The sequence below is a fragment of the Cyprinus carpio genome, chromosome A18 (assembly GCF_018340385.1).
Source record: "Cyprinus carpio isolate SPL01 chromosome A18, ASM1834038v1, whole genome shotgun sequence".
Lineage (NCBI taxonomy): Eukaryota > Metazoa > Chordata > Actinopteri > Cypriniformes > Cyprinidae > Cyprinus > Cyprinus carpio.
The window spans coordinates 21291620-21435798 of record NC_056589.1 but is presented as its reverse complement, the minus strand read 5'-3'; the positions used below and the strand labels follow the sequence as shown (position 1 = coordinate 21435798).

General features: G+C 35.9%; 4 protein-coding genes across 4 annotated transcripts; 2 read left to right on the top strand and 2 right to left on the bottom strand.

Annotated features, from left to right (window-relative positions):
* Window positions 1-20297: 20297 nt before the first annotated feature.
* Window positions 20298-26912, bottom strand: LOC109067128 (ras association domain-containing protein 9-like). Its single transcript, XM_042775390.1, has 2 exons — window positions 26712-26912; window positions 20298-22203 (listed from the first exon to the last, which is right to left on the bottom strand). Exons 1-2 carry the CDS (start codon window positions 26756-26758, stop codon window positions 20937-20939), a joined length of 1314 nt encoding a protein of 437 aa, XP_042631324.1. The 5' UTR covers window positions 26759-26912; the 3' UTR covers window positions 20298-20936.
* Window positions 26913-27422: 510 nt separating this feature from the next.
* On the top strand, window positions 27423-32032 carry LOC122148676 (neurotensin/neuromedin N-like). The gene is made up of 4 exons (XM_042775876.1): window positions 27423-28388; window positions 29113-29174; window positions 30473-30703; window positions 31687-32032. Exons 1-4 carry the CDS (start codon window positions 28298-28300, stop codon window positions 31828-31830), a joined length of 528 nt encoding a protein of 175 aa, XP_042631810.1. The 5' UTR covers window positions 27423-28297; the 3' UTR covers window positions 31831-32032.
* A 13733-nt stretch (window positions 32033-45765) lies between these two features.
* Window positions 45766-140059, bottom strand: LOC109100200 (alpha-1,3-mannosyl-glycoprotein 4-beta-N-acetylglucosaminyltransferase C-like). Its single transcript, XM_042775388.1, has 5 exons — window positions 139551-140059; window positions 97779-97868; window positions 48638-48789; window positions 47667-47814; window positions 45766-47542 (listed from the first exon to the last, which is right to left on the bottom strand). The coding sequence occupies exons 3-5, from the start codon at window positions 48764-48766 to the stop codon at window positions 46386-46388; spliced, it is 1434 nt and encodes a 477-aa protein (XP_042631322.1). The 5' UTR covers window positions 48767-48789; window positions 97779-97868; window positions 139551-140059; the 3' UTR covers window positions 45766-46385.
* Window positions 67205-73896, top strand: eps8b (epidermal growth factor receptor pathway substrate 8b). Its single transcript, XM_042775389.1, has 7 exons — window positions 67205-67279; window positions 68129-68222; window positions 69862-69996; window positions 71433-71520; window positions 71749-71926; window positions 73155-73287; window positions 73393-73896. The coding sequence occupies exons 1-7, from the start codon at window positions 67269-67271 to the stop codon at window positions 73468-73470; spliced, it is 717 nt and encodes a 238-aa protein (XP_042631323.1). The 5' UTR covers window positions 67205-67268; the 3' UTR covers window positions 73471-73896.
* Window positions 140060-144179: the final 4120 nt, after the last annotated feature.

Sequence of the window (144179 nt, the reverse complement as noted above, 5' to 3'; positions counted from 1 at the left end):
AGAAACCATCAATGCATTTTTAACTCCAACCCACTGATAAAATACATGCCTTCTATTCATAATATCACTTTCTCCAGTAATATATAGTACAGTATATAATGCCCTACGTGAGCATACTGCCCTTTGTGAGTATTGTATAAAGTTTGAGATACTTATAAGTTACATTTACACTTTTATAGTTACAACTTGTTTTTTTGGTAGATGTCTTAGCTTTTGACTGTCTGAAAATGTTCTGGACATATTGGAAACTATGCTGTTGTTTATTTGTGAAGGTTCCTGTGGCAAGTGAGAAGAGTTCTCTACTCTCCTTGTTCCCTAATGAGGAACATAATCACCTGTCGACTGACAGTGGGCTCTCTCCTCAAGCTAGACCCCTCTCAGGTGACGCTGCTGATTTTACAGGTTTACTCTGAAGGGGGTTATGTAACAGAGCCTGCCAGAGCACTTTACTATAAACACAGCTCTGCTTCTTTGATAACCAATGAGTTCTTCTAATCAGGTCTGAGGCTCTCCCCTGTGGCTCTCATTATTGGGCCAGGGTGATGGGCTAAGTAGCTAAAGTCAAATCCCACCGAAGTCCCTTTGGGATTTCACCCCATGGGGTGCACTGAATCAAGAGTCTGATGGGCTTAGTGGAGGTGCTGTTTTTATTGTGATTATTCTCTGGGAAACTGAAGGTCGTGTTGCACTTTATCTAAAAGTCTCATTTGATACTTTTAAACAAATATAAAGCAGTAGCTAACTGCTCTGACAGATGGATTGCACCAAACAGAATAGGAATAGTCATTGGAAATAAATATGGGTCTGATAACAAAAATAAAAATAAAACAAGTGTTGAATCCTGCCACCTGCTGGTGAGAAATTGGAAATGCATAGCATAAATTATTTTGCAATTATTTAGTCCTCAAAACAGGAAGAGATTTAACATTTTCGCGTCAGGTTTGAGTCGGTTTCCTATGGGTTTATAGAATGGTGGTTTTTGGTTTAAGAGAAAAATAAGAAAAATAAAAAATAGTTAACATTACCTGAAGACTTTTTATTCCCTATAAGATAAATTAGATTTCTTGGTTAGCCAACAAATTGATATTGTGGCTGAACAGCCTTGTTTTGTCAGCTTTGGATAAAAGTTTTAATGATTCATTATATTATTCCCTGATAAGTACATATATATATATATATATATATATATATATATATATATATTTATATATATATATAGTATAATTTGCCTTTTCTTTATAAGAAAAGCTCATCGTGATATGCCATTCAGTTTCCAGAGACAGTTTTATGCAAAAGTTTGGGATAATAATTTGCTCTTTCTTTATAAGAAAAGCTCATAGTGATATGCCATTCAGTTTCCAGAGAAAGCCGCGTAATGTGATGTTTTTCATAAATTTTTAGTGTAGCAGTACTGAGTTGTATGAAATAAAGCTGAATGTGAAAAATAGGCTGTGCAACAGTTTGGGCACCCATTCAGTTTTGTTGATTTTGAATACTTGTAGTCATTTAATGCTGATTAATTGCAACACAAAATTGATTTGATTGGCTCAATGAACTGTAACACTGCAAACTCAGGTGCAAACAATCATAAAAAAATATGTTTAAGGTAGCTGATTGCTAGTTGTGCTTCTCCTTTATTCTCTATTTGAAAGTAACAACATGGTAACCTGAAAAGAACTCTAAACTGACCTAAAAACTAGGATAATTCATCAATGTGAAGGTTTAAGGTCTCTGCCTCCACAGTCAGAAATATAGTTAGAAAATAGAAGGCGACAGGAACAGTCCTTGTTAAGGAAAGATGTGGTAGGCCTAGAAAAACATCTGAAAGCCAAAGAATGGTAAGAATGGTCACATACAAACCACAGACCACCTCCAAAGAGCTCCAAGAACATCTTGCTCCTGATAGTGTCATTGTACTTAACATTTTTAATATATTTAATTTTTTCTACATAATAGCAATTATATCAACTTAATGTTTATTATAATTCAAGTAACAAAAATATTTTTAATGGTTTTAATTTTTTTAGTTAATTGTAATCATATCATCTTAATTGGGATTTTAAAAATTATTCATTATTCCTAAACATTATTTCCTTATTTTAAATACATGTAAGATTAACATGAGCATATAATGACAAAAACATCTGAAATGAAATTTACAAAAGATTCTTTATTCTAAGCAAACACATAACCCTGTTCAATATATGTAAAAATATGTAGTTATAAAAGAAGGGTAGTGGAGGGTTGAGGTAGGATTTATATTTTTTATCCACTTGTCATGATTTTCTTGAGCAAAATATCTTATGATATATTTTAATAAACCCTTTGAGAAATCCAGCCTCGAGTGTGAGGGTAAGACGCTGCCCTTAGAGGCAGGGGATTTGAGCTGGTGAATAAAAAAAACTATTTCATCTTTGAAGGGAAGATGAAATTAGATTAGAAAATCTACTTGAAATACCACCCACTTGTACGGTAACCAGGTTCAAGGTACTTTTACTGTTTCTCTTCAGGATGCAGAGACAGCACGCCTGAGGCGGAATCAAAAGAAGCACTCCTCTTCAAATAAGTGGCTAAAATAGAAGACTCATTCACTGAGCAGAACAGTGTGAGAATTGAATCAGAAGTGGGATGTAAAAAAAAAAAAAAAAAAAACCTGGCAAAAACCAAAGCTGTAGTTTCACACTTGTGTATACCTTATTATCTGTTTGGTATGATAGCAGATTTGTCTTCACATATAAACATTTACAAATTATGTTGCATGCTGGATTTTCTTCTTCAGAGTTATTAATATGTACCCAAGGAGTAAAGGCAACACTGTGAGAAAGATAAATGCTATCCTCGGATGATCTCTGAAAGTCAATAGACTGAAATATGATCAATTCTGCCACAATGAACAAAGCTTTTGTCTTCGGGTTGACTGTAACAACAACATTCTGTTTCATTTGTCTTTTTTATGCCTGGATAAGACAAACTGAAATTGAATGTTGTGAAAATGTTCATATTCTGTGAACATATTTCATTGGTGTGTGTGTTTGCCTGTGTGATTTCATGCTACATACATTCAGGCCCCATGCTGTGATTCATCATTTCTATTAGTTCTCCCTCAATGAGCAGTCTTCTGATTCACTCCTGGCAAAAAAATAACACAGTTGTAACGTACAAAGTTCACTAAACAGACAAAAAGATAAAAAATTAGTCATTTTTAAGAAGTTTTTAAAAACTCCAAACATTTCTTGTCTTTTTATATCTACCACTGCACACTGACACCTAAAATATGATTAAGTATTTATAATTCTTTCATTGACTGCGTCTCATTTGTGACTACAAACAAATTCAGGCTAAGGAGTTTTATTATGCACCTACCAACAGATGCCAGTCTAACACACGTTTAACCTAAAGTCATTAAAACCTAAAACTAAACTCAAACTGAAACCCTTCAACTCAGCACAAGAAAGTTGTGATGTCCCTGACATTCAGCAAACTCAGCACCTGTGCTGTCTGCCATTTTAATCACTGAGCATGGATTTATTCCTTATGGTCCTGAGGGAGCGCCTGGTGTTTGTCTCTCATTAAAGCCTCCCTAGTGTTCGGAAATGAGAGGCCATGCTCTGTGGTCTCTGCCAACCTCTTCTGCTTTGCGTAGAGAGGGGGGTCCCAGGGGCGATCGTGTTTTTCAAATATCAGTTAATCAGTATTCAGCTGCCAGTCTGCCATACTGGTCAATCAGCTCAGTGTATGTGGCTTCACTGACAATCTTAATCTGTCAAGGAAAAGCCTTTATGTATGTTTATAGCCTATAAGTGAATAATCATTTTATTGATTAGTTAAGAACTGTATATGTTAATCTTGGAAATGTCTCAACCTAAAATCCCTTTTTCTTGAAATATTTAAGTTTATAAATTATTATTATTAAGAAATAAATATTCTACCATTCAAAATCTGTAAGATTGTTAATGTTTCTGAAAGAAGCTCACCAGAAGAATGTTCATTAAGGCTGCATTTATGTAGTTTAAAAAAAATTACCCTTTTTTTTTTTGCATTTATTTAGTGCATTTATTTACCGTTTTAAAAACAGTAATACTGTGAAATAGTATTACAATTGGAAATATTTGTTTTATATTTTAATAGACAATTTATTCCTGTGATGGAAAAGCTGAATTTTTAGTTGTCATTACTCCAGTAGGCTACTACCTTCAGTGTCGCACAATCCTTCAGAAATCTTTCAAATGTGATTTGGTGCTCAAGAAATATTTCTTATTGGTAACAATTTTGAAATCATTTGTGCTTCTTAACTATTTTGTGGAAACCACGATACATTTTTTTTTCAGGATTGTGATGAACATAAAGTTCAAACAAGGCCTAATTATTTGAAAGTATACTTTTCAAAAAGTTGACCCCACACTTTTGAATAATCATGTATTAGGTCTACTAAAAACAGCATGTATATGAGTACACGCCGAATGATTTCAGCAGGGCTAAAACACTCACACGAACACTGGAGAGCGAATATGCTTGTGTGAAGAAGTCTATTCGGTTTAGCAAACTTCTGGTTTAACAAAATTATACCTACTAATTCATATAGGCCTATCGAAAATATTACAGTAGCCTATATGAATCGTAGAAGCTTGTTGCTTGGTTGAGTAAAAAAAACAACACAAAACAAAACAAAACTATGACTGTTATCAGTTTTCGCCATTTTAAGCTTTATGTAAGTGTTTATGAAAACTGTATTAAATAGTTTAATAAATAAGAGGTTAATTAACTTATATTTTAGACACAGAATTGCCAGTTACATAGTCTTGTTCTAAACAAACAAACAAACAAACAAACCCGAATTCACCACTGGAGTCTTGTGGATTTGAGTCATTGATTCATTCACAGGCGGTCTAGTTCCTGAATGTTGTTGAAAGAATCGATTCAATGACTCATTCATACAGACGGTCACTTGTCGCCAATGTAACCTTCATAAAGAGTCAAGTACATAGACGGTCAAGACTGATGCACAGACTGACACGGACAAGTGGAGTGATACACACAGTAAAAAGTCCCAATTCTTGCAGAATAACCGGATCTAACTTTTGCATAATGCTGTATTTCAGTTCAATAATAGCCTACTCCAGAGGCTGTAATTCCACACGTTAATTCTTTGTGTACAGGAACTTGAACATTCCTCACATTCCAGGAAGCTTTTCAAAGCTTATAGTATTTACTCAACTTCCTAAATTATAGCTCTTTTCACTAATGATTAACCATTTATTGGTGTTACCGTTTTAAAGGGAAATGGAGAATTAAGACCATCTAGGAAGAAGGAGGTAACTCTTGAATGATGTTTGTACATATTTAATTCACAAGAACTTACTTTTTTTAGCTATCTGAACTGCCCAATATCTCTGCAATTTACCTGTGGATGACTAACCCCCCCCCCCCCCCCCAAATAACTCCACTTAATATCCCGTCCAAGAGTGACTAAACACATAGCAAGCTGTTTCATCAGAATATGCTGGACATTTACGTAGGATCCACAGTGAACCAAATCAATTTAAGAACAGTCAGACAGGGGAGTCAGAGTGCATGCTATTCACATAATTGCTCCTGCTCAGAATAGCTTATGAATCTCCCAGCAGAGATATATAAGTTAAGCTTGGTTGATTTAATGGGTATTGCACACTGAGTCATTGAATTGTATGCCGTCTTTATTTCAAAGCTTTGTCTTCCTGATCCTTGGATCGGGTTTAACAGCTTTGGCTCTTAGGCAGTCTTAAATAGCATTCAAAAAATAAGTTAAAAGATTCAGCAAGTGCCACATGACCATCCAGCCATCAAACATGAGCTATATAAATAAAATATGAAAAGCATGCTGAATATGATTGACCTTTTGAGGAGATTCATGGCTCTAGTCTGTCCCTATACACTGTCACAGCATTAACCTTATCTGTGAGGCATATAATGGACTCCTGACTACTGCATCAGTCACCTCTGCATGCTTTTCTGTAATTGTGTTATATAGTGCATTCTAACACTATTATTTTTTCCCTTATAAGCCTCATAGAAGGTTGCCAGCTAGATTAGCGTTTTCATTCTTTAAGTTGCATTCACTTCAGAAGAGCTCTCTCTTTTTCTCTGCCTTTAAAGATTTATCTTTAGGTTTATCTTTTCAGGGTGGATCCAGCTAACAATTTTTGGTTCCCAGAATGTTTGTGGAATGTTACTTTAAGGTTATAAAACTAAAACCTAAAAGATTGTTCTTAGATATTAGGAAATGGTTCCCAAAAGGAGTGAGAAGCATAAATGGAGCATCTGCTGTCTGTTACATGCCTGCTATTTTGTTTTTCTGCTGTCTTAGCCCGAGCTTTCCTATGCTGGAGAGAGATGTAAGTGTTTCCCATGGGTAATGAAGGAGTTGATCATCCTATTGTTGCCCTGGGCACACCCTGCCTCATATACCAATGTGAGTGCCTATATAATTATTGCTACCAATTACTGGCAGCTGAATTAGAAGACAACAAGTTTATAAAAGCCACTAGAACTTCTGGTGTGAGGGGAGGGAATGAAGTATCAAGACTGTGGTGCAATTTCCCATTTGTTATTTTTATTTGTTTTCCATTCTCTCTACTTCCTTTGCTCTGTAGCTTGTTATATGTTTAAGTTGAACCTTATGTATCTCTATGTGTACTGTATAATAATAATAATAATAATAATTGTTATTGTTATCATTATTATCAAATATAAGCCATGTTTCTTGAGGACCAAATCAGCATTTGGTTTGATTTGATTTCTGAAGGATGTTGTGACACCAAAGACTAAAGTAATGACTGCAGGATATTCAGCATTGTAAAAATTTAAATATCTAAAATAGGGATTAAAATAAATATTTAAAAATATTTAAATCTAAATATTTATAATAATAATAATATTTTACAATTAATGTTGTTTCTGTATTTCTGATCAAATAAATGCAGTGATGAGTTATAGACTTATATAATAAGACTTAAATAATAGACTTAAGTTAAAACTTAACTTAAAACTTAACTTAAATTCTTATGCTAACATAAATTTAAAATTCCATGGTCTCAGACTTTTGGACCCCACTGTACATACACTTAATATAAAGTTACTGTAACACAATGTCATATCCTTACCTTAAAACTTGAAAGTGTGGGACCAACACTTTTATTTTGACACATTTTAATGACATTTTTCCAAACCCATGCCTCATTCACCCAGAACATACAGTATTTGCCCGCTACAGCTTTAATGCCAAGCAATAAACAGAGGCCAACGTGAGTGATTTGAATCGGCGCATCAAAGAGAAACGCATTGCTTATGCCCTTCCTGGAATGGCAGAGGGAAATGGCTGAAGGCAAATTTGCACAGATTTATAGAGTGTTTTTATGGGCCTGTTAGAAATCACTCAGGTCTTATTGAGGCTGATAATGAAGGAAAATATAAAACAGGCCAGCTCTTTTCGATGACATCATTCCTGGTCTTCCTCATTACTGAGGCATTGTGATGGCATTTTGAAATCTCACAAACACACACCTGCATACACTGATTTTCCTTTCAAAGCCTGTAGAAATAAAGGCATGAGGATCCAAAAAACTAAAAGAAACACATGCAAAGCAACTGCCCGAACAAAACAAATTGTCCATAAATACATATGTTTACATGCTGAACAATGGATGGAAGCATTGTTGCTTTCAGCATCGTAACTGAAAAACTGTAAAGTACAGGACTGTAGCAGATATTTATATATTCCCTGAATCTACTGGAAAGGAAACTCGATGGATGTCAATAAGAAGTGGTTGCATTCTTCAGTTTGCTTTAGCAATAAAAGACTCCTCTGTGCATTTGCAGAATTGCTAATCAAAATCATTTTCTTCTTCACTATACCAGAAAATTACAGTGAACATGCTGTGTGCCTCACTCCACACGCTTTTGTATGCTGACAATATTAGCATTAGTTAGTTAAAATGTCCCTCGTAGCGCACAGCTGTGCTGTTTAATTAACATAATTTCCTCAGCCGCACACTCACTAATTGCTATTAAAATCCTAACACCGCTCTCTGCTTAAAATGGACAATGTCTTGCAAGTAAACGTTTTTATTGCCAGGTTTCAGGCTGGAAATACTTAGAGGAGGATCTGAAGGAAAAAAAGAAACTTTAGCTTTGGGGGATATGGCAGAACTTCATGGTGAATAGTTTTAACACTGTACTTGTCCAGAGATGTCCACAATTTCATAAAGGCCAATGTTTCTTGACTCGTTGGTAGGAAACCATGAAGAAACGTCCTCCATCTTTGCAGGGAGGTTTATGTAAGCCCATGACTAAAGCTAAATGCTTTTTAGAAGTTGCATGATGTTCTTTAGGTTTTATATTTGATTAATATTTGGCAGTTTGCTAATATGAAATGCCTTTAAACTGTCTGTGCCCTTTAAAGAATCTAAAACATACTCACCAGTTATATTATATTAAAGAAACATGTAATTGGTTCAGCTCATCAACCTCTGTAAATAACAGGTCTGAACAGAGCAACATTACAATAATTAATAGAAATATTCTGTAATGTCACATCATCTTGTCTGGACCATTAGTATGTCTGGGGCACAAAAACCCAGGCCTGTCTTCAAATGTGACAAGTCAGTCTTTCCATATTTAGCCATACTGAAACCAGCATAAAGAGTTTACGTAACTAAATCTTCCATTGCTGTATGGGTTCAAATGAAGGACTCACAGTGAAATGCATAGATCTGAGATTTGGCTTGATTACTTGCTTTAAATCTTCAACACACTGATTTATCAATCCTGGTTTAAACAAAGCAGTCTCGTGTAACTATGGTGAATTAATGAATTGGTGGCTAATTCGTATTAATTCATACAATCTAATTTATACATCTGTTTATACCTCACTGACAGTGATGTTTCAGGATGGACCTTCATGCCAATTTTTTCAAATGATTCACATTGCTCGAATTCATATGAAATCATCATCTTGTAAAATAGTTATGTTTCCGGTTAGATTGAGTTGGTCGAAATCAGAGTGAGATAATTCTGATAACCAAAAATCATTGATGGAATCCCCAATCACAATCTAAATATATGTCCGGATGCAGTTTTCACTTTTGTAGGCTTTTTTTTTTTTTTTGCATTTAGTTAGGTTTTTGGCGCGTCTGCCAGCTCAGAAAAGCTGCAAAGAAAACACGCAACCAGTTCGTTATGGGTTATTTAATATTTCTTTTTTCCCCCACAAATTCATTCATCATTTAATATATAGTACATCAATTGAAACAAAATAATACAAATGGAAAATATTAAATTAGAATATAAAGAATATATAGATGTAGATGGATTATTTCTTTAGGAATGTAAAATGTACAAAAATCAAATATGTCTCACGCAGGTTGTATGATTTTTATGTAATCCATCATTGCACTGGGAACCCACACATTAGCATAAAGTCTATCCTCTGGAATCAGACAAACACGCTGTCACAGACTTTCCAACCAACAACATCTCACAAGCATTTAGACTATAACAGAAATGGATGCATGCATTTTTCACAGAAAATCAACGAACAAAGGTTATACAAAATACTATATAAGAGACTGTAGTCTCATAGTCATCCTACAGTATGATTCATCACAGAAATAAAGACGGACATGTTTCTCATAATATGTCTGATGAATGAAATTCATCAAAAGATCCTTCATGTCTTTTTAGGTGGATGAAATCTGCAGCTCGTAAGAACTCTTGTAAGAATGATCATGTATGATTTTTTTGCTTTAGAAAGCAAAGAAAACATTATGTTGACTGCTTGTAATGTAGGCAGCTTGATCTTTCTGCTCAAGATCACTTTACCCATTGAAAACTTCAATGCTTTTTTACCTAATAAGGTGTAAGTAATAAGCCCCTGGAACCATTTCAGTACTCCAATCATGCATTTAAACACGATTTCATATCAGGTTTAGGCAAAAGTAATTTGGAAATGCATCCCAAGGGAGATGGTAGCACACCTTCCCATTTAATGGGAAAAAACATTGGTGCACATTAGTAAATGTTCACAAAAAATGTGATCATGTGACGCTCAGATATGAAAAACATCTAATGTCAGTGGAAGCTTGTGGGTGTGTCTTTGTGGCAAATATCACTGATGTTCATACAATTCGGGGGAGAGAGGAAACATTTAATGGGGTCATTCGTTTATATACCAAATCCATGAGGTCTGCAAAACACAATGACCTATGAATGTGACCAGCAGTTTTTAACTCATTTTCTGTATAACCTTGAGCTTATACTGGCCTCTTTTTACCCTCCCTTCATGTCTCACACCTCTCTCAGAAATCCGATAGGATTAGATGAAAACCGGTCTGGCTTACTTGTCACAACATTCCTTATGGAGTTTCTTTAACTGCCATGGACATGTGACTTATATTTTGCCTCAGGACAGAACACAATATGTGCCATGCATGTGCAAAATGCATGGAATAACAACCTTGAAGAAATGACAAAAAATTATATGATTTGCAAAAAGATAAATATTTAAAATATGTAAAAATAAAATATAGTAAACATATATAGTATATATATATATATAAAACACTATAATACTAAATAAATAAAATAAATTAAATATATTTATACAATTTTATAAATTCATCTGTTACAATATTTGTTGGTCAAATTGGTATTTTGATATATATTTTGCATTATTTTGTTTCATACAGTAACTTTAGTTTTTAGTAAGTGTTTTATAATTAAAACATTAATCATAAAATTTATAGGCCTTTCAGCTAAATTTAAATGAAAACTTAGTAAATTTTAATTTAAGTCTGAAAAACCTGTGATAGGCTGTTTTTTTTTTGCCAGGTTCCACCGTGACAACTGCCCCAAAAGCACAAAAAGGTCAGTTTAATGAAATTATAATGAATAATGAATATGTAATAATGAATTAATTTTCAGTAATTTACTCAAGCATTTCACTCAGTAAAAATTGTTTACTCAAGTAAAATGTGAAACCAAAACAAAACAAAAACTATGAAAAGTAGTTTCTTTTCTTCTTGGCATTTACCATTAACCATTCTCACATAGTATCTTAAAATATGCCACATGAAAAGGCCCATTATTCAACACTTTACTAACTTAAACTAAGACAAAAGCCAGACACTATTTTGAAAATGCCTCCATTGCTCCAAGTCTTGGCTGGAGATGGGGGGATCTGTGCATGTGTGCTGATACAGCCACATGAAAGCCTCCACTTCTGAGTGCATGTCTGCACTCAGGTTGGCGAGAAAGAGCACAGTGCAACCCTGAGGAATAAGATAAGTAAGAACAAAGCTTGCTTTCCCACAGTGTCAAAACAAAGACTTCCCACTTCACCCTCAGGCTCACCCGCCTTGAACCCTACACGGGTGACTATTAAGTCTGAAGGAGGAAGAGGAATTAAAAAACACTCTAGACATAACTATTCCTTGAATCGTTTTGTTTGTCTCTTTACTGATATGGATATTTTTTGGCACCAAACACGTTTTGGATCAGGCTGGGCAGGGTGATGGAGATAGAAGTGTTAGTGAAGGTGTAAATTCAGGTACTGTAGTAAACTACTTTTGAAATCCCAAGCAAACATTAATATTTACACTTGTGAAATATTTAAACTAGTGAAATAATCATGCAAAGTGCAATTTGCTTGTAATGAGCAAGGAAGCATGACGGGGAAATCTCTCAAGTTAGAATATTATTTTAAATTATTCAATTGAGCCCATTTATGCCACTGGATAAAAAATGAAATTGCGTATTTTTTTTATATCTCAGAATTACAAATATAAACTCAGAACAGTGAGATAAAAATAGTCCGAATTGTGAGATAACAGTTGCAATTACTTTTCAGCAGGTGGAACCCCCTTCCCCCAAAACAAAACACAACAAAATATCGGATTGCAAGCTGTAAATCAGATTTGCAAGAAAAAGTCATTAACCTGCATTAATGAATGAAAAAATCAATCCACCATTGCAATCCATCCATCCATCCATCCATCCATCCATCCATCCATCCATCCATCCATCCATCCATCAATAAACTTCAAGTGAGGCTTGGGCTGTCAAGATGTCAAATTAGCAAAAAATAAAAAATAAAATAAAATAAAAACATCATAAGTTTCATAAAAGTAGGGCATTACAATCTAGTTCAAAGTTTATTTTCCATATTATGAAAGAGAATAGGGTTTTAGGATGCTGAACTCCAAAATGAAAGAAAAATCCTCTGAAGATTATCGAGAAAAAAAGGCTTCAACTTTCAATTCAAAGATATTCTATGGCTATAAAAGAAATGGAAAATATTTGAGAAAAGGTTGTGTGACTACTGTTATGGTCTGTAGATCCCCAATTATTTTCATTAGAAATGAGTAGCCAGTACATTCATCAACATTTATCCTTTTGTGTTCTGAGAAAGAAAGTCATGCAGGAACAACATTTTCATTTTTGACTGAACTATTCCTTTAAAGTCAAAGACTGATCACCATGTTTGAGTATTATGACTAATAAAGGTCAGACCATGAAGGGCACAATGAAGGGTGTTGTCCTCGGCTTTCACCCTTTAGTACAAACCCTCTGCTTAGAAGCATTAAAGGTGATGGAAGAGAGATGAGGATGGTGAGGGAGTTCAGAAAGAAGAGGAAGCCCGCTGCCTCTTTGATAATAAGCTGGAACCCATACCGGGTGTGTGTTTCCAGGGTTGCACACGTGTACACATGAACACTTACAATGGTACTTGGATGCACTCACAGAAAGTATAGGTCTCAACCTTTTTCCCCTCTTGTGGCAGCATTGTGCGTAATTCAGCAGGTGTTCCCAATAACCCAGCTGACATCATCTTCCAACACAAAGGCACATCAAACCTATCCGCTGCCAAAAAAAGCAAAACTAGAGGCAGCGGAGAAAGAAAGGTCAGAATACAAAAATACTTTTTACAGGACATACTTAATTAAACTACCACAATCCTCCTCGGGCAAACATTTTTTTCTACACACAAAATGCCTACTGTTACCATTCTCTATAGTTCATAAAATAAGGTTTGTTTCCAGAACATTTTATAAGGTTAAGTTTATATTAGGTTTATATTTATTTAAATTTAAATAATATAATATACAAATTTAATTATACAAATACAGTTAAATTTAAATATCTCTAAATTAATTAAATGTAATTAAAGTATAAATGTAATTTAGTAGATTTAATGAAATTTTTTTTTTACAAAATAGTATTTAATTCAAAAAAGTTTTTCATTTCAAATTGCCAGTTAAACACAACATAATGCTCATAGTCTAATTTCTAAGTCTACAAGTTTGTTATGTTTTACTTCTGCAAGTGTGCTTACAATACACATTCCATTCCATTCCCAGTGATATCCTATCTTTACAGTCCCTCAGGGTTACATCAATCCACTTTTTTACAGGGGGAATCTGGGCCACTGCTCCAGAGGCTGGCCTTGTCTTACTCTAGGGACAGTCTACTCCAGTGACTTGCTCACAATATCTCAGGAAATGGTGCATGAACATTGTCATTAGGCTTTGTTTCATTTCCTTGATAGTGGTACAATTGTTTAAAGGGAATTATTGTTCATATCTTGTTCAGTCATATAAAGTACATGATCTGGTCGCCTCCAGGAACATTTCTGTACTGTGCCAGTCAGGGACGGGAAGCATTACATCAATCTATGGTTACCAAATTGGATTACATTTTAAAAATTTAGGGTCTTTAGGGCGTTTTCCATTTATCTATGTACTTTGGTGTTTTGTAAAAAGTAAAAATTACTGTAATAGCTGAAGATAAAATCACAGGAAGACAAATGATGATTTGTGTGTGTGTGCTTTTTTTTTTGCCTAGATGTCTGGCCTCTTACTTACTGAGTGGAATAGAATTATATCAACCATTCACTATGACACCAATTTCATTACACATTCCCTGTTATTCTACATACAGTACTTTACAATATATTGCAGTGCTGATATAATACAAAAAAAATGGTGGAGATTTTCAGTGAGGTTACATAGTTGTGCATGCAGTACATGTAGGTGGTGACAAGTGACTTTTTCAATTAAATTGAATCACTCAACCAAATTAAAAAACACGGATTCACTGTGTGTTGTTTAGAGATGTGTAGCCTAATATTTAAAGGGTAACTCCACCGCAAAATGAAAATTTTGTCATTAATCACTTACCCATGTTGTTCCATGAAAAAACCTGAAAAAGCTTCGTTAGTCTTCGGAACACAATTGAAGATATTTTGGATGAAAACCGGGAGGCTTGAGACTGTCCCATAGACTGCCAAGTAAGTAACACTGTCAAGTTCCAGGAAAGTATGAAAAGCATCGTCAGAATCGTCCATCTGCCATCAGTGATTCAACCGTAACGTTATGAAGCGACGAGAATACATTTTGTAGAAAACATGAAGAAAACAAAAATAACGACTTTATTCAACAATTCCTCTCCTCTGTGTCTCTCTAAATCAGTGTAGTGCCATTTTGGCAATTCTGAGCAGTACGCAGACGGCGTACACTTGTCCGTGTCAGCCGTGCTGCGTTGATGCGTTGTTGTCTTTCAAACCAAAGTGTAAATACAAAACAGTCATGCTAATGAAACGCCTTTAGCTTGCTTTAGGCTAACATGCAGACTAAAATTTGATTTTACTAAAAATGTCTTCACTATATACTGTACGCTTTAGAACTAATCAAAATGTCACACTTTAATATTGTCCCTTTTCAAAAACTACATTACAGTAGGCTACGTGATTCATTTCGACTGTTGAGATAAAGAAACTCCTGTACTGCAAATCAAATAAAGAACTGCATTTCTCCTTAAGAACACTCATATTGTTTCTTATTTTGTCTGTATTTTGCATTTCATGGACATTTAGTTGTTTTTAAAAAGAATGAATAATGGTTCATAAAATGATAACAAAAGAATTTAATTAAAACTATTTGTTAAAACACAGTAAATCATATAATCATATAAGGTATGATGTGAAGTAACCATCTTGACATCGAACTCTTGGCATACAGTATCTTGCAACATATTTTGAAATATTTGCTCCTAGATTTTTATTCAACACCAAATTGGCAAAATAGCAATACATTTTAATAAACGCTGGACTTATTTTAACTATGCAGTTTTGTTGTTAGTGATACCCAGGTTGACTGAACTGTGAAATGTTTCTCTAAGCTCAACAGGAAATGTTGACCATTGACTCCAAAGGAAACCACTCCCATACAGTGTATGAAAGACACCCATAAACATCACTATATTATCAGTATATCTCAGAGATATGAAGGCCTTCACAGACCCGGTAGGACATTGATTTGCTGCCCAGTGTCAAACCCAAACTCTTCTTTGGGGCTACTACACTTTGTTTTAATGTTTCTTGAGCAGCAAATCATCATTAGAATGGTTTCTGAAGGATCTTGTTACACTGAAAATTCAGCTTTGTCATCACATGAATAAATTAAAATATATATACATTTAAATCTTACTAATATTTCACAAATGACTTTTTTTATATAAAGTAAATGCACCTTTGTGACCACAAGTGATTCCTAATGGTTAAAAATGGCTTAGCAGAAGGTTTGCTTTAGTATTCTACCTACAGAACCACAGAGTTATGTACATTTGCACTGTATACCATAGTAAACTATCAAGGCAAAGCACTTAGTTGCCATAGTGATTTATAAAGTGTGCAGGATGAGAGCTACACACATACTCTCAGGAAATGAACATCATTCTTATAAACAAACTGGCGGAGGAGAGAACAGAGGACTGAGGATGAAGTTCATCAAGATTAGTGTTGCTCCCGGTGGATTGTAGGGGAAGAGCTAGACAGGGCATCCATGTGATCAAAGGCCTGCCATACAAGATCTCAACCAGGCAAGGATGGGCTCTCCGTAATTGGTACTTCAAACCCTACAAGTGGTGAGAGTGAAGGCTTCAGTTCAAAGTCTTCATCACAGACACTTCTGAATATACTGTACATGGTGTCACAAAGGCACCGGCGTCTGTGTTTGTGCGTTCACTCAGCAGTGTATCCCCTCGTGTTTTGATCTTGATTGAAAAATAAGATTAAAAACAAATGAAGAAATACTCATCTTGAAGATGAATTCATCTATGAGGATAATATGAATTTGCTACTGAAGTTGATTAAACTGCCTTGATGAGAATTTGAGGCTTTTAAATCCAATGGGACCTAAAAACATGTGAATATGAGAATATTTAGCCTTGAATTCAGCTGGAATCTGAAGTTAATATATTCTCTCTCACAAATAATATTCATGAGAAGCACTGATTTTATTAAAAAAAAAATAATAATTCAGTTCATTACAATTTTCAATTGTAGATGAGCACCACCAATGTCTCCTCTGCCCTATACGAATCAGCAGAAACAAGATGGGGTCATGGTTTTAAGCTGATTAGCTGTAATGGATAAACTCTCAATGCCGTAGGCAATCAGAGCGTATACATGCACAGAGAGGGCCTCAGAGGAAGAGATGGTGAGACGAGGACCAGGCTTCGAGGAGGATTCAAGCACAGAGGGTGAGGTGGCAAAAGCAATGTTTATATAAGCAGCTAATCAGTGAAACACACCAGGGTTATGAGGGCTGGTGGAAAGGAGGAGGGGGAACAGGAAAACGACTCGCCTTCATGCAAAGCCATGTAAAAACATAAAATCCTTCTTACCAACCAACATGGAAAGAGTTAACTTCTTGCTTTCCAGATCACTGTTAATAAACACATGGCAACAATCCAAAAAACTGCATTAATCTTTCTGGTTAACCAGCATTTTTGAACGCTTGTAACCGCCAAGGGACTAGCTGCCTGTCAAGTTCTCTTAAAGGCACTTGCTAGTAAATGTCCTTATCTATTTCCTTCCTCTTTTCTATCTCAACATGCAACCGCCTTGCCTCTCTCTCTGCTTTGGCGGTATAATAAGAGGTTTGCTGATGAGCCTTGGTGAACACCTGTGGCAGAGCAAATGCTCTGAGAAACAACAGCCGTAATAAGAGCACATTAATGTCTGAGCCAGGCAAGACAGAGAAAAATATAGACATAAAGTTGTTTCAAACCCACCATCACCTTCTGGGAATGATCTCTGGAGACAATAGACCACCCCAGAGAGGTCTCTCTGTGTGTTTGTGTGCATTTGACGATTGTTTCAAACCATAGGCATTTTCAGAGCCTTCATACAAATTCATTTACAGCACTGCAATAAAAATACTGCTGTGCCTCTATGTCTGGGGGAGCAAGATGGATTGCCAATGCATGACAACCCTGAAGGCTTGGCTTTGTGATCAAGTAAAATCACTGCACTTTATACATTCATCCTACATTTCAACAGTTTGAAATGGAGTTTTGGGGCTTTTATGGCTCTATGTCTATTTGGTCTAAAGCCATCAATATGCTGCTGAAAGTTGACAAAATAAATTTGATCAGATGTAGGATATATGATTTAAAAGTTACAGATTTCTCTTCATGATAATGGAAAAAAAAAGACTGTTGACTTGTGTTACATTACAGATTTTTTGTCCAATCAACTGCCTGCCCACTTGCACTTGAGTAACTAGCATTCCAAATCATTTTACTTATATTGCGCTTTAGGATTTGAATGAATTCATGAATTGGCCATTAAAAAAGGGGTTAAGCATTTATTGATATATCCCACCACAATTTACAGTTTACATAGTAAACAGATCAACACAGAACAAAAAACTACACCCATTAAGTGATTTTAGAGCTTCTTTTAAATTAATAACTAAAATATTAATGAGAGTTGCCACTAAATTTATGCCAAGATTTATTGCATACAAATTTATCAAATTATACAAAATTGAAGCAAGCCATCATTGCTTTGGGTATTCATCATCTAATTTTATTTAAATTCAAAGAGTTTGATCAAATGGCATCACCCTTTTAAACTGCTTTTATCCAGTCAATTGACTGTGGGAGAGGTTCAGACATGCAGAGTGTGTGTGAGGTAGAGACACAGTGAGCTCTTTTCAGATGCAGATGTTTTTATGAGGTTAAAAAAAAAAATTAAAAAAAAAAAGCAAAAAGATGAACCTGTTCCCTGACACGATTCTGCAAGTGCACACAGTTTTGCCTGAATGCTTTTAACGTAAATACAAGGACACATCATTCTTGCTATGAGGCTGAAAAACTCCATAAAACATGTTTGCATAATGTTAAGATTGCGAAGTTAACTTGAGCATGCCAAGTAAAACACCACTGCTGGATTCTATTTGACACATTTAAAGCATTTTGATTTTTGTTTTAACTGAGACAACAACATAACTTTGCTAGTCATTCACATAAAGATGGGTTTGCGTACAACATGATATTATGCACAGAAATGGTACCCTTTAATACAGGATATTACACCTTCCAACATTTAATGATGAGATTAAAAAACAAAAGAACGATGAGTTGCTGTCAAGCAAGCAATTTTGTGTTTTCAGTAATCTTGTTAACACACCATCACCCACAGAGTTTCTTCTGAACAATGGCAAAAAGTACAGTGACTCAGTGTAAAGGAGATCCTAAAATTAGTTTATTTGCTTTTCAGTACAAGTTCAAAACTTGAGAGTATGTATGAGAGAAACATTAACATACAAATCACTGGCTGAACTGGAAAAAAGCTCCTAACCATTCAGGAAATGTCAAGGCAAACTGACAAAATAATGAGACTTGTTTTTGAAGATTGCAGCATGCAGGCGACAGGATTGTTTTGGTTTAGGATGATCCAATCACTAGCTGGATCATAAACTACATAATGTGCTTATGAAATGTAAAAAGTTAAATAGGACCGGTTCCTTGACATAGTGAAAGAAAATACAAGTGTCTTATTACATGATAGCCTTCGGGTTAAAATAACTTGCTATGCAAATGTTTATCACCCATATTGTCACCTCACCTCACCTCACCTCACCTCACCTTTTTTTTTTTTTTTTTTTTGCATTTTCGGCCTGTGAGGATGCCATCATCCTTGTAATTGAAAGTTCAACATGGGGGAGCTGCCTACACAATCTAAAAGGACTGTTTACAAGAATTGGCCGGTGTAATTGTTAGTGCTTGGAAATACTACTGCAGCAGTAGTGAGAGATAAAAGTCAGTAATTGCCGTTTTCACACAGGAAATTACGGTCGTGACAAGAGTCCTGGCAGTTCTCTGGTTCCTCCTGAACTGACAGTGGAGGTAAACAAGTCACGACACTGACAGTGAAGACATTAAAGAGCCCTCGGACTTTGTATTGCCAACACCCTGCAGGGGGTGCTGTGTGGGATCAGAGCCAATGAATGGGAATGTGATTATTATCTCAGTGCGAAGCCAGCACTCTGAAGGAGCCAATGAAGCAAGGCTTCATTAACACCCTCTGAATATCAAGGCCTGCTGCATAATGCAAGTTTTTAAAACCCATTTGTTTTGCATTACAAAATAGAGCCTTCTTTAAAATCCCATTTGTTCTGAGTCACGCTGAATGACAACGGCGTAACACGTTGTTACCCTTCAGGAACTTGCCATTAAAGACCCTGCATTAATTCAATGAAGCAATGAGACCGCAGTCTAATAGGACTACTAAGTCTCAGCTGTTCGCAGGTTTCAAAGAAAGGATGAGGCAATTAAGCAAAAGGGCTTGAATGTCTCTTTACTGGCACTGACTGAAGAAATGTACAAAGGTTTTCCCATTAGAATTCAAATATTCCTTACTTGTGTTTGTATTAGTGTCAGAATGGATTCTTTCATTCAGAGTGCTGTCTGAACCCACTTTAGCTGTGAAGGGAACATGAGTTACAGTGTACAAACCATAGTTGATAACACATCTTACATTGCAAAAGCACACTGAGGGAAACTGCTATGCTAAAAAGGCTCCAAGCTGCAAATTAATTTGAATTTGGTTCAAAATAAAACATTTTAAAGATTAAAAAAATAATTTATGCATAAGTGAGAAGTTTTATCTATATATATTTTGCAATTTGTGCAGTCACCTGATCATTTTACGTTTAAAAAAAAGAAACAGGTTAAAAAGTAAAGCTTACGTACAAAGTCTCTAGTTTGTTTTAATATAAAACAATTTTACGTTCTTTTATCTACCTTGTTCATATAGCTATTAACATTTTAATACTGCTATTGATAATTAAAGATTTTAATTAATTTAATATACTTTTTCTTTAAAGTTGATATTGACTATATATATATATATATATATATATATATATATATATATATATATATATATATATATAAAACTAAACTGTATTTAGGTGGACAAAAACATTTAAAATTGTGGAAAACATGAGCTTAATAAATATCAGCAGGATTTAAAATAAACAAAATCAGAGGGGTAATTTTAAAGACGAATGAAACCCCCAAATTAAATATTTTTCAGCTTATTGACAATGTTTTTTTTTTTTTAAGTTATTTTACATATTTAATTCAGACTATGAGTGCATATGAATTCTAACAGAGAGAAAAACATAAGATGATAAACATGAATTCACACAGTATAGTATATAATAGCACAACAGAGGCTAAAGGGATTAAAAAAAAACTGTCATCATTTACTCCCCCTCATATTGTTCAAAAACCATATGCCTTTCTTCTGTAAGACAAAAGTAGATGTTTTGAGAACTCAGTGCTTTTGTCCACACACGGGAAATCAATGGTAACTAAAATAGTTTGGCTACCAACATCCTTCAAAATACCTTTTGTGATTCATCATCAGTCACACAGGTTTGGAATGAGATAAAGGAGAATGATGATAGATGACAGAATCTAATGATAACATTAGTAAATGATGACAGAATTTAAATTTTTGGGTGGAATATCCCTTTCAGCCGTGTGTTTCCTTGTTGGAGTCATTAAATACAATATGTCTAAAAAACACATTTGGTTAATGATCAACTTTAAACATCAGTATCCAGAGCAGGCGACCTGTCCACACAGGGAGACAGCGAGTCCTGACTATGAGTGGAGCTTATTCCAGTGTCTGAGTCTGTGTCTGTCGCATCTGTAGGGGAGCATGTTAGTCTGACCTTGCCTGCTGTATGCTGAGAGACAGTGGCCCTGATCTGGCTCTTCAGAGATACAGGGCTAGACTGGTCTGAACAGGCCCCCAGCTCAAGCGCACTGAGTTGTGTAACCAGATGCTGGTATTCTTGGTTTTTAGACTGCAGGGCTGTTTTGTTCCACTGAAGTTCCTTCTCGATTTCCTGTGTTTGAGCATTGAGGGAAAGCCCAGCACTCATGCTTGACTCAAGTTCATTGCGTAGGCTTTCCAGCTCTAAGAGATCTGAGGAGGACAAAGCAAGGTTAGGTTCCAGCTCTAGTTCTGGACTGGCAGCTGCTGCTCCTTTGAGGTCTTCTAAATCTGAAGTCCGGTTCCTCAGTTCTAGGTCAATTTCCCGAGAGAGCTGATCAATGAGTTCTTGGTGCCTGCAAACATGTAGTTCTACTTGCTCAAGTCCATCACTGGTGTACAGGTACTCCTGAAGCTGGCTGTCAAACTGGGACAACGATTGGCTGCCATCACTCTCGGTGATGCTGGAGTGAGGTGTGGGGCTGTTCCTCAGCTGTTTCTCTGCATGTTCAATCTCCAAGTCTAGCTCACGCATTTGGTGAATCTGCTGCCGGATGGTCTGATCCTGTGAGATGATCAGCTGCACCAGCTTACTGATATCTTCTGATCCCTCTGATGTCTCTGTTTTCTGGATCTTCTCCAATTTGCGGAAGGCTTTTTTCACCAAGCGCTTCTGCTTCTCCGCAGATACAGTCTTGGGGTACTGTGCAGGTCCTTGCTCCCATCTTTTGGACCTCACTCCCCGAGATTTCAAGGCTTTTTTGGCTCCTTTGGATGATGGCACAAAATCACTGATCTTCATGAGGACAAACTGTATGAAAGGTTTCTCATCACCCCAAGCGTTCCACAGTCGTAGAATTCGAGTGAGAGGTGGCAGTGCTCTCTCAAAGCCCTTCCACCGTTCAAGGATGCAGAAGTCTTTAGGTTCCCCATGTAATAACTTCTTACTATCTGGTAAAGTCTGGTGGTCCTCCAATAAAGCCTTGACTACATCTGCGCAGGTTGTGTGCTTGGTAACGCCACAGACTACTTTTTCTTCTTGACACACAAGAACCTGGATTTCTTTCCCTGGTGTTTCATCTACAACCTTAGACCTGGTAAAGAAATATAGCAAGTCTGTATTATAAACAACAACAATCACAAGTGTAATATCCCTTAAAATTACAACTAATATGGTCATTTTATACAATAAAGGCAAATAATTATATATTACGAAGTGGTTAACTATAAACTACAATATATAAACTATATAAACTAGGCAAATTGTTCATTATTATTATTATATAAAAAATAATAACAACGATAGAATTCAATTCGTATCATACAGCAGTTGCTAGCATAAAAGCAATACTGTAACATTGTAGTGTAAGAATATAGTGATTACATTTTAGACAGTCATGCCTACACCCCATAACCATTGTAAATCACTAAAATGGACAGTTTGGAGTGGCTTGTTTCTTACACATACAAGATGGAATGAGGTGAAATACATACAGCTCACATCTATGATTCAGGAGTCATTTTAGTCATAACTGTACTTGACACTGCTGATGACGGATTCACATCTATAGCTCAGACTTTAAATGGCACACTAAATGGCTGACATTATTCAAATGAGCAGAAGGCTTCATGACAAGTGCATCATAGCCTCAATTATCTGAATTGATTGTTTCATAATTTTTCATTCTGTTCAGGTCATAACATTGGGTATGACTAATTATCTCTCTTAGTTCAGAACTGTAAAGTTTAATTAAAAACTTTTAAAAGCTAGAAGCAAATCTGAATGTAAAATTGACAGAGGTTATGTTTATTTCTTAGCAGTAAATAAATAGTTTTGTAAAAGGTGACCAAAATACAAGTGGTATATTTTGTTTGCCTATGTTCTACATCATCCGCTGGAATGCCCTCTCTCATGTACACACAAACAACATTACAGAGATTACAGTTTATAAAGTTTTAAATATGGATCATTTTCTTACAAAAATGCATCATTTGCTTCAGGAGGCCTTTTTTAACCCCCTGGAGCCATGTGGTGCATTTTTTATGATCGATGGACACACTTTATTGGACTATTTAATAGTAACACCCATTCACTACCATTATAACGCTTGGAAGAGCCACATTTTTAATATAACTCTGATTGGATTCGTCTGAAAAAAGAAAGTCATATACACCTCTGATGGCTTGAGAATGAGTAAATCATGGGGAAATTTTAATTTTGAACTATCCCTTTAATGAATGACCTCAGAAGAATGCAATATATATGCAAGAATGCAGGTTAGTTAATATTTAGAAGACCCTGCTGTTACCCTACAGAAAAGTAAATAGTTGAGCTAATTCTCACAGCAGACTACCCAATACACCACTGGTATACAGAAAGACAAATTATCCTTAAATATACTGAATTCTGTAGGGCTACAAGCCTTTATCTTAGACTGAAAGTATACAACCTAAATGAAAAATTGCCATTTGTTAAATGTCGCATGACATAACTTACTGTATACAATGCTATTTTTTAACACTTAACCCCACATTCACACCAGTGCTAGTAATTCTACATGACATCACTGACATGACATCATAACAGAAGTGTGCAACCATAGCTTTTAGATAATAAGCAAGTACAGACACTTGTCCACACATGTCAGACACATTACACTTAAAACAGACAATATGCTATACAATTCAATACAAGCGTTCACCCTCAAATGGTTAACAATGTGCTTTTTTGGCTTGGTATACAATTTGGATCCATTTTAAGAGCTTGTTGAAAGAGTCGATGCAACATGAAATGTCAGAATAATCTACACTGGGAATTCAAAATGAAATGGTCTTTTATTTAGTCTTTTCCAAAATTGTCTTGAGTACAGGAAACAAAAGAGGGAGAATGGAAGCACCTGTATTTGTCTTGTGGGAAAATCAATGGTGACCAGCAGCATCCTGTTACATACATCCTGCCACTAAGTTCATGTATTGTGAGGCAATGGAAAATTATGAATTCCATTTCATGGATATATTGCAATCAAATGGAGTGAAGCACTACAACAAACATGTACATGCATAAAACAAAAGCCTGGTTTGAAATGTAGATTAGATTTATCTGTTGTGCCCCTAATAAACACAACACCAGAGACATTATCAGAGAACCACTGAAGGTGAAAAGAACAGAACACTCTGCTTCTCAACTCATTGAGCAAACACAAACACACATGTGACCGCCAGACTTGATCCTTGTACTACAGAGAACACACTGTATCCTTCTACAGACTCAACACAGTGACTGGACATTATCTCCTGAACTCAGTCTATCAGCGTTTATTAGGCTGTACAAAAATATGCTTGGCAAATATAAAAAGGGATTTAACAAAGATGTGCAGATCGTTCAGTACTATATCTCATTAACAAAATTCATTATCGTTATATTAGTACATTTAATCAAAGTTGTAGATAATGATTAAATAATAAATCCTTATGAAACAGATGTAATTTGTAAACCATGTAAGTTAAGAGCAGATGTAAAGTCATCATTTATGGATATTGCCTGTGTCGACCGATTCATAAACAGGTATCTGAGAGGACCAAGAGATTTCAGTGGGCACGTGTGAACTGGAGAGAGGCAAAAGTGAAGGAAGGAATTCATAATTGAAATGTTCACGTTATAATGTAAAGGACACATACTATCAATGCTGTAATTTTTTTTCAAAGTTATAAATAAAGATTAAAGAAGCATGTTTTGCAAGAAAATACTTTATTAAAAAATTACTTTTCATTTAATCTGTTACTTGCCATTTTCTTTGTAATTAATTATGGAATTTACTAGCAATTTCTGAGCGATTTCTTTTTTTCTTTATGGAGTAGCCACAGTAAAACAGAGGCAGCGACAGCCCCATCTAAAAAGCATAGGAGATTTTTGAGGAAAATTTTTTTTTTTCACTGTGGTTTGCTGGTTTTCAGAAAGTCCTCTTGATAAGCATCACTGAGAAGACAAAACATCTCCACTGCATGTTCAGGTGGAGCAGTTTGTCTCAACAGCTTAAGTAAGGCAAAGTATAGATTTAAAATTATAATGCTGCTCTAGAAGGTTTTTATTATTTATTTATTAAGCCTTAACAGAGTGTCGTTATATTTGGTACTTCAAAATACCCACACAATTACGGCAGCTGAGGTAGTTTAGCCGAGTGTAATAACCACCTCCAGTTTAAACTGTCGTTGTTAGAGCATATACCTTTGTACTTTCACAAAAAGCATGCCTATGAATTAAAGCATGTATAAATCAACAGTTAGAATGATATTCTGCATGGACCACATTAAATAAAGCAGACATAGAGTTAGATTACCTTTGATTAGATTTCACTCTGAACATTTGAGATAATTACAGTTGGCTTATGCTTTAAAGATGATTTTACAGCATCATAAAAATTCAATGTCCCCCCTGAGTGTCTCAAGCTTAAAAAGACTAAAGACAACTAAAATGTCTTGCTGTGCAATAAACTGTCTGCATAGAACATGCATAAATAGATACAAGTGGTGAAAGATTTGGCAAAACAACATAAACCCTGACATGAACCTTAAAGAGTGCAAACTTTGCCAGAGAATTTTGGTAGTAATTTATGGGCTCAATCAAAGTGTTTTTTTTTTCAATAGTATTTGGCTCAATTGAAATTTATCTCAAGCAACCCAAATGTTTTTTTCAGGCCATTAGTCTACAACCCATCTGTCATCTACAATATTGTTGACGCCATTGGAGTCTAGCTATCCGTCAACTATATTGCATATATTCTTAACAAAAACTAACGCTTTTGTCATAATCTGTATGATATGTACATGACACTTAATACACTTATATTTTGTCATGTACCGTTGATATTGACAGCGATCGTGCAATTATGGTTGCTATGGTTACCTGCTAACATTTCTATTCGCAAGTTTACACATTTAGCACATTTTACTGACTTTTTCTTACTGTTATGTAATTGTGTAAAATGCATACTTGTAATTAAAATGAACACAAACTTTTTAAAAAAATCCTCCAGTTCAAAAATCTTACAAATTTCGAACATTCTCTAAACAATAATTTAGGATAAAAAGAGTCATACTTGTAGCTATACTAACTTTCATAATAATAATAGTAATCTAAGACCTAAACTAAATAAATAAATAAGTAAATTATATTGAATACGACACTACAGCATTAAGCCTTTTCAGTTCATTTCATCAAGCCTCGGACGCACCGTTACGCACATCCGACATGCAAGAATAAATTTAGAAACATTTATTCATTTTGGAGACACTCATTTTGTGTTACTTAACGCCAGCTACCAGCATCCTAGAGAGGCACCGGTGCACGCAGAACAACAGCATTAAGTGTAACTCGACTCTCTGCGACCATGCAGCGAAACACTTCATTGACAGCAAGTGTTGTTGTTACAGCTTGTACGCGTTTAATTACGCACGATTCTAAGAAAGAAAAAACTTGGTTTCTCACAATTTCGACCTTTTACGCTTGTTTCGACTTTTTAAATAAATATTTATTTATTTATTGCATGAAATGTCTGTTGTAAGACTGCGCAATTTTAAATGAAATGGATGGAGTGAATCATACCTGTTCTTCAAACGCGCCTTCAGAAAGTTTTTTCCAAAAGGAGCCATCGCGCGTCAGTATGATCGAGGGTCAGAAGACATCGTATAACAAAACGGAGCGCGTAAACCTAATCAAGAAAGTGCTGGTCGTGGAAAAAGTTGCAAGAACAACTTGCGAACTTCAAAGTATGAGGAGTTTAAAGCAGGGCCGGCCCACTACACACGGAGGGAGGCGACAAAACTCGCCTGTTGGATAACTGTGAAGCTGATGATTGTGATGATAGCATCTCTGTGCTGTTTACACATTTTGCTTAAAATCTTAATTAATTTTACTTTACCATTTCCCTAATAAAAAATAATAACACAAATACCTCATCCAAAAATTAAAAACATTTATTGTGGCAGCAGTTAGACATAACAAATGTTCTACAAAAAATACAAAATCCCAAACTCAACATCAAAAACTCAAATACTTTCAAATATACAAATACATTATCCAATACCAAACTATGTGGCAAATATATTATGCCATTCTCCATTACCACACTTTATTTTCAGTTTAAACATCTGATTTAAATATAATCAATTTCATGGAAAATAAAATAGCTATTTTACTCTACAAACAGGATTCTATTGGTCCTGTAAGTCTTTTATGTTTTTATACAGAATCTAACACACCTCAGGAGGTTGGTGGTCATGTGTGAAAGTGATTTCACTCTTGTAACTCATTTCTGATTGGTTAAACTGACAGTGTTACAACACTCCCTTGTCTTTAATTCTGTATCATGATTAATTTTAATGCATCGTAATAATTTAATCTTGACATTGTCTATCTTTTATCTGGATAGAATGTTTGTTTTCGGAAGCAATCAGAAGTAAAGCCTGTTTCATTACAAACTGTACTAAGAGAATCTTTCAAGGTTAAACGTCACACATTGGATTCTCAAAACAGTCTATATTTTATCTCAGCATAATATGAGCAACACATAACTATGGAAAGCATGACAGACATAGAGTTGAACAATACAGGCTAAGATTGGTAATTCTTGAAGACTGTCAATATCAATGAGTTCAAATGAAGGCACTGCGCATCCTCTCCAACTTTCATCATCCCGCTTCTAAGAACTAATCATAAATTGACTTCTTCACTCCCCCTCCCTCCATTAGAATGAAGGGAGGAACATCAAATGAGCATTTCTGAAAGTTTTGACGTCAACAATCAAAGTGGTTTCTGAGGTGTCTGCTGATGTCATTGTGACACAGGACAAGAGGGCATGGAGGAAGGGAGGGATGGAGAGAGAGAGAGATATGGAGACGGATACGGGAGGGGTAGGAACGATAGTGCGCTCCTCTGACATCATAGAGGCTCTTATATACCGGGTGGAATGGAGCCCGCCATTCCTCACTTCACTTCTGAGAAAGCCAAGAGAAGACACAGCGAACAGGTTGGATAAGAAACCAAGAAGACAGCATCGTGACTTCTGCAGGACGCGCTGTGATTTTCTCTCTCTGTCTCTGTAACTCTCTTACAACGTATCTCTCGTATTCTTCCATCCGTTTTCACGCCATTTCATGACCTTTAACCCTATGGACTTGGGCCCAGCTTGAATGTGCAGAAACTGTGGGACTACTAAGAAAATGCAGATGCAGCTGACCTCAGTTATCCTCATTTTTTTATTGTGTAATGGACTGTGTTCAGGTAGGAGCACTTTTATCAATTTATACAGACCGATTTTACTTTTTCTAAAAAAGCAGATTTTAATTACCATTCAAAATTACCAATCTTTTGCAAGGTAATATTTCATGATTATGATCTTTGACAGCTAATGTTCACATTCTGTCTTTTAATGTCTTACTTAGTTTTAACTAACTGCTATGTCTTTATCTAACTGATATTAAGAATAATCAGTATTTTCACCAACACTATTAATCATTAAAAACTATAATATCAATATAATATAAATACAAATTTAAAATACAAACAAAATTTAAAATACAACTTAAATTGATGGAATCATATATATAGATATACATAAAAATGTTTGTCTACATTTGCTGTAGAATATTTTTCTGCTTTTATGGCTATTTATACAGTATATGGCATAATCACCCCTTTGAAATAGTTAGTCACTCATTTAATGCTCTAATGTCTTTAAGACATTTTATACTTTAGACTTAAACATATTGCTGGTGATGTATCTTACAGTTCTACCTACCTTTGAATGTATGAATAATATGAAATATGAAACCCATTCGCTTTTTTTTCCTGATCTGATTGAATTAAAACACTCACTACTGTCTGCAGACAAAAAAAAAAAAAAAATGTCAGGTTTCTCTGTACTTTGATGTGTGTGTATACTCATCATGTGTATAGTCCTACTCTTAAAACATGCCAACATTGTATGTTTTCCCCCTCTTTATAGATATAGACCAGGGAAAAAAGGCAATAGAGGAAGAGGTACTGAGAAGTCTCCTCACTTCAAAGGTACAGACTTGCTTTTAAAACACCTGTTGAGTGCGAGCTAACAGAGGCAACACTGGCCTTATATGGCCTTAATATAGACATGCCCTTTGACTATGGGGCAGCTGAATTTTAAATGAAAGTCATGGTTATTTCAAAAAATTTTAAAATTTAAAAAAAAAAAAAAAAAAATTTTAAATAAAATAAATGCATATTTGACTCACAGTGAAAACAGAATAGAAAAAAAAAAAAAAACAGAGGCATTTTCACAGTGAAAACAGAATAGCACAGGGCTTTGGGATTTATAGTAAAATTAGGTTTGTGCTCCAATCAGGCAGCATTTCATAAAATGGCTATTTTCTTCATGAATGCCATGGTGCACAGCAGTCCACAAATGTAGATGCTAACTGATGTTAAACATAATACAAAATTACACTTTTTTTTTGTTGTAAACTATTGATTGAAAAAGACAAAGCTTTCAATCAGGCAGCAAATCAGAAGCCGTGTACTCAAAGGAAAATGAATGAAGCTTTTGCACTCTACTGGTGGACCAACTGATGTGTCATTGTCCGAAGTGATGCTCAGCTGCCTTCATTCATTCAGCAATATTCTGCACCGCATTAACCTCCATTATCTATCGTCAGTACATCTGACTGTTATCCATTATCAATAGAGAATCATGTACAATCATTGTGTTTATAATTTTCTTAAAAAATTTTTTGAATGCTGACCACAATTTCTGCCTTTTGTAACTTTCCGTATAGACATCTTCTCTACTGCAGAGTTAATTAATAATTATGACTTTGAATACTGACATTAAATGATGTCTTTAAGGCTAATGCTTTTAAAATGTCAGCTGGCCAAGTCTAATTAAATGTAGTGCAATAGTTACTTTAATGGCAGACAGCCTGCAGGTCTTATACAGGTGACATTTTCCTGTTATTTAATAAGAATTTTTATTTTTTTCAGTTTGATATGTTTGAATTACTGAGATTATTAGCACTTATTTTTAATATCGAACTTATAAACTCATATGTGATTGTGTTATTTAAGAACAGTGTAATTTAAGACTTACAGCCAGCAGGTTGAAAACAGATTTCCAGATATCACACCAGGCCTTGATCTTATTAGATTCATCCTGTGAAGGCCAATAAAAACACTAGAGAAAACTCAAAATGTGCTTATCTAGTATTGGCACCCTGTAAGTGGACTGAGAATATAGTAATGGCTAGAGACAGGGTGACTTTTTTATAACCTGAAATAAAAATGAGAGTGAGAGTGAGTCATTGTAAGTAAACATTTTGGTTCTCTCACTTGTGTAGGTAAAGCAGAGCAAGCACATCGCCCCCCTGTGGCAGCTGCGGCTCCGGGATGTGTGCAGGATGATGAACAGTCTCGGGGAGTCGTGGCAGGAGGCCTGGGGCAATGAGGAGGAGCAGGAGGACACAGAGGTTCAGGCAGACTATGAGCAGAGGGTCTCGGGTACCCTCGCCCAAATGCTTGAGCAAATGCACGACCTCAAGAACCTCTGCAGGGTCCTGCAGCCTAGAGAGGTGAGAGATGACACACATAGGCATTTTTGTCATTTTTTTTTTAACAATTCATAACAAAGGCAGATTTTTTTTTTTATATTTAAAACATAAGGTGGTTCATAAATATTGATGCAGATTTTATGTAAAAAGCTGCATGAAATTAAAAATACCAATGGTATTTGTTCTTCCAAAATGTTTAATTTCCAAAATGTTTAATTTCAGTTTTAATACCATATTCAAAAGAAATGCTGCCAAATTGATTACAACACAAGCAAAAAAAAAAAAAAAAAAAAAAGGTTGCATACATAAAGAGGCTAAACGGTTTATGAACATTTTAATGCTTGTCATTTAGCTGATGATTTTTATTCAATAGCACTACAGCAACATTTTAATTAATAGTTTGAATTAATGTTTATTTTTATATTTTCTGTTTTTATATACATTTTCGTTTTAGTATTTGTTTGTATTTTTGTCATTATTCATTTTTATTTTAGCTATATAGTTTTTATTATTTTTTATTTCAGTTTTAGTTTTAGTTATTTTAGTACATCAAGTAAAACTACATGAAAATGAGAAATATTTCGTAGCTTTTTTTGTTTATAAATATATATATATATATATATATAGTACACATATATACTGTATATAGGTGCATACATACACACCCACCCACACACACACACACACACACACACACACACACACACACACACACACACACACACACACCAAATCAGTAGAGTACATGTCACCACTCATGGTCATTAAGATACACAAAAACCACCCCCTCCAAAAAATTGCCACAACATCATTATAAGAAGAATACACCATTCATACAAACATATTAATAAGAGAAAAAAAAAAAGAAAGAGGAAGCAGACGAACAAATCATCATCAATCACAACACAGTCAATCGAACGACAGCATTGTCCACCCATTTCAGCCTTGTAATAATATGAGAAGCATTGGGGGAAATAGTTTAAGCATTCTGTCTTTCATTTCAGCTACAAGATGACCAAGAATATCTGGAGCTGGACCAAAACAGCGACAGTCCACTGAAGAGGAAATCTCCATATATACTTAAAAGGCAACTGCGCACCAATAAATCAAGACGGCCGTACATTCTGAAGAGAAGTGTGTATTACTGATGCTCAAGACCCACCGATGGAAAGACATTTTTACATTTTGTGAATATGTGTCTGTTTTCTCTGTCGTAGTATTACAGTAGCAATATAATAATTGTATGTGCTGTTTTAGCTAAACCTTTGTTTATTTATGTGATCCAGAAGTCAACCCCTTCTTCTTCATTGTGGGATTGACGATGTAAATAAAACAGCAGTCAATTCAAGAGTTTATTATATTTATTTATTTATTTATTGTATAATTATTTTTTTTCCAATGTAATTAAATCATACTTATAAAAACACTTTATGAGACATTTATTATCATTATTTCACAGAAGGAAGTATTTTTTCATATTTCCATGATGACAAGAACATTTGTGAACTATTTTTAGAGTACCTATTTAACTCAAACTGAAATTAGTAACTTTTTTGTGTAAAATTATAAACAGTATACACTGAAAAAATAATGGTGTGTAAACAATTTTTACTCAGAAATTGCTAGTAAATTTCACAAACATTACAAAGAAATGGCATGAAATTTTAAAGTTTAACTGAAATAGTTTTCTTGTAAAACATTTGGAAAATATTCTAATTCTTGTCATAGAACAAATAATTACTACATAAACACATTTTAACCAATCACATGGCAGAAGAAAAAAATGGATCACAACACTCTCACGGGTTACACTGTTTTTTTTTTAAATCATAACAAGAAGAGCAGGAAGTTAGCTTCTAATTGTGCTTGGGCTTTCAGTTTAAGGAACCTACAGGTAAAGTTGGATTAAGACTGACTGATATGACCAAAAACACAAAATGTAGAATTCCATACTAGTGCAACATCCTTAAAACAACAGCTATATTTTGGTGAGTCTGCCTTCCATAGAGAATCTGTCTAAAAAGTGGTCTGTAATAGTACAATGCCATCTAAGCACTCCTTTGGACTCTAGTTGAGATGTCAAAGCAATTATGAAAATAACAGGGAAATACATTCCATTACTCTCTAGTAAGAAAATTAAATTCCTCTTATGGACTTTTGACTTATTTCATGAGTAACAAAACAGTATCTCTCTAATGAATGCACAATGATTAAATGAATGAAACCCCGAGCTATGTGCACATCACTTTCATTAATGAAATGGAAAGAGAAAGCTTGTTGGTTTCCATTTCTCTAATTGACCACTTCTAATTAAAAATACTAATGCAGCAAAGTAATTAGGTTTGGTCAAATAGACCAAATATTATTTCTCTGTGGCATTTTGACACTGACTGTATACAGGCCACTGCAGTAGAATTTATCCTGATACAATTAACAATCAATTCAAACCCCAAATGCATGGTGTTCAGTTGTATATCAACAAAAATGACAAATGTACACAAAGCAATATTTTACAGACATTTCAGTAATCAGAGCCTGTTCACCAGTAGATGGCAGTACAGTCTAATGCAACACAGGCTCTCAAAAGGCATCAAGCGCTATCTTACAAGTGATAAACATCATTTTTCAACATTTTATCATCTTCATTCAGTTTCTAATATTAAACATCATATAGTGATAAGTTATATTTTATATATCAGTGTACTTGTGTAATTCATTGGGCAATAAAAGAAACTTGTCATATAAAGATGAAGAGTACTATCAGTTCTATGATTCAGTTCTTTTAAAGCTATAAATATTTAAGCACTGAGATGAACATGTAATTTATATAGAGAAGAATAATAATTTGTAATTCTGTAAAATAAATAAACAAAGTTGGCTCTTTCAACTTAAATGGTCTAAACGTGATAATGGAAAAAGTTTTGTTACTTCTGCACTAGTTATGCTCTCATGACTGAGATGATTTTAAATAGTAAGACATCTGTGAATATTTTCAGTAACAAGATATCACAAGCATCACTTGGAATGTTTTTTATTGATGCACATGTGTTCCCTCTCTCTCTCTCTCTCTCTCTCTCTCTCTCTCCTTTTTTATTTTTTTACCATTTTCTGCAGGAATTGATCGCATATGGCTGCTTGTCTTGTTTGTCACTCACTTTATTGCCAACTGCTGAAGTCTAGGGAAAAACAGCCGTGTCCTTCGACAAGGTCCCACACAATACAGATAGGAAGACAGCCACATATCTCTGAATTTACAGAACACTGATTATTTGATGGTCGAGTTTGTATGCTGCAATGTGTTTGATATTTGATCAAGGCGTCAGCTGTGCTGTTCTTCCTGTCCTCAAAATATTATACAAAAAATGATATGTGTGTGCGTGTGTATATATCTATATATATATAAAGAATTTGGAAATATTATTAAAAAATAATAATTATAAAATAAAATAAAAAAACATAAAAATTTATGCAGTCCTTCTAAGCATCATCTGTTGTGTCCACACTAGTGCTCCTTAATTGTTTTGGCCACAATCCAGTGCTGGAGCTCTCTTTAATTTAGCTCAAATTTTCCAATAGAAGCACAGATTGACAGTTTAACTTAGTCACGGATCTCTGCCACATCCTGGGCCTGATGCAAAATGAAAGTCATTGCCTTCATCTGGGCTGGGCGGTGCATCTCCTACCAGCCGGTTACATCAAGATAATTGTTTGTGAAAGAATGAGATTAGTTCTCTTTGTGAGAAATCTGACTGTGTGGATTGAATCTGATTGTGCGAATTGGATGATGGTATAACAAGCATGACCTTGTTCTCTGCCTGCAGAGTAAATAATTAGGGCCTGCATATGGACAGTATTACCCAGCTTAGAAGTGACAGCCTCTAACAAGAGAAACTGAACTAATCGAACTTACTGTCTTCTTGCAATGAATCAAATTGAAGTGACCTCTCCCAAAGTAAAGACAGACCTTCATCAGAGTCCTCATAAAAACAAGCCACACATATTACTTACAAAATAATGTCCTGATGGCCTTACAAAACACAGGAAACCTGGACATTTGACACCGATTGGATCCATTTGGAGGAACCAGTATGATAATGAAGAATTCATCTGTGGATTTGTTAAAGTTTTCCTTTAAACTTTTGAAATACATTCAGAGTTTTGTTTGGATGCTTAGTACTCTCCCAAAAAATAAAGGCTCCATAAAGGGGGCTTTGAAGCAATGCCATAGAAGAACCATTTTGGGTTCCCCAAAGAACCTTTCAATTAACGGCTCTTAAAAGGAAAAAAAAATTCTTAGTGTGAAGAACATTTGTATAATCTGAAGAACCTTTTCCACTATAAAGAACTTTTTGTGAAATGGAGAGATTCCATTGATGTTAAAGGCCCTTTGAGCGGTAATAAAGTCTGATTACAAAGTCTACACATTTATTGGGTCGTACAGTCTCTTTCTGACAAGTAGGTGGTTCTTGGCCACGATAAGAAAAAGTCTTGTCAAGAGTTTGGATTATGTGTGGGATAGCTAGAACTTTCACATGGATCTTACTTTAAAGTAATGACACATTCTACAAAGAAATATAAAAACTCTGAAAAGCAAAGAAACAAATGTCATTAAGTACACCCATTGACATGGCAGGGGAAAAAGCAACATTTCCACAGCAAAAAGCAACCTTATCAAATTTGTTCCTCTCCTGTGTTGGCTCTTTTTAAAGCTCTCTCTAGAAAAGGAAGAAAGAAGCCTGATGGTCTTCGACAGGTTCCAAGCAGAGCCATTAAAGAGCCTGATGGAGAAGGCGGCAGTAATTGTCACAAAGGAGGAAAGAAAGGTAGCCACTACGCAGGCTTTTAAATGAGCTGATTGCATCTCTTTGGCTGCCAAAATTGAAATGACAACCCTAAACATCGCACCTCTATTTTCACAGCCTCCACTCGGTTATTACATGGCCTGCAACGGAAAAGTGGGAGAGGGGATAGGCCAGAGTGCCTTTGTTCTCCGCAGCACCGCAGTCTCTCCCGTTTTAGCACTCCCAGCAGTGCGGTGCTTTTAAAGAAGAGCCTAGGGAAATTAGTTATCTCCACTCTACATGCAGGGAAAACCCTGCCATTAATCTTTAATTAAGGCTGTTACAATGGAGAGGGACACTGCAGTAATAGGAGAAAGAGAGCAAAGGGGTCCGCTATAACAACAGGAGACAGACAGCACATGAGTACATTAGTATGAGCTCATTCAACCATCATCAAAAACACTTCCTCTCATCATCTAACAGACTTTGAAGAGGACCCGTGCCACTTCAGCAAATACCAGGATAATTCTACTATTGTTATACAGTGTATTGAACTTTTCCAAATATTATTGTATTACGAGGTTGCAAATGTAATGGATGTATAATATTTCCATAATAGCAGGGACAATCTGTGTTTGGTGTTCTGTTTATACACTCACAGGGAGACCATGGATTAATTTATTGGTTAAATGGCTCATTGCTTGCAAACTGATCCTTAACACTTTCTATTCTAGCTTAAAGTTATATGTACAGTAACACAACAGATTCATATTATAAGCCACATATAAAAGAAATACGTCAACTTAAAATTATGAGGCAACTTGAGTTTATTCAACTAAGGGTAAAATAGTTGAATCAACTTAAAGTTGTTTTTTTCAATGAACATAATACAAAAACATTTAACACACTCCATAACAAACATAACTGAATTACAAAGTATGGCTACCAAAAATGCTATTCTGTTATTTGTTCAAGTCATAGCAACTTAAGTTTTCCCATTACTTTAACTCATCAAATTAATTTAACCAATTAACACACATTAATCTTTATTAACAAAATGCAACAGCACTTCTTAAGCACTGGACTAACTTAAAAGCCTGCAAAGACCAAAAAAAAACCAAAAAAGAAAAAAACAAAAGAAAAGAAACATGACCAAAAGAAACACTACCACAATAGTAGAGCTAAAATATCTAATTCTAAACAACAATTATGTATACATCCTCATACTTAAATCAAAACACATTATAACATTATTTAATTATGCTCCTCCAATTAACCCACTCAGTAACAGATGCAACAATATACATTTCAAAATCATTTGTGATTTGAGCAAATTTTCAAAAATGAGTTATTTTTGTATGTACATTATGTATGATTTTTTTTGGAATCAAGTGGATAGAGGCAGTAAAGCTTTCTGAAGGTTCCAAAGCAAAATCACAGAGAAACACTGCATCTTTTCCTCCACTTCTCCAAAAAAACAGTAGAACAAATATAAAAAGGAAACAATGCATTACCTTTTTTCATTTTACATATAAACAAAACCATTTAAGAAAAACAAATAACCAGAGTTTGTAACCAGACCATGTAAAAATCCCTTTAGTTTTTTAATTACAAATAAACTGATTAATAAAACTACAAAAGCAGTTCAATCAAGAGCAGCAAGTGATTCCCTCTTTTCTTTTATTAGATTAGATTAACATTAATCAGACAGATGGCCTATAGTAAGGCCTACTGTAATGCACAGATCTAATATAATGTTACACATCAGATGTTTTTCCCCAACAGTTCCCCAACCGTTCACTTAAGACATAACAGATTATGTACAGTATGTGTGAATACTTAAATACTGTAATTCTCTGTATATTCGGATGACAGTCAGCATGAGAAATGAACGGAGAAAAGGTACTCCTCTCAGAAAACGTACAAATAAAGGTAATTAAACATCTAAAATTATTATTTGGAGTATTGGGATCACTAAGATGAGGGCTTAATGAACTCATTTTTGTGAATACCTCAAAATCGACTAAAATCTACATTTCTTTCACTTTTTTTTTGCCTGTAGCTCAAAATGTCTCATTTTGCCAGCATGGGTCACATTTGTATTTATATTTGTTACAAAAGAAAATTATTCTGCACCAACTGGCATCCACAGTACTGAGCATTAGCAGCTGAGCATACTTAACTGTAAGGTTTTTATTTTTTTATTTTCTATTCTCAACTTCTTCTACATTGGACAGGTCAATCAACCTTTAAAACTGATACATTTATGTCTCCACACATTTAAATAAAGTTTCTTCAAAGGTTCTTTGCAACATTTTAGGTTCAACCAATGTTACAATAACAGCATATTGGTGAAAACATTAGTACATACAATATAGAGACAGGCCTACCAAAGAATGTAAGATTCTTCTATCACTGAAACTGCAAAACCCATTTCAGGGCCTTTATTTTAGTGTCCATTTGCAATCAGTTCAACAATCATATCCCTCTTACAAAATCTCATGTCTGTTCTCTCTGGCACAGGCAGCAGCGTGATCTATCAACTGCTGCAGAATGATGGGCACCATCAGTTTCATAAAGCTGCTCCATTGAGGGAGAGTGTCATCAGACAGTAGTTAATACTTATGAAACTTTAATGGTTTACTGATGAAAGCGACGTAGAGGAGCAGGCAGGAGCCCAGAGCAACACTCCGAGGGGACCAGCAGGATAAATGAGACTAATTATTGGATGAGGGTAGATCTGGTTCCAACGCCCCTAGCATGATATGTGACAGTAGCTGAGAAGAGCCAGATGTGGGTCTCTACCTTGGTGCATTGCAGTGATGGGATATTAAACCACCGTGGCTCGGGGGACAGTAAGCATAGCCAGAAATGGTCCATTCCAACACCTGTGGCATTGTGTCTCTGGGCCCACAGATAAACACCTGCTTATCGGTGTAAGGAGTGTGCTAACCAGCTAATGATTACCATGTGATGGATCCTTTGTTCTTATCGGACAGGGACTACAGGTCTTGTTTTACTCCAGGTTTATCCTCCCCCCTCCGGATTCATCTAAACCACTTGCATCCATGCTGTAATTGACTCAGGATTGTCTATAAAAATGGCACAGCTCTGTTGCAGGGCTTGGTCAGTAATACATGGAAATGTAATGCTGCAGCTACATCTTAAAGGGATAGTGCACACAATTACATTTTACACAAAAGATGATATTTTGGGGTTAAACGTTTTTGTGTTCCGCAGAAGAAAGAAAGTCATACAGGTTTAGTATGACATGAGTGCGAGTTAAATGATCACAGAATTGTTATTTATAGGTTAGCAGTCCCTTTAGTCTCATCCTCATGCCCATAGACCTTTGACTGAATGTCAGAGACATAATGCACACAAAATGGGAAACACTTTGGGAGTTTCAAAGTCATGATCTGATTGGTTGAATTCTACAGGATTTCTGTCTGCAAACAAAACCGTTGTGAGGCCAAATCCTTTATGGAAAAAGAAAGTTGTTGTGTTTACAACTGTGACATGACAGGATAGACTCTTGATGACTTAAGGCAATGTCTCTGTTATTGCAGGGACATTGGCAGCTCTTCAGCAGTCCTTGGCTAATGAAGTCCATATTTTGAAGTGAACCTGAGGTGTTTCTCCGCACAATGAAACTGAAGTGGCAAATATTTTCTTTCATATTCTGACGTGGATCCAAGTGTAACAGATTATCACAAATATAAAAAGTACTTGAAATTGATTCTATGCAGAGCCAATGTTTTGAGATTTTTGGACACGGCACTCAAAACTGAAGTAAGATGAATGCAAACTTGCAAGGGTGAAGTTTAAGCAGAATAAATGATTAGAGACGTCCTGCATGTGTCAATAGAGAGATGTCCAGTTATGCCATTTTGAATAAACATTGCAAGGTCAAAAAAAAAAAAAAAAATTAAACATATGCATGGAGGAAATGTTCACAATGATATCTATAACATGCATAGACCGTGTAATGGTCCCAAAAGGCCCAGATATCCTTATCGTTCCATCAAGTTTATGTAGCACATGTTTGTTCTTTAAAACATGAGTGCAGAGGTGGTTTGACAGAACGTGGCCCTTCTGTCTTAGCGACAGTTTGTTTCACAATGACACACCAGCCCCCAAACACATCAACACACAGATCACATCCTTGTCATCGCAGATTCCCTGTGAGCGTGAGAGCGTCTAATCGCAAAGGGACCTTAGATCAGTGGCCGTCAGACAGTCACCGGCTTATTACAAGCCATTCATCACCCACATCTCTGTTTTGAGCTCTGCTCCTTGGGGAACAGTTTTTTACGGTCCATTGTTTACCCATCAGTCTGTTCATGCTTTTCTTTTCCATTCTCTTCATCACGTCTTTCTCTGACATCCATATTACTAGACCCTTAAACCATTCAAAAACCCATATACATGCTAGCAACTTCCTTTGTTGGTTTTGGATGTTGCACCACAAAACAGATCAAATACAATTACAATCATGATTTGATTGCTTTTATAGGGGCGGGACAGCTATTAAGTGGAGAATATATTTTACAGACAAGCTATATAAAAGTTATATCTAGCGGTTTTTTTTATTTATTTAATTTTTTTTGGAATATATTAGTGTTTATTTAATTGCTAGTAATGTAATCTCTGGTTTCCTGCAGCTACCATTCTAATAAATACCAAAATGAACCAAGTCACTGGAGAGATGTGAGGTGTTGGGTTCAATAGAATTTAATAAAAACACATAATTCACACGTTTCAACATATTTTTTCCTCCACACTTGTCATCCACAAGTTTCATCTAAGGGTAATATTTGAAAAATTCTTGGCTTGCAACCATGAATAAACCTCAAGCTCTGCAGGCATTTTACTTGGAAATGCTTTCAATGCGGCAAAACTGTTTAATACTCTTTTTTGTTGTCAATCATGGTTTCATTTGTAGCATATTATCTAAAACTTGTAAGGCAATTGCAGTAACACACTTAGGGTTTGTGCAATAATCTCCGCATTTATTTCACAGGAATGTTTGATTATCCATGTCCGACAACCTTGCAAAGTTACTGTCCTCCTTATAGCTCAGTCACAAATGTTTAGGTGATGTGACGTAAATGCTTTTTAATCCCTAAAGGGGTCAACTATTTAAAGCTTTTGTTAGCTCTTCTACTTTGACGTCCCTGAGGCAAATGTGGTATTATTTCTATCTTAAAGCGACATATTTATCTTTCAGGCTAAAGTTCTGTCAGAAAGATTTCTTTTGTTGCAAATTCAACCCCCATGCTGTCCCATTAACGGTGTAATATTGAGGTACTGATAAATCTATACTTTCACTGTAGAGCTCTGGGGCTTAATCAGCTTGCAGTTTGAGACAGATCGAAGTGGAATTACTTTCATATGAAACTCAGCTGAACTTTTTGAGTAAAAAACAATCGATTGGTTCCCACTCCCTGCCTATTATATTCTGCCTGCCTCTCTGAGAGTATTAACATCCATAATGATTTTTCTTGGGAATCAGATCCCATGTGAGAGATCCTGAGCACAGCAGATCATTTGGGAATAGGATAAGAGAAGCCTCTCCGCCTCAGATTCGCATCATCTGATTGTATGGTTTGGTACCTTATTTACGCAGACTGGCTGCCATGGAAACCTCAAATCGATTGGGTGATGCTCCGCGTGGGGCCAGGAGTTATTATGGCATATTGGTTTTTCTGGACCATTCTGACACCTTTTAAAATGCACATTAGCTACGGTTTCCCACATATCTCGCCTGCCATATGGACTCACCTCAGCATTAGTTCCACTCCACTTTGAAGGGCAGTGCTGCTGTGGTCTCAGCTTTTCTGTACCTGCACTGAAAATGTGGAAATTGCTGGGTCTGCAATAAAAATAGTCCTTCTAGGGTACACTCTTTGTTTACCTAATGTAATTATCCTTTGAGATAGTTGTTCAGATATACATAATTATAAGCCCTTCCTACTCTACATGTTAATAACCTATGAGTATGTGTTGACTGTAATGCCTATAACAATATGAAATATTGCAAGGTTTAGTATTACTCTTGCTCTGCTGTATGGAAAGATAAATGACAAAGAGGACAATTGTAATATTATCCTTCATAAAGCACAGATTTTTGCAAATTTATCTGCCATCCTTTGTTATAAGAAACAGTTATATGTTACAATGTTAACTGTAACAGTAAAAAAAGGCTTAAAAAGTGAATGATTTGATCATAACTTGAAATGTAATACAAAGTTACAATTCACAATCATCCAAAAATATTGGAAAAAAATTAAGCAAATAAATTTTTAAACATCACTGTTTTGCTGAAATATTCTCACAAAACATTCCTTTTCAGGCTTTTTCATCTGCTGAATAAGTTTCATCACTCTGGTTTATTTGTGATTGAAGAAGTTAAGAGTGTTACAGCTGCCTGCAGTCTCTCCTACTGTACCCATCATTTATCATGGTAAAATTAATTTTATTATACAAGAAAAGAATTTGCTAAGTGCTGTAAAAATGATTTTCAGTTTAGCTTTCATTTTTTCTTTAAAAATCCTATGTCTGTAAAATACATTGTAGTACTTGATTAAAATGTGAGAGCAAAAAGTAATAACGTTGGTGAAATTTCTATGAAATGTGCATTTCTAACTGAGAGCCTGCTTCACTGGTAGGGTGATTCACAGTAGCTGGTTTTGAATGTGATTGACATCTTAAAGAGCCTACACTTTTTTCAGCGGTACTTAAATTTATTTCAAATGTTTTGTGGAGAGGTGAAAAGGGAAAAAAACAATAGAAAAGAAAGAAAGAATTACTGCAGAAGAATGAGTTTCCACCATTATCTATAAAGTACACTTAACTGAACTGGTTTCAAGAGTCAGATATGACCTTGGACATCAAGACCCTATACAAAATTGGAATAGTCTGTCATGCAATCAATTTCACAATCAATCAATTTAAAGGGATACTCCACCCCAAAATGAATTTTTTTGTCATTAATCACTTACCCCCATGTCGTTCCAAACACGTAAAAGCTTTGTTTGTCTTCGGAACACAATTTAAGATATTTTGGATGAAAACCGGGAGGCTTGTGACTGTCCCATAGACTGCTAAGCAAATTACACTGTCGAGGTCCAGAAAAGTATGAAAAACATTGTCAGAATAGTCCATCTGCCATCAGTGATTCATTCTTAACGTTATGAAGCGACAAGAATACTTTTTGTACGTGAAGAAAACAAAAATAACGACTTTATTCAACAATTTGTCTCATCTGTGTCTCTCCGCATCACTGTAGTGCCATTTTGGAGAATATGAGCTGAACACAGGCAGCTTACACTCTTCTGTGTCAGCCACGCCGTACGTTTCAAATCAAAGCATAAATACACGTAGAAAACGTATTTTCTGTGTTTGTCTGTGTTCTTCACGAAATCTCTGACATTTATTTAATTATTACAAAAATAATTTACATTTCTATAAGGATAATGACTTTTTTATTTACCTTATAGTTTTGTTTATGGTTCTTGAAAATGTCAAGCAAACTGTACGTGTTGGCATCTGTTGAATTTGATTAACTTTTGATTTCCAAAACAGATATGAAAACATTTTCCCCTTTTTAAAAGATAGTATGTCCATGGACAATTTTATTGTTAGTTGAATTATATTAGTTGAATTAAATCATAGCTTTTTTAACTGTCCTCCAAACAGACCCTTAGCCCAATATCTGCAATCCACTAGTTACAGTCGCATCCATCCGCAATCCGAAATTTATCAGCAATTGTGTTGCAAAATCCTTGACACTAATCATAAGAGCAACACATCAATACTTAGTTGGAGGGAGAATACAGCAATTGCACAGTCTCAAGGAAATATTTGTTATACGGTGGCAATGTGTATAAGTTATATTTGCTTGTTTACCCTTCTTTTTTAACTTGTGCAACAACCAGAATCATTTAAGAGAAAATCATGTATTTCTACACAATACTTTAAGCTGAAGTAATATACTGTGGAGTAGAAAAAGAAAACCCAGCCAAAATGTAGCCTAAGCATTGTAAATTCATTATGAATGTATTAACATGACACAAAGCATATGAATAAACAAATAAATAATGCATGAGGCAGCTACTGCTTTGGGCCATGGTTTGATAGAATCCACTGACATCTGTGATCATTTCAAGACTCTAACATTCCTTTATACACTTTATCACACAAGCTAATGTTTATTTCCACAGCAGTGAGGCATTTCTGAATAGTGTGGCTTGTTTGAACTTGTATTCACCTGCATAGACACAAGAGCAGGCCAATGAACGTATAAGGCAGAGAATATTCAAGTGTATCCAAGGTGGCTTATACTGTGCGTCCAGCCAGATTACTGCAGGTGAGATGTGTTCTTCTGCATGCAAATTTATTTAGACCTCTACAAAAAAGAATTTTGTTTTTCCCAAAAGTGTTTTCCTTACAATCTCTGGATTTTCAATGATGAAATGGCATTCATTTTTATCAACTCATCACTTGAGTCAATGTATATTTAGGTACAATATACAAGGCAAACAGTTCTAATGATAAATGTAAAAAAATATATGTCATTTTACAATATAGTTACAGTACCATGTGACAAACAGTGTGGGAGAAATACAACATACATCATAACACATTCTCTTCACCTATGCAGCACAATACGTAAGATGTCCGTTGTTGTAATGTAGTATTAGTACAGTTAAATTACAAATCAAGTACAGTACAATGCCAGTCAAGTTCAGAGAAGACACTTGAAAACAAGTCATAAAGCCTAAAACCGACAGGCGTACTAAAACTGCGGCATTCTTTCTTAGCTCATGCATGAACAATGATTTAGTCAGTTGTTTTATTAGGAAGACAAAACCTTCCAATATTTTCATTTGTAACATTTTATAACACACCCAGCCCTAAAGTTTAGCTGGCTGTTTAAAAAAAGGACCTGTGCTTTGCTCACAAGAAAGCATTACAAAACTATTGAAAACATACCTTGACATTAAATAGCCATAGAAGTCTGAAATGCATCCAAAAGACCATTCACAAATACAATTGGGCAAGAGGTATTCACTTCCAGTAAACTGAATAAAACACAGACAAGGAAACAATTCTGACCTGGGATGAAAAGGAATGTATACAGCAATGTAACACATTTCTAGCCTGAGAAATAGTGGTAGTAATGGCTTCTTGATAACTATGGGAAAGTTAACTTTTGACATAAGTCTGTGCAAAGCACTTCTTAATGTAATGTAAATTTTGTATCTTGGGTGAAAAGACAACTGTAAAAATCATGCAAAGTACAGGTTATTTTTACGATCCTATGAACTACTACACATATATGAACTGCAGTATGATAATAGACCAAAGAAAATTAGTTGTTTTCATGGGAAAAATGCCTTGCCTTAAAATAAAGAAAGAAAAACAGGAGATAAACACATTCTGCAACATCACAGAGTCATGTAAACAGTTGTCTTATTATTGCATTATTCATGTGACATGCTCACTCTGATGGAGTAATTAGATGGTTGCAAAACCAAGTTTTAATGTCTCTCAAAACATCTTGTGAAAAAGTCATTTGGGTAAACAAAAAGTAAACAAATACTCATAGTGACAGATATGGTCTAAAGAGCATAAACACACACAATGACACAAAACTGAATTTAGATGGAGCGTCCAACAATTACAGCCAGGGGTTCGCTATGAGAATAGTCTGCTCTAGGGTGGTTGTTGCTGGTGTAATTTTATGGGGGAATGAGCCAAACAAAATTCAATTTACCCTGGTAAAATTGCACTGAGCAAAAGATAGAAGGAAAATACTGAAAAGGGGAAGGAGGTTTACCTCATTTGTCACTGTACTGTCCAATCACAACACTTCAGAAGATGGGTGAATGGCCACACTGTTCCAATCCATGCCTCTGAAGAAATGCACATCCAAAACAAAACTATACTAAAGAGACCCTTTTGGCCCAGGATTGATTGAATAACATTTCTGTTATCATTCAGTGGGGAGATAGTATGAAATGTTGCTGAGTAGATTCATGCCACAATACATTGTATATTCAAGACAATATTGACCCTGTGTACTTGGTGGAAAGGGGAGCAGGATAAGCAAATATTTTAGAGGTAAACAAACCAAAAAAATAACTTAAGCGAAATGAAGTGCTTACAATTCAGCTTCAAGCAACTTTTTCAATGACTATAATTGGATATGTCTGTCTGTTAAAATACTGAAAACAACTTCACTGTGAAAAATCATTTCTTGTCTATATATATATACAGTATATATATATATATATTATATATATATATAAACAGGACACATTTACTTAAAGCAAAATTATGCAAGATATTAAGAGTTGTTTTTACAGAAACATCTCAATTTAAATTTATCTTACTTCACTGGCAAATATTTTATCTTTTTAAGCCCAAACTTCACCAGACCTTAAACGATCTCTGCTTCAAGCAAGAAGAACATTTAATAAAAGTTATTAAAAAATAATTTCAATAAAAATTATATAAATGAGTCTGGTTTAAGGAAGATTTTTTTTTGCAGTGTACACCTTGGTCAAAGAAGAGTCAAAATAGTGTATCTTCTCAGAGTTTTTTGCTGAGGAGTACACATTATGGATTAATAATGAAAAAGGAGGGAAACAAATAAGTACTCTTAATGTTTTATATATATATATATATATATATATATATATATATATAGTCTGAATAGTTAATGTCAGAATTAGCTGAAATGCCTCAGATGTGTGAAATCTTGTACTGCCTTTAAATAAGTCTGAATAAATGAATAAATTTGAATAAATAAAGGTGAATTTCTCAGGTAAATAAATTATTTATAAATTGCAGAAATAAATAAAAAAGATAAATAAACAGATACTTGTGCCTTTAGCTACCGTTCAAAAAAGTTCTCATTGACTGGCACCTTGTGTAGTCCAGAGGCTTATGCTTCTAATGATAAGCCATTCTTTCTGACTTGCTGTTACCACAATGCGAACACACTCAATATCAAATACTATCTTGTGGTCCACATCATGAACCTCAATGTTTCCATTTTTAAACTCCCCTAAAGTGATATAAGAGGAGCACTGCCTTCCCTTTTTGGTTCCTACTAATTTCTCCCCCACTTCAAGAGCTCCGTGATGCAAAATATCATTCTGCCGATCATCCGTTCCTGTGATGATCTTGATTTTGCTGATTTTTGTTGCCTTGTTGAACACTATTACATAAAAGTCCCCAGTGGACGGAGCCTTGCCCCAAAAGTACTCATCCACGCTACTGTAAGCTTTAGCAGCATCATAGCTCTCAAATACATTTATGTTTGTGTACAAACTGGCAGGTGGGTTGTCTGGGATATCAAGGGAGTCTTCCTCAAAGTCATCATCCTTAAGTTTGTTTTCTGCCCCCTTATAGGAGGAATAGTAGCCCATGTGTTGAAAAAGGGAAGGCTTGAAGCGAATCGCATCCTTCTGGGCCAGTAGGCCTCGGAAATGGATAAGAAGCCAATCGCAAGGCATCTCCTGATAGAACATGAGCAGGAAATGGGCAAGTCTGGGAAGGTCTCGTGAGTGGTACAGCTTCCCTATGTAGCCCAGTTTGGAGAATTCCAACATCACCCAATACGATCCCTCCCTAGATGCTACCACTTTCTTCAAGGCGGTGAGAAAGTTTCGAGAACAGCGCACATCATCCTCCAACATCATGTAGAAGTCTGACAGGTTGGTACAGAAATTGAGCAGAAACGCGTAATCTACATTCTGTTTGGAACGGAAGCGTACCCTATCTTCCGGATCATTGTAATTTCTCTTCAACCCATCCAGGGATGGGTAGTATTCCTCGGGTGCATGGATAACTAGCAGCCGTCCAGCAATGATATGGTGGCCAAACTTCCTTGAGATTTCATGAACTAGGCTCTCGCACCATGCCAGGTCAAAGTCTGCCAAGTGGACAACCACAACAATCTCTTTGAGCTCCTCGTAACTTGATTGGTCAAAAATAGACTTGATGGTCTCCAGCAGGTAGTTTCCTCGTTTTCTTTTCACAGATGACAATCCAATGGTGAGATACTCTGCAAAAGAACAGGAAAAATTATGGAGTAAGAGAATGTATGCCTTGAACTGATCTGACACCTTGTCTAGACTGTGAATACTATGGGATAGAAAAATATAAAGGAAAAAGGAAAGCAGTCTTACTCTTTCGAGGTAAAGGTGTTCCAGCAAGGTACCGATAAGTCACGTTGATCGTTCCAGAAAAATTGGTGATTTCTTTAAAGGTATGAACATATCGCTCTGAGTTCAGCGGATGCATTGAGGTTTCTCGTAACTGACGTTTGTCTTCCTCCTGAAACACATGACATCCAAGATCCAAGTCTAAATATTGTCACAAATCTAAAGTAAGTCAAAGTTTGTCACAACATTTCAATGAGTCTTGAAGCAAGAAAAAATGTCTAAAACAGGATTATATGTACATGAAAAGCTAAGATTCCTTTTGCATCTTTAAGTTTAAGCGCTGCAGGCTATTATTTTTAGATTTGACAATATTCTTGCACACTCTTGTATAATCTCATTAAATGTAAATGATGGCATTTGAAAGATTAATTGTACACACAATATTACTCACTCAACTTTTAAATAACTTATCTTGTATTAAATTCAATCACTTCAATGTCTTTTTACCACACATGATCTGTTCACACTTTACAAAAATTGTCCTGGCTGTGATGGTGTTTATATTTCAATTTAAATGGGTGTTATTTGGAACAGTGACAGTCAAAATGGCTACAGATTTTTTAATAATTCAACAGACAAACACAAGCGACATGCTATGATCACAAAGTTTTGATCATAAAGTTGGCCTCATGAATAATAAATTTTGCATTTGGACTGCCTCTACATTATGAAATTTTAAATAGGCTGCAGCGTGAGCTCTGATAATTATACATGCGCAGCACAGCACTGGCAGCCTTACACGCAACATTTGGTAATTAAAGCATATAAACAAAATAACTTTTCAGCACAGAGATAATTAATGCTAAATCACATGCAACAACAGTAGTCAAGTTGTTGTGAAGCCCACTATTGTCTTGTTATCTGCTCCACTGATGTTGTAAATAAATTGACCTCTATAATTTACCTGCTGGATTTCAACAGGTAAACAAACTCACCAGCACATAGCCATCCTCGATGTAGAGGTTTATGAAGAGCAGGAAGGTAATGAGAGCCACCAGAAAAGGAATCGTGGAACGTTTCCGGAAACATCTCATCTTGTCCAAGTACTTCAACACCAGTCTCATGATGGAAACACTACCGGTGTGATCTGATAGAAACAATGAGAAAATACTACATCAGGATGTATCATTAATGCGCTAAAAATACGCTAGGCATTTCTCAGACTGCTGTTTACTGTCTTTGAATTGCGATTCAGTAGATTCCCCTTTTTGTCATTCAAATTCGACTTCTTGCGGGGTGTGGCCAATTCAAAATCATGGTTTAACTGAATGGGAGACAATTTTTTAATTCTAAATTTTGCATAACCTTGATAGAAGTACAGTTCTGATGTGGAATTTCCTGGGTCTTTTTTTTAAATAAAAATATTTCAGATGTGAAAACTCTACAGTAAAAATGAAATGCAGCTCCATAAAATGATCATGTCTTTATTATTCAGGAGAAACTGCCACCAATTTCTGGCTGTGCAGCAATCAGAGAAGCACTTCTTTTTCTATATAAGACAGGGCATTCATGCTAAGGTCACACTAAAAATAAGCGGCAGGCTTGTGTGCTTCTAAGCCCAGTAATTAACCCGACAACGATGTAGGTATAATACAGACTTCAGCTGAAGAACACGCTGTGAGGTTAATACCCCGACCCCACTCACCAGGCATTAGCAAAGTATATACTATGTGCCTTTAAGTCCTTTTGTTCTGCCCTTTTTGAGGTCTGTGCATCAAGAACAAAGTATGGTTCTTAAAAGCTATATTGCAAAATGGCATTTCAATTTCATCTTCATCTGATGATACATAGTTGGAGTGACTGTCTTTGAAACAGAAGAAAAACCATTTCAGCTATGTGCAGAAAATAGGCCCCAGGCATTCTTTTAATTCTAAACTCAAATTACACAGAGTAATCCAAGAACAGAAAGCAGGACGCAAGTGTTTTGGAAGGCTTGCAGGTATCAGCCTTTTTGATGGCTCCTGCTAAGCACCTTAGACCACTAATGGAATACAAAATAACTTTACAGCTGATCCCATGACCAGATGCTTATTGATTCTGCCCTCCGCCAACCTGTTTCAACGGGGGATTGTCAAACCAATATTCTATGAGCTTTTGCTTGTACTTAAAAAGTAGTGAACACATTGAGACTACACACAGAGGCATAGCAATAGGGCAGCCAAGGCAGGCAATTGCCAGGGGCCCCACATTTTGAGGGGACCCCGACAGCTGACCATTTGAACAATCGGAAATGTCATTATTAATATAACATGGAGCAATTCATCTGCATCCCCCCTAGGGGGGACCCCTCTCGCGTTACGCTGGATGTGATGCGTCGGCCACCATTTTCTGGCACAGCGCTTACTCGTGCATTTGCTAATTTAAACATGAAGAGGACTTATCCTTCTGGCAGCCAGAAGCGGAAAAAAGCAAGAAGAGGAGGAAAAGAGGTAACATGACAGCGGTAAATGATGGAGATAAGATTGACTAAAGGATAATGTTTTCGTTGTTAATTCCATCTTATTTTCGTTTAATTATTTGCAAGATGAATTACTGGTAATACTCCATTTACCAATAGGGTTACTGCGAAACAGGTTAACTAGGGTTGCACTTAGCAGAAGCATATTATGGTAGTTTTTAGCAGGCTGCAACGCACGCATCACCTGCGTCCAGGGTGTTCGCGGGTCCTTAAAAAGTCTTAAATAACGTTTTCCTAATAAAAGGCCTTAAAAAGTCTTAAAATGTTTTATAAATATTTTTTGGTCACATTACCGCTAAAATATCTTAAGTCTGACGGACCTGACGACTGTTTACAATCACCGGACAGACCAAAGATTTTTTTTTCTCCTCTGCGGTAGTTACTGCATCATCAGAGAGAATCGCAGTAGCAGAACACAGGTCAAAGTACATTCTTAATGTTCTCAATAATAATAATATAGGTCGAGCTACAGCTGATCAGCCTTCTAGCTAGTTTAAATTGTTTTTGTTTTTTCACTTGCCCAACCAGACAAATAACCTGATTAAAATAAATAATTATAAAATATAAAATAATATAAATAAAAAAATAAACAATAATAATAATAAATAAATAAATAAATCAAACATAACCAAAGAAGCATCGAAAAGCGAGAATGATTCTTATAATTTTATTAGCCTACATTCAGTGTAAATGACGATTGATAAAGGATAGTGTATTTCTGGTGTCAAGGTCGCGCTGTTTAGGCTCACTGTTTCTCTCTTTGTGAGAGAGACAAAATGAGGGTAACAACACATAAAGAAGCTCAGAAGAAACACACCAAGGTAAAAATTCAAAATGTTTAGTTTATTCCAAACATGATATAGTTAAGTAACATGCCATGATAAATGAGCTATTTTGCTGAATATTCTCACGACGCAACTAACTAAATAAATAATTAAAAACACCTATGAGTGCAAGCATTATGTGAATTATAGACTAGTGCGTGTGTGCATTTACAGAGCGCTCTTTCACTGCATGATTCAGTCTATTAAAATAAATTCTGAATTATCACAAATTTAAGACATGGTGGCAGAATCACATGAAGGGTCCGTTTTTTTTTTTCTCCAAAAATGACCATGATTACAAATGTAATGTACATAATACCTTTTTAATGCATTTTTAATACATATTTAATATATCTTTCTTGTCAAAGAAACTTTTAGTCAAGACAAAAGAAAATGCTATGCATTTGTACTTAATGACACACTGCATTCTTAGTACTCGTCTACTGCAGAAAATGTCAGTACCTAAATATATAATATGCACTTATTATCATTCACAGAACATTTTAACTTTTTAAACCAACTCATTACAAGACAACAGAATGTAGACAGCAGAAAAGCATGTTGCCAAACTGATAGTTGTACTGCACATTTCATTTTCTTGTGCATTTAATTACACAAGTGGCTGGGTTTTAAATTTTCCAGTTCAAACCATTTAGCATTTTGAGACATGCAGGTGGATTCATGTAATGTTAATGCAGCGTAATAGCAATGCTGGATTGATTTAGCCTGAAAACCTGCTTCATCATCCACTGGCGGTGAAGTGAGGAGAACCAGAGCAGACCCCCAGCAGACCACTGATGGTTTTGCATAACATCACATGGTACCTAATTCTAATACTTTACCTTGCAAACTAACTTGATATGATCATGTGAGAAATTTCAGATTTTAATATAGTGAGGCTGAGTCAATAAATAATATCCTCTTAAAGTTAATGTACTGAGAGTAGCTGAAGGGGAATTAAAAGGAGAGATACAAGTAAGAAAAAAGCAAGATACTGTAAAAGGTGGGGGGGGATAAAATTATGTCATCATTTACTCACCCTCATGTCTTTTTCCCTTCTGCAGAACACAAAAGAAAATTCAAAGAAGATGTTTCCTTGAACTAAGCAGACAGAAAGTTAAAATGCCACTACAAATGTTTCCAAATATCTTGTTGCAAAACTGTCTGCATTTCCCAGGTATTCTTCCACCCCCTGCAATCTCCAAATGTCCAAACACTTCAGACAAAACCTCAGGCAGAATATAAAACATCCATTAGTAATGTACTAAGCTGAGCTGACATTATCCCTCCTCCTTTCATGGATGCAAAGAACGGCGCTTGTTGACATTAAAAAAAAAAATAATTCTGAGCTCTGAAACCTAAAACTCCTCGAAAACTGTAGAAAAACAAAAATTGAATAATGACTGCATTTCTTCCCAGAATACAGCTGCAGATTTAGTTGCCTGGTACCTTCATCTATTGCGTAATTACACCTGACAGGGTCTGATTCTGGAAGAGCTGAAATTACAGGCAGACACAGAGCCGTCCACAGCTGCCGAGGATCTCATTTGAGGGAGTGCTGACGTAAATAACCTGCGGCTCATCCTCACTTCCTGCCGCTCTGTAGATCATCACCTCCCGGGGTGAGCAGCCCTTTTAGCAGTCAATATAAACTGGCCATTTAGAGCGGTACCGCCGTGCTAAACGAAGCAGCTCAATTAAAGAACGAGAGGAGTAATCCAAAGAGTTGATTTCATAAAAACACATGCAATCCAGCTGGTCCTACTGACTAACATTGGCTTGTTTGTGCATTACGCTGCGTTCGCTAATGCAAACTGCCACAGTTTTACCAAACTCATAGGAAGTGTACTTATAAACACCCATTCATTTTAAAATGAGAACACTGTGCGAGCATCATTTCGAGCTGCAAATTTGCAGATATTTATCTACCGTTCTTATCTTTTCACTCTCCTCTTGGTGACGGAGAGAGTGTCATTTCTCCCAGGGTGCAGTCTCTCTCTTTGCCTTGGTGACATGCAATAGAGAATAAACTTCAGAATGAGAAACAAGAAGCTCCCTGGTGAGAGGAAGGCAATTACAGTCATGTCTGATGTGCCGCTAGACCCCATGAATAAGAAAAACAAATCAGTTTACAGAGTTGGGAATGGCTTAGAGAGATGTTTGAGGAAGGATGTCTAGTAGATTGTGAGACTGCTATGCAATTTTTATTATGTAAATGCACTATGAGAGAATGTGGAATTAGAGAACACTTGGTTTGATTTGGATTTAATACAAACACTCACAGCATCTCGACTATAAAGAGTGAACCTACAAGGCCATGTACATGAGGGTATTGCGGCTGTTTCACTGGTGTTAATCTGCAATCAAAGAATTACTGCAGCAAGCAAAGAAGTCTTGTGTATTTTCTACAAGCCTGATCCTTTAAGGCCAAAATACAAACATGTGTGAGTCCGCAGATTTCCTTCTAGCTCGGTTTTAAAGTAAATGAAGTCTCTAAAACATCTTGCCACTGAATAGTTCCAATTCTAATTCTTAAAAAGCAAGCCAAAACAGAGCTAAACCCTTTAAATTTTCCTGCCACACAGACGCTTGCAGCTCAAATGCTCAGCTAATGTTGAAATCATGAGCCACCCATATTCTTTCAAATCAAAACAGCTTCATAAAACCTCCCTCAGCTTTAGCTTTTATGCTACTTGGGACACAGAGGCGTACCTTGCCTTAATGTGAAAACCTGCATAGAGTAGAGGGGAAAAAAAGCCATTTTGACTAAGAGAGAAACAGATTAATAAAGCTGGCAGTAGAAAGCAAGTCTTCCACATTTGATCTTGTTATCTGTTTTACATTATTTCCCAAGGGCATGCTGCACCTCGCTGATATACAGCTCTGCGCAAATAATCAATTAAGCCAGCAGATTCTACAGCTTTCTGCTCTTGCTTTGTGTCAGAGCTTCAGCCACTTAAATAGATTTTTCTCCTCAACAAAAGAGCTGAAAAGCAGAAAAAGAGTACCGGCTTCAGACGATAAGAAACATCGCCTCTAGATGAACACTGTGGGCTTCAGTTCTGTGAATGAACTTTTGATAATTAAAAGGATTTCTTTGTGTTAATCAATTTGTGTGCATTGCTGCCTTGTTTATTGAAATTTGCCATTAGTCTTATTTACAAAATAAAAAAATAAATAAATACATAATATACAATTATGTGAAGGATCATAGATCTCTGTGGAGAATGTGCAAACAAAACCCTTGAGGGAAAAAGTCTGGTTCATCATGGTAGAAAATAAAAGGTTATGATTTATGACTAATGTAATTAACTATGCTCATATGAAAGCATTGATTAATCATTTGCAATTGCCCAGGGTACTGACTAAACAATGACTAAACAAAAGCAGTTGTAAATGATCAGCAATTATAAGTATAATTCTATACAGCTTATTATTAACTCCTTATGACCACAAACTACTAAATTAGAATGATGATAGCTAAATATACAAATGAATCCAGAGTGTAGGATAGAAGTAGAAGCCCTAAATACTATTTTATAAATAAAAAATGAATGTTTTTGAACTGACCTAAATTTTTTCTGCAAATTATTGCAGTGTCAAGATGTTAAAAAGAACCAAATTAAGTATATTTTATTGACTGGCCATAGATTTTGTTCACAACATTGTAAATGAGCAGCCTAATAGTTAAGAATATGAAATGCTATTATATTACATTATGCATATAAATATACTACCACAATGATAACAACACTTTTAATAATGCAAACAGTTTTAGAGAAAACCCCAAAAATTATACTTACTATTTTACACTGACTAATAATGACTGTAATATTTTTCAGTTCTGCTCATGAATATAGATACTAAGTAATTTAATCCAAACACTGAATATCTGATTATGTTTTCCATTACAAAGCAAACTGATTTAGCAGTATGTCAGCATACTTTTATTATGTAGCACTAACACAGCACATCTTTGTTTCTCAATAGTCTGACTGCCGGTAAATGTCTGCGTATACCAGCGTTTGTACGTGCCTGCTGAAATGGCTCTTCCTGACATCGGTTTTGCTCATCAACACATTCTTAAGGCATAAGATGTTCTCTGGAGAGTTTGCAAGCTTGTAACAGCAGAATCTTCACTAAAACACATGAAAAACATTGTTCAACTATTGCTGACACTGTCAGACACAGAACACACACACATTTCCCCCTTTTCTTTTAAGAAGACAGGAAATATCAAGTCATAATTTTCTCACTAAACCCTGCTTAGTCAAAATAATTCTTGTTTGTTCTTCGCAGCAGGCTGAGAAAGCTGAGGTAGGATTTCTGTTTCTGCGCAAGTGACAATATGTAAACACAGTGCGGACACCTGTTGTCTAGAACCCGATGACAATACAAAAAAGGATCTCTATCCTCACACCCCAGTCTCAAACTTTCCTCTAAAGCATCTGACATCTCTCAGTGTTGCATGAAGTTTCATACTTAAACCTTTCTGTGAGATAAAAGAATACATTTGTTTATATCCCCATCCATAGTCTTGGTGGCAGCCTATTTTTAGCGACTCTCCTGCACAAAAGCCATCGTGCTGCTTTACTGTGAGGATCTGCCGAATGCCTCTCTGTTTTGATGTATGAATAAATCCAGTGCCCCGCTTGGATTTGGGCACAGTCCAGGCTGCAGCAGGCACCAGCTGTACAGGTGGCTTAGCTTCATGTTGGAAGCTGTGTGAAAAGCTTGACTGATGCTGAAAACAAAGCAAATTCTATAATGGTTTACATATGCCAGTTCCCTTAATTGTAACAATAAGGGAGCCAAACATGCTAGAACTGAATAGAATTGCATTACTGAGCAAACAGGAGAGATTGCATGATTTGTTTTTCGCTTTCCATTGCATTCCAAGCTTTTGGTCCTCAAAGAATAAAAATAACAACTTCAAGAAATGTATTAATTAATCAACAAATCAATCATGGATCAATCAATTTCTAAAGATTTAAATTCTATTTATAACTCTAAAAAATAAAAAATAAGCAAAAATATCATTGTATTTAATATAGTGCATGGTTTTTATTCATTGAACACCATTTACAAGCAAAAACAGTTCTAAATCAATTTGTCAGTGGATATTGATATGAGAGGACAACAGGGGATGGACTCTTTTTTTTGTCGATTATGGACTCATATTTTGGCTAGAAGCGACAGTTTAAAGTTAATAATGGATTTGTTTCTTAAAAACACATAGCATTTCTCTTCACAAGATATGAATTAATGGACTGACTGGAGTCGTGTTGATACTTATGGATTATTGTGATGCCTTTATCAGCTGCCTGAACTCTAATTCTGACGGCAGTGCTGGGTAGATTACTTATAATTTGTAGTCTGTTACTGATTACAAATTACATGATAGAAATTGTAGTTTGTAACATAATCTATTGGATCACACATATTAGGTAATGTATTCTAACTATCTTTTGATTCCTTTTGACCTAACTCGTAAGAAAATCTTATTCATTCTTTGTCATCAACATCATGAAATATATTTAACATTACAGTATCCCGGGTTTCAGAAACTAGGGTTAGTGATTGAAATGCAGGGGGTTTGTGAGTTAATGAAAAGCAATTAATTAATTAAATAATTAAACTAATTAACTCTTTTTCAAATAAAACCAATTAAAATAAAACATTAAAGTAGAATTTTATTTTTTTTACAAAGGAAAATTTAAAGGAGAGGAAAAAAAAGAATTAGGGTGAATCAATAAATTATGAATAATTTACTGCAATTTTATGAATATGTAATCATGTAATCTATAGAAAAGTAACTGCAATCTGATGATGAACATGTAAATGAAAATAAAAGACCTTAATTTCTGGAATCTGACTAAATAATCCAGATTACATGTAATCAGTTAGGATAGACTGGGGAGTGTTTTAACTCGGTGTCAGTTGGCAAGTAAGAAAAGAGCTGTGGTGATCATACACTCCCATAATATTTTTAAACTTACAGTAGTGACAACAATGTCAAGTAAGCAATGCAGGTGTTTTGTAGATGGGTGTAAAAGTGAACATAAAGAGTCCTCATTTTCTCCTGAATGAGAGCCACTGAAGACACAGTGGATTAGTTTTGTTTTTGATGGTAATACGCCATCTAATACACCTAAATTAATTTATGTCTGTGCATAATAATTTTTACTCTAGATGACTTTCTGAATGAGGGACAATTTAACGCTTTTGCTAAAAAGTTAAAACTTAAGGATAGATCTAGTTGGTGCTTTGCCTTCATGCTTACTTCAAACCCACATGCTAAAACAGTTAGCTATGTTATGGCTGCTTGGATTGGGGATAGCTGTAACAGTTAATTAAAAATGTAACAACAAACCCCTTATAATGATTCCAATAAGTCCAGTCCAGTCATATTCTCTATTGAGCCAAAGTCATGCTAGTTTTTTGTTGCACATCAAGGAATTTATGTGGTGAATGCGTTTCCACCATAGTTTATGCGCATTTCTTTTTAATGGATAAAATATTATTTGCCTCAATAGAGCACATATTTTTTGTGCACATTTTTAGAATTTATGTGCATCTTGGCATTTCCATCCAGCATTTTTTAATGTGATATCAGAATAATTCATATAAAAATAGGTGGATGGCAACATAGCTAGTGACTGCACACACATAAAACACTCAAAAAAACACACACTGCAATTGTTTTATGCTAAATTAAAGGTCATAAAAGAAATACATGAAATACAAACAACAAAAAGTATCAGTTAAAAAAAATATATATATATTATGATATTTTTCACTAAGCTTGGCACAATGTATTGTCTTATCTGCAAAAGATACGTGATGCTACCACATATTTTGAATCAAAATCAGGTATCTTATCAAATTCATTTTTAATGTAAAAGTGTACACTGCATTTTTTACTTGAATATGCAAGGCTTCTGGTGTCAGCTGTTTTCATAAAATTATTTTAATGTATTACTGTAATCAGAAACACAGCTATTCACCTATAGTGGCTAATGAATCAGAAGTCTCACACATTAACAGGAAACAGCTTACTTTCACATTGAAAATAAGGGGATTAAGGCAGTGTAATTATGCTTCAGAAACGTTTGCGTTGTGAGCATATCTGTGATGCCTTATAATGCTTTTGGAACTGAGCCACTGACCTCACAATATGTGCAAACAGTTCTGGTCTATGTTGTCTGACATTCACACATTTTTAAAATCACAGTATGGCTTCTTGCTAAACATGAGTGACTAATGCTTACTCAAATCTCTACCTCTCTGTGCCTTTAGTTATGTGGTGCATCTTACAAGGTTGTTGAGCGAGGCTCTGTCATTGCCGTGAGGCAGAGTTTTACCTTTAAGGTCAGTTAGAGACACGGAGGCCTTTGAAATTCTATCAGCAGAGAGTGTAATGAGGAAGAGAGGCATGAGAAATGATTCATGTGTGAACGAGCCTCTCAGAAGCACCTCTTAGCAGTTAGCACTTTGACCCAGATTATAGCACCAACCCAAAACTCAAAGGGGAGCTCTGGAGATGGACCTCAGTGATACGACTTCCCCCGTTTCCACTTTAAAAAGCACAAATACATGGTACAGTCTTTCTCATTCTTTGGTTGCTTCCACTTTCTTCCTTGTCTTCTTTTCCATGCTTCAATCCATTTTCCTCAAGCAGACTCAAACAAAACTACACATGTATGGCTTTTCCTTTCTCTCAAACATAAAAGATCCTATAGCCACTAAAAACCGTATGTGTGTGATAGTGCCATGTGGATTTCTGAAATGAGAAGATTTAAATTTTTTTAGTCCAGTATAAATTCATGTTCCAATTCCAGTTGATGTTTGCATGGCTATTATTATTAAAGGTCACCTTCCTATTGGACCATTAGACTACAAATCCTCAGTAAACACCACAGGTTCTAGTAGGGCTATAAACATGGAGATGAAAGGGATAGTTCACCCAAAAATCAAAATTATGTCATTAATGACTCACCCTCATGTCGTTCCAAACCCGTGAGACCTCCGTTCATCTTCGGAACGCAGTATAAGATATTTTAGATTTAGTCCGAGAGCTTTCTGTCCCTCCATTGAGAATGTATGTACGGTATACTGTCCACGTCCAGAAAGGTAATAAAAAACCTCTTCAAAGTAGTCATGTGACATCAGAGGGTCCGTTAGAATTTTTTGAAGCATCGAAAATACATTTTGGTCCAAAAATATCAAAAACTACGACTTTATTCAGCATTGACTTCTCTCCCGGGTCTGTTATGAGCGCGTTCACAGCACATCCGGTTCACGAACGAATCACTCGATGTAACCGGATCTTCTTGAACCAGTTCACCAAAATCGAACTGAATCGTTTGAAACGGTTTCGCGTCAACAATAAGCATTAATCCACAAATGACTTAAGCTGTTAACTTTTTTAAACATGGCTGACACTCCCTCCGAGTTCAAATAAACCAATATCCCGGAGTAATTCATTTACTCAAACAGTACACTGACTGAACCGAGCCAGATAACGAACGAAACATTGACTCGTTCTCGAGTCAAGAACCGTTTCTGTCGGACGCGTCCGGTTCGAGAACCGAGGAGCTGATGATACTGCGCATGCGTGATTCAGACAAAAGAACAGAACTTCCCATCTCTACCGGTGATCCGAAAACCGATTGCAACCGGTTCTTGACTCGAGAACGAGTCAATGTTTAGTTCGTTATCTGGCTCGGTTCAGTCAGTGTACTGTTTGAGTAAATGAATTACTCCGGGATATTGGTTTATTTGAACTCAGAGGGAGTGTCAGCCATGTTAAAAAAGTTAACAGCTTAAGTCATTTGTGGATTAATGCTTATTGTTGACGCGAACCGTTTCAAACGATTCAGTTCGATTTGGTGAACTGGTTCAAGAAGATCCGGTTACATCGAGTGATTCGTTCGCGAACCGGATGTGCTGTGAACGTGCTTGTAACAGACCCGGGAGAGAAGTCAATGCTGAATAAAGTCGTAGTTTTTGATATTTTTGGACCAAAATGTATTTTCGATGCTTCAAAAAATTCTAACGGACCCTCTGATGTCACATGGACTACTTTGAAGATGTTTTTATTACCTTTCTGGACGTGGACAGTATACCGTACATACATTCTCAATGGAAGGACAGAAAGCTCTCAGACTAAATCTAAAATATCTTATACTGTGTTCCGAAGATGAACGGAGGTCTCACGGGTTTGGAACGACATGAGGGTGAGTCATTAATGACATAATTTTGATTTTTGGGTGAACTATCCCTTGAAGTGCTTGCTAAAACCAGCTAAATCATAGATTATCTTTTCAAGTCATTTCAAGTTCATTTCAATTCAGATGTGAACTAAAGTGGCAATATCAACTTCCACCATTTTGATCTATTCAGGTTGATTTGCCTCATCAGTGTAGCATGAATGTACACTTATTACATCCATGACACACTTTAGCACACCAGTGAAAACATAATGGAGACAAGGCAGACAAATAGATGCTGTTTCTCTCTGAAATCTCATTTGTTTGTCAAATGTGACTGCATATTTACTTTTAGAAAAATATTGAATGCATTCAATGATCTCATATTTTGTAATATTTATAAAAAATAAAGTAAAAAATAAAACTACAATACGAACATTTTATTTTTGTACAGTTATTTTTTTCTTAATTTTTTTTTTTTTTTTGAGGAGCCACTGCCTTCTTTGCCTCCTAAAACAACCCTGATGTTGGTCGTGGTAAATAAAAAAATTCCAATGTAAGTTATGGTTCAAACCTCAGGTGATTACATGCTTTCTTTTCTTTCTTTTTTTTCCAGGCAGATACATTTTGACATCGCAGGGTGCTTGATCCACTGGATCTATAGGATGAATGACTATGAAAACCATGCCATTGAGCAAAACTTCCCTCCCTCTCCATTTTTGAGAGAGGAATGGTGGGACAGCACTCTTTCCTAAAAGCTCTGTAAAAAGCCAAGGTGACCGCTGGGTCACAAGTGAGAAATGGGAAAAGGGCTGTGGGGTGTGCATCCAGTAGCAGATAACATGAGAAAGCACTATCTCCTCTCAGCACATTTTTGTGCGAAAGAAAACCCAATGCTATAGCATTCGCAAACAGAGACTGTTTCTTGCTCTCTGTCTCTCTCTCTCTTAAATGATGGACAGTTCATTGTTTATCTACTTACAATAGACACTGTGCATCAAAGTCAAAAGAAATGCTCTAAAGGGGCTCAACAATGCTGTTTCTGCTTTGGCACGATTAATTTGCAAAAGGGCGGGTCTAAGCATTTTAATTTACAACCTTCGATAAAAAGTCAACAGCAAACATGTGCCTTGAATAAGCAGCCAACATTCTCATACAAAAACTATTAATGTGAAGAAAACAAAACTGACATTCACAGATGTAATGCACATTAGAGTAAAATATATGAAACTGTGTAAACATCAAATGGAATTGTAACATGAATAATGTACAGCTAATATACAGTTGTTGCAAATTAAACCCTGATGCAGAGCAAGGTTACCAAATAAATATGTGGACAAGAAATATTGAATTAAGTTATAGATTGCTGCAGTACTTGTCTATTACAATGTACAGATCAATTGGCTTAAGAACACATTATGAACACTACAATATTGCAATATTATAGTAATATTAATACTGAAGTCCTCACAGGAATGCACATCTCTTGTGAATAACCATGTGAACATAGTCCGAATCATAAATCAATAAATAACACACAGTTGGATTCCAGTATAAAAAAAGAGTGTGTTTTTTTCTGTATTGAATAACTACCATTATGTACTATGTTCCTTGCAAGTGAGATCTATAATGTCTTAAGTCATTAGCATAAAGTTCTAATTAGAATGAAATTAGCATAAATCTGGAAAGAAATGGATAGGTCCAGATTTAATTTATTATTTAAATATAAAGTTCTTAATAGCTTGGAAAGCTTTTTAGCTGTTGAACCAACTGAACTGGTAAGGAAAACATCTTCACATCACATTGGGCATTCATTAAGTATTCATTCTCTAAAAATCTGAATTATGACCTAGCTTTATGCAACAAAATTATTCATACTACTCCATTACTTTTCATTATTTACATGACATTTCCTCTATTACTTATTTAAATGAGTTACACTGATGTTTTTATTTCATTTAATTTTAATTGTGTGAATGATGGACATATGAGAAAATTAGAAATGATACAGTATGACTTACAAACTGTTGATTTATGCCATTAAGCGAAACTAACTGGGAAAATTGGGGGGAAACAAACTGCAATATAATTTTTTTCACTGCTGTAGAAATATAAGTCTTATCTCCTTCAGTAATGCCTGCTTAGGGAGATGTTCATATGGAGTCAAATGAGGCTCTAAACCATTTGTAACGCAATCAGTCCTTAATTAATGAGCACAACTCTGCTCACTGACATTTATGCTTGTAGCTGTGTGGAATAACGTTCTGACTTCCACACAACAGTTCAGCCATTTACAATTCAATTCCCCAATCACACTTTTAAAATGAACGCTGTCTCATCATAACCTTACACAAAAAGTCACGGCCAGTACAACCCAAGACAATCATTAATGGTCAGTCTGGTCTTAAAGGAATAGTTCTCTCAAAACTGAAAATTTACTAACACTTAGGCCATCCAAGATGTACTGTAGATCAGTTTGTTTGTAAACTGCACCCCTTGCTCTCTGCAGTAAATGAGTGCTGTCAGAATGAAAGTCCAACCAACTTCAATAAATGCTTTTGTCTGCTATGTCTTTAAATGTGCTCCTCCTAATGATTGAAATCAATCTTTTATTTGCATATTTTGCTGAGAGTGAATGTATTGTCAGTTATTCTCTTGTAAAAAAAATAATAATAATAATAAATAAACATTTCAGAATAAACCTGCTGCTGCTGCTACCTCTTCTTTTGGCTTCCAGTCTTTCTGTCAGCTTTGAAGTTCCCCAGCAAGCCTGAGGTAAAAAAAAAGCCAAACTTTTTTCTTACCTAACAAAGGTAAACTTTGAGCGGAGTTTCAAACCAGAGGAAGAGCTCACGCTTGGCATCTTTCTGATGTTTAGCACATGCAGCACATGTTCCCTGGTTGCTTTAAGAATCAGTTTTGTGCCTAGTCTTCCAGCCTTTTAGAAAAAGGTAGACTAGAAGAACAATGCCCTGTTCTATAGCAAGCACAACAGAATATTGAATCAGATAGCTGTAAAAGCCAAGGTTCTTTAATTATTGATGATAACAGAAAGGATTTAGAAATTGGAAATAAACTCCTTGTTATATTTAGACATTCTCATGCACTTTATACAAATGTATTTTTTTATTTATTTTGAACAGACAGTAATGCTACATGGTGCATGAACAGTTGTTTTTGAATAGATTTTAAATAGATTGTATAAATTCAAGATTTAAAGAAAAAACAGAACTTTTGATGTGTGAAATTATGCCATATAAGACACCTGCACAAAATAAAAAAGCAGATGTACTGAATGAAAATGACAGCAGGTGGCGCTTATAGAACAGCAGTGATACAGAATTTCCTTGGGCATTATATGGAGGTAAGAGGAAAAGAAAATGCCATTGAAGCATTTCTGAAGACAGTTCCTCTCAGAGATACATTCATATAAACCCCCACATATTTAAATGTCTTCCTATATTTCGAGCATCGCGAACAGTGAGCTTGATATGCCTGGTACAGCACTTTCTCCTCTTTACAGATTTCATAAAAATTCCACACAAATTACATTTTGGGAAATGATTGCAATGCAGTTTGTGTGCAAACTGTTTTGGAACACAGATCGGCCAAAATAAAACTTAAAACCAGTTCCTATTTATAGCCGGTCAAGCAGGCGGTTCTTTGAGCTCTTGTTTTGAGTTGGTATGTAGATCGTCTTTTCTTCTGCTCTTTCTTGTTGTGACGGTTAGCGGTTGGTAAGTGCTCCTTCTGGACTGATCGCCTATGACTGACTGTATTCGTCGTCTGACTGCATGAACCGAACAGTGTCATCCGTACCATGACGGTTCGGGACAAATACATGTACTGTTACACCCCTACTAAATGTGCAGTGTTCTGTGGGCAGTACAGTGATATGCTAACAGGTTAATATCTTTCAAGCTGCCATAATCTCACGTTAGTCTAGTTTTCTTTGAACGCCTACATGGAGGGCAAAACAAGGCTTTCCTCCACTGACCACCAGTTATTTTTACGAGGTATGCATTAAGAAGTAATGTAGTAAAACAGTGATATTTAAAGGCCAAATTCAGTGTACACCTTATTGATGATGCATACTTTGTACAGGCAAGCAGATGAACCCAGAATATAAATGCAATGCACAAAGATTAATATGAAATGTTTTCCCATTGAAAACCATTATACCACTGTTTTTAGTCATTTAAATATTGCGGCAAGTGCTTTATATGGATTGCTAACAGCCAAAACTTGCATTTTGTTCACATGTCTTTGTTTTATACATTTAAGAGGTGATCTAAATATTTTTGAATTGGAAAGATTAGAAATTGACAGGCTTGTGTTGCAGTTCTATGGATGTTTTGCCCGCCAGGTCATCGAGCCGGTCACGTGACTGAAAACTATAATTAACATTTTGTGAAGTGGAAAGTATTTGTAAGAAACAAATCCATCATTGAAACATTTTTAACTTTTATTTATGGACTAATGCTTTCTGGGCCAGAATGATTGAAATTGTCAATAAATTTGGCAATAAATATATCCTTAGGTAAGCTTTTAAGATACAGTATATGATTATCACAAGCATACTTTAAGTGAAGTTTAAGTGTATTTACAGAAAACATACTTATTTTACTCTTACTCAAAGTATTTTTATGTGTACTTTGTGTAAGAAAATAGCAAAATTATTAAGTTTTTGGTGGGTTTAAAGTATAAGTACTTTATAACCACATGTAGGCCTACTGCAATATATTTTAAATATTTATGTAATGAACATGTGCTTTAGTCTGCTTTACAAAAGTAAGGTGTTTTGAAAAACATTTTTTAACATTTTAATATATTTTATAAAGCACATTAATTCACTACCACATAAATACATTATCTGTATGTGCTATATGCTATAAGTGCATTCGTACAATTTATGCATTTATGCTAATTTTAACACAATTTAATATATTAATGTATATGGCAAATAGCTTAAAATTGATCTTAAGCATATCTTGAAATACGCTTAATATATTTAAAGTTGTTTCAAAAGAATACATATGTATACATAAAATACATGTAGTATAGTATAATTTAAATATATTAAGTATGTCCAAAAAAGCACTATTTAAAGATATTTCCTTTTCACCTGGGTTTTATCTCGTAAGAGCGAGGAAATATTCTTTTTCAAGAGGTGTCCCCTTTAAATATCCCAGAATAACAACCTGCACAGGCTCTGTCTTGAGGCGAAGCCCACCATAGTTGAGGATGGAAGTTAAGGAGGTCCAGACTTCAGGGAGTAAAAGCAGTGCTCCTCTATTACACATTCTGCTTGTACCCTCACAGCAGCCCAGATCCACCTTTGGCTAATTTCCCACAATTTCCAAGCTTCCTGAAAATGAATATGCATTACAGTTGCAGTGAATCCATTTGCATGGCAGAATAATAATGAAGAAAAAGTGCTCTCAAAAATGCAATTAATCTTATGTAAAATGCCTGCTCAATGCCTCTAATTAGATGCCATTTTAATAATTGTGTATGTTGTATACAAGAAAGACAGTTTAGCAAAGGTGGTAAACACCATTGTTCATTTGTTTGATGACAAGTAAATAGATTTTGTTTACTGGAATATAACCCATCACTCTTTTTTTATGAAATAAATCCTACAGAAAAGTACTGCAACATGCTAAAACCCACACAAAATTAGGTGGATAGCTAGCAACAACACATTTTGACTGTATAACACTATCAAACAGATGAGATATGCATTCAGAAAAACAAAAACAAATGTAAATCTAAATATATATGCATTTTAAATGTGAAATTGGATACACGTTTGGCATCCAGGCTATGCTTTACAGCAAGATGAACATGGCATTGTGGGAGTAGACGCTTTTGGCAAAGGATTACACCGAGCCTGTGGATTAACCAAACACATCACCAGTAGAAACACCAGTCCATGTTCTAGAAGCATGGCGTCATCTCGTTTGTGTTATCCAACTGTACCTGTATGTAAAAACTAGAAATATTCCAGGACAGTTAAAGGAATAGTTCTCAACTCCCACAAAATGACAATTTGCTGAACATTCACTCATGGTTTACAGAAAGGCACTTACAATGGAAGTAAATTTGGCCAATTTATAAATGTTAAAATGCTCAATATTTCAGTATAACTACAAAATATAAACAGTTTGAGTGTTAACCTGTTTTTTGCATGAAGAAAAAATGCTAAATATCCTTTTCTGGTTAGTTTTATAAAATTTTACAATAATCATGACAACAATTGTAAAAATGGTAATTTAAACAGCTTTACAGCTCAAACACTACACAAGTGGTTGTTACTTTGTTGTAAAAGTACAAATATTCTGAACCCTTAATATTCCTTTTTTAGGCACATATGTTTGTGACTTTTTAAAAATTTATATTTCATTGCCATATTAACCCTTTGATTGCGTTCACTAGAAAAATGTAAAAGCTATTTTTAATTATGCAGCCTGAGATGTTACATCTAAACCACCATGGATTATTATTTTTCACCCTTTAATAATGTATATAGAGATAATAATTTGTTTTATACAGTTGTTTTATAAGTATATAAATATATAAAGTTAATAATTACATTTTTATTGTGCCAATTTATTAAGAGTGACATGCTGAATGGCAACAATTATGAGACTGTTAAAATATATGGTCAGTTATCTGGAGCGTGTAAAACAAACTGCGGTTGCAGGCGAAAACAAATCTGCCTGTTGTGTAGTGGAGTGCCAGTTTCCAGTGTTAAGCATGTTTATTTATTTATGGGCTTCAAGAAAGAAGGTCTTGGCACCGGCTGGACACTGGGCCACTGCGGTTATCCTTAACGCTCTACGACTGGCTGAGGAGGAGGGAGGTACAGTAGGCCAGCACATTAAAGATGCATGGGGACCAGTACGTTCAGTTTAAAGTTCTCCATGCTCTGTGCAGGCCACTGAAATATGCATGAGCCACACCGCATGTGCAAGGCTGCAGCACGTCAAGTTACTTTCCACCTTGGCAGATCGTACAGCGGCTCACGGCACGCTTTCAGCAAAGCAACAGCAGGCTCTTCTGAAAAAGAATGCTTGAGTCGTAAGTTGTCCATTATAATAAACCGGTTCTGCATGCCTGTGTTTATCATGTAGAGTTATTTAGTGTTTTATAGCTTGTTTTGTGTCATAAAGTAGATTTACAAGGCAATGAACTATACACAGCAAAACACTTTGTTGATGGGTATTTATTATAATGCATGTTCTGTCCATATAGATGTTGCTTTAAAGTTTGTAACTTAAAAAAACTGTAGGAATTCAGATTTGTCAACATATCATTAAAACAGAAAGTTTAGTTTATTTCTAACCAATTTATAGGAAAAACAAGGATTTTCAAAGTAACTTGTTATGCCAGCTTGTTAGTTAGAATGAGTTGTTTGTTCATAGACTGGCCTCTAGACAAAGTTGTTTGGTCTGCTGGATTCACCCTATTTAATTTCTTTTTCCATTGGTCTTGCCTTCAGTTTTCCAAATGAATTAAAAATGAAATAACTTCCCCCAAAACAAATATTATATAATGTTAATGTTAATCAATATCAATAACAGCTATTTAGGCACTGTTTTGTCAAACTAACACAAGCCTTGATTCCATTTTTTTTCTTTATTGAACATTCTGTTTCACTGAAATACATCAAATTACAAAGAGTAGAATGGGTTGCAAACATGGCTTCCCTTTGGTTTTAATGACTTTAAAGTGTCTACAACAACTAAAACACCAAAAGCCAACTCTTAAGGAGGTGCAGAGACCACATTAACAAATCTATGGCTAAAAATAATAAATCTAACTTCTAAAAATAATGTCAAGTGTTGACTACGTAACTGTAGTCAGCTGTAGCGTCACTTATGAATGAACTTCAAAGTATTGTGCTGTGTTGCTATTTCTACTACACAGGTCTAACAGCGACCTCCAACATGTCAGGATCCGTTATCACTTCGTGGCACGTAATGCCAATGAGCTCTCCGTGCAGCCGGGTGAGGTGCTGGAGGTACGGATGACCCTTTGTGAGGAGGTGGAGGAGGATGGGGAATGGGGCAGAACAGGTCTGACAAGTACACCATGTGGGAGGCAGAAGAAGAGAAAACATGACTACAGCTCTCACTCAGTGCTCAAGGTCTAGAAGACTCTGTAGGTCGATGTTTAAACATACATGATAAAAAAACACCCCGTTGTACAAAAACCTGAGGGAAACCAGATTGAACACAACATATCTAAATTATAACAATACATAAATCTAGTTCTGCCCACTTTATGATGCTTAAATGATACACGTCAAAATTAGAGCTGCTAAAAACATCACAAAGTAATTGACATGACTCCAGTCCATCGATTAAGGTCTTGTGAAGTGAAAAGATCCATCATTAATATGTTTTTAATTTTTTAAGATGTTTTTAAAACCTTTTTTTCTGGCTATAATATGCATCCTATATCCATAAAAAGTTGTCTCGTCTGATCAGGAGAGAAATATGTACTATCAAGCCCTGTTTTTAAGCTAGGCTGCTTTCACACCGCAAGTGTGAGTGGCGCGTAAGCAGCGCATAATTTTTTCGGCATGCATGTTAACAAATGAATGCATTCACACCGGGAGCAGAAGCAGCACTTCAGCGTCAGTCGCAGGAGCATCGTGTGAGCAGCACTGAAGCGATGGTTTCTGCATGAGTCTATTTTTGCAATTCTGCTCATGCTCAATTAAAGTAACAGCACAATTTTGATGAACAAAATAAATATGATTTCACACAATAAGTGCTAAAAATGCACAGAATAAGCATGCCCAGTGTGTTTTAACAAGAACTGGAGCATGTTGGAGCAAGAAAATTAAGAATCAAAAATATGTATAGAAAATTAACCCATTTAAACTTCTTTTTAATGATTGAGTTTTGATTATTATTAGACTCACATCTTGGATGGCCTAAGGACAAGTGCATTTTAAGCACATTTTCACTTTTGGGTGAACTACATAGAGTGAAAATAAAGCTTCCAAAAAGAGAACAATACCACAGAAGAACCATTATTGCCCCTGCATGAGCTTTTCAGTGAACACTTTTTCTTAGTGTGAAGATTTTTCTTCCACTATAAAAAAACATATGTAGAATGGAAAAGGTTCCATGGACATTGTTCTTCATGGAACCATAAATGTAATTAAAGAGCCTTTATGTTTAAGAGTGTAAGCCCTTGCAAATGCACAATACCCACAACAATTTAGAAAGCTGAAGTCAAGCATGTAGGAAGGCATCCTTTCACCCTGTCACTTTCAGATGTCTGCCATTTCTCTCAGAACAGCCTCGAGCCCTGAGGCACTCTATTTACATGAGAACTACTGAAGTGATCAAGAGGGATTACCCCCAATTGGCTAATCCATCTGGAAACACGGATAATCGTATTTCTAGACATGCCCGGCCTGAGCCTAGTATCACTGGGATTTCATTCGAGGATCCCAATGGTAGGATGCATCATTGGGACACAATATGACACAACCGCTGCACCAAAACCTTTTAGTTAAAATTAGACAACATGTTGAATGAACAAGGAAGAGTCTGAAGAATAGATTTGTCCCAGAAAATACTGCTCCATGCACACTCATGCAGCTTACAGTACTAATAGTAGACCTGAATCTCATGTGCTTCTAGGTCTTGGAAAACAATAAACAGTGGCGGCTGCTGAGGAACCGCAGCGGTCAGTCGGGCTACGTGCCGTGTAATGTGCTAGAAGAGGTCAAACCAGGACAGCAGCAGTACAGCCGTGCTGCTCTCTTCAACAACCAGGTTAGCTTGCAGTCCAAAAATCTCACCGTAACACTCATCAAACAGTCTGGTTTATTATTTGCATTCTACAAGGCACATTTCATGAATACAATATACTTTAGTGTCTTATTACTTTTTGTTTAAGCATCATATGTCTAGTGCTATAAAACTACACAGAATAATAATAATAATAATAATAAAAAAAGTTGATTCATACTAAGCTGATTCATACTAAGGCTCATACTAAGATCTGGCAAAAATCTATTTTAAATGAAAATATACTTTTATCACAGGCTTCAACATAAACTACAACTGGTAAATAGACTTAAATCCGATTAGACAATAGGTATACTGAATATACTGTAACTCGGATGAAAATGAAGCTGTGAGGGATATGCTTACAGTACTTACAAAGGTACACACCATATAAAGGTCCTGTATCACATAATTTTCACAACTTATGAATTTTAAAGCTGTTTTATGGCATTTTGTCTACTGAAAGTTGTTTTTTTCCTTTTCAAAAAGACATTTTGTCAAGTTAACAACAATACAGTCCAATGCACTACATTTATATCCCCCACAGTCTCATTTTCAGTCCTGTCAAAAATTAAATATGGCGCTACCCTGAATAAGTTCTATAGTTCTATGAATTACATGCAAATTGTAATGAGCCCAATTTACATCGAAAGGGGGCATATTTGTCCTGAAAAAAATGGACAGTGACTTCATTTAAATATCCACAACAATATTTCAGCTCATTTAGTTTAGTATCAGAAGCACAAATACCATGTTTCTGCAGTTAAATCTAGTAGCTATGTTAGATGAATTGTGATTTTGGCCTGTCCTGTTTACAAAAGATAAAAAAATAAGAAAAAAAATAATAAGATTCGTGCTCTGCATTTTACTCATCCAAAGTGCACACACACAGCAGTGAACACACACACACCGTGAACACACACCCGAAGCAGTGGGCAGCCATTTACGCTGCGGCGCCCGTGGAGCAGTTGGGGGTTCGGTGCCTTGCTCAAGGGCACCTCAGTCGTGGTTTTCCTGGCCCGAGACTCGAGCCCACAACCTTAGGGTTAGGAGTCAAACCCTCTAACCATTAGGCCACGACTTCCCCTATATATATACATATATTCTATTTTTATATTTAGATTTTTATTTTAATATTTATTTACTATTTTAAATATTTAGTGCTAGAAAATTACATTGAAATTTTAAGCTGTATTTAGACAGGCCCCAGTTTATTATAATATATCAGACCATTTTCTGAAGGTTAAGCACTTTCTTTCATTGACACTTGTGGAAAAAGAGAAAAATAAAAGACTTTCAGGCTTTTTTTGTACCCTATTCATGAAAAGTGCACACATATATTCTCCCACTCTACATGGAAGATGTTGACTCTTTCTTTTTCTGCCCTCTGTTTTTCCCTGGCTTTTGTTCTATCTCTACAGGCTGTGAATCCTTACAAAGGTACTTCCACTGCCCCTGTAAATCACACCGAGGTTTTGGAGATGAATAAATCCTCAAGGGATAAAGATAGTACGTACCTCTTATCAGCTCGCTGTATTTGCTGTGAGATGGAAAACGGGGAGAGTCTGCCGAAAAATGCAGAGAAGTGGGAAATGAATTTGGTGTGAGAGCGCTCTTATGTACATAGATTGCAGATTCCCACCAGAGCTCATTGCTCCTGTCTTGGGCAATCTTATTCACTGTCTCTGTCCCAGTGCTTGTTTCTCTATCTCTCGCTTCTTCTGTCTATTTCTCTAGACCGCAACCAACAGAAGGAGGTAAATGATGAACTACTGAAGAGGATAACCGACAATAAGGCCCAGCCCCCAGCTCGAAACTTTCGGGTGGAGGGCTCAAGGACATCCGTGACCATCACATATGAATCCCAGCCCTTTGAGGTCCATGCTTGGCTCAATGCAAAGGGATTCTCTAGACCGTGAGTGACACTTGAGCTGCGACATGTGACACTTTCACTAATATACGTATATAGGTGGTTAAACATATGAGCTCTTAACTGAGGTTACAAGTTCAAACCCCACAGGCGATGAACCATGTACCCTTGAGGAAGGTACTTACCCCCAGGTTGCTCCAGAAGGACTATAATAAAGATGTACTGTAAACATACATAATAATATGTACAGTATATGAATATTGCAAGGGTCATATTATCTTGCAAACATCTATATTTAATAAAAAATAAAGTCTTACCACTGGCTTTAACTTAAACTACAGCTGGCATATAATTCTATGAACATGGCGCAATGTATAATGATACCAGTTTACACAAATTGTAAAAAATAAATAGTTAACAAAAGTTAAGTCCAAGGCAACTTGATGTGTCATAACTATAATAACTGTAATTGGTAACACTATTTTGATTTGTCATTTTGAATTTATCAATACATTTGTCAAGACAACAGCAAATTTCTTATTCAGCATATTTCCTTTTAGTAACAGAATAAATAAATGTATTGTTTTGATAGCTATATACAGTACATAATCTTATAGGGCACTCAGTATGTTAAGTGAACTATGCTTCCGAAAAAGTGAAGATATAATTTTAAATGGTTGAACATACTGTATGCCTCAACACTCGACACACAAACTCAAGAATGGGGATAATCAACAAATGTAAAAAGATGAGCTTTTAACATCTCAACACAACAAATAACAATAATGCTAAAATAGCAAAAATTTAAATCAAGTCAGGAAACAATCAATAACCTTATAACAGTAACCACATAAATCAATCATGATGCAAAGCATGCTGAGAACTCACAACATTAACATTTCAGCAATATGAAATTCTGGGTGACAACATTTGGGGGAATTCTGCTGGTCTGACATGGTTTTTTATGTCATTTCAAGTAAATTGCATTTTTGAGTATTTGAGACTCAAAGGATTAGTAAACATGAAAATATGTAAGTGCATTTTTACAGTGTAAAATGGAGGCATGTTTTGCTGAAAAGAATGAAAATATTCACATAAATATTTCAGCTCATTTAGTGCCTGGAAACTGTACCAAGAAAGTTGTACACCTGTTTAGTGAATTTGCCCCGGGATACTTTCATACTATATGAAGCAGTTTATCTCGGACAATCAAATAAAATTTTATTCCTCATGAAATGACTCCATATGATCTACTATTGTCTTCACGTTCCAGGGTGGTGGAATGTCTTGGTATTCTGAACGGGGCTCAACTATTTTCCCTCAGTAAGGATGAGCTGAAAGCTGTGTGCGGGGAGGAAGGTTCACGTGTCTTCAGTCAGATCAGTGTGCAGAAAGCTCAAATAGAGGTCTGTCACAGAGCTGAATTTGTGCAGATTAAATTACTGAATTTCTGCAGATTAAACATTCAAATGCAGTCCAAAAGTGGTCTTAAATGTCTTTCTTTTTCTCAGAGGGGTCATGGGGATTCAGAACTACAGGAGATCATGAGGCGACGACAACAGGATGTGGAGGGCTCAAACTGGGAATGATTATAGTCAATCAGGCCATCACTCATGGCATAATTTCAACACATTTTCTTGAACGATCTTGTTCACCCTTCAATCACCAGCCACCCAGAGGAATGCAGAACAGATGGACTAAACAACAGTCATTAATGAAGCCCAGTCCAGCCTATTTCCTTTATGACCCATACAATGCAGTGCTTAAATCTAGTGCTTAAACTGATGAACATGAATGCATTGTGAGTGAAGTCTTTAACCTCCATTTATAGAGAGGAAAATGATTTTGATAGAAGGAATTGACTATTGATTGGTGCTATTAAAGCAACAGTTCATCCAAAAAAAAAAGAAAATTCTGGCATTATTTATTCAATCTCATGTCGTCAACCCATTTGCAGCTATTCTTTTATGTAGAACCTCCATGCAGATTATTTTTTTTTTCATGAAAGGGAAACAGAGGCAATGTCTGTCAAGTGTAAGTCATAATTCACTAGCTTTTAAATCAACTATGGTGCTTTTCCTGCAGTGGTCAAATGTCTTTGCTTCTAAAGGTGAGCAAATAATGACACCGATTCATTTTATTTTGGGGAAAACTATTCCTTTAATCTGACATTCAAAACAAGTCCCATCTGTTTATGCATAGATAATAAATGGAGAATTAAAAAAAAACATTAAGTAATGCAGTAAAGTGTTGTAATCTATTATCACATACTTAATTTGGCTAAATGACTACTAGAATATTAATTTTAAACATTGCGTTGTTATTTATTTTAGCATTTCTTCAGTACACTCATGCTTCACACTTCATCAGTGCAAATCAGATCATGTTTATTCATGTTTATGGATGATTAGTACAGACTATCATTTTTCCTTCTCTTCATAATAAGAGAAATTAAAGCACATAGATGTATTGTGAAAAATTACACTGTCTGTACCTTTGAATTATGATTCTGAATATATTGTTTGTTATTAAATAAAGAATATTTAAAAAATAAACTATGCAAGCACATGGTTATATCAGTATATGGGCAAGTTATGGGGTCTGTACGTCTGTAATTGATTCAAAACATGTTCACATGAACTGTGTATTGATTTCCTAAGTGCCAGATGTCACTGTACTATCGCTTTTCCCTTTTCACAATTCCTGGTGCTCTTCTTACCGAGTGTTGTCTATAAAGCCCCCTTTAGTCCTGTGAGAACCGTAAGGTTGAATCTCTAAACTGCCTCACTGACTGACAGCTTTGCTACTTGCCATCACAGGTGGTACATACTGTAACAGTGGGTTTCAGTTTGTCTTGTTGCTTTATTTCTGGAATAGATTGTGAACGCATCAGCGAGTATTGTGCTGTGTTCAGGATGAGTGAGAATGACCTCCGTTTCCCTTTGTGTGCACTGTCATAATGCCTCCCAGCCTTAAGAGAGGGTGGATGTGGCTGTGTATTGTCACTTTGATTCATGGCATGAATCAATGCCTAATGATGGGATTTACAGATAGGAACATCAAAGAAAAGATACTGGAGATTTGCAGTGCAGCTATTGTTATTCGCATCCAGAGAATCTACTATTTTTGAAAGAATTTTCTATAGGCTTTTCAATCTTTCATATATCATGGATTGTGGTAATGCATTTTCAAATATGCAAATATGACGTCAGGCTGAGGATATATAAAAAAAGTATAATTGCATCACCAAAGGCTGGAATGCACTGGGAACTTTTGCCCAGATTTTTGTCAGAGCTAGTCTGCTGTCCTAGCTGACAGATCTCATAGAAAATCACATAAAGATTTTTTAAGCTTTACTGTAAATTGCGATTCCATCCAGTCAGATTATATCAAACAAGTTTGATATTTTGATCTGATTTTGGAACACTTATTTACATTTCACTTGTCATACAGCACCAAAATTAGTCCGTGTTTGTGTGCGAGCAGGAGGGAGAAAAGTTTTTTCTGGACAGACAGATAATACACAATATCAGTCACAGCCGCACCGTCAGCGCTGCAGGAGCCTGACGACTCCAAACTTCTTCTCATTTCACTCTCTGCACCACCCAGTGGGCAGTCACTTAAAATAGAAGACAATAACATGCATGGAGGCCTCTTTGAGGTGGCAGTAAAAGCGTGTCTGGAGCTTGATGCCTGCAGATAAAACTGGCTAATAGGGGTTCTGGTTTGCAGAACATACAACTGCCTATTCAATAAACTATCGAACCGCATATCTAATGTATAGTTATCTGAACATCCTCTGGAATTTTGTAGGATGCTGTCATCCAGAACATAAATCTTAATCTAAACTGAGATGTTATAAGTGATCTGCCACTTTAAGATGCCTGAACTGACACGGATGATTAGGCAAAAAGGGAACGACATGACAATGCGCATATAGCATCTCTCTGAGCTCTTGCCAAGATTCCTAATTCCCAGTGTTTGTTCGCAAGGATTAGTGGGTGCTTGGCGCTCTGTACCGACTCATCGAGTGCTCCCACTAATTCTTATCCAACCAAGACAAAAGGCGGACAAATTTCTCGAACGATTCTACTGTTAGTCTTGCATGATTAAGATTCACTCTGCGCTACCTGGTTACTCAAAGGTGAGGGGAACCACGTTATTAACCAGTTATTCCGCATATGACATTTTACAGATGCCTTACAGACTTTGAGATTTACACTCTAATTGCGACTAACTAGACAAGTGCCCTTTCTTTTGGCTTGACCTCACTGGCATTAATAGTTCAGATTAAATCAAATGTCATTCCACACTTAGGTAATTGGATTATATCTCTGTGTTCCCCCTGACATCTGCAGTGTTTCATTTTCTTTCCCCCTTTTGTAAATCACCCGGGACTTCAATTTAGATTTTTGTCTCCCTGTTTTCATCGAGCAGAGGGAGAGGGATCAATCTGGTTGCCCTCCTCAGCATCTCAGAGGGTCTTACCGCTCACACGGCATGATCGATTTACAGTGTGGAAAGCTGTTTCTTTTTTAATCCGTCGAGAAACAAACCGTGAACGGTTACCGGGTGTAGAGTTAGGGTTGACTGACGCTGACAGTGAGGACTGAACAATATGTGAGAGGGTTGATGGCCATTTAGCTCAAGGCTAATGTATAAGGATAGCCATTTAATCCTTCAGAACAGAGACAGATCAAGTTAACGCACCCTGTCACATCCTCTCTGCCTCAAGACAACTCTGCTCAATGTAAAAAAGGCCCTCAGCAAACTCCATTCAGCTGGTTAGAAGATATCAAGACAGTTGCAATCTCATCTGAAAATGTCTGTTGTCCAATGGTGTATTAATTAAGGTTTTTTTTTTTTTTTTTACATTTTTTTAAATCAACAAGGGGAAAATACAAAAAGACAAATACAAAATAATAATAATAATAATTGCCATAATTCACTGCATATAATGCAATATCCTCAGAAGTCCATGAAAAAATTATAATAATAATCAAAGCATGAAGACTTCACTATGCATGCATCAATACACTCTGTACATCATATACAACTTTTTTTTTCAGAAGCTTTCCACAACAAGGACAGTTTTTTATGTTCTATTTTATGATGATACATCTTTTATCTAAATTTTTGAGTAAAATATATATGCAGTTGTAAATTCTAAAAATTCAACCATTTAAATTATAGATTTAAATTATAAATTCTAAACAGATTCTTGTGTCCTTTCTAACAGAAGAAAAACAAGAATAACATGAAAAACACTGCTGACCCTAATGTCTGTGATAACAGCGCTAGTGTCAGATCTGTACAAATGTTTGAGTAAGGGCTGCATTGAGTGGCTGTTGTAATTCTCAGAGAGACATGCCTGCAATCTCCAGTTTCCCAGACACAAATCCTGCTTATCTGCTGAGGGGAATCCTCCCTTCCAGTCCTTCTCTGTGGACCAATCCCACGTGTTCCACCAGCTAAGCACAATTCCAAGGGGACAAAAAGCATACAATTATATCACACAGTTCCCAAAACTGACCAATGAAAATATATGTTTGGGAAATTATCTCTGGATTTGAGTCTTCAGTCAGGAAGCAGATGATGATGCATGCAGGCCCATATAAATGTCGACTTCACAGCTTCCAGCTTGTTCTTAAAAACCTTACATGGGCAGAATTTGTAATTTATGGTGTCAGACGCTACCGGTATCAGAATGCATAACACAAACATGCCATACAGTATCTTTGGTACAAATGATCTGAAGCCACATTGAAAAGACACAGCTTGGTCTGTCTAAACTCTTTCTCCATCCCATAGGACTAACGGAGGGTGCCAGGAGATGAAAATCTGGATTTTGTTCATCACTTGCAGATGGTGGCCCATAATGAGTTTCTGGCCAAACAGGACATGGAAGATTTAAACAGCTCAGAAAAGCATTCCCTAAGCAGGACAGCCTGCCAGATTGCAAAGATGTTGAGTGGGAGCTCTTAGCCATTGCATGTTGGCACACCAGGAATTTGCATTTTGTCTCAAAAACATAATCTAATTGTGTAAATATCAGATATTGCTGACAGCAACATCCATCTTATACTCATTTTTTTTTTTTTTTTTATAGTAGCCGATTTAATTTCCCCTCACATGTTTTCATACAGCTTTCTCACCCTGAATTTGCAAAGTGGCACTGTTTTTACATAAATGTGAGGTAATCATTTGACAGAACATGCCGTGATGACGTCCACTGAAAGCTCCATAATTTTATTTGCTATGACAATGTGAAACTGCATTGTTGTCTCTCTGAACCATTCCATAATCGAATTCATTCAAATGCACATCAATCAACATCTTGACACACACCGCTTATTGATTCTACACAACGTCTGCTCTGCATGAAGGATTACCATTAAATTAGCAAGATCTCAAAACATATATCATACCCCAGTCCGTTTGAATTTATCACACCTCACTAAATCCAAATCAGGTTTCTCAATTTGTTCTCAAGGACTGATGGATTATTAAAAATGAACAGGCATAAATTATAAAAATGATTCATGGGTTTTCATGGGATAGGCTTTGATGACAAATGTTCAAGTGTGTGATGATTATGAGGAACTGGCAAAATATCATAATTCACACCACCTCCTCAAATCTCACCTCTAATGATTTAAGTGATGATATGTCATCTTAAAGCACTGAGGTGGCTGACGCACATGACAGCCCTTGTTCATTAGGTCTGATAAAATGTCCCACACCAGGGTAAAATTAAGCTCATTTCAAGCATAATAGAGGCCCATCATCGCCTCACTGTATCCATGTTTTTGTTTTCCACCATATCGTCCTGAAATACAATACGGAGGTGGCATTATGGCCAGTCTTTTCTTGCAAGTATTATTTTTATATGATTTTATGTTGATGTCAAAAGAAATATGAGGTTTATTAGTTTCCTAGTGCTTTGTGTGCTTCATTATTTTTGCCGTGACAGTTTAGTCTGGAGGAGGGAGGGGGGTGTTTTTCATTAAACGCTTGTATCGTCTCAGATGCTAATGGCAAACGTGGGGAGAGCAGGAAATTAAAACCTACATCAATACGTGAGAGGCCTTCCACAATAACACATTTTCAGCCAGACTCTCAATTCATTATGTGCTACAGTGCAAAACACAGACTACCGTATGTTTTTCCTATTTTGTTTTTATCGATAAGTGACAAAATCCTCCGTCTGCAAGCCTAGTGTCTTGGTGTCTGTCACTGAGGATATTTCAGCATGAAGACTGATGGTATTCTGTGGTAATGTAAAGCTCTTGCAAACTATTCGCAATCCAAATATTCATCAACTCTCCTCTGTCTTTTTTTCCCTTTTTCATTACAGCTGATAGGAGAAGGAACACAAAACACATTTGGGCCCTCTGCGCTCCATAAAGAATATAATCAATTCTTTATTATTGCATTCGGGAGGCTTGAGGGCTGTCAAGCCTGGGAAAATGATATTGTTGGAGACTAAGAGAAGATAAATTCACGCATGGAGCTTTGCTAATGGCGAAAGGGATTAAGCACTGTCCGGTTTGTATAAGTAGCTATTATAAGTTACTGATGATAAAAGACAGGCCGACGATGACCCGTGATGCGCCTGTGATGACAACATGATAACCTTCAACCAAATCATGATAGCAAGAACAGATATCAAACCGTTTCCTCTGTCGAGATACCCTTGGATCTCAGAAAACGCACATTATCTAGCCCTCCAGACAGGTGGTAAATCCTCTTGACGTGTTTATTCTTATTTTATAGCCACAACAACCACATTAAAGGATGGCAGCTGGAGAGCCAGTATTTCAGCACGTCTGCTTATGTTTCCATAGTGACCTGAGAGGTAGCATCTTTGAGAGGAAGTTGCCAGAGACAATGAAGCAACAAACATCAAAGGAAACTAGCATTTGCACATCATGTAGGAAATAATCAAGCAGTGTCTGGAGTCATGTTCACACTGCTATCAATAATTCATCGAACTCGGCTTTATAAGAACTGACAGCTCCTCTGTTCTCCCGCATGCGTTCTGGTAATTTCCCCTTTTTCATCTGCAAAGCTGAGCGATGTCTCAGCACAAAAGAATCAATATAGTAGAAAACAAGGGATTCTGACAATTTTATAGCTGCGCTAAGCTAATCATAGACTGGGAGTCGTTCCATTAAACTCCAATATGACTCCTCCAGGTCCAACTTCTGTCATCAAACGCTAAACATTAATTGGTTTATCAAAGGTTAATTGCTCAATAGATTCTAGGCAGTTGAAGTTTAATTGGGCCATTAAATGCTCTCACTAGAGCCCCGGGTTCGAGTAATGGATTTTGTCATTTAAATGAAAATATTATTTGGTGGCAGCTGGACTGATAAGAGTGTTGAGCATTGACTTGTCCATACCCTCTCACATAGTGTCTGTCACACAGGGACAATACACAGAAGCGCATGAGTACACATGCTCGCTGCAAACAGTGATCGTATTTAGCTATGCTTTGTAAATCTAAATGACCCATGCTTCACTGTGGCAGACTTGTCGTTCTGTGCCGGATTTTATGAATGCATTTGCGTCTGCCATTAGGGTGTAGCACATCAAATATGGGATGAGGAAATCGCATGAGCCACGCTTGGGCAAAATTCACAATTGAGCTAGCTCCATTTTAGTTTATGAGTGAATATGAATTACGGTGGCCATGCTGACAGGAAGTTGAATCGAAATGACAGGAAAGCAATTTACTGAATTGCAGTTCAAAGAAATTCAATACAAGTAAGGCATTTGGGGGGTTGCTATACCTTGGTTGAGAAATTCTGTCTTGACAAACAAGGTTTAAAAATGTAGGAATGGTTAAAGTACCTGATTGGAATTTAAATTAATTTGTTTAAATTTTAATTGCAATTCCGCTTCCTTTTGCTCCCTCAATTTAAATTCAGGAATTTAGTAGGACTTTAAAAGTCATTCACAATTCTATTCTGAATAGTACACTATCCTGGCATTGCTTTGATACAAAAAATAAAAAAAATAAAATGTAAAAACAAGAAGAAATAGGAAAGATTATGTGAGTTACACCATTCAGAGGTATTACCCTGTCATTTTAAGAGATATTAATAGTGTCTTGTGCATCATATATGCATTTTTGTGCGTTTAGCCTAACAGTACATATATTTCCAAACCTATTTTGTTTTACTTTGTACCTTCCCTGGGAATTGACTGTGGAATTGACCAGTGACTGTGGCTTTGACACCACAATGTTTTACTCGCTGAACTATAGGAACACAAACCTGCAAGAATCGTTGTTGTACCAACAATATCTCTCATTTTTTACGATCACTGGGTCATTCTCAGCACAATTATTTCAAATAATTGACCTTGAATTGTTGCTTCCAAACAACCATTCTTTTTCCCTTCCATGCTTAATTAATCAGGACATCCACAGTAATTAATCTCAGAGGAGAACTGATTATGTGGCATAAAGTGATGGGTTTGTATTACACTGCTCTGTGGGCATCAATAACCAAATGTTAAATGAGTGGAAATAAAAAAATAAAAAAATAAAATAAATAAACAATGCTTTCATGATTCCTAATGGCTTTGGCTGGGGTCCCAGCTTTCTAGATAAATGAATAACTGCATGATGCTTTTATTACATGCAAGATAAAAATTGTGGTCATTCCTTCAGGCAAAACTGGAATCTATAGGGGTGATTCCTGACTTGCAGTACTTTTTATGTTCTCATCATAAAGCCAATGTCTTGATATAATGTACATAATTCTTAAACACGAATATCATATTAGTATTCTCTTATCAACAAAATTACAATTAAATTAATAAACCAACTTATAGCCAAAAAAATTAAAATAACCTGATGTCCAATATTAAAATAATCCTAAAATAAACTAAAATTCTATACTCACTGTAAGAAAAAAAAAAAAATCCACAGAAAAACAAATACCCTGGCAGAAAAATATGTGTTTCATACAGACATTATAATGGGCATTATGAAAAATGCCCATTTATGGTTTATGGTGCATATCTACCGTATATGTTAAATATTAAAACATATATATATATATATATATATGTGTGTGTGTGTGTGTGTGTGTGTGTGTGTGTGTGTATGTTTATATATATATTATATATATATATTAAATATTTAAATAATATTAAATAATAATATTAATAAAAATATAAATAATAATAAATAATTTAAAAAAATATTAGAATTAACTTCTAGCTCCATGTAAGGTAACTTTTTTGTAAAGTTTGAGAAAGTCATACCTGTTTATATTAAAACTACCTTCAAGCTACAAAACAAGCATTTTCATATTTTTCAAAGTTACAGAGCTCAAAAGGTACTGTGTGACTAAAACGACACACTACACGAAATTAATGTAGAAAGCCTTATGTGTTTTCTGCTATGCCTGTTTGTGAATGCAGTAGTAAAAGTGGTTGCAATTCTACCCTGCCATTTAATGTTCAAGTCAAACATGCCATCCAAATAAAAACAAACATTGGGAACAAAGGCCTCGCGCTTCCAGGAATTAGCATCCTGCGCGAGGTGCCAGCTGTGTTTGCTCTCGCCACGGAGGTGTAGCGAAACACTTGACAGTATGTCACTTCTAACCGCTGCCATTCTGCCGACACTGCAACACTCTGCTCATGACCCTTGCCACCACAAAAGAAGTACACACACTTTCCATCCCCACAGAGCTCACCGCCTGTCAATCTACCTATTCAAATGTTTCCCTCTCCCTGTGAGAGCCTGTTCCTCCATATCTCCATTAAGCCCTGTCTATAAGTGTCACTTCGGTTTAGATTCCACCACAGCATCAGAAACATACAAAAAGAGCTCCCATGGAGGGTTCAGCGGGGTGGAGCAGACCTGCTGTTTCATTAGTACTCCAGGGAAGTGCTGGTTTAAAAAGAGGCCTTGCATCACACTGTTGATCCCTTTAGCTACATCAAAGAGCAGTTGTGATGATTGCATGGGGAGATTGAATGCCACACTGGGCACTCTTAGCGTGGAGAGAAGTTGTCGGTTCATGTGAGCATTTAGCATGCTAATTGGAGTAATGGCCATCTGTACAGTACAATATCTTAAGTCCAAGAGATTTTTTGCTTTGGAATGCCAGTTTTTATAATTCAAAAGCCCTGGGAGAGAGGTTGAAGCAATGATGATACTTTGGCAAGGGGAAGGGGTATGAACTGCAGCATCTGCTGGGAAATAAACCAATGTTTGTCAAGGTCTTCAGGAAAACAACATTAGTGAAATATTACCCGGCAAAAGCCCAGAACGGTATACAGTAGATAAGAAATGGAGGGGAATAGACAGGTTGCCGAATGAAAGACACAACCTTAGCCAGACAGAAATTGTAGATTGTATGAAATGCTAGCTGTCTGTAGCCAAACACTCTATGGATGGATCCAAAGCTTATATACTACAGCACAGTCTGAAAGAGAAATGTGAGATCCACACACACACTCTCTTTCCCATTACTGCTGCATTTGAAATTTCATTTCAAACTCCCCCTCTCCACAAAGTCTCACATTTATTTTTAGCTCTTTGCCTGGGAAGCATAAGAACGTTGAATGAAAATTAATTTCAACCCCCAATAGTGGTGAAAACCTGTTTCTCTGAATATGTTCACCCCTGTATAACACTGATATAGTTACATTTATCATTTACCTCCACTTCCACCAGCCAGTGTTGAGGAAAATATCCTATCCCAATAATCCAAACAGCTTAATACTTCAGTGTGATAGTTGAGATTCTTTAAAAAGGAAGGCTTTTCTTCATGTTCAGGGTAAGTTAACATAGATCACTATGGGCAGCTCTCACATTTAACATTGTGCTTGCTGTTATACACTTGATTGCATTCTGCTGACTGAGCTGCGAGCGGTTCCTTGCCCTATCGCCTCCGCTGCAGCCTCCTTAAAAGACACTGTGACCATGGAGGTCAAAAATACATGGAGAAAACTATCTGTTAACATTTTTAATTCATCTCAACGGCAACTGATCAATGACATATGATGACCAGAGGTATACAACCAAGAGAATCATGACTCACTTTACCCTGTTGTGTTCTAATTACACCTGGTATAGAACACACACACACACACACACACACACACACACACACACACACACACACAAGGTCTTAAAAACACACACAACACATACACAATAATTAATCAGTCATAAATAACTTACAAAAAAAAACTTAGATCTTTGTGGTCAGAAATAACTGACATAACAAAACAAATGGGAAACAAAAAATACAGAGAAATTTTTGAGGTATAATTAATCAGTCTTTGATAATGTTTAAATATATATCCAAATGCAAAATGCTCATAAAGTGACCAAAGGTATCTAAAAAGTACTCAGTTTCAGGAAAGTTTTGGTTAAATAATAAAAATTTAAATAAATAAAAATACAGTGAATTAATGTACAACTGATGAAGCTTTCTTGTACATACGTTGCTGCAAATAAAAAATCAAGTCAGAATATTTCTGAATGACCGTTAATAGGCAAGTCATGATGGTGTAGTTACTGCATCTACCAGCAGAGGCACTAATTCCTGACCACCAGTTATGAATGACCAGCCTTTTTGATTTTACTCCTTTTTCACACTCTGTCCTCTTCACTGTCATGCTTTTAGTAACCTAGGTGAGAACATACATGTTATCTATGCACAGTGTGGCCTAAGGCTGTGTTTCCAAAATGGGTCACAGGCCTACCTAGTCCATGTGCAGCCATCTGATACACGAGGATGGAGGATAAGCCAATCACAAAAGGCAGAAAACCCCTTTAAACTCCACCTTTATTTACCTGCTACTCTTAAAATGGGTGATTGCTCATCTCCCAATACTCGCTTTAAGGAAAGGCACTTAGGATGTTTTTCTAAAATGGCTGCACAGAAGATGGTGCTAATATGGTGAATCTTAAATGTGTAAGCCAGATACCAAACAGGCATTAAATACCATCGCTTATGTAAACCATTCCTGCAGAACAAAAGCAGTATGTGCGTATAGGCTGGCATTTGAACAATCGGATAACGTTCAGTCATAATAACAGTGTAAAAATAGTGGGAGGCATAAATGGGAGCTGCTTTTCTGCTAGGAAGACACATAATAATGCATAGCTTGGATCAGCAGAGTTCGTCTCCACCGCCAAACTCTTTATTATAAGATGTGAGCTCCCTGGGAGCTGCTGTACGTTATCAGTGCTCATCAAAGGCACTGTCAAGAAAATGTAAAACTGGGACTTTCAGAGGCTGTCTCAGACACTGTGCACATTTAAATGAGACAGCCTTATTAATTCTTCAAAAGCTAGGCAGCTTCCTTTTTCTCCCTCTGACTAATTTTGGCACATTTAGGAACGATAAAAGCTCTGTCACCCTCAAAAACACATGTGGAGGGTCCCGGTCTTACTTGGAGGTCCAGTCTAGGAAATGCTGACTATTTGTGTATGTACACTTGAAACACATCGAACAGGGTGTCATGACTGCCTTTTCGTCACATCAGTATATTTTAAAAGAAATACAAATTATTTAAAATTTAAATGTGTATGCATATATATACAAATATTAGAATGATTTCTGAAGGATCATATGACACCGAAGACTGGTTTAATGGCTGCTGAAAATTCAGCTTTGTTATCAGAGGAATAGATGACATTTTAAAATATAAAACAGTTATTTTAAATTGTAATATTATTGAACTATATTGAATGAAAAATAAACTAGTTAAGTGACTAATGGCTTGGCTGATAAAACAAACATGGATATGTCAGCATATGTATTAATATATTAATGGGCAAACACGAAAGTTACATTAAACATCAAGGTGTCCAAGGCATGTCAGGCTTTCTACTGTGAGTATTGTGAAAAAATGCTTGTCATGTTTTTCTAAATGGTTGATAAGTGTTTTAATTTCACAGTTAAAGCTAAGTGTGTAATTCTTTTCCAACATTATGATACTAGCAACATTTCAGTTGCAGAGAACTGTAAATACGCCATTTGTAGATTCATGTACCATAAAAAGTGTAAACACTACAGGCAACATAGCAACAGTGGCTGAACCAATGGCATGAGTTTGGGGAGGGGCTATCTGTTTGGCTTGACTTATGGAAGACAGGGTGTGTGTTCAGGGGAAACCTGCTTGAAAACAATCACCTGGCTATGCTAATGATTCAGAAATTACACACTTTAATGGTATTGATGCACATGACACTCAAAACTGTCACACTTGAGTTCCAAGACACTTTCAGGCAAATATATCATTACATAAATGAGAAATTCCAATTCAGCTCATTGAAAACACATTAACCCACCTGGATTACAAAGTATATAGAAAAAGTGTGGCGCCAGCATTTCTTCTGCACTCCCAATGATGCTGAGATTTGTTCAAGTCATCACAGCCATTTGAAAAAATATCTGTCACATTAAGACGTGTCCTATTAAATTTAAATGGAAATGGGCCAGCTTGGAAGAAAAGAAAAAGAAAAAAAAAACTGTGAAAAGTAGTCTGACTTTGAGGAAAGCTACAAATGAGAAAGTAAGGTGATTAAATTGAAGAAATCTCTTGTCAATACAAATGTAAATGAATTTCTGCAGTCTGTTTATCATCCATGAAGGACAGTGCAGTGTGTGAGAGGGGGCTATTGTACTGTATATTCATTGTACAGTACCAGCACTCTCTCAGTCGGATATAAAGAAAGAGAGGTCAAATGAATATGTAGAGGAGATGCATTCATGACCTCTTTCTCTGAAACAGACCTTTCTCACTTTCCTTGAAGAAACTTAGTTGAAGGTAGGGGAAAAGAGCTGCACGAGGACTTGTTTTCATGGGGAGATGGATCGGCTGTTTTATTTTTATGTATATAGTTGTACTGTGGAGTTGTACTTTCTGACATGGGACATCAAAGCTCTCATTATCTTAATTAGATGTACTTCAGAATCTATTAGCATCAGCTGCTTTGCACATCTGAGGAAGATTTTAAATGAGCTATTGAAAACAGATTTTGAAATGCAAATTTTGAGGCTATAATTGATATAATTTATAGATTGATAGGCTTTCGTGTTTAAGTGTGGTCTGGGAAGCTCATTAAAATTCCCTAAGTAGTCTCAAGCTAATACTTTCTGGAGGGCCCTTCTTTACCTTTCTGCAAAACTAAGTACATTTAATCTAAATTAAATATTAATATTTTGTTCAAAACTAGTTAAAATACAATTACACACAACTAGTACTGGCTTTTATTTTTCCTGACTAGTGTTGCTTTCATCAATGAAAATTATATCAACTAAATATCGTCGTCAATGAACCTTTATCATGTGATGAAAACGAGACGAGACGCAACGTAAATGCTGGTCTTGTGACGATGACTATGATTAAATGTATAATGCAATTTTGTTGACAAATAAAAATGAGACTAAATTTGGTTTACAATTGTCCTCTAAAACTGTCGGGAATCACCGGTGAGAAGAAGTCATTTGCCAGTACAAGTCTTGAGTTGATGAATTAATCATTTCTTTAAGTACAAAACTTAATCTTAAACTATTGGCTGTATTTCGCATCAAACACAAGCCCACTTTAAGCACATAGTGTATAATTAATATCTAAATGAATTCTAATTCTATTTTATACAATAAAAATAAAACATACTTCAAACAAGAAGCCTTGAAAAAACAATCAAAAAATTTAATTCCAAAAAAAAAAAAACCGTTTTCCGTCAAAAAGCACCTGAGGAGTTATGCGTATTCACATTAAACTGCTTCACACTAAAACAAACCACAGAACAGAATTTCATGCTAGAATAAAACCAAACTTAACCATTTCATGATGCTCAGATACGCATAAATTCACAAAAAAACAAAAAAATGCTGTGCACTCTGCCACGCGAAATTAGTTCGCATGCACTCAGAGCGAACTTCCGGCAACACCCCGATGATATCATATTTTCCAAGCTCATCGAAGCGAAATTGCAGACACATCGAGTATAAATCCAGCCTTGACACAGAGAAAGGGACGATGGCTGGCCTAGCCAGACGGTGGTTCGTCTTTGGGAGAAAAAATTTGCATTTTTTTATTTTTTATTTTATAAATTGTTTTTATTAATTTATTTAAATTTATGTGTGTGTACTTCTTACATGTTTGGTTGGTAAAATAAATGTTGTAAATTCAAATCAGAGCATCTTCCGTGTCTGGAATGGATGTATTCTTAAGTCTATAAGGTAACAATAATATAATAGATAACCTTGTTTGAAACTGGGTTTGGCTTAAAATAAATTTTGGTTCATCTATACTTTTAGGTACTTGTACTATATTGACTGGGTTAAATAGAATTGCATTACTAAAAAAAAAAACCTAAAATGCCAATTTCATTGACTAAAACTACCAAATCTCATCATTTTCGACTAAAACTAGACTAAATGTCATCAGTTTTTGTCGGCTAAAACCATAGACTAGACTAAAATATGGACAGTATGAACGTCGTGCTAAAACTAGACTAAACTAAAAACAGCTTTGAACGTGACAAAGACTGATAAAGAGCGGGCGTCCATAGCGGCAGTAAAACAAAGACTAGAACTACAAATTTAAATTCAACGGAGCTGCCAACCACAAAATACTGACTGACCAGCAAATCTATCTAGACATAACTAGTACTGGCTTTTATTTATTCCCACAAAATACTGAAAGCATCTTTTTAAGACATAGTTTAACCATATATTGTCATAATTTACTCACCCTCATTTTGTTCCAAACTTGTTTGACTTTCTTTCTTCTGCAGAACATAAAAGACATTTTGAAGAATATCTAAACTGTTTTTGATAACAATGAAAGTCAGAGGGGTCTTAAACAACACTGACATCTAAAAATATCTCCTTTTGTTTTCCAAAAAATAAAGAAAGTCATACAGGTTTGAAACAACATGAAGGTGAGAAAATTATGATGATTTTCATTTTAGGGTTAATTATCGCTTTATTGGTTAGTGTAAAACTACAGTTGGATTGACGTATTCCAGAACCTCCAGTTTCATATTTAAGCAGTTGGCTAAATTTGTGTCTTCCATCAGTCTATGAGTCTATGATTCTTTCCAAAGGCTCACCCCTGGGAGCACTTCATATAAACAATCAATCCCTAAGACTGGCCCATAGCAAGAAAAGGCTGTTTTTTTCCCAGTCATTGCATCTGAAGGGCTGGTCGGTGCTGGAGCTTGGGTGGATAATCTGTTGGATCGAGTCTCCTTGGGAAAGGGCCAGCCGGCAGCCGGATGGTTTTGGGCAGCTCGCCTGGTCAATCCCCACACTCTGAAGATCAACATCCAGTAGATGCCAGAGGTCAGAGTAGAAACAGACTCACTGTGACTGTTTGCTGTGGACTAGCAAAACCAAAATCCTCTTCTAAAATGATCAAAACAACAAAGAAAAATTTTTGCCTAATAAAAGGCAATATTCACATTCATGATATTATTTAAAGTCATTTGTACCTCAGACAAATCTATTCATGTTACACTGTATAAAAGTACTTTAATTAAATTATTCTCAACATTATTTATTTTTTATTTTTTTCATTCATTCAATTATAATCAAGTCGTTGCAAAACAGAATATGCTTATTTATATCATGAAGCCAATTTAAACCAAACCAGATCCAGTTCTACAGCTAAACCTGTGAAAACATCCCTCTATTTGCTCAACACATTTGGCTACATGGTCAGTTATACTGCATTTTGTCATATGTCATAATACATATGCCATAAAATTATTAGTATTTTATGACATGACATTTTTGGACACCTCAAGTGGTCAATTTAAAATATAAATATAAACACATCTAATATATGCTGATCTCTATTGGTCTGCCTTCCATTCAGCATGACTAAGCCTCTACAGATGATCCAGAACACAGCAGCATGTCTAGTCTTCAATCAGTCAAAGAGGACCCACGTCACTCCTCTCCTGATTTACTTCACAGTCACTGCCAGATTTCAAATTTAAGGCTTTGACACTGGCTTTCAAAGCTGCCACTGCAAACGCACCCCCTTACCTCACAACGCTTCTACAAATGTATGCTCCCTCCAGTTACAGTCACTGAATGAGTGACACGTTGTTGGGCCTTCAAAACGAGGCACCAAGTCACTTTCCAAAACCTTCACCCAATCCGATCCTCTCTGATGGAATTAACTGCCAAACTAGAGAACTACTGTACTAATAGTTTCCTATTTATGGTATCAAATATAAATAAATATATGTATATATATATATATATATATATATATATATATATATATATATATATATATATATATATATATATATATATACTTTATATATAAAATGATTCGACAGACCCCTTGCAATTACACTGCAGAACACTACGTGTCTGTGGACCCCCAGGGTTGAGAAACACTGTTTTAATCAAGTAATAAAATTAATGTAGGAAACTCCATATTAACTCATCTAAATTAAATCACTATTCTGATTAAACCATTATTCTAATTTGTATGGCTACTAGTTTCATTGCTGCACATACCCATACAGTTTTTGTTCCACCAACCCTAACAGTTTGTCTCTTTTCTCACCTCTAACACACACAGAAATACACACAGTCTCTCTTACACTTTCACCCTTTCCCTTTCTCACCTCTCACTTGCTTCTATGCTCTTTCCACAATGTCTCAGCAAACTTCCTCTCAGCCCATGATCCTCGCTGAAGCTCTGTCTCTCACTTCATGTCATGTCTCATCTCAGGGGAATTTTAGGGTTTTGTGCAGAGGAACAGCATTTGCTGGGGACCTGCAAGGTACAGGAGAATTCCTGGCCTTGAGCATCAGCACTCCACTGGAAAATGTACAATCTCCTCCATAACAAGAGAGATGTGTTTTTTACATGACCTTTATTGGCTGCTTTCTCTCCAATACAGGGTGCCATCACTCGGTGGTTTGCCATAATTACTTTTGCAGATAGAGGTGAGACAGGGTGCAGTCGCATCATATGAGGCACTTTTGCTGGTCAGGTGTATGCATTTTCCAGCATACAGATTTGAATGTCAGTGTAAGGTTAGGCCAAATGACTTCAAACAGTGTTTCCTCTGAGATGGCTCGATTTGTGGAATAAACACATTAAGCAAATACGCTCAAAAGAAACGAAAGGAAAAATATTTTAACTGTGCAAAAATAAGATAAAGAAGCAGTTCAACCCAAAATGTCATGAATTCTGTAATTTTTTACTAACCCTCATGTCATGGCGAACTATATATTTATTTATAAAATACTGCTCTATTAATTTCTTTTAAATGTATGGTTGCACTTTAGTTTGGGACCAATTCTCACTATTAACTATTAACTATTAACAACAACTTTTGCTTCAATAAACTCTTAATTTGCTGTTTTTTAATAGTTAGTAAGGTAGTTGTTAAATTTAGGTATGGAATAGGATTAAATGATCTTAAATATGGTCATGCAGAATAATGCATTAATATGTGTTTAATAAGCATTTATAAAACGCCACACAAAAAGACAGTTTTGATAGTTTCGCAAGGAACAAACTAAAATTTAAGTTTAAAATTAACTAAAATTAGTCACTAGTAAAATTACTTCTCAAAACAAATCTGTGGTCTGTGTAGCAGGTTGGACATCAAGGACATAATTTGGTTTCATAACCAAATGTCACATTCTCAAAGCCAAATTTGAATTCTGAGTCACAGCAAAGGTGATTTTCAGTAAACAATGACTTTTGTTTCCTCACACAAAGCTGTTATATGACTTAAAATACAGCAAGAGTTGTATTGAACACTTTTATGGTGCTTTTCTTTGTCTTTTTTGGAGCTGATATGAGATTTTTTTTTTTTATTTTATTTTTTTTTTTTCCAGTGTTTCATTCTGGTCTGAACAACACTGTGACAGAAATATTATTTCTGGGGGAACTGGGAATCCCTACTGGGAATTTCTTGCCTTATGCAAACAGAAACAGTTTACTGTAACAGTTGTATACATAAAGCTACTATATTTGAGTATAGCATTAGTTCTTAAAATCAAACATTTAAGGATGCCAGAGCTGATTTCTGAATTGGCAATTATGTTAAATACCTGCCTGTAAAAAGATTCACTGAACTGTGAAACACACTTTTAATTGTGACCTGGAAATCACTTAGGCAATTCTCATTGCAAGGTGAATGAAGAGAAGAAAATTGAAAATAAATGCATAACAAAACAAAAAAGGAGTGAAAGCGCAGCAACACAACACAACACAACAACACAGGGACATGCTTCCTCTCCATCAGCACAGCAACAAGCCTTGGGGTGCAGCTCTCGCAACAAATAACAAGAGTCTCTCTCTCGCTCTTCTGAAGAATACGATTTTCTCTCCTTCTTCTCCCTACCCTTGTACCCCGCTCAAATTCTCCCCAAATCCCCTGCTCTGGGATCTACATTCGGCATGCCACAAAATGAATTCCCCGATGTCTCAAAACATAAGTGTGTCTCAGCATCACTCTCTTTTTCCTTTTAATTTTCCAAGGAATGCTAGTGACATTTTACACTTCTCTCCCTTCTCCCTACACACCTAAAGCCAATACCCAGTGCATGAGAAACTGCCTCTACAGCTCCAAGTGAGAAAAAAGAAGCTCCAGTGGATTTTCTAATGCTGTCTGCCAATGAGATCTTTTGATCTGCTGCCAGGTGATGACAAATGATCTGCATTAATCTCGCTCTTTCTCTGACTCTTTCCAAGCAGAGGGCAGTGAGCAAGGCTCATCGGTTTGAAAAGTGAAATGACGCCATGTGGGATTTCTTTGTTTCTTATTTCTTTGTTTCTTATTTTCTCTGCTCTCTCCTCCTATCTTATCCATGCCTCATTGTTTGAGGAAAACTTGATGACATCAGCAGAGCTGAGTCAAACTCGCTGCAAAACAACAGGGGAACGAGGTCAGACAAAGCTCTTGTTAGGATGTTTGGGCTAAAACTGGCCTATAGTGGGATGGAGGTCATTTTAGCACTGGCCTACGCAGTTGTGTGTGAGCTGAAGGAGCACCTTTTGGATCCTTGCATTGCATTACATTAAACCGTACGAAATGCTAAACAATGTAATCATTTATGAGAACGAAGCTGCTCTGGGTTGACACTCCACCAATAAAACACTAAAACAAATTTGCTTATTAACTTTTGTCCAAGTTTTAATTGTGCAGACAGACACCCTGCGGCTTCTCAAATTAGCCAAAGAGGAACGCAAACTTCATAGTAGACTGTTAGCTAGTACTTTCAAGCTGGCTTGTACACTCTGCAGAAAATGAGATAAGTGTGCAGTTACTGTAATGTATTATATTTATATATGAGGATGAAAAAAAATAAACTCATAAAGAAGCAATTCTTTCAATATTTTTGAGAACATTTCCAGTCAGACTCTCATGTTGTTCCAAACTTCTATGACTTCTACTTCTGTGCAACATACAAGAATATATATATTCTCTCTCTATATATATGCTCCAAATATTTTTCCTCGTACAATGAATGTTAATGGTATGAAAGCTTGTTTCCTCCATAAGATTAATAATCATAAAAGGTAAGACAGATACTGAATTATGAGATATGAACTTGGAATTCCAAGAGAGATGTCAGAATTCTTGCAATTTTCTCATAATTGTGAGTTTATATCTTGCAATTCTGACTTTTTTCACACAATTGCATGAAAGAAAGTCCAAATTGTGAGATAAAAAGTAACAAATTAGCTTATTTTTTTAAAACAAAAAAACGCTGAATGGTCAAAAACACTGAGATTCTTCAAAATATCATCTTTTGTGCTCCACAGACAAAAAAAATAAAAAATCATGTTTGGCACTATGAGGGTGAGTAGATGATGACAGAATTTTCATTTTTTGGTGAACTATCCCTTTAATGCACTCAGTGACATGTAAGAAAATCATCTCTGCTGAAGATAAAAATAACAACACAACAAGATATATTATCTTCTGGGCTGCACAGAGAAAAAAGGGCAGAAGAGAATATGTCTGTCTGTCTTCCAGTCTCAAATTAGCCTGAGGGATGCAAGCGCTCGTTCTGACACATGGAGACACGCGTTCATGTTTCAAACAGGCCCTGTCAGGGCAGACTGACCCCTCGACAGATGGTGTGTATCACATATATCACCTAAGAATCATCAGCATGAGAGTTGTCACTATTAACAGACCCAGACCCCTTGCCCTCACCTCAAAATCCAGGTGTGAGGGTGACGAGACAGGAGCATCATTTCTGTAGGGTCATGGCCTTAACTCTATATAGCTCTCGTCTCTAGAAGATTTGGTTCTGCACACAGCACACACATATTATGCCGATTTCTCTCAGCACCTCCAGTCACAGCTAACAGCTGCTGATGAACGAGAAGTGACGGCTTGTGATGGCGCTTCTCCATTAGAAAAACATAACCAGCTGTTATTTCGAAAGGGGACGGTGGGCTTATTACCGTGATTTCCAGTGGGAGCTCTCCTGTTTGGCTGATTATTTTGGGTGGCTGAGATTATGCAAGGGAGGTATGTGTTTTGTGCTGCTGACAGATAAAAGCATTTTCCTTTCACCAAGGTCTAGGGATAAAGGACAACATATTTCTTCCAGGAAATTATTATATCCAGTAAAGTCTGAGAAAAGCCATCAGCAAGTCAATTTTATGTTGGCAAAAGGGGCATATTGTTTCAGAATTCACTATGCTGAATTTATCATTTTGTAATTTTGTGAGAGTAAATGTTACTTTGCAAGACCGTTGAAGGAATAGATCACACAAAAATGAAAATGCCATTATCTACTCACCCTTGTGTTGTTCAAAAGGGCAGAAGGCAAGATTTTTCAGCAAATAACAATACTCAATGAATAACATTTAATTTGGGAGCTTTCATTTCATTCAAACCATTAATCTAAGCATTGTGTTAAACGTCTCCTTTTGCGTTTAACAGAAAAAAAATAAATAAATTCAAATGCATGATTTTGAAAAGATGATGACGAGGATGAGATGATTAATGTTACACAGTTTGTGACAAGTGCTTTCAGTTTGAGATCATGCCACCTTTTTATGTGCACAAGGTTTTTCCATACACTACTTCGACTGTGTTAGCTAAATGGAAACATGCTGCTCTGAATTAGATGATTAATGAAAAAATTGAGCTCTGTATGTACAGTAAGTTATAGCTATTAAATTTAACCAAAATGAATGAAACAGAACTCAAATTTGATTGGTGGCCAGACATTTATCTGCAAATTGCTCGCTCAGAAATTGTAGTGCCTCATAGAGCACTAGAGCAATCTTAGACTTTTCTGAAGTAACCAAATAAAAGCTGTTTGATTTGTTTTAAAAAAATAGCAGAGGAGAGGAAAATTCATCGTTGACTGTTAGCTATTTTCAAGTTAGCTTGTACTGTCCAAAACAACATTAAATGGATAAAAAACACTGATAACTTCTTCAAAATGTCTCTTTTTATATCTTCTATGTATGCCAGTTTGGCAAGCTTTCAGTGCCTCCTCTGTTCTGTTCTCTTTCTCCCACTGACAATGAACTGAGAACTTGTGTTTACAGTTTACCGTGTAAAACACCCTATACTCACCTAAATGAAGACAAGACCACTTACATAAGGCAACTGATACTGACTGGTGAATTACTGAAGAAAAGCACCTATTTAAAAAAAAAAACTGACTAATAACACTCTTGAGCATTTAGAATAAAAGACATCCGAGAATTAGTCCTAAGAGTGACTTGATAATGATAATTAAGGAGCTGTATTTTATGGGACTTTTTCCAAAGTTAATATCTGGCTAAATAATCAAACTATAAAGCAGGAAGAGAAAAACTGTGCAGAGACACAAATATGGTCTGTCTGTTCATCCTCAGTTCACTCTAACTTTTAGCTGAAATTTACTGTGTGTCAGATTCAAGCACAAAATCTTGAAATGCCGCTGTCATACTTTTCAACTCTCAATCCATGGATTTCGTGTTTTTCAGTATGAGGTAAACCCTTCAATCACTGAAGACAGTGCGCAGACAGATCTCTCGGCTGACTCTGCTGCTTGTGTAATACCCTGAGCTTCAGTCTAATTTTCACCCCTGCTTCCTGCACTTTTCTGTTTCAGAATCAGAGCACATGGTGGTGGATCGTGCTGTCCTGGATAAGGAACAGCTGTTTGAATGAATCTTTAATGTTCACTCACGTCAGTGTTTGCTTCTGCCAGCTGTACATCTGTACCATCTTCTTCACAGTTTCAAGTGCCTATCATTCATTAGCCCACCACAGCTCGTTCTCATTTGCAGCCTGCTGTATGCATGTATGCATGTTTTGAAATCTGTCTTTGTTCACTAAAAGTATAGTGGAATTATGCATCTCATGAAAATGGACTGTTAATGTCTAGAAGTGTAAAGCCTATTCAAACTGAAGTTTTTTTGAGAATTTGGAGTCTAGTGTTCTTATATGCATTATGCATATGCTTTTATCTAAGGCAATCTTAAATTCAACTTATACATTTTGCCAATATGTGTGTTCCCTTCTAATCAAACCCTTGATCTTGGTGTTACTAGTATTTTAATAAGTAATAATAATAAATGCATTAAAGTTTTATGTAAAAAAAAAGTGGTAATACTGGTTAGAAAAATCATAAATATCATTATGGTTTATTAAACAAATAATAATCATAATAAAAGTGAAAATAATAATGATAATAATATATATCTATACTATATGTGTAATATATACATACACACTTGTCATGGTTTAGTTGTGTTTATGTCGTCTGTGACCTAGTTTCTCCTCATGTGTCTTGATTTGATTTGTTTCACCTGCCCTTCATCAATTAAGCGGTTACCTGCTGTGAATTTATTCTGCCCTCTTGTCTCTGTCTGATTTCCAGACTTGTCTGTTTGTCTAGCATGTATGTGTAGATTTCGCCCTATTATATGGATAATTAAAAGATACTGAATTCTTCTTCGGCGTCTTTTCTGCCTTTTGGATTATTACACACATCATATTGTGACACACACACACAAAATTATACACAAAGCTATAATATATATATATATATATATATATATATATATATATATATATTATATATATATATATATATATATATATATAAATATATATATATTTGTACCACTATTTATCTGCCACTAAGGAACTACTAAGCTGTTAAAGCTTTTTCTGAACCAGGACTCCCACAAGGTCCCTCAAAAGAAAAAAGAAAAACTAACAGTCATTGTGTTAAACTTAATATTTCATCTTTTAGTTCACAGGATAATCTAAATTATTTTAGCAACTTCCTTTAAAAGGCAGGCTATAACCACATATTTACTGCTAATGAATTGCTCCGGGTATTGAGCCGTTTACTGCACCGTTGAACTTGATGCAAAGTTTTGAAATAATGCTCTAAGACAAGTTCTCACAAAACTGCTTTTATGGACTAAGTTAATGGCTACTATAGACAGAGATTTCTTACTTTAATACTAATACCTTATCTGGAAACCGCTGCATATCTGTAGAGTCCACCACTTAACCCGACCGTGGAGTTTATAAAGTGAATCAGAACGAAGAGCCTCTTTTCGCTGCATTTACCTCTCTGTTACCTTTTAGCATAATTACTGCACCATGTTTAATGTCAGCTCAAATACCATGCTAATCAGCATCAGAAAAGAGGTCAGACTGTCTTACAATTGTTGTTGGCGTTTGAAAGGATAAAAGCCTGTGCTTGATTCTGCATAACAGCAGATCCTCTGCTCTCTTCTCAACCCTCCTTTTGTAAATCACAATGGCAGATTAAAGCAGGAAGGTTGTGGTGTGATTAACAGCAAATGCGATCTGAACAAGTCTGGACTCCAGTTCAAAAGAACGAAAAAGCAAGGACAAAAATGAAAATTAAACACAAATTACCTGATTGCAGGACTCAGATGTGCTTGTAGGAACGAGCCTTGTGGTTTGAGAAGATGACGATCAGTGGATCCATAGAAAATGGCTTGTTATCTATGTGAAACAAAAAGAAGAGAAGAACATTGCTCATTTACTGTTGCTGTGACGAGTGAGCAAACATGAGCTACCAAATCCTCCCGTTGAGAATTCTATTTCCTGTTCTTTATTCATTGGAGGAGGCAGCCGTGGGTGCTCTGGAGAGTAGTGCATTATGGGATTCCATAGTGCTCAAACACAGAGGAGGCCTAACTGGCTCTCAATGAATGGTGATAACCATATATCACAAACCCCATGCCTAAGCTAACAGCCAGCTGAACTATTACTGCCGCAGTTGCCTTTCCCTCATGTGCGCACGCTCGCATCCCAACTCATTCGGAGACAAATATAAACACAAACAAAATGTTTACACGGGAGAAAGAGATTAACAGCTGCTTTCAAGAGTCACAGACACAAAAGCAAATTCACATTTGAACATACTCAGACATCTGTACACTCAATCTAATACGAACACAGTGAGGAAAAAACACCAATGGTGGATCATCGGATGCTTTCTGGCTGTGAATTCATGCTGCCTGCTCAGCAGACGGGTCCTCCCGTCATTTTATTAGCACTCAAGGGTAGGGGAAGAGGGTGTCTGCAGGGAACACAGCCACTTCGAGAATATAGGATCTGACTAATGCCCTTTTTTTTTCTCTTAGTGTCTTTGTGTGCGTGAACGTGTGTTGTAACCTTTGAAGTGCTTATATACTCGCTAGACTCCATCAATACACCCAGAGGATAACAATGTTGCTCATTCAATTAATTCAAATCTTTCACTTCATTTGAAGTATCAACTTCCTCCCAGATGTTTCTCATCATATGCCTTAGGAGTATTCAGTTGTTGACATTCATTACAAAGGCAGAATAAGGATTCACTGATATTAAAATTCGGGCAGATACCATTATGTTGAAAATGATTTGTCATGTTATAGCTGATAATAACAAAATGACCATTTTAATTAAAATTAATTATTATTTCCACCCACTTCAACTAAAAAATTTACAGCAGCAAGTAATCATTGTATAATCTAGTTGGCAGAACAAGTAATTTCAACTTTTTAAAATGCAGACTTTGGTATCTTTGCCAACTTGAACACAATCTGAAATGTTTTTTGAGATGCCTTCTAAATCTGAGACACTGATCCATTTAATATTTTTGGACCTTTCTTTCCCATTAGAAAACAAAACAATAAAATAACCAAGACTCTTATTTTGTAAGACACCTGCTTTGATTCTAGTATGAATGTTTGTGACATTCTAAGTGTAAAATATCTGATCCTCATATCCCTAGAGACTAGAGATTTATCTAATTCACCTCTCAAAGATCTTGAATGTGATGTGCACACACAGTCTGTTCCTGCCCTGGTTTCCTAGGAAAAGAAGTCACAGATCAGGGCACATGAAGAGAGAGCAAGAAGAAAAAAAATAGGGGAAGAGATAGAAACACTCTTCTCTGACTGGGTCTTCACAAGGAGGAGTGAATCCATGGAGGGGGAAGAGAGAAAGAATGTCTGCTCATTATTCAGCCTGGCACTCGAGGCCACAGAAAATAGCTCTCTTCATTTTTTCTTGTCAAGCTCTGTTAATGGTGTGTTCTCAGTCAGTGGTAAGACAAAAGGGTGGCTTTAGCCGGCACCAGGCATGTAGGGAATCAGGAGAAGCACTACAACCCTTTCCGATGACCGCTTGCTCTGTTGGTCGCCGCCCGCCCGCAAAGGACTTGAGAGAAAACATCTTAAAGAAAGCTGGCCTCCTTTTAAAGGGGCTGCATTCCTCCACTGGAACTAAATGAGCTTCCTGCCTTGAAGACCATCGCCAATTTTCCCTCTTTTCTTCAGTAAATCTTACCCTAAATTTCTGTGAAAAAGTTCACTGTGGCAGGATCAACTGGCTAATAAGAAGAGCTGAAATCGCCATGTTACATTAGAGAGTAAGACTGATTTATAAGCATTGCATGCTACTGTGTCCGGTCTTTCCTCCATTTGGCTCATGATTGGTCTAATTCAATGAGCTAATAAGCTGAGCAGCTGTGGGCTTCATGTGCTGAGATGAAAGTGGACCGGCTATCATTATGCACATATATTATCACACCAGTGACGGAAACTTGTCCATTTGCATGCATGGACAAGAGTGTGTTGTAAAAATTCCAGTAAAAACTCATGGATTATGCATCTATATTGACAAATACATATTTATAACGGATTGCCAACCATATGTAGCGCTTATAAGCAAAACTCTGTCTTACAGGGAAAATATATGATGTTACACAATCACAATAATCAGGATGACAGCAAATCAAGTCAGCTATATTTCTTGAATGAAGTCAGGACAGTAACGACAGAGTCCAGGGTTACAGACACAATATCACATTCACCCTTCAGGTTATCACATTGCATCCCATTGCATCAGGTCATTACATTGTGATGATAACAGCAAAAACAAAATGAAAATAAATAAATAAATATATCACTTATAATAAGTCACTTATGAGGTTAAATGTCATTTAGAGCACTGTCTAATAACTTCCATTGTGTGCAGCAAGCGGCAAGGCAGCACACTTAGTTTTGTAACAAAATTCATGGATTGTTCTGGTCTGTGGAAAAACCTACCTGGCCTTATGGCATAAATGTACCTTGGTGCACTTTTTAGTGAGATGTGAAATACAGTACTTACCAATAAGTACGTATCACTTATCAGTTTCCAAAATAAATGAACATTAGAGGCAGTAAAACTCAGACACCTTTTATTCCTTTTCACACAAATTTAAAATTTAGATTAATAAAGAGTAATTTTCGCAGAAGTACTTGAATATCATGTTATGACGTCAAAATAATATTAATATGCTGGGAGATTTGAAAAATGACGTTAGCACTGAACATATCCAGCCTCATATCTATGGGTTTTCATGGGTGGTAGGTTTGTTCGGTAGCTCATGGAGTACGGAGATGTACTTGAGAGGTGAGGAGCTCCGGTTCAAATCCCGTGTAACCATGGTTCGACAAAGCAGTTCAAATCTGCATATAAGGAAGTTAAAATGGCATGGTTGCTTCAACAAATGTGTTTTTATATTAGTTTTGCATTTGTTAACACTATCGGGTAGGTTTAGGGTTGGGTTTGGTGTAGGGCATATTTCCAACACGATAGAGCATAAACTTTTAGAGACAGTCCCCGGATATTTGAATTCTGACCCGCCGCAATACGTGCCTGAAGCAACATAATAAAAACAAAGCAATACGTACCTATTGCAACGTAATAAAAATGTGCCAGGGTTCACGAATTGAACCAGTGTTTTAGCAACCCTCAGTGGACATTTCTCTTTGAAAGTGTGGCGAAACGTGCAGTAAGGTACATAAAAACAGTGTACGTATTTTTATGAGACCAGGTTGAAAAAAAATATATAATTTGTGGTCTTTTGACCTCTATATAAATCAGTCCCTCCAGGAATTTGTGGAACATTTTTCTGATTTTTGCGGCCTAAAATGACTGATTTTGCTGCGGCTTTTCGCAAAATTTGCAGTGATATTTGTGGCATTTCTTATTGTTTTTGCAATGAACGGTAATACTTAAAGATTTGAAGTGCTGGGAAAAGTTGTGTGAAGCATTTAAAAACACTGAATTTCTTAAAGCTTTGAAGTACTTAAAGCATTGTGAAAACATTTAAAAACTCAAAAAACATTAGACCATTTCTGCCACAAGTTGTTCCTGTAGCTTACTATGTTAAATCCATGGTGAATGGTGGAGATTTGTGTTTATTGAACAATGTTTTTTCCTGGTTTCCACATCAGTGGCGTTTGTTCTGATATCTGTAGCTTTAACAGAATTCTGTGCCGAATTTGAATGCTTCTCACAAGATTCAACAGAGTTGTTGATTCTGTGGCTAATTCAACTGCTTTCTTCACTGTATCTCCCAGCGCTGTGTATAACGGTGTCGCGTCGTGTGATCGAGATTAGCCCATGGCTCCGCCTCGAGCAGATAAACGGTTTGTGCTGCATAGCCCAAACCAGTAGCGCAGATTCGTTCCGCTTTCGGTTCGTTTATCCAATGTAGCTCTTGTAAATCATTCATGATGAGAACGCAAGGCTGTTCATTCCATTTTTGGGACTGAGAAACAACCTTTCTTTGACCGAATGCGCATTGCGATGACATCACGCGACGCGTCTAAGCCCAAATTCTGCAGGAAATTTGCGGCAATTACAAAAATTTGCGATCTTTTGCAAAAATTGCGGAGTTTGCTTGATTTTGCGATAAATTCAGCAATCACAAAATCTGAAAATCCTGGAGGGACTGATAAATCAAGAAATATATAAACCTCACATGCTGTATTCCTACATGCCAATCAGAACAGAATCATACCCTTACATGACCTCCAGGGTTTAATCTCAAAAAGAATACTTGCACACGTTAGCAGAAAAACACAACAACATATGTTGACCTATAATAGAGATTGAAGGATTCTATACAATAGCGACGGTGAGAGTAAAGGTGTGCCAGCATTGGGAAATAAGGTCGTGGAGCTGATTGCTGAGAGGCACAGATAACCCTGAGCTGCACGGTCAGAGTTCCTCATTTAAAGTGCTACTGCTGGCTCCACAGACGAGCCAAACTGTGAATAAGAGCATACGAAGTGCGCTGTGATTTAAAACAAAGACAGCTCATCCAGGCAAATGTACAGCACCTTCCCACCAGCTAGGACATATAGCTGAACTTGAGAATGCGATAACGATGTGAAGAGAGTAACACATATTTTTAAGACAAAGGAGAAAATAATGCTTATTTATTTTTCCTAAGGGAATTGGTGGATACTATGGATATTTATACTTCAGTGTGTGTGAGCTTATAATGATTTATTATATCAGTAAAACCCATTATAATTTAAGACAATAAATGAGAGAGCAGGCACTGTCCGTGGTGCTGATCATTAAGCTACAATTTACAGTATGTCTCATTTCCGGAGTATGTTCTGAATTAGGCTATTACTTTCTAAGTGATTAATAAAAAACACATAATGGCTATAGCAATGAATGAAATTATGAATATTTGACTTGTATGTATGTGGATATGAAGAGTCATTCAGAAGACTCAACACAATTGATTTTAATAGAGTTATTAGTGATGTGATACTCTAAGCAGCAAAAAATAAATAAATAAAAATAGAGCACACAAATACTGAAAGAATCCATTTTCACTAGCACTAAACTATGTTTATTGGTGCATTTCAGTTTAGAATGAAATACACAATTTTTTAAAGAAATTAATAATTTAATTCATCAAGGATGCATTAAACTGATCAAAAGTAAGACATTTATATGGTTATAAAAGATTTCTGTTTCAAATAAATGCTGCTCTTTTTAACTTTCTATTCATCAAAGGATCCTGAAAAAAATGTATCATGCTTTCAACACAAATATCATTCAGTTTTCATCATTGATAATAATAAAAAAATATTACTTGACCACCAAATCAGCATATTAGAGTAATTTCTAAAGGATCATGTGACACTGAAGACTGCAGTAATGGCTGCTGAAAATTCAGCTTTTCCTTCATGTAATAACATTAATCAATACTGCTGTTTTACTGTATTTTTAATTAAATAAATGCAGCCTTGATGGGTATAAGAGACTTCTTTCAAATACATTAAAAAGTTTTACAGACCACAAACTTTTAGACTTTTGGACTGCCTTTCTCTTGACTCATGTACTACCTTGGGTTTATTTTTTCACTGAGCATTCTAGGATTATCTTCTCCATGAAAGATGCATGTTATTGAATTTGGCTAAAACAAGCTATCTTAGGAGGAAACATTAAGTTGCTTACCTTTTGGAACAGCCTATGCATCAGAAGTGCACTTACCGCATAATAACTAAAAATGTCTCAGGTTTTGAAAGAGAAAGTGTTCTTGATAGTCACTGTCTTCAGGATATTTCCACATCAGGTTCAAGTACAGTGTAACCTATTTTTGAATCAATCTGCAGTACATGATAAGTGCTTTCAATTCTCCTTACAATGTATAAAGTCTCACAATGAGTTCAAGAAGAGAAAAACTGGTGTGACTTGAGTTCTGACCCAATTAACTGACCCAAGTCTTTGTTTGATAAAGCAGCACTGACCTCTGTTTACACACTCATCTTCCCCTGATTTGTTTTCACACTGTATGGCTTTAATTAGCTTTGGACCTTGCTTCAGGGAATTTGTAAATCCATATGGATATTTGCCCAGTGTAAGGACAATATCATCCTATCCATTCCTTTTCGAGAAGCTGGATAGTTTAAATCACTTTGCAATTTTTTATGAGCTCTCTGTTTACATTGCCCTAGAGGAAGATTGTTTTATTATTTTCAGCCGACTAAGAAAAACTGCAACCTTGAAAAAAAAAAAAAAAGCTCTATAATAATTTGTACAGTATAGTTGCTCATAGCATACAATAAGTTTTCAGTTTTTACAGCATTTAGTTCTACTGATACCTGTGTAATTTTGCAATTCCGGATTCACACATCTGCAGGTTTGTCATGACGGCACTATTCAATGTAGGATGTCTGCATCTACAGACCAGAGGCAAACTACAAACAAAAAACAAGTTTGACTGCAGTCAAGCTACTATTTTGAAAGTTACACAACAGACTATTAACAAATGTGGTTAACCCCCCAAAAGTGAAATTTACTAACACTCATCTACATCCAACACACACACACACACACACACACACACACACACACACACACACACACACAGTCACATTTGTAAATGTTACCAGAGCTGAACAAATTCTGTTTCTTGTTTTAGGTCTACACACTGAATGGCTATATAGCCTACAGTACAATGTGAAAAAAAATAAACACAAAAAAAAATTCCAAAAGGCAGTGCTCTACACTGCTGCTTGTCACACTATTTTGAAAATATCTGAAATACTGTCACTCTACTGAAAAATGTAGTTAAATTAGCAGAGCTAATGCGTTGGTACTCCTCAATACTGCTTCAGACTAAGCCAAGTAATAATTATGTTTGTTGTAGGTCCAGTTTTCAGGTTAGCAATTCAGGGAATGCACTGCTTTTTGACAAAACCAGGAATGCATATCTGCTATATATAAACAGAACTATGTTTCCTTTCCCAATTTTGTTTCCTGCAAACTCTATAATGGAAGAATGTTTGAAAGATTACAGATGAACAGAGAATCCTTTATTGTGTCCTCTGCTATTGTTTTAGATAGGAAATAGCATTTTCATACGTCTCACTCTTTCTCTCTCTGTGATGGATACCTGTTTCAGCCTGTAGATTTCCTTGTGACAGCATGCTCTCCCACCACTGATGAAACTGAAGGAACTTTCTCAAGCTGTCAAAGATTTCCCTCTATCTCACATAACTGACAGGCAAACCGTCATTACAGACTCTCACTCTCTCTCCTTCAATTCTCTTGTGTATGCACACACACAAATACAAAAATCAGAGATAGGTCTGCTGTCAAATTGGGACTAAGTCTGATTTTCTTTGGAAGGGAGAAAAGGAAAAAATGCTTTTACCGAAGACTGAACTTTACTAAAGTGCTGCACAAAAGATGTTATCTGCTATCTTCTCAGATCCATTATTTGTCAGCTTCAAACCACATTGACCCTTTCTTTTGTCACTTACAAAGATATCTTATCCATAAACTCAGTGTGCATGCTGTCAAGATGTTTTTAAACAGGCAACTTAAAATAAATTACCATAATGCGTCTTTCATTTCAGGTGCAATCACATTAGTACACAGAATTAGCAAACATGTTAATCTATAATGAAGTCAATAACATATTCATGTTAGATTGAGGTTGAGGTTAGAGTGTTACACATAAATTATGAATGATACGAAAAGAGATTCTGGAGATCTAAGCACACTGTGGGAATGCCATGTGTCTGTTTTATGGATTCTGTTAATAAAGGCTTGCCCACAGAGATGCAACATATATAGCAGATCAATAGAATTCTAAGACATGCAGCCAATAAGCATGTGCCACACAAAGCAAGACAGATAAAGGCAGGCAAAGTCAATATGACTGTAAATACATCCAGCTGCACTCCCTTATATGGCTTGACCTATGTGCTATTACTGCCAGGGGCTTTCTGCACAAATCAAACTGCCATGCATTTGAGATTGAAACAGAAATTTAAGACAAGGCAAACATAGTGTTTAAAATTCATAATTTGAGAAAAGATGTAGGGGTAACTAAAGTCAACGAGAGCTCAAACATCACAAGCATAACGTTAGACCTGTGGAGAGAGAAGCCATTGATTTTTCACAGAAGTGCCAGTTCATCATTCTGGGAGACACTTGCAATCGATCCCTCCTTTCATTTGTTTGTGATTTTGTTCATTTCAGAGCTGGTCTCCATGATAAATTTCACACTGCGCCGCACATCTAAAAAATTAGGAATGCCCAGATGAAGAGATGGGGGATGAAATGTAAATGTGGAAGAATTATGTACTTTTTGATAGTCCTTGGGTGCAAGGGATTGAAAAACTGATGCAAGATTTAAAAAAATAAATAAAATCTTTTAGGTTTGAAAGCCAAAATCCAACATCATGTTCTTTCTTTCTTTCTTTCTTTCTTTCTTTCTTTCTTTCTTTCTTTCTTTCTTTCTTTCTTTCTTTCTTTCTTTTTTTGAAGGGGGGAATTAAAGGGATACACTACCCTAAAATGACAATTTTGTCATTAATCACTTACCCCCATGTCGTTCCAAACCCGTAAAAAGCTTTGTTCGTCTTCAGAACACAATTTAAGATATTTTGGATGAAAACCGGGAGGCTTGAGACTGTCCCATAGACTGCCAAGTAAGAAACACTGTCAAGGTCCAGAAAAGTATGAAAAGCATCGTCAGAATAGTCCATCTACCATCAGTGATTCAACCGTAATGTTAAGAAGCGACGAGAATACTTTTTGTACACGAAGAAAACAAAAATAACTTTATTTAACAATTCCTCTTCTTTGTGTCTCTCCAAATCAGCTTAGCGCCATTTTGACAAATCTGAGCAGTACGCAGGCGGCGTACGCTCTTATGTGTCAGCCGTGCCACAAGGATACGTTTTTTACATGTATGGTTTACACGTTGGTTTGAAAGAAAACAGCGCATCAGCACAGCGCGGCTGACACAGAAGAGAGTACGCCGTCTGTGTATTTCTCAGATTTGCCAAAATGGCGCTACGCTTATTTGAAGAGACACAGAGGAGAGGAATTGTTGAATAAAGTCGTTATTTTTGTTTTCTTTGTGTACAAAAAATATTCTCTTCGCTTCATTACATTACGGTTGAATCACTGATGGAAGATGGACTATTCTGATGATGCTTTTCATACTTTCCTGGACCTTGACAGTGTTACTTGGCAGTCTATGAGACAGTCTCAAGCCTCCCGGTTTTCATCCAAAATATCTTAAATTGTGTTCCGAAGACGAACAAAGTTTTTACACGTTTGGAACAACATGGGGGTAAGTGATTAATGACAAAACTTTCATTTTGGGGTGGAGTATCCCTTTAACACTTAATAATCTAAAAAAAATATATATATATATTAAGCAGTACAACTGTTTTCAACATAGATAATAAGAAATTAAGTAAGAAATGTTTATTAAGCACCAAATCAGCATTTCAGCATTTAGCATACATAGGATTTCAGTTCTGAAGGATCATGTGACACAGAAGACTGAAGTAATGGCTTATGAAAATGAAAAATTAAATTTTTAAATAGATTAAAATAGAAAAATAAATTGCTATAATATTCACAATATTAATATTTTTACTTTTTTTCATATAAAATGAATGCAGTCTTGGTGAGTATAAGAGACATTTTCAAAAAAAATATTGTGTAGAGCAATGGAAAAATACAATTAAATGAATTTCTTTGAATTTCATTTTATTTATTTAATTAACTTTTTTTTTTAAAGCATTCCCAATTCAATTCTGACTGCCACACATCCCTGCTTTATACATTCAACTATTGTGATACAGTCCATTAACATCAAACAAAACCAAAAACTGTTCTAAAGCACATCCCACAGTGCAGCCAGTGTACAGTCTATTACCTTCAGTGGGCACTTTCATCTGAATCCTGTCTTCAATCATTTTCCAGCATCCTTTGAGCCTTGTGGGAAGTAAAAAAGGGGGATGTATCCAGAAAACCCTCTTTCCCCTTTTTACAGCAAAGAAAGAACCAAACCTATGACCTCGACCCACCGCTCCAGCTGCTATATATAAAAAAAAAAAACTCCAGTATCTTGGGTAAAAGCTAATGCAGCTTCAAAGGATGTAGGCAGTATGGAAGACTAAAAGAGACCACTGACTGTGACACTTATCTGAGAGAAACACGGCTTCTGCTGTCTGATTAATCTGGATTTAGATGAATCAACTTTAAAAGGTGGATTTCATCTCGGAATGATAATGGAGAAGCAATTTGATTTTGTGTGTTCTGTGGTATTAAGATAAATCTGGTCAAATCGAAAACATTTAATCTGGAATGGACAAAAGCCACATCTAATATTTACTTTTACTGTAATTACACTTCATACTCTTTCGTAATTTTAAATAAACCCAAAATGTGCCTCAGTTCCTGTCTGGTATCCAATATGCAAGGCTTGCCTATCCCTCCTGATCCCTCTCCCCAGGCCTTTAAAATACTATTAATACCTAATGCGCTTCCTCATTAGATGTCCTTCCAAACATGTTCTGGCCATTATGAGCTCCATTTACTGCCGGGCCTCATGCCTGCACGAACAAATGTAAGTCGTCTGCCTTATCCGTTTCCCTCATCTAGTAAGGGCACCAAATGCGCCAATCGTGAAAGACTTGCTGTTTGAGTGCCTGTTTGTAAGTGCTTGTGTATCTGTAGCCCAACTACTTGCTGCTTTTAGTGGAGAGAACAGACAAAGCTGTGAGAAGTGTTCAAATCTATCAAGTCTTTGCTCCCCAGGAAAGCTCAGGGAATCCCTTGCAACTGTTAATGTAAGTAAAGAGCAGCCTCAGACTCTAATATTATACACAATGCTTGGCCTTGAAATACATTAGCAGTACATAGAGACACATCGATATATGAATAGAAAGGTTCTGTGAAAGGCTTATAAAATGACAAAGCTCTTTTTTATATTCTGTACTTGCTTGCTATAAAATATACAGTTAGAGTCAAAGGTTTGGAATAATTAAGGATTAAAAACTCTTATGCTCACCAATGCTGCAGTGATACAGAAACATTTATAATGTTTTAAAAAATATTTGAAACTTTCTATTCTATCACAGTTTCTATCACAGTTTTCACAAAAATATTAAGCAGCAAAAATAGTTCAACATTGATTATAATAATAACAACCACTATAAATAATAATGAAGTACCAATAACGATAGATAATAACTGAACAACAAATCAGCATATTGTTTCTGAAGGATCATGTAACACTTAAGACTGAAGAAATGGCTGCTGAATATTTAGTTTTGCCCTCAAAGGAATAATTTATTTTTATTTTTACATTTTAAAATATAATACAATAGGAAAGCTATTTTGAATTGTAATAATATTTCACAATATTATTGTTTTCACTGTATTTTTGATCAAATACATTAAGCCTTGGTAAGCATAAGGACCTTTCAACAGTTATAAAATCCACATAAGAAAGAACATATTCATTCCAAATTTTTGAAAAGCAGTATTTAAATATTCATTTTAACATTTCATCAACTTTCAGCTCTTGTGTAATTGCAAATGCACTATGATTTGCATTTGATTTGGTACTTACTACCAATCCATTGCAGTCACATATTGAGGATATCCTTCTAGGATGATGTCTTTTTAAAAGCTGTTATTTGGCAAAGCTGAATTGCACTCCTGCACTTAAACTTTCATCAAAAAATGTTGTTTTATTGAGGGGAAAAAATAACCAGAAACATTCAAAATGATTTCCAATTCAATAAACTCAAAAAGGAACTTGTTCTAAATTGTATGGGGATAGGGAATGGTAGTAAGATAAATTTATATTTATATTCTGACAAGCAAGTAAACCAAGTCAAGTCAAATTTATTTGTATAGTGTGTTCACAATACAAATTGTTTCAAAGCAGCTTTTCAGAAAACCATAATGTTAATGTTTATAATATCTTAATATGTTCATGCCTTACACTCTTATTTAGAAATTTGGGAATGGATATTGTTTACAATTTGTAACGATACAAACAATCAAGCATGTATTACATACCACCCTATGTGATACTCTATTTATGTGGATAAAGTTGGACATATATATCCAACATTATATAAAGAGCTGGGCGATAATTTTGTAACAATATGAACAATCAAGCAGTTGAGATTTGCCATATAGTACATATCACTTTTCATGTATTTACTGTATATTTGCAGATATCCAACTTTTTAAATACAGCTGAGTAATAACATAGTTTACATTTTGCAATGATAATAATACCAAGACTTACAGGGATATTAAAAGTGCACTCAATAACTTTTTGATTATCTTGCACTGTCTGATATGGCATTTTATACCGAGTGAAGCATCATGTATTTAATTAAAAAAAGCAAATCAGAAATGTTCTAATAAACATCCTTTTTTAAGTTGTGCGTGTGTGTGTGTGTGTTTGTGTGTGTGTGTGTGTGTGTGTGTGTGTGTGTGTGTGTGTGTGTGTTAGTCTAAATCTAATGAAATTTAGTGGAAAAAAGCTAAGGTTAAACACGTGTGCTACAACTATTATGAATAATGGTAAACTCGACTGACTACATAAACGCACATATATCTACAGTATGAAGTTTGCTTTGACTGGTATGAACTGAGGTGAAACTGTCAGTGATGGACCAAAAACACACCAACTAAAACTGGTCAATTGCTCTGAGCCTTTCAATGACCCTTCCCATAAATCCCCTTTTCAAGGAAAATAGAGATTAATTAATATAGTGAGTGGATAACACGACTGCACTGCCTTGTGGATTAATTTTCACTGTTTTTCCTAACATCTCCAAGCTACAATGACTGTGGCTCTTTTTAATGGCCAGTTTCCAATCGACAAGCACATAGAACGAGACAGAAAATTGCTGGGTGATAAAATTACTAATCATTAAGCTAACTTTTAGAGCAGATGAGCCTCTTCCTGAAATGGCTTTGATTTTTGATGACTGAAAAGACAGATCAATGCCAACAGATCAATTGACAACAACAATGGATCAGCATGGAACTACTGTGTACGCCACATTACTGAAGCTGATCAACTTGTACAGCCATTTGCTCAAAACTGCTCTGAGAGAACACACCCACAAATGCAGACATGCTTGCCTTCTAGCACTGTTTCCTCTGGTGACAACTATATCAGCGTAGTGTGAGAGGGACGTGTGCCAGGCTAAAAGCTTCTGGCAGGCCTCCTCTGTGCAGACGTGCCATTTCAACCCTTATTTCCTTCTTACATCTCATCTCTACCTTTCTGAGGAGTGCATATGATAATGTCCAGTCCTTGACATCTCACAGTGAAAGGCCCAATCAATTAGCACTTTCAAATGGCTGTAAAAGGTGCCCCATTTGATCGTGAATAATTTAAGGTTAAAATATTTTAAAAGATTAAGAGTAATCATTAAAGACTAAAATGCATCTTATCTGTGAACTGACATTAAAACAAGAAACTGCAGAATTTTTTATTTTTTTTGAGAAGGTACCAGTGACAGTCATCAATGTCCAAGGAAAGACAACACCAAAATATAATAAAATAAAATAAAATAAAAAACGAAACTAAAATAAACACCATCCTTAAATAAGCATATATCCTTAAACATGAGTAATTTCATATTTAATAAACCAAGCAAAATTTCTGACATGACAGCCACTGAATCCTATGTAAATAAAATAAAATCAAAATCAAACAACATCCATAAATAAGTGCATATCCATAAATTAGAGTAATTTCTTAATTTATTTACTAAACCAAGCAAAACTTCAGTTGACATGACAGTCGCTGAATCCAATTGTTCTATTGATAAAAGCAGCTTTGAAAAAACATCGGTGCATAAATAGACCTGACATTTCTGATTGCAGGAACGTATCAGTTTCACAGCTTGTTCCTGTGCTCACACGTGCTTCATTATAAGCTGTTCTAGACTCCCTATCTCTGGCTGGAAAGGCATCATCGGCTATCTGGCCAATCATTTTTTATGCTTTAACTCTGATGGCGATACAATCTTTAATCCAGTACGAGCCAACTCGTCCTCACATCGTTCATGCACTCTGGCAGGGGCAGAATGAGCAGAGCGCCTATCTCTGCACCTTAGTAATCATCCCGTGTCCGAGTCCCTCTCATATCAGAACAGAAGTTTACCTTGGCGTGAGGGGTGGATCTGAACGACAAAGTGTGTGGATGTGTATACAGATAGGAAAGGGCATGATTAAAATGCTAGCTACTTCTTGTCAGTGGGTCCTTGAGCATTGGGAAGGACCTTTGGATGAAAGTTAATGTGGAAACATTTAATACAAAAGTCTTAATAACAGTTTAATAAAAATATACATGTACTGTATTAATATATTATTAATAATATACACATATGGTATAAAATTGTACATATGGTATAAAATTTAAATATATTTTAAAATAGAAAACAATTCTTTTAAATCACAGTAATATTTCTTAAAATCTTCAATCCCCAAGGAAACCCCTGACCCACCAGTTGAGAACCAGCAGCATGAAATGCTACACTGAAATGGCCAACATTCAATCTTTGGCAAAATGCTTCTGTGTTTTCTGATGCACAGGTTGTAGCGTTGCCGCCTGCCTGCAAGACTGCAAGAGACCTATAAAAAATGCTCTTTGAAAATCAATAGGGTCTCAGCAGAGCATGAAAAAGCAGAATCACCATAACCTTAAATTTATTTGTTCATTGCTTTATGTGGCTATTCCAGTGACCTAATGCGCTTAAATTTAGAATTCAGGCCTCAAGCAACTCTTCCCATAAAACATTCGCATCAGTGCTCTTCAGAACAAGTTTTCCCTCACTCTGCTCGGAGATAAAGTTGTTCTTGACTAAACCAGCTGTGGACGCTCTAAGGAAACTAGAGGATGCCACAGCTGTGTTGGTCTGCGGTTGATCTATTTCGCATGCCTCCTGATACGGGACATGCACCTGTGCAGGGTGCTTTACAACCAAAGCACCCGGTTACTCCATCACATATAACTACGGTCAGCAGAGCGCATAACAGATGCTGTGTGGAATAACAATTACGGTTCAGTTTGTTACAGTTCAGCACAATTCTTTTGGCCCATTTATCAAGCAAGCACATATGTACAACCAGAGTCAGCTACATCAATATTTTCATTCCTCGTCCTTGACGGCTACACCATTGCGACAGTTAGTAGCTTTTTAAAACATAAGAAATATTATTTCAATTTTGTGTGGGAAACATCCTCTTGGAGGTCCCTGATTAACATTACGAGGTCGTAATGGGGTGAATTTCATAAGTAAGTGGGGGATTTTTATATAGGATGGCATTAGTAAATGTGGCTGACTCATTTGAAATGGATGAAATAGTACAATAGGGCCAAGAGCGATTTCGCTGATTGAGCTCCCTTGCCACAGTTGGGGGCAACTCACTGTACTCCACATTCAAGTGTTCGCACACCAACCGCAGAGCATCCGCTAAACATGCCACTGCTCATCTTGCTAATTACCGTCATTATGCACCAACTCGGGCTGCGCTCTTGCCTGACTAACCGTACACAGCTGTCAACCTCCATTTAGGTGCGAAGGGAAAGGAAACAATGCAGGTTTAAGCTAGAATAGTATCATGCATTGTATAACAAATATGCTTTAACAATCGGAAGATATTTCTATGATTATATGCAAAAAGTTTAAAAACTTTAAAGGAGTCATATCATGAAAAAAAAAGAAAAAAGTTTCTTTCATCTATTGAAATAAAAGTGTTCTCTGTACTATAAAAATAGGCTGTCTCTTTCAGAACTTTGAAACTAAGCTGTGAAAATAGCTCATTATGAACTTACACAACTTGTACTACATGTCAGTGTTGTCTATGAGGTGTTTGGAAAATTGGCCCACCTAGTCAAAGTGAAGTAACAGATGACAGATACTATACTAAACATCAAAAATTTAATAATTCCCAAACAACCTTGCTCCGTTCCAGGCTTTATGTAGTTCTACATATCCTTTTGAAGGATCTCAACATTAGAAACAAACAGCTGAAATTTGTTTTTCATAAACAAACCCCCTTATAATTCAAGGCTGACGTTAACCATTTTTGTAGCCGAGATCCATTTAGGATGACCAATGTAAACTTTGTTGGAACCAACATCAAACCTGTAGTATGTGTAAAGCAGCAAAATAGTTATGCTGCTTGATATTGAAAATTGGTATTTGTTATTTGCAAATAGTTTAACCATTTTCTGCACTTTGTTATATTTCTAGTTATTTACGTATAGTGGCTAATGACGTTTTCTCGGAAGTCTCAAAGAAAATAGTTTACTTGCGTGTTGCAAAATAAGGTGAATAAGCCAAATTAACAGTGGAGCTCAAACAAAAAAGTATGATATGACACATTTAACTCTGATAATGTGAAAATGGTATGTATTTAAAAATTTTAGACATACATATAAAAATGTGCACTTTTGCAAATGCAGTAAGTTTTTCTGAAAGAAACCATGCATGTGCACATTTTGGATGCACCTTTGAGGGTTAACGTAAAGTGGGGCTCAAAGCAAACCAGTCAGCATCTTTACTGCTAGCACTACAAAGCAAAGAGTCAGAGCCAGCTGAAAATTCTCCTCTTTGCATTCATATTCCACTCCTCCTCGGGGGCCACAAAATGCTGTGTTCATTTAATAAAAAAAGGGGAAATTCCAGTGTTGCTCATGAAACAATATGGAGTATATATAGTTCGCAGAGAGAGCACCACACCATTCGAGCCAAGTGGTGTTGTCTGTTTGAAATCCACCAATGTCAGCGAGAGTTTGTCTCCACTAATGCGCCATCTGTTTCTTAAGGGACCTTCATTAAAATGGAGGAGATACATAAAAACGTCTTCTGTTTTCTCAAATGAACCTGATTCAGACTGGTCATGCTAGGAAAGGGAAAAGTCCAGGGATCCCAGACTGGCCTTATTCCAAACCCCAATCCATTAGGTGTCAATTCACAGCGTGAAAACTGGTCTACTGTCATGAGCAGTGGGCAAAACAAAACATATTCTCATTACAATTACCCAATAAAAAACACAATAGAACTTTGATGTGTTGTAACATTGTAAGATTTGATTATAATTTAAAATACATATTTACTATTTTTCTGCACTTTCACAAAACATTTTTAAAAAAAACAAAGTTTGTACTTTTTGATGCTCTCACTGTCTGCTCCACTCACACAGTCCCCACAGAGAATGAATAGGAGAATGACACGTATGGTTAGGTATTTGTGCCTCAGGGAAGAAAAATTTGCACTCTTTACCAGGGCAGTTGAAAAAAGCCATGTTGTTTGCATATCAATAGCATCGGGAAACCATTAAGGAATGGGATGTTCCTCTTACTCAGAGAAAAGGTACTTTCTGTCTTATGGATTCATCTTACTTTACCACAAAGTCAATACATGGATGTTCCACCTTTAGCCCTAATGTTACTCAATACAAAAAGAAATGTTCTGGATATAATGAACATTCCCATTGGGAAATAAAGATTTAGCCATCAAAATGAAACTAAGCCTTGTAGTTGTCTCATGTATTGATTCACATCTAGAATGTATTTAAATGCATTTTTCCTATAATATACTCTATAATTTTTATATGTTCTAAAGCATATACTGTAAAACAGCAGATAACATCCTCCTAACCACTTCCATCCTGGATGAATTTGTATTCTGAGTTGTTTTAGTGCTGAATACTGGTGTTTACCCAGATGTACATGATGCTGTTCCCATCGCCAGTGTGAATAAATCATTTATCCGCCTGCCATCGTTCGGCCAAGCTGAAGATCACTCCAGAATGAACACTGGCTCCTTTACAAGCTGACATGATACTTTCTAATGCCTTGGCTTAAATCCTAATGCCAAGACAATTAAACTTTCCATTACAACTGGGGTCTGAAAATATAGTAAATCACTCTCACGACCTAAATGAAGTCTTAAATTACACCAAGCAAGTCTTTTTCATTTGCCTTTCATTTCATTGGATCGTTTTAGACTGAAACCTAGCTTTGGGTTCCACAGCTCACCGCTGGAGACCTTGTTTTCCCTTCTGCTACTATTTTGCTGTTATTCCAGCCGAACGCATTCTGATGGTGAATCAGTAGGATCGCCTAGTAAGCTCGATATTTACAGTTCTCCGGACTCAGCTCTGCTTTTCTTGGAGAGCTTCAAGAGCTCTTAGGGGAAGTACACACACTGCACTACAGCACTATGAAAACACTACATGCTATGTAAGGGGAAAGGGGGAGCAGCCTAGCCTAAAACCCCCAGAAATACCAACTACAGTCTGCTTCTGCATGCCTAAGACAAGTATAGCTGAGTATTTCTTCTTCTGTAGCCCTTTATTTTCTGTTCTTCCTCTCATTTTTCAGTGTTGGTGGTTTCCACGAATGTTGTGGATTTAATTTGGCAACTTAAAGAATTGTCAATGAGACTGAATTTGATACAGAGACATTTCTGTTGTTGATCATTGCTGTAATATCAGTATATTCTCTGATCTTGTATTCAATTATACTATTCAAGTAGGTTTATACAAGTCTATTGATCCCTACAAATTAATATGGGACTCCCAAGCAATAAGAGATATTATGATATGTGTACACTAGCATTCATAGAATTTATTCATAAAAAAAAGATAGAAAAAGAAAAAGGAAAGAAATCAATGTATCCTAATACACACTACCATAAAACATTTGGGGTCACTCAGATTTTTTAAAATGTATTTTATTTTATTATTATTATTATTATTTTTTTAAAGAAATTAATACTTTTATTAAGCAAGGATCAAATTTGGAAGTAAAGACATTTATAAAAAAATAAAAAAATAAAGACATGTTTTTAAAAATATCTATTTCAAATAAATGCGGCTCTTTTGAACTTTCTATTCATCAAAGAATCCTGAAATAAACAACGTGTCACAGTTTCCACAAAAAAAAGTTGTAAAGATTGGAGTAATGGCTGCTGACAATTCAGCTCTACCATCACAAGAATAAATTAAATTTAAAAATATATTAAAATAGAAAACACTTATTTCAGAATATTACTGCTCTTACAGTATTTTTTTCAGCCTTGGTGACCAGAGACTGATTTCAAAAACATAAAAAAAAATTACTGAACCGAAACTTTTGAACAGTATATAAAATAATGTATAAACAAAAATAAATACATAAGTACATATAAAAATGCATTCAAAAGTATGACAGCATTACACTTGAACATACAGGTGTGTTTACACAAAATAACACAATTAATTAAAAACAGTTGATTTAATATGGTTGATTTAATTATACACTATATCATTGGATAGTTGTACTTTTAGTTTTATTTCTAATTTAGCTTGATCATATCATTTAATTATTCTTTAAAGCTTTAGCTTTGAACTTGACAAGCTACAATTTCAAAGTAGATGTCAAAACAAAATAATCTGATTTCTTTATTCGTTCAGCTTATTCCATCCAATCAGCAATGACACTATATATTGTACTGACAGAATGTTCTCATGCAGGCAGTGGAATCTTTCTCACTCATTCACTCTCGCTTCTGCTCTATCACTTTAACTTTTCTATTACCTCTTACTCGACAGGCAGCGTATGAGTGTGTGTTTTCTGAATGCAGGTAGCTATCTGTATTTATGTCATTTTCTCTCATCAGGCTCACACTCCATTACTCCTCCACGAGTCTCATTTTGAGAAGCGAGAGTGGTTCCCATCTTTCCGTGATGACCCACTCGCCCATTTATTATGACCTTTGAGAGCTCATTGTGTCCCCCACGACCCACCGTACTGCGCCTGCAATTACCCGTCCTAATTACAGCATATCTGCCATTGCGATGAGTTCGCAAAGAACAGTTCTCTCGCTCCTAAACGTGTCAAGAGAAAGAGTGAGAGAGAGAGAGAGAGAGAGAGAGAGAGAGAGAGAGAGAGAGAGAGAGAGAGCGAGATGGAGAGACAGTGAGGAAGAGGACTAGAGAAAGGGCAATAGAGAAAGGAGAAGTGATAGAGAGAAATCTCTCTGCTTTGTCGACCCCTCAATGCGACCTGCTCCCAGAGGAAAGCAATTTATCGCTTGACTGCTTCCAAAGCAGTATATCTGAATCACAAAATAACCTTAGATGAATTACAGACGGCTACTTTTTCAGCTCCCTATCGTGAGTCTGGAGATCTGTAGACTCACCTCGGTGAAGACACAAAAACCACATAGCAGGGGTCCAGTGGCACACTGTCACTAAGCAACGGTCACCAAATTGAACATGTAGAGACGTGGTGGGTGGGAGGAAGTCGGAACGCATTCCTACAGCGTACTGTCTGAAGCAGACAGTCAGACTTCTGCTCAACCCTGACTTCTGTTTGTCTGCACGTCTCCTTATGTGAATGCAAACCCTTTACACTCTGAATTATGTTCGTGTACACAAATAACGAAAAAGGAAATGCTCAACAGAATGTGCACCACCAAAAAAATAAAATAAATGTCAGTCCAGACAAGTGCCTTCCCACAATCTTTGCTTTGCTTTCCACAAACAGCTGCAAGTCTCGATTTGTGTGTACATAAGACAAAAGCTTTGTCTATTTACCTTCTTTCTACCACTTTGGTCAGCTCCCAGAAACACGGAAGAATTCAATTACATAGTGATAGGGGCCCTGACACGTCCCCGCTTCTGTTTCAATAACACCACAGCCAGATATAAAGAGGTGCAGGGGAGGTTGTGTTACGTGTTCATCTGTGCACCGAGCGGCCAATGAGCCATGCAGTGACACCAACAGGCCCACTGGGAACAGGACGGAGAGATACTGATCCTTGTTGATTTGTATGAGAACTTGGAACACACAAGTGGGATAATAACTATATAAAAAAAAAACTATTTAAATAAATAGAAATAAATAAACAAATATTATTATGAATAATAAAATAATAAAAAATAAAACTAAACAAAAAATATAATAGTAGTATAAAACTATAACAATAAAAATAAAATAACTATAATCATAATAATTCTAATAAATAAATGAATTAATTAATAAATAATCAATTAGATCACCTGAGCCACAAAAGCCATACAATCCCTCTGGAGCTGCAGGAAAATGACATTACAACAATAACACTGATTGGCTGATAGCACCACAAGCACGCAATTTAAAATGAGCAATTTCGAAAGTACATCATAGAGTGTTAATATACATATACACATCTTAAATAACTTATGTGTAAAGTGCAGAGAGGGAGCAATGTGATGACTAAACTGAAAAATGACTTGAGTTTTGTGTGGGAGAACTGTATGGAAACTCAGTTATGTGCCAATAACAGTTTGTGGATGAGGTTAGAGTTAGAGCATTTGTTAAGAAGCTGATCGAATGACTGCCCACTGTATGGATACCACTGGTTTTAGGGGGTGGAGGAGGAGGTGAAACAGAAGGAAGGGAGATGGCGCTTTAACTCTGCTGTGGGGTCAAGACCTGATTATAACCTGTACCATAAGTTTTAAAGGGTCATTTGATATCATACTTTATTAAGCTATTTAATAAAGTTATTTAAGCTTTTTATGCTTGTAACTTGTAATGTTATAAAAAATAATTCTGTGCCAAAAACATTATTTTATATACTGTAAGATTACACTTTCCACCCCCTCTATGATATACAGTATATACATGTTGTGTGTTTAATTCTTCTTTAAACACCCACTTTGGTATATGAAATGAAAACCAAGGGATCAAGGTTTGGATGTTTAGTACAGTCGTCACCTATATCTGTTATTTTGTTTGCCCATAAGATCTAAAACCTTCAAACATTTTGACTTCTCAAAACTTTCAAGACATCAACATCAACTTTCTTTCTTTCTTTCTTTCCTAGTTGAATTGGAATTTAGAAGGCATTTTTAATGACCCACAACCTTGGTATTAAGCTTTGCGAACAACACCAAAATAAATAATAAATTAAGAATAAATATTAAAACAACTGCACCTCTGTGTTTCCCATCACCCCAACTAACAAGGAACAACCTCAGAACGTTGCCTAAAGTTCTGGCAAGGATCTCTCAAAGTTATGAACAAATGTTCTGAAGAAATGTTCTTCCAGTAATATTAATAAAACATTCATTCAGAGTTTTCTGGACAAATGCTTAATGTTCTAACATTCAATAAAAATGTTCTCAAAATGCTATTTATATACATTGTTCATGGAACTTTTTTTTTTTTTTTGTCTGACGATTTAAATGTGCCTACTTGTTTCAGAACGTTGGAGAACATTCAAAAGTAACATACCCATGATGACTGCAAAATGATAGCATGGAATATTCTGTTCACGTAACAAAAAATAACTAAATAAATAAATAAAAAAAAAACATTTAAAAAACTGGACGTTTTGAACATTCAGAAATGTACATTTCCCAACAGTTCCTGACCTTGCTGTGAAATGCATTTGAACACACCCCTGGCGTGTAATTAACAATCACACTGTTGAGGTGCTCGTCTGAGCACTCAAAAGGCCCTTTCAGAAAGTGAGCTGATAAACACCACAAATGATTAACAGGAGGCCCTGGTGGGTTGACAAATTATACCAACAGCACAGAGAAGTGCCACACTGTCAGAAAGACAAAGAAAATAGGTTGTTGTGTCAAGAAAACTGACTGACAACAAAAAGTATCATGACAATAATTTATGCAGCGCGAGCTACAGAAGGTTTGTGATATCTGCCATATTACCGTGGAAATAACAGACCCTGTTAATGTATTCCGTCTCAGGCATTGCCTGGGGACAATGTTTTCATGTCACCAGCCAGGAACTGCTGGTGCCACTGCGATTGAGCAGACTGTCTTGTGCGCGCCGAGAGCCATGTATAAGCCCTGCTGGTGCTTTAGAGCATGTGTATATTCTCCGGGTTGAGAGTACATCCATCAACAGAGGTCTCCAGAGCTGGGCGAAGTGTTAAACCAGTCAGTGCCAGTGTGGACGCTGCATTCCCATGTGGTTATAATATGCATCACATTTCTTTATTCCCCTGAGGGTCCACTGTCCTGGATGACTGAGCAACTGTTTGTCTAAAAAGAGGCCATCATTTAACAGCCATTACTTTAAGTTCCTCTAGGGACTCTCTTCTTTTCCCTACATACATGCCACCTATTAGTTAAGAGCTTCTAATACTAATACTGTCTACTAATATTAATTTGAGAAGTGCAGTTTATAAAAGGCAAAAGACCAGGGGCGGCGCCAGAGAATTTTGAATGCAGGTGCTGAGGAGGTGCTAGATCATTGATGGGGAGCTGGGTAATTCAGCGCTCCAGACTCATTCTTTCCACTGGTCGCTCTTTTGTGACTAACTTTATCAGTTGTTCTCAGGAGCAGGTTTTTTTTTTTTTTTTTTTTTTTTTTTTGCTACAACATGGGATTAATCAGTGCATGCTGATGAACTTTTATCATAGTTTGGTCATCATGGTTTACATTCAACCCGTTCTTTTTTATCAGTAGTATTATTTGTGATTTGAATTTTGTGAACAGGAGTCCCTATTTTGCTATGTTGTAAGACGGGCTTCAGATGCAGGAAAAACTGTCACAGTCTGGAGTCCTGTTGCAATTAAATATAACCTAAACAGCTCATTATTATTATTTTATATCAATAATAAAATAAATATAAATAAAACTCGCCCACTCAGTTTTGTAATATTCTTTTTTTTTATTCCGTATGAAAAGGTGCATTTATTTCTATTAGCCTAAAGGCACGTCTATGTGGAGATGGCAAGTCAGCGTAGGCATTCGGCAACTTCATCTTTGCACCCGACACTGACTCAGAAAGCACTGGTTTATTAATAATAAATAATTAAAATGTCTTAGTTTCCCCTGACACATTAATCCCCTCCCTAGCGCCGCCCATGCAGAAGACAAACAGACAGACATGTGGAGGATGTTCTTGTAATTAGAACAACGTTCTTGTAAATACATTTAAAAGTACAGTGCGTGACTGTTGTTTTTGGGAAAAAAAAGTATCTTATGCTCACCAAGGCTGTATTTATTTGATCAAAAACACATGATAAAAACAGTAATAATGTGAAATATTAGTAGAATTTAAAATAGCTGGTGTCTGTTTTAATATATCATAAAAGGAATGTATTCCTATGATGGCAAAGCTGAATTTTCAACAGTCATTATCCTTCGGTCATAAATGTCTTTAATGTCACTTTTAATCAATATATATATATATATATATATATATATTCAATCAATATTATTACTGAATAAAAGTATTAATTTTACTACACACACATACACAGAGTGGAGACCATACTGAAATCATAGAATTAAAATCCTACTTAAACTTGAAAAAAAAAAAAAAAAAAAAGTAAAACAAAGAAATGTTATGAGGTACAATAAATATTTTTTTTAAAGGTTCTGGTCTGTTTGTGGGTCACCAATCAGTAAATAAATAAATTTGTGACATTGACCTTTGTACAGAAGCAATTTTCTTGTTCCACTGAATCACATGCTCTTTGTAACATTCTCAAATAATGCTGGACAACACGGAGTTATTTTCAGCTCAAGTGCTACTGTCATTCTGAAATCTATGACATTTTCAGTTCAAATTGTCACTCAAATGGCTATGCTTATCATGTAATTTATAATAATAATAATAAAGATCAACAAGAAAACTGCTAAACTGAAGCATATCAATAGAATTGTGGGCTGATTATATTTAATATAAACATATAAATATATAATATATGAAATATATATTTAATAAAAAAATTCAGGGCTGTTTTTATATTTGATGTTACAGCAAAGCTAAGAAGCTTCCAAATCAACTCTCTCTCTCTGACCCATGGTTATTTCATGCAGTGCCAGACTTTTAGCAAGATTCCAAACTGTGGTCTCCTCATATCAGACCTCATTCAGCCTGCCAGACTTCATGTTCATGCCAGCCTTTCCCAGAGCCACTGCCTGCTCACACACACACACACACACCCTCAAACATACACACACTCACACACACACACACACACACACACACACACACACACACACACACACACACACACACACACACACACACACACACACACACACACACACACACACACACACACACACGTTTACTTAGCTATCTAAACGGGGACATTCCATAGGTGTAATGGTTTTTATACTGTACAAACTGTATATTTTATCACCCTATACCTACACATACCCGTTACAGGAAACTTTCTGCATTTTTACAATTTTAAAAAAAAAAGTTTACTTTATATTTAAACCAGTTTTACAAATGAGGATGTCCCCAAAGGGAGGTTTTTGGAGATTTTGTCAGGTTTAGCTCACTTTTGGGTACAAATTTGTCCCCAAAATATGGTTAAGCAGGTACACACACACACACACACACACACACACACACGTCTGGTTTACTATTCTTGTGGGGACTCTCCATAGGCGTAATGGTTTTTATACTCTACAAACCATATTTTCTATTCCTACACCAACCCTACACCAAAACCTACCCCTCACAGAAAAATTCCTGCATTTCTACATTTCCAAACACAGTTTCTCTGTTTTTTTATGTAAATATGTGTTCAGGTGCAAAAGATAATGCACAATAAGCCAGTGCAATATCTGGAATATCTCTATATCAGTGCCTGAAGCTTGTGGGAATTCCAGTGATTTGTTGACCCTAATCCCATTAATATCGACTTTAATATATCCTTCATTTTTCATCTGTCTCATCAATACTTAATAACAGCTTCACTCTGTCTGCTTCTTCAGGTAGAGTAGTTTTACAGGAATTACTCAGACAATAAGCAGTCATTCACTGTTTAAGCATACAGTTTTGAAATAAAGAAAGGACATCACTGTTCTGTAGAATTTCATATCTGACATCTCGTTTAAATCAAGCTTGCACTACCCAAAATTTTGGGATCAGTAAATTATTATTATCATTGTTAAAAACAGTTGTGCTGCTCAATTTAATGCATCCTTAAATAAATAAATCTGATATGATGTTAAAATCAAGTCAGTGCGTAACTCAGACATGAATACAGAAGGAAACAAATGGAACAAAATTTCCCTAAACTACACAAGGGTGGAATATTTGATTTGGGAACTATTCCGAACAAAACAGCTATATAGAAATGTATATAAAATTTAAACGTTCACTTTGTTTTTCACGTCCACTGACATATTAAAAGAATTTAAAATTATTCTAAGAAATCTGAATACTCAAAACAAAAAAAGAACAACATCAGTTCACCCATTAAAAAGGCTAAATGTAATAACAAATAAATTCCCAACTCTAACACAGTGCAATGTGACACTAAATAGTTAACATGGCAAAGATCCTACTTCACGAACCTCTGAAGGGTGCGAAACCGAGCTGAGAAACTCTGGAGATGCCAGGAGTGATCATGAGATATATTTTAAGAACATTACATTTGTCAAGAATATTTAACAGCACATGTTGTTGATGAACCATCAAGAACTTTTTTTCATATTAATGGTTCATGGAAAAGGGTGTTATCCATCATTATCACAAAGACTTCAGAACAGGAATGTACCATCATTTACTAGACCACACAAAACAGGAATATACACAAGCCAACGAGTAACGGTGAACCCACACTCTGTAATTGGGTGCATCATAAGAAAACACAAGCTTTCAATCAAATTAGCAATGTAGATGAATATGGGGGTTGGGCAGGAACACATTTGAACTGCAATTATGTAAAATTCTCATCAGATGGGACAATCATACATCTTTTTCTCATCAGCTGAGCATGAGGAGTCCTAGGCGTGAAAAACACACACACGGAGATGAGTGCAGCAACCATTAACTGAGTTTATTTCATTGGGTAAATTCAAGATCCTGCATGCATTTAATCCAGCTCCTGCTCATGAAATGGCTATAATTATGTGCCGCATCAATTAAGTTTCATATAGTCTATGTGCTGTATCTATCAAAGCTTCAGCAACAGGGCTCAAATCAATAAGCGAATAATTATAAGCATTTTTTTTTTAAGCCTGCAAGGTAATACCCTGAGGCTATATGACTTCAGAAATGAAAGAAATGCATAATATTTCTCCATTCATTACAGAAGGATTCTTACTGGAGTACCAGCATAAGGTAGCAAAATACTATGCGCAGGTCAATAGGGCTGACTACCAAAGTAAGGCTGGGTGATATATTGAATATTCATGATTTATTCACAAAGATTTTCTGCCGAAGGAAAAACATGGTGAACACTGTGATGATTTAGATATACTGTCATAAGACAAGGTTTCATGACCCTTTCTTTGCATCACAAGTATGAACGTTACATATAGGGTTTCTCATCTAAACCTAAGTAGCAAAAATAGTGATTAATTTTGTGAGTCATTTCAAATCGTTTGTAAAATGAAATTGTTCAAAACTCATTCACAACACATCATCACTCAAAAACATTCATTTCCACTTTGCATTCTTCACATATTTAAGTGTTTTAGTGAACACACTGTATATGATGCTATTTATATACTGTGTACTATATAGTATTATTCATAATATTCGATATGTAGAACAGTATAGATAGATAGATAGATAGATAGATAGATAGATAGATAGATAGATAGATAGATAGATAGATATCCAAGCTCTATTACACTCCCAGGGTGCGCACACACTCACACACACACACACACAAACAATATAAATATCAAGGTGGCTTGTGTAAAATGTTACTAGTGAGAAAACTTCTGACTCCAACCGTGACCTTTCAAATTGTACCACTTTAATCATTAGTCCATGATTCCACTGCAAATCTGTGGTGTTTTCATTCGCTTTCTATACCAAAGAATTATTCAAAAGCTTGCATGGACTTGAGAGCAATCAAGTTTAAACAAAACCCTGAATGCTGAAATGAGTTCAGTCACTATTGCTCTGCAGTTTAGTAATCTACCCTATTTTCTCCATTAATTTCAATAATTGAATAATTTGAGCTTTAAAACACCATCTGCAAACATCAAACACCAAAGACCAATTTAGAGAAAGCAATAAGAAGATCTGAAATCCCAAACAGGCTGGTTTGAAATAATAAGCTCAAACAGGAGAAAACACAAGCCAAATCCATGGAGAAACAAAACACATTTGCCCATTTGCTTTATTTAACAGCCGTGACTCATATAAATAATGCTACCTTGTTTGCATAAAGATGTGTATGCGTATAACCTGTGAAACATTAAAATTATTTGCCACAAATGTGACTCAGTGAGTTGAAAATGAGTTGAAAGCTACTGAAAAAAGAGAAAACGTGAACTTCTGTTATTAAGGTACAGTAAATTTGGAGTAGTGAGGTATGGTGTGTGCCACCACAAAACCAGCAGTTAATAGAGGACACTTTAGGCCTTTTATAAAGTGATTCACTTTCCCCCTCAATTCCTCCAACACTTCCTGTGGCGATGGCTGCCTCCCATGAAGCTATAATGTATGAGATTTGTCAGTGTCAATTTTACAGCTAATCTCTTTGGTCCACCTAGGCCCTCCCATTCCCCGCCCATTTATTCTGTTGCCTTGTACACCAGACAGTAGATGGAACAGAGCGAGATTTTCTCTGTAGACAAGTTTGTAGCCAAAGTGTAGTGGTATTTAGTGGTTTGTGATGCTGCAGCCTCAAAAAACACTCTGGAAGGTAAAATTAAGAATAAACCGAATACAAATATGTGAAGAAAAAAAGATTTTTCACAACACTAGATTCCCGCAGTGGACACCATGAACTTCTACCAGCCACCAAAGAGATCTACAGATAAAGACCTTTATTTTGCAAATGGCCAAGAAAGTGGGATCAATATCAGTTATATTCCTCTCATGAAGTCTGGTTGCTTCAGCTGATATATTACACATCAGCAAATGCATTGTACAACCTGATAAAAATCCATGTCTATGGATTTGCAAGCTTGGTGAGCGAAAAAGCTTTAAAACACACTATTTTTAATTTCCTATCACTTTTAACCCCCAAGTGCAATTCAGGAGACACTTCCAAAGCATTTACACATGCGCACACACCTCTGTGATAACTTGTGTAGTCAGGGTGAACTGAGGTTATCCAGCTGGGAGTTACTGGGAGTTGCTACTAAGTACTTGCACCAAAAGAATCACCTAACAAACACAGCAAGACTAGTTTCCAAAAAAATCTGCCTCATTCATGCATAAAATAGAGCTGTAGAAAGGCTGTGCGTACAATAATTAAATTCACGCAATAATGAATTTCAATATATTAATGTTGCGCTTTGATTTCAGTCAGTCGATCTAGCCTTTATCCATACAGCAACATCAAAATTATTACACAAACATTTTTATTAAACTTATTTTGTTAAATAAACAGAAGCAAAACCATGACTGAAAAGAAAAATGTGCATAATTGCTAAGAAATTCAAATTAAAATTCAACAGAATTTATAAAAACCTTTATATCTGGATGTATGGATGGGAGGATAGATAGATAGATTAACAGTGCAAGTATAGGATATAAAGTGAGATGCAAGTAAAACAGACCACGGCAGTGTACAGAAACTGTTTATAAAGGCTACATGGAAAATGGGTGGGTAAAAAAGCCATTTTTGGAAAGCATATATCCTGACCCAAGGTGTTTATGTGCAATTTATATTCTGTACCCACCAATAAATGAAAAATAACACCAGAGACTGAGGCAAATATGCGCTTAGTGGCCACTGAACTGTACCTAATCCACATGTAAACAGCCCCAGTCAGTGGGAACCACTAACATTTACATGTTCAGCATTCAGCATCCGTACAAGCTTTTTATACTGCAGATAAATTAGCATTTCACTCTGAAAGGTCATTGCTCTTTTCACTCTCTGTGCTGTTTTCCATTATACAGAAAGACAAATATCAACCTGTCTATGAGATGTCTTAGACCCCCATATACCGCACCCGCCCACACAAAAGTAACATTTTACAGCAGATGTACACAGCATGAAAAATACACATTAGTTAGTGCTTAACGCTGAAAAGCCATTTGCACAGGAGCATATAGAAAAGTGTGTCCCTTAAAATTAAACATGATGGATGATCAATGGTGCATGAAATTGTAGTTTAGTCATTTCCCTGAAAGCTGCACATACAGTCAGTATGAAGATTTCCAAATCTATAAAGTCCAATAACAGACAAGTTAGTATAATTATAATGCACATTAGTACGGAGTAGCACAGTACATTGTGGCGCTAGATATTTTAAGAGATGAGGTTTTGTAACAAATTTAGGATTCCCGGGACAACCATCAGGACAACTACTTAAGAGCATGTTAACAAAACAGACCAGCAGAGGGTTCCTGTGCCTTTAATATCTAATGAATGTGAAGTCCTGCATTGCCTAACTAGCAGGACTAGAGAAAGCAAACCCCAGGGATCAGCACTATTCCTCGCATATCTAGTAAAGACATTCTGCCTGCTGTCGATAAAACAAGACTCTCTGCACTCTCTTCTGCAAAACGTATGTCTTTGTATGGGGGAAAAACGGCAACCTATACTTAATGTATAGAGGTGTTCAAGAATATATGAGTCTTAAAACATCTATGTCTAAAAAATTCAAAGTAAGCTGAGTGGTGTCAATATTTCACAATATTTTTGCAGGTATTATTATTATTTTACTATTTTCCTGTTGATATTAAACATTGTGAATACTTTGATGATTTTTTTTCTTTTAGTTTAGTTTAAACCAAATACATTTTCATCAATCCATTCAAACTATCCATTTCAATAAATAGATGAATGGCATTTTTATATATTAAACTATTTTAGCAAAAATATATGTTTATTGTTATATTGGTGCACATAAATGAAAATGTTTAAACATTCTTCTTTGTGTTCATTAGTCAAGTCTCACTATAGGAAAACATGTCTTAATCATAAAGCAGCTTTTTTTATACAGTATATTCATATTTTGAAATGATGTTGGGGGGTGGGGGTTAATCCTTTTATGCCACTTCAGAAAAAAATATACAAATATTGACATACATACTGAATAAAATACACATATCCACATTATTTTTATGTAAAAGTGTGCCATTTGTAACTTGAAGGGTTCTGGTGTAATTTGCTTGCAGTTATTTTTAGCTGTATAAAGCAGCTCATTATGCTGCTTGAAATATTGAAAACTATAGTATTTCTTATCATATTATCATTTTTATAATCATAAACACCCTGGTTTGTAACGCAAATGGTTGTAACGCAAATAGTACACTTTGTTATTCCTCTAGTTATAAACTGGGTTAATAACCGATTATCAGGTAATGACACAGAAGTCTCACACATTCACAGAAAAGAGCTTCTGCATTGCAAAATAAGGTAGACACTGTATGTGGTTTAGCTTTATCGTCCAGTCATACTCTAAAGCATTCACTGCATACTGTATGTTAACAGAATGTGTTAAATAGAGATGTGTAAAAATTGTGGCAGGTGGAGAAAAGCTGACCTGGTCTAACCCACTTCTCACTGATTTATGGTGGTGGCCTGCCCCGCAGACAGCACTTTGCCCTGGGTGTCATCAATCTCTCCAGGTTTCCGATAACGGCCATCACCTACACCCTGATCCAGCATCGGACCACCACACACCTAAAAATGTCCAAACTAAGACTAAAGATTACCTAACAGTAAGTGAAGCTCAAACTTTCCAAAGATAATTACACTACGTACACACACACACACACACACACACACACACACACACACACACACACACACACACACACACACACACACACACACACACACACACACAAACTACTAAAAATAAAAAACAGCAAAATTACTACAAATATATACAAAAATATACAAAACTAAAAAAGTATCTCAATGACACTAAAACAACACTGATTTGGCACAGACTAAAGAGTACTCAGTGTATTAAGTGTATCCTTAAACCAATACACTTAGACAAACAGACACACACACAAACCCTTTTGTTTTTTTGCTAATACACCTGGCACTGCATATTACAAATATTTTTGGCTTTTCAACAAATTGCTTTTGATTCTCTTTTACAAGTCACTTTGGATAAAAGCATCTTTTAAATGCATAAATGTAAATGTATTCATTCTTTACAAGTGAATTTTTTTCCCACTCACAATTAACTTGTAAAAAAAAGGTAGAAGGGGACCAATTTTTAGATATTCACTGAAAATCTTCAGAAGTGATATAGTGCATAAGTCATATGGACTACTGTAAGGGTACATTTAAGGTTTTTTTTTTATTTTATTTTTTTTAAAGCTTGACAGAAGTGGTCACGAACGATTTCCTTTTGTGTCCAACTCAGGCACATGAATGTCTATACCATTAGGCATAACATTTTACATTTTTCTACAAACTGCTACTAAAAGTAAACATAACAAAAAAAAACAACAAAAAAGAATATAAAAGAAGCAAAAAGAATCAAAAATCCCGATAATAGCCCAACAATAGCCAAACAAAATCAGCTGAACACACAGCAAACCCATAACATTCCTCCCATCACAGAGTACAAGAGAGAGACAAAGTGTTTCCAAGAGCTGTGGTTTACGTATAAAAAAGACTGAAGGAGTAAAAGAGTGAGGGTAATATGTGAGAAATGGACAGAATGCAGGCACATAAATGTCTATATCCTCTCCTGTATGTATGAGTGTGTGTGTGTGTGTGTGTGTGTGTGTGAGTGTGTGGAGCTCCCCACCTGCCTAAATGATCTCCATGACTCACACAGGAGCAGATAATTGGCTCACAAAAAAGTGCAGCAAACATTCATCATAATGGCAATGGCCTGCTGAAGCGAGCAGGTCTCTTCTCTCGGTCTCTCTCCCCCGTCTCTCTCTCTGTAATATGCACTCTTTCTGACATGTGTCTAAACCCTGCTCTTTACTGGCTTTCCTCCTATAGCACATTATGTGGTCTTAAAGATACAGTGCTCATCTGGCCCCTGCGGATTTTATAATTAACCCTGTCGGGGCTCTGAACACTAGAACTTAATTGGTATCAATAATTCACAGGATTCATTTAAGCACTGGCAAATGTGTGTCTACAACAGGGGTCAGCAACCTTTTTGAGATGAAGGGCCAATTTGAACAAGAAATATTAAAGATTTGCAAAACGAGACTGAACTACAGTAAGCAGATAACCAGTATGTGTGTGCAAAGTTTCCTTGCACTAAGTTTGAGTTTATCTGCACTGAATGTTTTGTTCCAAAACAACTCATAACTAAATAAAAAGATTATGTGGAACACTCCTGAAAAAGTTGCTGACCCTGATCTAGAACGGCAGCTTCCTTTTGATTGTGGTTGTTTTGACATTAAGAACACCCAAGTGTGAAGGATGCTTCATATTTTAATGCACAAAATAGCCATTTATACTGAGTGAAAAAAATGGGTATAAAAAATGTGTATATATATATATATATAGATATATATATATTATACACCCAAATATATATATATATATATATATATATATATATCTATATATATATATATATATATATATATTTCACATTATCATGGTACTAAAATGAAAAGAAATGGTTAAATACCATGTAAAATTTAAAAGTAGTATCTTTTTTTATATATATACAACTTTTCTATTTTACTTATATTTTACAATGTAATTTATTCCTGTGATGGTAAAGATGATTTTTTCAGAAATCAATCCAGTATGCTGATTTGGTGCTCAAGAAACATTTCTTAGTGTTATCAGGGTTGAAAACAGCTGTGCTACTTAGTATTTTGGTTGAAACATGATACTTTTTTAGGGTTCTTTAACGAAAAGAAAGTTCATTTATTCATAAAGAACAAAAAAGTCATTTATTTGAAATATAAATATTTTGTACATTAAGTTTTAATGTCTATACTGTCTCTTTTTATCAATTTAATGCATCATTGCTGAATAACAGTATTAATAAAAAAAAAATTAAAATTTACTGACCCCAAACTTTTAAACGGTGGTATATAATCTATACTTTCTGTAAATGTGAATGTTAAAAAAATAAATAAAAGAATAATAATAATCTGTCTTGAAGGAGACATATGGATCTCTGCCATTTCAGGTAACATGCATCCTGCCTCTCATCTGTCGTTCTTCTAGTGCAGATGATTTTGCATTTATTTCCGAAGCGGTGTGATCTAAACAGCTGTTGCTGGAGAGTTGGCTCTTCAATAAATAACCGTTTCCAATATCCCACCCACCACAACAAACACACAGTGCCTTTGTTCTTTCTTTCACTTCAATTGATGCATATTTCATGGAGAACTTTTGCGTGCTTCCTTTGAGTTGAGAAGGCCGCTCCGAGCTGACAGGCTGCCTATTACCAGACATTACAATCTCCACTATCCCCATCGCTCGGAACATCTCTCTGCTCCAGATCCGTGTGCATCAACTTGTATTTGTGAAGGTAATGAAATAGCAGTGAAATAGTAATGAAACGTCTCTCTGCGACAACAGAAATATGTTTTACATTACATTACATTACATTAGCCTACATTTTATGGCTACTGATTTAGCACTGACAAGAGTTTTACTGAAAAAGAAAGGACATCTTGGGAATATGTTGTGTCTCTTATGCTGACTGTTACCTAAAGGCACACATGTTAGGATGTAGGAGGGTTGGAAATGAAAGAGCTCTTCTGAGCATGCTCATCTCTTCCTTTCATGTGAGTGCCAATACCCAAAACCCCTGAAGGCTGGAAAGTGTAATGCATGGAATTAATGTGCTCTGTAATGGGCTACCTTTTGTAGTCTGAATATGTTTTTCCTGATCATGCAAATAAAAGCCTTTCACATGACGCAGACTGTATTAAAAGCAAAATCATCTTGTAACTAGAACAACATAAACAGACAGTAGCAAGCAGTCTACAAAAAAAGCAGTGAGAAAAAGTGAACAAATTGTACTTTCTCGACATTACTGAGATGAAAACAGGACATCTTTAATACCAAATACTGGATGAAAGTCTAATATGTCTAAATAAAAAAAGCTTTACTTTTTTGAGAGTTTGTTGTCATTTTTTGTGCCATATTATTGACACTATGAAATTTTTTATTCTTTTTTTTTTTACTCTTAAATTTACTCATCCTCAGGTCATCTAAGATGTAGATGATTTTGTTTCTTCATCAGAACAGATTTTGAAATATTTAGCATTACATCACCAAACAGCTGATAGAAATATCACAGTAATCCACAAGTAATCCACATGGCTCCAGTCCATCAATTAATGTCTTGCGAAGTGAAAAGCTGCATGTTTGTAATAAACACATCCAACATGAAGACACTTTTAACTTCAAACTGTTGTTCTCAGCTAAAAATCTTCTATGCGTAATATTCCCTCCAGTGAAAAAATCATCTCATCTCAAGCACCACTTAGAAGTGAAAACAGTCCAAAAAAGTTCTAACCAAGCATGTTGGTGGATTTTGATGTGAGAGGAACACAGTTGATAAACTTTTTCACTAGAGAAAGCATTATTATGTATTATGGACTGGTACTTTAGACTTTTATTCTGACGGCACCCATTCACTGATGAGGATTCATTGATGAGCAAGTGAAGTAATGCTACAGCAAATTTCTCCAAATCTGTTCCAATGAAGAAACAAACTCAACTACATCTTGGATGGCCTGAGGGTAAGTACATTTACAGCTAATTTTTATTTTTTGGTGAACTATTCCTTTAATAAAAGGAAACCTTATTGTAAAACACTTATTGTAAAGTGTTACCAAGATTGCATATTTATCCCCTGACCCATATGTGTAAAAATAATAATAATAATAATTAAATATTGTACGTTACACATTCCAACAAACAGTATATCAATGCCACCAAACAGTTGCATGTATATAACCAGCCAACCAAGGACTGTTGATTTGATATTATGCTGCTGTAGCGAACAAGCCAATAACAGAGGGACATCATGTCTTGTCACTCAAATGAGCAGCACAAAATAAGTCACACTGATGAGTCAGATACAATGAATCATCTAAAGCAGGACACTACAGCATTTGACCAAAACAACTGGCTGTCTTTTTCCTCTGCAGCACATACTACAAACCACATAAAAAAGTACTAATGAAAAATAAACAGGTTTAATAAAACATATATTTTAATAAGACATTCCTGTCATATTTCTGTTGCACTGAGATAAAACTGTGACTTGCATAAAATATCATAATTTATTATCAGTAAACATGTGCTCTCAAAAATCAAGTTAAAATTCTACCACCCAACTCACTTCGCATTGTCTAACATTACAGCCAAGAGTATCTGACTTCTAATCTAACTCATATAATCTCATTTTATCTAATCAAGAGCCCTTAATGTGCAAAACTAATAAAATAAACATTACCATCACTTAATAATTGCCCCTTGTGTTGGCATTCAACTCTGAAAACAAGATAATTATGATTAACAAAACAATCAAGGTTTTAATTATTACCCATGCTCAAGATGCAATAACAATGTATAACACAATAACAAAGAACAATTTTTTTTTCAGACTATGCCAAGACAACATCACTACTACTTTACTGCTTTCTTAGCAGCTTTTTAATTTGCAGCTAACCATATACCTATGTAATTTGACTCAATCAATTGTTCCTGCAGTAAGACCTAGTTAGTAGGTCATAAGTTCTAAAAAACGTAACATGTAGATGCATAATATGATGTTTACCTTTATGTAGGCCTATCCAATAAGCAGCCTTCAAATCTGCAAACAAAAGTAGTGCTGAAAAGTCTGTTTAAATATTGATGCTGTTAAATATGTAAATAATAAATATTCAGGAGCTGTTTCTAAAATTAATCGGGGCAATAAACAAATACTGGAGAAACTGACGTCTATTTATTTTCATTTCGAGGGGCAAATGCACTGTTTAGATTGGTATCACCACAGAAGTCAGTCATTCATTCACAGTGTTGTCTCATAAAATGTAACCAAGCATAAATATTAACATGATCAAATACTGTATGTCTAAATGACTGAGATTGGTCGCTTTTAATCCATTCGGTCTATCAACCATTATTACTGATATAAGTTTAATGGTCCAACTATAACTAGGCTAAACTGTAACTTACACACGGCTGGTGCAATCGTCCCTAGATTCCCAGAGGTCTCATATCTATTAAAATGAGGACTTCTTTATTCAAAAGCAATAGTTATCCATCTATCAGACATTATATAAATTTCTGATTTAATGTCTGAATTTTTTTAGTCAAAAAATGTTATTTGGCATGTTACTGGGCTTAAATATGAGCTCTGTCTTAAAAATGTAAAGCAGAGAGAAGCCAAAGCACCTCTATGACACTAACAAATCAGGAATTGGCTTCAAGTTTCACAACAAAGCCTGTTTGTGCGGTTGAACAACGTCATTGTTGCCCACAAAATATCACTTGCTAACTCTAACAGATGGCCTAGATTCCTCCCACTTTCCTCCTCTTATGACTATACAGTGACTCTGTCTGTTCCTCGCCCTCTCTCAGCCTGCATTCATCAAAACCACCGAGCCAAAACCCTGCTTCTTCCTCCCCATGCGAGGAAAATTTAATTCACCTGTCCTGAGAGTAATTTCACCTTTTACAGAGTGGAAGACAGACACAATTAGCGCCTGCACATGCATCACATCAGTAGTCTTTCAACTGAACTCAATGCACCCAAGCAACACCTTAACCTTGTTAAATCACACTCTTGAACAGAAAACAGTTCTGGCCTCATTGAGTAATAACCAGCATTTGTGATCTGAAAGGGTAAAATTGTGATCACTCTGGACTTTGTGCTCAGTTCTCTTTCGTTTGTACACGTACAAATGCCCTACAGCATAATTGCAAGTGTATAAACGCGTAAAACACTGTAAATGTAAAACATGACATGCAACATTGTGGGAAAATGCAATAGGTGCTATATTTTCCTATTTTAAATGATCAATAATGTGAATTATGAATTTCCGTTATAGCAGTAGTAGTAATAATATAAATGTATAATAATATTAATAATATAATTACCATCACAAATATAATATAATTAATAACAATAATGATAATAATAATTACATAATTATAATATTTGTGGTTTATTATTTATTTAAAACAGAAGCCCTGGAACTTGACATCACATCCCGTTGCTGATAATTGTGACAACTGGAAATCGGAGCAGATACTATATATTTCTATTTTGAATTATTAATTCAGCATTTAAATCATGAATTATGTTAGTAGCATTAGTCATATAAATGTATTTATTCTTCTTATTATTATTATTATTATTATTATTATCACAAATATTATATAATTAATAATAGTAAAAATACAGATAATAATAATTGCATACTTTTAGTTTTTTGTTGTTGTTGTTGTTGTTATTATTTATATATAAAAAAGCATAACATCAAATCCTGTGGCTGATAATTGCTGGAGAAAAAAAAGAGCAAATGCAATATTTTCTCATTTTGTCATATAAATTGGTTATTTTTATTATTCATAATGTTAATCAGATCAATATTCAATATTATTAATCAATATTATTGCAAATATTATTACATTATTAAACCATAAATATAATTAATAATATTAATAACAATAATGTTAATAATAATTACATATATTTTTTTTGTGATTTATTTAAAACAGAAGCCATAGAGCATGGCATCATACCCTGTTGTTATATTTCACATTTGAATTAGTAGTAGTAGTAGTAGTGATTTATTATTTATTTTAAACACCAGTTGTTGCCATTAATCGTTGCAAGGAAACTTAGCATGCTCAAAGCCAGTGTGACCACAGCTGTTCAGGGTGAGTGTTCTGAGCACTGAAGTGCCCAATCAAAGGTCAGCGCTAGAACAGTGATGAAAACTGTGGATACACACGGGAGCGTGGTGAGATAACGTTGACACACCTTTCCCACCTGCTACACTACCTTAATCCCCTGTCACAGTCAAAGCCTGGCATCCTCATGTCAGAGCACATCTATAGTGGATTAAAATAGGACAGCTAATTACCATTTACCTCAGCAGGATCACGGCTGGATGGTAGGATTCTAGCTTTCGGAATGCATGTAATTGTCTCTTGAATAATGCCGACCCACGCTCCTTATATCTGACTTGGCTCACTCGCTCATGAAAAGACACTCATGAGTTAATAAGCGGGATGTTGCAGCTTAAGTGGAGAAACACTAATGCCAAGTGCAATTGTGGGTCCCCCTTACTGTGTAAAAAACAGTTTATTAAAACTCCCTCAGGAGTCCCACCGGTACAATTAGTCTTGAACTTTGATATAAGGAAATCATACACAATTTCTGGACTTTGCAAAAACAACTTTTCCTCTCAGAAAAATAAGCAGTAGAAGCAATATAAAAGCATCCTGCTATCTAAGTGTGCTGATTCACTATGATTAAAGGTTTAAATCTAAAAAGTACAGCACAGGCCCTGAGCTTAACACAGAAGTGTGTATGAAATATACATGGTTTATAAACTTGCAGTTACAAACCCACAGTCATTTGCTAATAATGTCATCCTCTGTAATTTGACTTCTAAAAAAAAATGAAAAGATAAAATTGGGTACAGAACATCACTATATACTACTAATGAAGGCTTTGTAGATTTGATAGTCAAAGGTGAGCTATACTGATCTAAGTAAAATATACGGAGGGATTCGCTCCCTCTGTAAACCCTTCTTTTATTTAATCTCAGTCTCTCCGAGACTTTTCCTCTCACAAAAGGGCTTTACTGCATCTAAAATACTATTCTCATTAGAAATGTTCTCTCTCTCTCTTTCTGAGACACTTCTCCACATTCAACAATCTAGCAGCATAGAGATGCATTAAACATGGGAGCTGGTTCTAAATCTAAAGTGCATGGAGTGCTGCTTTATGTTTTAATCGCTAATACTGCCCACAGGTCAAAAGTACTGAGGACAGAATAGAGAGACTATAGAAGACATGTCTCGCAAACCCCATCTGTTCTTTTAATGATATCCATTTATCACAGTGCTGCGGGTTTCTAACTAATCACTACATCTTAAAAAAACATTTCAGCTTTTTATGACAGGATATAAAGATCAAAATTCACTAATAATTTGGCAATAACAGCATACCTTACATCTTGTAGCATAATTTAATATAAAAGTATTGAATGCAAACTATAAAAACACTGAACTTTTAATAAAAAAATATGACACCTGATACGAGATGTCTTGAATTTGATCAAATATAGAAAGGCTTCACAGTATGATTGTATCTATTGCAATGAATGATTTACCCCACTAGAGGAGGAACAACTGGTCCAAATGGCTCCAAGTACTACAGATGCTGCTCTGAGGTTATGGCAGGGCATTAACTACATATAAGATTCTGTGAAAGCCGAGTTTAATTTTTATCTTCCAGATCTGTTATTGGGTGGCTCACATATAAAATCTCCAAGAATTTATTTTTATTCAACATCAAGATTTTAAGTTAAAATGTACATGTGTATAGAAAGTCTTCTTATATCCTGTAACCGGAAGCCACCATTTAAAATGTCTATCCTTCACTAGTTCATTTCAAATAGTGTAGCAGTTTCATATTAGCGTGTATATAAAGAACAACACTTGCCCTGTGGAATAGGGGTATTTCCTTTTTCACAAGGCCATTACTTTTTTCTTTATATATATATATAAATATATCAGAACATAACATAGCTTTCATCAAAAAGCATTTCATTATTCACATTCTTTACCTTGGTTGTGACTACAGGTCAATCTAACATAGCTTTCATCAAAAAGCATTTCATTATTCACATTCTTTACCTTGGTTGTGACTACAGGTCAATCTTAATTCAACAATATATTTAAAAACAAAAACATCATGAACCATATAAAAGTTTTTGTCCCATATTTTAAATATCTAAGGCATTTGTGACTTTTAGAGTCTTTTTTTTTTAACCAAGCCATGGATAATTTCTGACCTTGGTCACACTACAAGACAATTCTAAAAGTGCTTAAAAATCCAACTTCCCAAATTACAGTCATTTTAACTTCTTATGCTGTGAGATCTTAAACTAACCCACGTGAAAGCTAAGCCCCTGTTAAGCCACAATCATTCCCTGCCAGATGTTTGTCTGAAATCGTCTAAAACATCCGTGACTGAAGCAAGCGCTTCTTTGACACTACATTCAGTTTCTACAAGAAGAAAAGACTTTTCCAGCATTTAAGATTACACAGGAACACAAATAAACAGGATACAGAGCCACAACATTCTATAAAGTTCACATTCTCAAAAATAAATCTCACCCATTACTGCCACAGCAAACTTTCAATGCCTTAAGGGCAATATGACACATGTAGGTTATATATCTGTCCTAACTTTATGCCATATTAGTTCTCTTAAAATACCCCAGATGTCAACAGCGAGCAGAGGAAAAGACATCTGACAACTTTGAGGCTTTGGGCATGAAACACAACACAGACCCGTGAAAAACGACGGAGAATGTAGATTGTTTTGATAGGAAGAGGTTGCAAGCACAGGTGCGAGTCCCTATATGCTCCCTAACAAAATTAAGTTGGTAACCGTATTTGAATCCCCCCATAATAAATACGTGCTCTTACCGTCGATCCAAGCGCCCAGATGATTCAGAGCGGCATCTTCAACTTCTCCGCACGTTCACACATACTGTACATGTGTCTATGTGGACAGCGACAGTGAATGAATGCTGCCCGGAGCGAGCACGAACACGGTATGATGTCCAAAAAAGCTGTCTATGTAGGCAGCTCACTAGATAGTCTGACGTCTTGCAGACTCCCTTTCCAGCCACGTTGTCTGCCCCGTATTAACTGAAACAAACAAATACCGGTGCTGTTGAGTACATAGGTAGAAATGTGGCTGTTATCGCAGCGCAGTCGGTTCTCCGCGGCCGCCGTGTCCTTCCTCTCATGCCGACTGAGGATGGGAGCGCAGCCGCCGAGATGCTCGATCGTGGTGCGACCCAACGCAGCCTAGAGCAGTCACCCAATGTGATGAGCCTACTAGAAAGACGGCTAAATGCTGAAAACAACAGACTGTTAGATCGTCTCTGTCAGTGACATGACAGCATGCTTGCTGTTAATTACAAAGGTGAGGCAAAGGCAAGCACATTCATATAGGCTATATGGTAATTGAAATGATTACGTTTATGCATAGTTATATTTCTAATATATTTAATGATTTATAATTTATAATATAATTTGCATCTATGTATACCTATATATTGTTTACATATTTATATTTTTTTCATATTTATATTTTTCGTACAGCATTACTTCTTTCTTTCTTTCTTTCTTTCTTTCTTTCTCAGAATCCTGGCTGGCAGCAGCATTTTGTGACTTGCTGATGACTAATGTTTTTTTTGGGAAGGCTTAAAAGGAGTCTGTTGCAGTGGTCCACCCTGCTGGTGATGATTGCGTGAATTAGTTTTTCTCAGTCTTGTTTTGGATGTAAAGCTTCTAATTTTGTTATATTTTTAGATGATGGTAGTGCGAGTTAGCTGTTGCTTTTAAATGGCTACTGAAATTAAATTCTCATTCCAAAATGACACCAAGTTTCCTGACTTGAAGGAATTCTCCCAGAGTTATACATGTTTTCTGCCAAATGCAAATACTTCTGTTTAACTGAAGAAAGTCATGGCACCTAGTAGTTGTGTTTACAAGGCATTGGTTTAAGGAAAAGTTCACCCAAAACTGAGAAATTGCTTAAAATTTACTCATCCTCAGGCCGTTATTTTTTTTTTTTATTCAACAGAACAAATTCGCATTACATCACTTAATCATCAATGGATCTTCTGCAGTGAATGGGTGCCGTCAGAATGAGAGTCCAAACAGCTGATAAAATCATCACAGTAATTCACAAATAATCAACACGACTTTAGTCCATCAATCAGTGTCTTGTAAAAAGGAAAAGCTGCATGTTTATAAGAAACAAATCCATCATTAAGATATTTAAACAGTCGCTTCTGGCCAACATATGAGTCCCCTGCTGCCCTCTCACATTAAAATTCAACTGTTTTGGACTGTTTTCATTGGTGCTTGATCTGTGCATATGTCTCTCCTAATTCAGGCAAGATGACTTTTTCACTGCATGAAGAAACCTGTATTATGGATAGAGGGCTCCTATTTTATCCAGAAGCAACAGTTTGAAGGTAAAAACATCTTAAAGGGATACCACCCCAAAATGAAAATTTGTTCATTAATCACTTACCCCCATGTCGTTCCAAACCCGTAAAAGCTCAGTTCGTCTTCAGAACACAATTTAAGATATTTTGGATGAAAACCTGGAGGCCTGTGACTGTCCCATAGACTGCCAAGTAAATAACAGTGTCAAGGTCAGAATACTCCATCTGCCATTAGACGTGCAATCTGGGTTATATGAAGCGACGGGTTTGGAACGACATGGGGGTAAGTGATTAATAACACAATTTTCATTTTGGGGTGGAGTATCCCTTTAATGAAAGATTTGTTAAATACACAGCTTTTCACTTCACAAGACATTCACTGATGGACTGAAGTTATGTGAATTACTTGAATAATGCGTTTTTTATCAGCTGTTTGAACACTCATTCTGACGGCACCCATTCACTACAGATGATCCATTGGTGAGCAAGTAATGTAATGCTAAATTTCTTCAAATCTGTTCTGATGAAGAAGCAAACTCATCGATATTTTGGATGGTCTGAGGGTGAGAAAATGTTCAGCAAATTTTTATTTCTGGGTGAACTATTAATTTAACAAAACAAGCACAGAATGAAATGATCATTGCATTTGCCAAAGTTTGCAAAGTTATTTACATTAAATCTCTTTGAAAGAAATGTTTGAAGCTGTTGAAGCAATTATTTAAATTAGTTTTTCCACACTATACTGTGGCATAATATATCTCAGATAATCTCACCCTTAAATTACATGTTTGAACAATACAAACCACTTTTCCTGTCTATGTGGGTGGTTCATGGCCAGAATATGGACCAGACCTTTGCAGTATAGTCAGTGGTCTGGCTTCATGAGACTGCTGTGCATCTAATCATTAATCTCATTAATGCACTGCCATAAAGAAAAGGCAAATTAAATAGTTATATTTAGTACTACTGAGTTTTTGTCTACTAATAGCATTTTAAAATATTACAGTATAGTGACAATTCATTTGCATAATGGCCTCACTGTGATTATGCATTATATGATCTTAGTGCTTGATAACCTTCTCTGTAATGTAATAAACATAGTCATGCTCTGAAATCATAATATGAATAATATAAAGAAACTGAAAACTCAAATTTGATTACACAGATTGAGTTTCAATGTCCTCTCTGTCTCATCCTCTGCCTTGGGACTATTGCATCTCAACAGGTGAATCACAAAATGTACCTGCCTGTAATATGCAAAAAGATAACACCAAATGAGTAGGACGTCAAAATGTGTCGTATTTATGAAACAGACAAACTATACCTGGTTGACATGCAGATCTGTTTAGATACTGAAGTGTGCAACCATTGCTATCCCATAAGGTGCAGACAATCTGTCAGTTTCTAAAATAAATAATATATATATAAAAACAAGCAAAAAAAAAAAATGATGAGCCAAGCAGCTTGTCAAGTTTAAGTGCTTTAGGTAACAGAAAAATGTACCTTGTTGCTAAATTGTACTTTTTTGACAAGACAAGTAAATTACTTTCATACTACACACCTAAAGAATGTACTACAGTAGTGAAAAGTGAACTTTAAATTCAAGTACATAATCTGAAAGTAGGGGAATTCAGACACAACTTTAGTCATTTTAATATGGAAAGTATGTTTTCTTGTAAATAATTTCTCTCATTTTAGTCACATTTTATTAGTTCATAAAAATGTACAGTCTTTCTATGACAATCTTTTATCAGCTTCCAAGCCACTTTTCAAGAGTTTTTCAGCAAAACTTTGTTATTTGTTTGTATGATGTTGTCTTGTTTGGTTTATATTCATCCAAAAAACTATATAATGAATCTGTTTGATCCTCTAATTGCACGGTAGAACAGTCAGGGACGTAAAAAAAAAAGGCATGTATTTTCCCACAAGACCATGTTCAAAGTATCTTGGTCCCATGAGTACATATACCCAATTCCTTTTAAACCCAGTGGGGTTTTAACTAGAAAAGAAAGTTTGTTCATTTGTTTTTGCAACATTTTCTTTATCTACTTGAGAACAATGTGCTATTACTAGGGGGGTTTTGATCACTATTTTTATTTTTATTTTTTTAACACAGGTATGTTTTGTTCAGTTTTGCAATTTCAATCTAAATATTGAATCATCTGTAACAAATGTCTGGATATTGTCTTTTCCATTGCCATTCGACTGAATTTGCAATTATGTAAACCAAATGGTCGAAAGAACTGAAGTTCAGTTTGGAAAAGCACATCCATTATCTGCCTGTGCAGATTGTATCCTTCAATTAATCCACACACTCCAAATTAGTCTAATGTTGATGAAGACTTGATTTTTAATAGCAGTGACAACAGTACTAGCAGGGCGTCCTGCTCCCTTTCCACCCTGTGTTTTTGTAAGTGTCGCCACCAGTGGGGAATAGGTATTGGGAAGGTTGGGGTCAAAGGTTGTGTTGGAATCATGGGTATGAAGATAATTGGCCTATTTGTGCAATGCCTACAAATTACAGAGTGAGTGGAAAGCAAAGGACAAATTCTTTGGCATCTGACAATCATGCTGCTATTAGAACAAGCACAACCAGACCTGAGCAAAACTGCTCTGGAAATGTTCCTTAAGACCACAACAGGGATACTAAAATAAGTAAAAGCTACACATACTGTATACTTAAACGACAATGAAAACAGAAAATATTAAATAAAAACTGATTAATATTATTGTCACGATATGCTGCCGGAAGGAGCGAAGTAGCCATGGAACTGGCAAGATTCTCCTGGGAACAGATGGGGAACAGAGATCTGTTTCTCACCAGTGTCCACTCCACAAAGGCGGCAAAGTCCTCTCAAAGGGCATCTTTGGACGATGGCGCTCTGTATGCGGTGTTCAAACTGGCGTTGTGGAATGCACAGAGCACGTTGTCAGGGTAGCTGGTGAGGTTAGCGAGGACCGGGACCAGTCTGGTATGGCCCTCAAAAGATCTATCCCCATGCTACAGCAGAAGAAGGAGGTATTCAGGGCGGGCGAGGGGATAAATGGGGAACAACAGAAACAAAAAACGCTGGGTAAACACGGAAAACAA

Excerpts from the sequence above, each read along its gene's own strand:
- LOC109067128 (XM_042775390.1), bottom strand. The coding sequence starts at position 26,758 with ATGGCTCCTTTTGGAAAAAACTTTCTGAAGGCGCGTTTGAAGAACAG. Across the intron at positions 22,204-26,711 it reads AAGGCGCGTTTGAAGAACAG|GTCTAAGGTTGTAGATGAAA; the intron begins GTATGATTCACT and ends TTTCTTTACCAG.
- LOC122148676 (XM_042775876.1), top strand. The coding sequence starts at position 28,298 with ATGTGCAGAAACTGTGGGACTACTAAGAAAATGCAGATGCAGCTGACC. Across the intron at positions 28,389-29,112 it reads GTGTAATGGACTGTGTTCAG|ATATAGACCAGGGAAAAAAG; the intron begins GTAGGAGCACTT and ends CCCTCTTTATAG. Across the intron at positions 30,704-31,686 it reads GGGTCCTGCAGCCTAGAGAG|CTACAAGATGACCAAGAATA; the intron begins GTGAGAGATGAC and ends CTTTCATTTCAG.
- LOC109100200 (XM_042775388.1), bottom strand. The coding sequence starts at position 48,766 with ATGAGACTGGTGTTGAAGTACTTGGACAAGATGAGATGTTTCCGGAAA. Across the intron at positions 47,815-48,637 it reads TCGAGGATGGCTATGTGCTG|GAGGAAGACAAACGTCAGTT; the intron begins GTGAGTTTGTTT and ends CATGTGTTTCAG. Across the intron at positions 47,543-47,666 it reads AACACCTTTACCTCGAAAGA|AGTATCTCACCATTGGATTG; the intron begins GTAAGACTGCTT and ends GTTCTTTTGCAG.
- eps8b (XM_042775389.1), top strand. Across the intron at positions 69,997-71,432 it reads CTGCTCTCTTCAACAACCAG|GCTGTGAATCCTTACAAAGG; the intron begins GTTAGCTTGCAG and ends CTATCTCTACAG. Across the intron at positions 71,927-73,154 it reads GCAAAGGGATTCTCTAGACC|GGTGGTGGAATGTCTTGGTA; the intron begins GTGAGTGACACT and ends TTCACGTTCCAG.